Source organism: Sardina pilchardus, chromosome 2 (genome assembly GCF_963854185.1).
Source record: "Sardina pilchardus chromosome 2, fSarPil1.1, whole genome shotgun sequence".
NCBI classification, from domain to species: Eukaryota; Metazoa; Chordata; class Actinopteri; order Clupeiformes; family Clupeidae; genus Sardina; species Sardina pilchardus.
Genome location: NC_084995.1, coordinates 31,356,478 through 31,494,850, shown reverse-complemented (window position 1 = coordinate 31,494,850; position 138,373 = coordinate 31,356,478). Strand labels below are relative to the sequence as shown.

General features: G+C 41.8%; 16 protein-coding genes across 25 annotated transcripts in view; 9 read left to right on the top strand and 7 right to left on the bottom strand.

The window, feature by feature from the left end:
• The window catches only part of gpt (glutamic--pyruvic transaminase), a 10,919-nt gene extending 1,490 nt beyond the window's left edge, over positions 1-9,429 (bottom strand). The window contains exons 1-11 of one of the 3 annotated variants that reach the window (XM_062527010.1): positions 9,175-9,429; positions 8,497-8,663; positions 4,821-4,910; positions 4,342-4,450; positions 3,968-4,101; positions 2,816-3,059; positions 2,464-2,543; positions 2,209-2,345; positions 1,841-2,015; positions 997-1,152; positions 559-671 (exon numbers count right to left, since the gene is read on the bottom strand). In XM_062527010.1, the coding sequence (XP_062382994.1) occupies positions 559-671; positions 997-1,152; positions 1,841-2,015; positions 2,209-2,345; positions 2,464-2,543; positions 2,816-3,059; positions 3,968-4,101; positions 4,342-4,450; positions 4,821-4,910; positions 8,497-8,637 (1,379 nt within the window). In that variant the 5' untranslated portion in view covers positions 8,638-8,663; positions 9,175-9,429. Of the gene's footprint in view, positions 1-558; positions 672-996; positions 1,153-1,840; positions 2,016-2,208; positions 2,346-2,463; positions 2,544-2,815; positions 3,060-3,967; positions 4,102-4,341; positions 4,451-4,820; positions 4,911-8,496; positions 9,126-9,174 lie in introns of those variants that run through there. The other 2 variants (XM_062527003.1, XM_062526995.1) reach the window with 2 other exon arrangements.
• A 3,665-nt stretch (positions 9,430-13,094) lies between these two features.
• Positions 13,095-16,629, bottom strand: fuz (fuzzy planar cell polarity protein). The gene is made up of 2 exons (XM_062526953.1): positions 16,547-16,629; positions 13,095-15,356 (listed from the first exon to the last, which is right to left on the bottom strand). The coding sequence occupies exon 2, from the start codon at positions 15,247-15,249 to the stop codon at positions 13,966-13,968; it is 1,284 nt and encodes a 427-aa protein (XP_062382937.1). The 5' UTR covers positions 15,250-15,356; positions 16,547-16,629; the 3' UTR covers positions 13,095-13,965.
• LOC134070572 (sterile alpha motif domain-containing protein 13-like) lies at positions 15,163-19,179 on the top strand. Of its 4 annotated transcripts, none has more exons than XM_062526979.1 (5): positions 15,163-15,369; positions 17,870-18,000; positions 18,116-18,158; positions 18,467-18,578; positions 18,848-19,179. In XM_062526979.1, the coding sequence occupies exons 2-5, from the start codon at positions 17,913-17,915 to the stop codon at positions 18,989-18,991; spliced, it is 387 nt and encodes a 128-aa protein (XP_062382963.1). In that variant the 5' UTR covers positions 15,163-15,369; positions 17,870-17,912; the 3' UTR covers positions 18,992-19,179. The 4 variants fall into 4 exon arrangements, with proteins under 4 accessions (XP_062382963.1, XP_062382956.1, XP_062382948.1 ...); XM_062526972.1 differs by lacking the exon at positions 15,163-15,369 and adding an exon at positions 16,880-16,940; XM_062526964.1 differs by lacking the exon at positions 15,163-15,369 and adding an exon at positions 16,951-17,212.
• Positions 19,180-22,033: 2,854 nt separating this feature from the next.
• gng5 (guanine nucleotide binding protein (G protein), gamma 5) lies at positions 22,034-24,283 on the bottom strand. Its single transcript, XM_062526944.1, has 3 exons — positions 24,095-24,283; positions 22,480-22,630; positions 22,034-22,383 (listed from the first exon to the last, which is right to left on the bottom strand). The coding sequence occupies exons 1-2, from the start codon at positions 24,173-24,175 to the stop codon at positions 22,505-22,507; spliced, it is 207 nt and encodes a 68-aa protein (XP_062382928.1). The 5' UTR covers positions 24,176-24,283; the 3' UTR covers positions 22,034-22,383; positions 22,480-22,504.
• Positions 24,284-27,444: 3,161 nt separating this feature from the next.
• LOC134102136 (meiotic recombination protein REC8 homolog) lies at positions 27,445-33,196 on the top strand. Its single transcript, XM_062556142.1, has 10 exons — positions 27,445-27,495; positions 28,985-29,186; positions 29,386-29,517; positions 30,254-30,326; positions 30,668-30,903; positions 31,283-31,325; positions 31,474-31,537; positions 31,809-31,907; positions 32,004-32,110; positions 32,788-33,196. Exons 2-10 carry the CDS (start codon positions 29,058-29,060, stop codon positions 32,880-32,882), a joined length of 978 nt encoding a protein of 325 aa, XP_062412126.1. The 5' UTR covers positions 27,445-27,495; positions 28,985-29,057; the 3' UTR covers positions 32,883-33,196.
• A 217-nt stretch (positions 33,197-33,413) lies between these two features.
• On the bottom strand, positions 33,414-39,222 carry si:ch73-344o19.1 (uncharacterized). 2 transcript variants are annotated; one of them, XM_062556123.1, is made up of 5 exons: positions 38,879-39,222; positions 37,328-37,663; positions 36,226-36,591; positions 35,728-35,894; positions 33,414-35,300 (listed from the first exon to the last, which is right to left on the bottom strand). In XM_062556123.1, exons 1-5 carry the CDS (start codon positions 38,949-38,951, stop codon positions 35,256-35,258), a joined length of 987 nt encoding a protein of 328 aa, XP_062412107.1. In that variant the 5' UTR covers positions 38,952-39,222; the 3' UTR covers positions 33,414-35,255. The 2 variants fall into 2 exon arrangements, with proteins under 2 accessions (XP_062412107.1, XP_062412115.1); XM_062556131.1 differs by having other exon boundaries at positions 35,728-35,888.
• A 115-nt stretch (positions 39,223-39,337) lies between these two features.
• Positions 39,338-48,800, top strand: ipo13a (importin 13a). The gene is made up of 21 exons (XM_062556113.1): positions 39,338-39,590; positions 40,421-40,546; positions 40,784-41,403; positions 41,751-41,891; positions 42,188-42,329; positions 42,684-42,850; positions 43,134-43,254; positions 43,457-43,604; positions 43,935-44,116; positions 44,500-44,526; positions 44,648-44,782; positions 45,604-45,753; positions 45,852-45,932; positions 46,082-46,219; positions 46,320-46,416; positions 46,971-47,023; positions 47,149-47,215; positions 47,551-47,609; positions 47,902-47,991; positions 48,265-48,446; positions 48,543-48,800. Exons 1-21 carry the CDS (start codon positions 39,537-39,539, stop codon positions 48,637-48,639), a joined length of 2,877 nt encoding a protein of 958 aa, XP_062412097.1. The 5' UTR covers positions 39,338-39,536; the 3' UTR covers positions 48,640-48,800.
• Positions 48,801-48,986: 186 nt separating this feature from the next.
• On the bottom strand, positions 48,987-56,315 carry fzr1b (fizzy/cell division cycle 20 related 1b). The gene is made up of 14 exons (XM_062526933.1): positions 56,115-56,315; positions 55,396-55,534; positions 55,011-55,112; positions 54,358-54,421; positions 53,967-54,094; positions 53,754-53,836; positions 53,192-53,375; positions 52,859-52,924; positions 52,519-52,621; positions 51,213-51,394; positions 50,717-50,950; positions 50,201-50,305; positions 49,732-49,824; positions 48,987-49,634 (listed from the first exon to the last, which is right to left on the bottom strand). Exons 2-14 carry the CDS (start codon positions 55,468-55,470, stop codon positions 49,593-49,595), a joined length of 1,461 nt encoding a protein of 486 aa, XP_062382917.1. The 5' UTR covers positions 55,471-55,534; positions 56,115-56,315; the 3' UTR covers positions 48,987-49,592.
• A 4,375-nt stretch (positions 56,316-60,690) lies between these two features.
• prdx1 (peroxiredoxin 1) lies at positions 60,691-63,447 on the top strand. Its single transcript, XM_062526921.1, has 6 exons — positions 60,691-60,741; positions 61,428-61,533; positions 61,746-61,899; positions 62,011-62,133; positions 62,229-62,359; positions 62,810-63,447. The coding sequence occupies exons 2-6, from the start codon at positions 61,428-61,430 to the stop codon at positions 62,893-62,895; spliced, it is 600 nt and encodes a 199-aa protein (XP_062382905.1). The 5' UTR covers positions 60,691-60,741; the 3' UTR covers positions 62,896-63,447.
• A 1,064-nt stretch (positions 63,448-64,511) lies between these two features.
• Positions 64,512-67,925, top strand: zte38 (zebrafish testis-expressed 38). Its single transcript, XM_062526910.1, has 12 exons — positions 64,512-64,615; positions 65,094-65,238; positions 65,355-65,418; positions 65,506-65,542; positions 65,673-65,693; positions 65,937-65,963; positions 66,266-66,333; positions 66,559-66,707; positions 67,002-67,219; positions 67,453-67,498; positions 67,602-67,639; positions 67,736-67,925. The coding sequence occupies exons 1-12, from the start codon at positions 64,571-64,573 to the stop codon at positions 67,784-67,786; spliced, it is 909 nt and encodes a 302-aa protein (XP_062382894.1). The 5' UTR covers positions 64,512-64,570; the 3' UTR covers positions 67,787-67,925.
• A 102-nt stretch (positions 67,926-68,027) lies between these two features.
• aldh9a1b (aldehyde dehydrogenase 9 family, member A1b) lies at positions 68,028-78,984 on the bottom strand. Its single transcript, XM_062526888.1, has 12 exons — positions 78,781-78,984; positions 74,566-74,743; positions 74,177-74,322; positions 73,952-74,081; positions 73,554-73,688; positions 72,927-73,123; positions 72,512-72,652; positions 71,828-72,016; positions 70,078-70,165; positions 69,734-69,875; positions 69,113-69,225; positions 68,028-68,702 (listed from the first exon to the last, which is right to left on the bottom strand). The coding sequence occupies exons 1-12, from the start codon at positions 78,802-78,804 to the stop codon at positions 68,608-68,610; spliced, it is 1,578 nt and encodes a 525-aa protein (XP_062382872.1). The 5' UTR covers positions 78,805-78,984; the 3' UTR covers positions 68,028-68,607.
• uck2b (uridine-cytidine kinase 2b) lies at positions 75,125-79,190 on the top strand. Its single transcript, XM_062526899.1, has 7 exons — positions 75,125-75,432; positions 76,446-76,605; positions 76,748-76,844; positions 76,941-77,083; positions 77,198-77,295; positions 77,394-77,442; positions 77,633-79,190. Exons 1-7 carry the CDS (start codon positions 75,193-75,195, stop codon positions 77,764-77,766), a joined length of 921 nt encoding a protein of 306 aa, XP_062382883.1. The 5' UTR covers positions 75,125-75,192; the 3' UTR covers positions 77,767-79,190.
• A 302-nt stretch (positions 79,191-79,492) lies between these two features.
• Positions 79,493-83,478, top strand: czib (CXXC motif containing zinc binding protein). Of its 2 annotated transcripts, XM_062526871.1 has the most exons (8): positions 79,493-79,546; positions 79,630-79,713; positions 80,055-80,111; positions 80,455-80,536; positions 80,722-80,753; positions 80,866-80,943; positions 81,226-81,291; positions 83,082-83,468. In XM_062526871.1, exons 1-8 carry the CDS (start codon positions 79,541-79,543, stop codon positions 83,157-83,159), a joined length of 483 nt encoding a protein of 160 aa, XP_062382855.1. In that variant the 5' UTR covers positions 79,493-79,540; the 3' UTR covers positions 83,160-83,468. The 2 variants fall into 2 exon arrangements, with proteins under 2 accessions (XP_062382855.1, XP_062382863.1); XM_062526879.1 differs by lacking the exon at positions 80,055-80,111 and having other exon boundaries at positions 79,505-79,546; positions 83,082-83,478.
• Positions 83,479-83,797: 319 nt separating this feature from the next.
• Positions 83,798-102,522, top strand: scp2a (sterol carrier protein 2a). The gene is made up of 16 exons (XM_062526858.1): positions 83,798-83,935; positions 84,921-84,969; positions 85,062-85,133; positions 85,331-85,462; positions 85,996-86,060; positions 86,256-86,382; positions 86,881-86,944; positions 87,228-87,314; positions 88,266-88,416; positions 88,581-88,728; positions 89,605-89,712; positions 97,556-97,709; positions 98,459-98,555; positions 98,734-98,863; positions 99,982-100,061; positions 101,155-102,522. Exons 1-16 carry the CDS (start codon positions 83,885-83,887, stop codon positions 101,248-101,250), a joined length of 1,611 nt encoding a protein of 536 aa, XP_062382842.1. The 5' UTR covers positions 83,798-83,884; the 3' UTR covers positions 101,251-102,522.
• A 1,619-nt stretch (positions 102,523-104,141) lies between these two features.
• slc1a7a (solute carrier family 1 member 7a) lies at positions 104,142-123,625 on the bottom strand. Of its 2 annotated transcripts, none has more exons than XM_062526839.1 (11): positions 123,491-123,625; positions 120,242-120,321; positions 113,186-113,401; positions 109,784-109,826; positions 109,204-109,435; positions 108,179-108,278; positions 107,485-107,718; positions 106,527-106,721; positions 105,463-105,597; positions 104,988-105,111; positions 104,142-104,558 (listed from the first exon to the last, which is right to left on the bottom strand). In XM_062526839.1, exons 1-11 carry the CDS (start codon positions 123,623-123,625, stop codon positions 104,301-104,303), a joined length of 1,752 nt encoding a protein of 583 aa, XP_062382823.1. In that variant the 3' UTR covers positions 104,142-104,300. The 2 variants fall into 2 exon arrangements, with proteins under 2 accessions (XP_062382823.1, XP_062382832.1); XM_062526848.1 differs by having other exon boundaries at positions 105,012-105,111.
• Positions 123,626-137,921: 14,296 nt separating this feature from the next.
• Positions 137,922-138,373, top strand: part of LOC134102095 (leucine-rich repeat-containing protein 19-like) — a 2,630-nt gene continuing 2,178 nt past the window's right edge. The window contains exons 1-2 of one of the 2 annotated variants that reach the window (XM_062556093.1): positions 137,922-138,063; positions 138,325-138,373. The exon at positions 138,325-138,373 is cut by the window's right edge and continues 60 nt beyond it. The gene's annotated coding sequence lies outside the window, so the exon portion shown is untranslated. The remainder of the gene's footprint in view (positions 138,064-138,324) is intronic. The other variant, XM_062556101.1, reaches the window with a different exon arrangement.

Sequence of the window (138,373 nt, the reverse complement as noted above, 5' to 3'; positions counted from 1 at the left end):
GGGGGGAGCAAAAGAAATACATTTATTAAGAAGACCTCACAACAGGATACAACAGGATATATTACTCATTGATTTTGCTAAATTTCTTCAGCTATGAAATTAATACTCAGAGGCAGGCTATACACGGGAATGCTTTATTTTCTTCATTCTTCTTTATGATTAAAGCAGTCTGATTCTGATGCGCTGGGCTGTTGGCCACTGCGCTTAATACACGGTTGCGGTTGATACATGGTTTCGTTTTTTAATTTGCATAAAACTCTGTCCTGCGGTATTATACAGGATATTACTGTAATGATGCTGTGAAAAAGTGCCCTCATTTTCCACTACAACAAACTCTTGAAAGCCTGCATTGGGCCACCCCTGCAAAGACTGTAACCAAACATACACTCACCTGCACTTAGTTTCATGTTCATTGCTGTGTTTGTATGTATGTGTTTGTGATAAGCTTTTGATTTCAACTGTGGTGTAGTAGATGCACTTAGAGCGGTGTATCCTACTGTCCCTGAGGCTCCATAAGTCTGACTGGTGACAGATTCAGTGGTCAGCGTTGGGACTCACCTGAAGTGGTAGGTGCCATCTCTCTGGCCAAAGCCACTACCTGGGACCAGACAGATACCAGTCTCCTCCAGCAGCTTCATGCAGTACAGCATGTCAGGAGACTGCCCTTTCTCCTGTATGCATTCACACACACACACACACACACACACACACACACACACACACACACACGCACGCACGCACGCACACACACACACGCACGCACGCACGCACGCACGCACGCACGCAAATACATGCACACACACACGCATGCACACATGAGCACACACAGACATACACAGAAACAAACACACACACACACACACACACACACCCACACACACACACAAACACACACAAACACACAATTCAGTGATGAGAAACAACACAACTGGAGCAGCACCACAGCAGTCTCCAATGCGTCGTGAGAGAGGAAGGGGAAGCCCTGGCCACACTGACCTTAGCCTCCTTGATGGCGCGCTCGGGCAGCGTGATGCAGGGGAAGGAGTACATGGCGCCCTGCACCGGGTTACAGGTGATGCCTGGCACTGTGTTCAGAGTCTGCTCCGTCAGCTTGGCCTTCTCTGCCAGGGCGCTCAGCACAGCATTGCGCTCCTAGACACGGCACATTGGGATGTCACTGCATACACTGTGAGTGTGAGTGTGCAGATATCTATCTCTCCCCTCACACTCCAGACAGTAAACACTCCTAACAACAATGACCTCTGATAACTGAACGCATCCAGACTAAACAAAAAGCCTCGAGAAGTCGTAAGTTACACTAATAACACAACAGTTAAGGGGCGTTGTTCTGTAAAACTGTTGTTAAGCACCTTAACTGTTATTATCAGTGTGACCTATGGACTTGAGTGGCTTATTGCTTTTCTAAAACGGTCACCATGTATATCTGGCAAGATTTCATAAAATAAAGGCACAGCAACTAGAAATGTAACAATTATTCATAAATAATCATTCTTCCTCCTCTATCAGAAAGGTTGCCAAAGAACGTCAAGACACAGCAACTGTAACTTTTGTATCAAGTTGTGGTAGCGCAGTATGAAATGCGGTAAAGATGAGTGTTTGTGTTCATAATACAACAGTATTGAACGCGATTCAGGCAGTCACAATCAAGGACTAGAACTAGCAGTTTTAGAAAACGACATAAGAGCGTGAGGAAGGAACAAGGGAATAATAACTGAATGAGGTGAAAAGAGATGATGAAACGAAAGGAGAGAGAGATAAATAGATTGGGGTGTAACGGGGAGAGACAAGAGGCCAGAGTGAGCCGACACGGGGCTCTCACCTTCATGAAGGCGCTGTGGGAGGGCTCCCCTGGCTGGGGCGGGTTCACCACCAGGTCCATGAGGGCCTGGCCGGGGACAGGGGGACACAGGCGCACCGACACCAGCTTGGTGAGCTGGGCCTTCACCTCAGGGTCCATGTTGATCACCTCCATGTAGCCCCCTCGGAAACCACACCTGTGGAAATTAAACCAGGACCGAAGGTTGATGATCATTATGACAAAAAATCATGCATTTGCATTTCAGAAATCATTGTATCTCACTGTGGTGTGTGTGTGTGTGTGTGTGTGTGTGTGTGTGTGTGTGTGTGTGTGTGTGTGTGTGTGTGTGTGTGTGTGTGTGTGTGTGTGGCTGAATGCTGAATGCTTACTCTCCCATGTAGCACTTGGAGGTGGAATGGAAAGAGGCCAGCTCCACATTGTCGGAGTATTCAGGTCCCATCTCAAACAGAACCTTCTTAAAGGAGTGGAACTGGCAACCATCGGCATAGACATTATCCTGATACACCTTTGAGAGAGGGAGGTGAGGGGCCGTTGAGTTGAAGCCACTATCAAAACAACTAGACAACAGGACAAGAAAAACATATAAATCTCATATCATGTTTATGACAGGGGCAATGTCCTACCTCATCAGCCATAAGGAAGAGATGCTCTTTGGCAGCGAATCGGATCACATCTTCAATACACTGCCTGCTTTGAACCTGGCCTGGAAAAAACAAGATAGAGATTGCATGCACGTTTTCTGTATGTAGAGGTTTACATTTCCTTGTATGATAAGCCATAACACAGAAAATACAAGAACTGATAAGTAATCAGGTCCTCAGCTCTGAATATTCGTCACAAAATGGCACGATGGCTCAGCTTAAGTTACAGGTAACCCAAAGTGCTTCACGTGGGTAGCGGAGTTCTGTCAGTAATAAGAATGCTGATGCTGCCTTCCTGCTGGGGCAGCAGGATGTGATGTCAGTGCACTGGTACCTGTTGGGTTGCCTGGGTTGATGATGCAGAGAGCACGGGGGTTGCAATGCTTCCTAGCAGCCTCTAGAGAGCGCTGTAGCTCACTGATGTCCATGCTCCAGCACTTGTCCTCGTTCAGGTAGTAGTTGACCTGCACGGCGCCCAGCTCGGCCAGGGCCGCCGAGTAGAGGGGGTACTGGGGGATGGAGATCATGATGCCCGTGCGGGTCGGGCCCTCGCCCGCCACCAGCAGCTTCAGCATGGTCTGACCAGAGCAGGACCAGAGAACAGGGTCAGCACAGAGAGACCACGGGACAGGAGCACTGGTCAGGGAGGACTGTGGCGTATAAATACAACTGAACTGAAGTCAGCGCACTAGAAGTGCATTAAGTGCAAGTGCACAGCAGGAGGCTGAGTTGCAAGGTCACGAGAGGTGTGAGTAAAGAGACTGGGAGTGTATTACCATAATCTTTACCAATATGTCAAGTCATATGTATCTTCTCCAGCTGTTCACTTTAATGTTAAAGTAAAGTTAATTGATGTCTCTGTAAGTTGCCTTGGACAAAAACGTATGCCACATGCCATAAACATCAACATAACTTCATGTTAAATCCTCTTTTGTATACGTTATCTGATAAAAAACCTTCCCATGATCTTGTGCTCTAAATTTAAAACAGGTAAAATGGTGTGCTTCAGCCAATTTGGACTTCCTGGAACATGTCAGCATTCTAGAATTATACTACTGAGCTAATTTTTCTCGAGCATTTTGACACTTGACTGTAATAATGACTAAGAAGTGACTGTTGCCCCATAACACACACTCCCAAGAGGAAATGTCCTAATCCAGCAGAAGAGTGAGGGCAGCCAAGCACATGACACATTTGAAATGTCCGAGCAGACTGACGTGCTTTTAACCTGCCGCCGAGTCACAGCCTAAAAAAAGCCTAGCATTGTGGGTAGAGGCCATTCTAAGCCATGCTATTCATGCCCTTCACTTGTTCTAGCCACTCTAGTGCTAAGTCCCCAGACTTAGAGGATGTGGGCGTTCACGACTGCCCACTCATCTTCTGTCATTATGCTGAGTTATGAAGGTTTTAAGCCAACGCTGTCCTTCTAATGTCCTGAAAACAGGACAGGGGGGATGTGTGGAAGGGGTGGAGGTCAAGATCGTACCACAATGCCATCGCTGGCCCCCGTGCTGAGATACACGTTGTCTGGGTCACAGGGCACGCCGCCATCCCGACGTTCGATGTAGCGGGCGACATCCTGCCGTATGCACTCGATGCCTTGGCTGGCACTGTACGCTCCTGTGTGTGTGTGTGTGTGTGTGTGTGTGTGTGTGTGTGTGTGTGTGTGTGTGTGTGTGTGTGTTTAGAGGACAGCAAAAAAAATAAATCAGAAGGACAGAGGAACATTTTTGACAGCTGTCGAGGCATAGCACAGAGTGCACTTCAAAGTCAAAGACTGAAGTAAATTTAGCAGGTTAATAATCCTTTTTGGATATTTTCTTTTTGGACTGAGTGATAAACGTTTCTAGGAACACATACCAATGCTTTTCCCTCCACATCCCTGCAGAATTCGACGGGCTCTGCTCTTAGCGTCCTCTGGGAAGTTGTTATCGTTCAGCAGTTCTGGATAAGAACACAGGGCCAGGACCTTGGAAAGCACACACAGCAGCAAGTGCTTACATGCGCAGGAACTCTTTAAGACAACACAGCAGCTAACCGTAGTTCACCATCAAGGTCACAACCTGCGTGAATAGCTCTTGTGTTAGCATTGTCTGTGTTTCTGGACTTTGACATATCAAAGTGAATCATTGAAAAAACACTTCAGGTCAGGAGGTTAAGGAGGAGGAGTAGTTATTGGCACAACGTGTGTTGGATGCATGTCTTCCAAGAATAGGTGTAACTCAAATTGAAGTACATATCTAAATGTAGGCCTATGACAATAATTAAGAGAGAGAAGTGTAGAGGGATTTCCAACAACCAGGCGCTGCTGACTGTGTGTGATGTGGTATGGCAGTCACCTGTCTGAAGAAGGTAATTGGCTGCTGACCCATGGCATGGGCATCACCAATGTTGGCTTTGATGACCTCTGTAAACGGCTTTTTAGCACCCTAAAAAATAATCAAAAATATACATGAGACATGAAGAAAGGGGCAGTAAGGACCTAGAGAGAGATTTTGCGAACCAGACATGTTTCACTCACATCTAAAAACATTCAATTCCATATACTGTTCATTATACAGTCGGTCCATTATATACACTGTAAATATTAAAATACTATATCAAAAATGAGGAAGTGTTTTGGTAGAGCTTGGTAATAGTGTGACTTAATAGGAAATACATTTGAACTGAATGCTTAGTCATGATAAATAGTCTAAATAGAGTTGGTTAGTCTCTTCAGTGAGTTAAAGAGAGTCAGCATGTCTCGCTGTGAATGACGTATATGACATCATTGCAGGTTACTGGCCCCATACGTTCAGTCTAGAGTCTACGCACAGAGGCTGTTACCGCAATCACTTATCAGGTTCAGCAAACAAGCGTCTCCCTTTCAACAGCTTGCGCTCTGTTTTTGCCTCGCCTCCTTTTGCTGTCTGCCTGGCTTTCCCTCGCAGTCCTCTGATTCCCTCTGCCCTACTGCTGCAGGGCGTTTCAGTGGAGGATTATCCACCAGAAAATAAGCAATGTCACTGCTCACTATCCTTTTGTTCTTTCATCCCGACACTTGTCAGTTTTTCTGACCATTGTTTTCTCAGAGAGCTCACGTAAAAAAAATATTTGAAAGAGCAATCTTCACAACTTCACTACAAGTTCATATATCACTACATTCACACTTTCCTTCACCACATCTTCACAACTTTTTGTATTTTTATTTACTTGAAATGCACAAGTCTCACATTCTTTACTGGGACCAGAGCATTCAAAAACTCTACGCAAAAATGTCACGGTCAGTTTGACAAACTGCCCCACTATCCCCCCGAGACAATGGGACAGACCACGGTTGTGGCAGCTGGAACTCATTTATGTTGTTAAAGATGCCGAGAGGCGGTCAGGCCTCCTCCACAGGGTGTGCATGCACACCAGCCAATAGAGTCAGCTGAAAAACCAGGGCCAAACCGGCCCACGTCCAAAAAATAAATAAATAAATGTCCTCCACCACGCTCCACCAACCCCCCCACACCATGGATCTGCTCTTCTCCTAGTGGACGAGAGTTAGGGACACCTCTTACTCCTAGCCAATGAAACATCTCAGAGTATGTGACACCCCCTTTCTGAGCGACTCTCCTGCCGCCGCTCAAGCCAGCAGATTCAGAATCATTTGATTTGATTCAGCAGACAGAATGCAGAGCACAGTTGCACAACGCACAGCAAAAAAAAAAGGAAGTTTCTAAGGAAGAAATTTCATCAAACTGGCAGTGGGAATTCCTCATGTGACATGTAATTACTGGCAGGCAGCAGATGAATACTACCAGTAGAGAACATTCCCTTCACTCTGTGTCATGTTTGACATCATCTGAGTGCACAGCACCTCTGAGAGTGTTTATCCAGACGCACACCACCACACATGTACCAGTGGACCATTATCCTGGAGAACAGAGCGGGGAAGTAAACACCCCTAAAAGCAGTATGGTTGACCAAACGGTCACCTAGGAGACACATAAGTCTAAGGCATACATCCTCTCAACTACATTTAAGTCTTCCAACAGTCCCGAAAGGAAATGTTTTGCTCAAATTGAGTCGATACTTTTAAGGTCTGTTTGTGTTGTTTCTCTCCAATGGACGTATCAAGTGTCAAGTTTCTATTTGAGAGATTACAGCATTGAGTATGATACAAAAGATTGGTGTCTTCTTACATCCTTTCATTCATTTTAATTTTTTGAGGGAGAGAGAGAGAGAAAGAGAGAGAGAGAAAGAAAAATGTGTGCTTGTGTGTGTATGTGTGTGTGTGTGTGTGTGTGTGTGTGTGTGTGTGTACTTTGTACAGTGGTATGTGGTTAAAAACAGCTTTGCGCTTGCCTTACTTAGCAGAAACCAAACACCAAGTACAGATCACAACAATGGACCAGAGACAGATATTCATAGTACATCCCAGAGAATGAGAGCCAGCTGACCCAAATTCCTTCAAAACTTCACTTGCTTTTCCATTATTCCAGTCCGACCATAATCGTAGCTACCAAAGCTATTGCTGGCAGCTATTGGCTGTGATAATGCCTCAAATAATGGGGCGAGGTGATGCTGTTCAGTCATGCAGACGGTAGTAGTCTCAGTTCCACTGTACCATAAGCTGAAAGTGCCCTTGCCATCAGCATCATCCACTTCCTGTAAATGGGTTTGTAACCCTGAATCTAGCTCAAATGGTCAGCTCCTCTAGACACTGCTCTCAGAGACACTGGCTATTAACAAACGACAGAACTCGGCAAACAATGACACTCTCTGTTCCCATGGTAATCTAAGTCCTCTCTACATTTGAGCGAGGCTATCCCTTTTTTCCTCACAGGTTTTCTCAGGCTCCTCGAGAGGAGAGGTTGAGCCATGACTAGGACCACTACGCACACTAGTAACACAGTGACAGCACAACACACTGAGATTTTACGGACAAGCCTCAATGGGGAGGGGGATTTAAACTTTTTCTCTAAGACAAAATCCAACTCCAAAGGAAGAATGACTTGAAACAATTAGAACAATTCAACTCCAAGTCATCGCTATTCAGGTAAAAGAAATACAATGATGTGAAGTTCTTGAACACCTCAGGACAACAAGTGTGGAAGTAAGTCTGCAGAGACAGCGTGGACTTTATTCCACCTACACTCCCTGTCTCTCTCCGGCGACAGAAGTCTGCCTTGTCAAAAAACAAACAAAGTGTGTGTGTGTGTGTGTGTGTGTGTGTGTGTGTGTGTGTGTGTGTGTGTGTGTGTGTGTGTGTGTGTGTGTGTGTGTGTGTGTGTGCGTGTGCGTGTGTGTGTGTGTGTGTGAGAGAGAGAGATAGACAGAGAGAGAGAGAGAGAGTGGGAGAGAGAGAGAGAGATTCAGCCCCAAATCACATTATTATAAATTAGTCAAATGAACCATTTTACAATGACTGTGCCCTAAACATGGACTGCCTGTGCAGACGACAAGTCAGATAAAGGACAGGATCTGTGTCACCACGTGTCAGATGTTTAAGCAATGATCAACCACAGACTTTGAAACTTGGGCGGATATGTGAGTAGGTGCACAGATAGGCGGCCACTACCTGCCTATAACAGCAAGCATTTTGAACTGATCAAGTGATGGCCTGGCTTGGTTAGAGCGGGTGACCTTACCAGCTGTGCAAAATTACCCCCACCCCCACCCCAGTTCATAATGAATGAGCTCCCTAAATTGTCAAAAGGCTTTCTCTCCTGTCTACAAAGACAGCATAAATAAGAAACCTTATGTGACCTAATTTGTTTTCCCTTAATTTGATTTTGTCCATAATGTCATAGCATGGGAGGGCAAAGATTTACAAAAAAAACTTAAGCTAGTAATTACGTAAAAAAATCATTAAAAAAATAAATAATAAAAAAAAACCTACATAAATTACCTTTAAAGTCAGTTAATTACACTGGTATTATGAATTCTTGAAAGTAACTCTCAAGAATATGACCAACCTTTACTGTGCTTGCACAGCATTGCAATTCAAGACATAGATTTGAGTTTCAGGTAGGAAGAAATGCATACCTCTTTAAGCTCTTTCTCAATTTGCACAGCGCGCTGAACAATTGGTCCCCTGACAGCATACTCGACTTTCTTCACGGTTGCATTCATTGTGTCGATGGTCAACACCTTGCTCCTCCGCACCGTTACCCCGTTCTCGGACATTTTGCGCTGTATGAGTCCCCGGCGAGCTGCGGAGAATCCGGACAGAGATTTGCTGAGGGAAAGTGAGGAGAGCGGAGAGGTCATTACAGCAGAGTCACTGGACTTCAGAAGTCTCGCAACTTGCTGGCTGCTGCGATGGCACATATTTGTCTTCTCTCTTTGGATAAACCCCCAAACGCTTCTGGATGGTAACATTGTAACGTCGACCACGGTTGTTATCGAATGCCACTGAGAAGCAGATAAGTTGCCACTTCGGTAACCACCGGCTACCTGTCACTGATGGACACTCCAAAATAACCAAACAGACTGAACCTTTGTACTCTACTGCTCAGATAGCATAGTTTCACAAGATGGAACTGTTTTTGCTCTTTACGAGTAGCCTAGACAACAGCCTATTCAAGTGACCCGATATCCAATCAAGATGATCTCCCTCCAAGAACGGCCCGTCCTTATCACAAACTTTATTTATTACCCTCACTCAATTTATTCGCCTTCTCATACCTCGCGCGTATCCCCCCACCCATTTGTCTTACGCACCAGTGATTGGAGAGGCTTCTCCGGTTACCGAGACGACAGACAGAAGCGGTGAGCCTATTCAAACGTAAGGCAGTAGGCCTACTTAAACCTTGGTTTTAAAGGGTTATGTGTTGCGCTCGCGCTTTGGCCGCGTGGAGCTATCTCTCATGAGATTTTGGGAGGAGACTTGAGGCTGAAAAAAACGTATTAAAAAATGAATAGCGGCAGCTCCTCCCATTTGCAAGGCACTGCCTGAGATGACAAAGCTGCAGAACACACAATAACCGGTGTAAACCTGTAGACTTCTGGTAATAGGCTAGACTTTGAAGTTGGTCTATGTATGTGGAACACAACACAATAAAGTTATATTAGGAATGTATTTGGTTATGCAGTGAGGTCTGAGCTCAGCTGGCTAACAACAGCCTACTTTCGCATTCTTTTTCTGTAAGCCAATTTGGCCAGCAGCGTCCATTCCTTCAGAGTGGTCATTACTTTCCATAATTATACTTTCCAGAATATAGCTCTTCGGGCTTGAGCTGCATTATGATGGCTCCACCACGGTGTATTGTTATCTGACAAGACACCAAGCTGTGGCCTTGCAGAATAGAATTCAGGCATGAGATCAACCTCCTGTGGAATGGGTGTGGGTCACATTGTGGCTGTTAAATAATTAGTTTAGGGGAGAGGCCACTTGTGCCCCTTGACCAATAGGAGTTGAGTGTTATCTTTGCTGGCTACTGAATATAAGCAACAACTCTAAACAGTAATAAGACTGACTTAATGTTAAATGTACAAGCTGCAACGACTGTCTGCATAGCCTACCTATCCAGTCTACATCAGATTCAAAGAGATAAATTAATAGCCTATATAAGTTTAGTACAACATGCTTCGGCACAAACATTTGTCCATAAATATTGTGAATTTCAGTATATTTTTTTACAGAAATATATGTAATCATTTAAAACACACACACACACACACACACACACACACGCAAATGTACCCAGTGAATAGCATAAGTGACATCATTGATATATCATTCAATTTACACATGGCAATAAACTACATCCGGTATTCTGATGTAGATTGTTCTCCATTAATTTGGATCATGTTAAGTGCAGGGTCAGAAACTCTAGACCTAACTGAATTCTTCTTAGATTATCTTGGCAGGCAAGAGTATAATGAGAGACTGTGTTATCTACCATTTGTACATTCATTTCAAACATGAACATATTACATGGTTGATATTTGCTGATGATGTCAAAACAAACAGCCCATGTTAGTCCATCATTATTAATTATTAATTCCCCCTGAGAGCACATCAAAGTGACAGAGACAGAGATAGCGAATAAGATTGTCGATTTGAATGTAAGCCTTGATGAATAAACTAAAGATCTGCTGTCTGATTTGAGTATGTGATTAATACATTGTGTCGTTATTGTTGCTGGTTTATTTTCTAACTCATATTCAGAGAAACTGACCAAATTGCTTATGTAACAGGAGAGAGAGACATGAAATGCACCATCAGCTTTCAGAAATGCTGATTAAACATATTACCGACTTAATAAAGTAATAATTGACCAACATTTTCACTACTGCAGATTAAGAACACTTGATGCTGAGCACCATGCAGGGGACTAATAAATAAACCAGTCACATGTTTGATTCCATTTAATTCCTTAAAAACAAAAATAATGAGGAACTTTGTGACTGGGTAGTTTAAATAAAACCAAGAATGATACTCTTCTCCAAATCCTGATCTATATATACACAGGCGAGGAGGTGCCAACCATGTTAAGCTATACAGTATCCTCCACAAAATCCTCTCTGTTTCAATGATCAATTCACTAAAGTGCACATAAGGTGGTACTTCCCCAAGGTGTGCCTCATGTTAACAGCACAGTAATAAAACATATTGAAATGCATAATTTGGAATATCAGTTATCACAAACAACCTCAAACGTAAGTCCTTTCTGTTAATCAGTTAATCACTCTGAAGGTTATATTAACTAATGAGATGCCATACATGAATTGAGACATGTGACACCTTCCTCCATATTTTGTTGCACCATGACCTGCAGTCCAGTCCTGTATTGTAGATAAACTAAGTGTACAGCAATACATTTTCAAGGGAAAGGTAATTCAGCCACCTACACTATACATTCTTGAAAAGCCTACACCCTCTGTAAGTGAGTTAACAAAAGTTGAATGTCCTATCTTCCTCTAGTCCTACATTGTATATGAACCAAGTATACTGATACATTTCTTTCTGTTGCTTTAAGGAGAAGGTAATTCAACCACCTAATATATATTTTCTAAAAGCTACACTCTCTAGATGTGAGTTAACATGGTAGCCTTCTCTGGACATCCATGCCTATTTAAGTGATTAATTGTGCTATAGGCTGGGTGAAGATCCTTCAAACTGCTTGGGATATGTGCAAACACGGCAATTCTGTGCGAGACCCCTAAAACCTTCGCCAGTTCATTAGGCCCTTATAGTAAGTGAGTATGTGAAGTTTGATGAAGATCCATCCAACAGCTCTGGAGATATTTGATATTAACATGATGTGCTAACACATTATTTGGACTAATATTGATGTCATTGTGGTTTACTAAGAGTATTTCCTTTACCATTTTTCAGGCTTTTTTTTTTTTCGCTTAGACTATATCATGACATATTTGTAAGCAATATAATTTCAACACCACTGTAGGTGGTGCAATTCTTATGAACCTGAAAAACTCAAATTGACTGCGGCATATTCAGTAGTTGTTCTGGTCTAGAGATGGTTGAACAGAAAAAAGGCAGGTTTACAGGAGCTGGAGAGGTTGGGAATCGGTCTGGAGGATAGATGTGTGGCCGAATCAGACCAAGTGTACATATCAGCCAAGCGAGTGGGTTCTGTAAAGCTCACACAAAATTAGAGCAGTTATTTTCATCTTGTGATCAGAGTGTTCTTCTAGTTTAACAGACTGACAACTCGACAAGAATAACATATTTGTCAGACTTGGCACAAAAAAACTAGGCTATTCTTCCAATAAAATATGTGACTGAAAATTAGAGAAGTTTAAATATGGGGGTCATTCGATATCATATCAGACAGAATCCAGAAAAAAAGGTTGCCGCAGATTGTCTCTGATTTTGCTCAAAGATTGTCTACTACATGATGTCACATCAGGTCACAAATCAAGTGGAAACGACCCTCAATGTCACTCTTTTTGCACATTTTCCCAAATCTTCCTAATCCAAATTTCTTCCCAGATAGTGTGTTTTCAGGCTGTAAAACTGAAGTGATATCAAGGGCTGAACACATATTATACAGGCCTTGGTTTTGGGACCCATTCATGATATTGACAAGATTTTACAAGCTGGAGGGCAAAGGGAAGTTTTACACCCTGGGGTGTGTACGGCCTTGATAACTTATCTTTGTCGCCCTCCTCTGTGTCTACCACGAACATGCCAAGTAGCCTGATTTGACACTTTCATGTGAGCAGCAGATAAGGCCATCTTTAAAAAAAAAAAAAAAAATTGTAACTACCGTAATTTCCCGACTATTAGCCGCGGCTTATACATTGATTTTGCTAAATTTCTTCCGCTGTGAGGTTAATACAGGGGGGTAGTTAATATGGTGTTAATATGGTTTTGTTTCTTTTAACTTGCATAAAACACAATATACTGTAGTTATCCCTCTTATCTGCTTAGAAATGCACCAGGTTTTATTTTGTCTCACCATACTTGGTCGTGTGACTACTCGTGTAACTGTATTTTAAAAGGGAAAAAGGGAAAACATGGAAGTGTTTGGTTGCTTCTAACTTCATCTCTGTTTGGATCCTAATGAATGCATTGGGCTAGCTAAGTGCTATCACCGTAGCGCCGCGCAACAGAGCCAGTGAGTGCACGCATTGAAACGTGAGAGGTAAGTATCAACTCGTCTTAGTTAAGGGAATAACATAGTTTAATATGAAAAAACGGTGAAGCGTTGCTTAAAGAATGGCCTAAATCAGATAAAACAATTCAGGTGTGTTTTCCTAAAGTTACAGTCATTCACAATGAAGAAAGAAGAGAAAACAACATACTGCGTATACAGTATTGTGGTACTTGGATTCCTATATTAGTGTCTCAATTACACAGCTCATTACAGTCTCTGCAAAACTATCCCATGAAGCATTGTCAGTGTTTTGTATTCATGAACTGAACTATTGCTTTCTTTGAGGTAGGTCACCCTTAAAAACACAGTAACATATCCGTACCCTTTTAGTAGTGTTAAAATGTTTTGAGTGGTCAAGAGCAAATCATAATTTTTGTTTACAGTAGTTTGTACACTGATGTAGGAGTGTCTTCACAAATGAAGACTTCTAGTGAAAAAAAAGGTAGCAATAAACAACCGTTCATCAAAATGACAAAGCAACGGTGCCACCAGCACCAATGTCTTTAGTATAGTGACAGGTACATCTGCATGCCTGTCTGAGAGGAAATGCAGTCCATACAGTCCCTGAAAGGTCATGACGTTAATACTGGCTACTTTTTAACTGTAAAATCACAAGATATCATAAATTAAAACATGACAATAGCAGCAAAACATTTTAGGCCTAGTCCAGTGTTCAGTGTTAGTAAACTCATGATGCCTTAATTCCTACATTTTGAGGTCTTGAGAGACTGCATTTTTTTAAAAAATGCATTGTGCAGCTGAACAGACAGTCCTTAAGCTTACTACCATGAGTGTGGGTGTAGTGCAGGACCCACAGAACACACGGTAACTCTCAGTCACATTCAGAAGCACCAGAAACCTGCCCATCCAGCATCTGAAGAGCTGCTCAGAAGCCTGTGGCGGCTGTTATTGAGGTGAGAGTCTGGGTGGCGATGGAGCGCAGTGCAAAGGTGGGTGTGGCCAGCGAGGCCAGCAGGAAGAGCTGATGCTGGGGCGTCTGGAGCCCATAGCACTTGCACTCCTCCGTCACCAGGTAGCATTGCAGGGGCACGTGGCAGAAGCCCTGGGAGAAGTCCTCCAGTAGGGGCTCAACTGCTGCTGCTGCTGCTGGCGCTGCGGCCGCCTCTCCAGAGGTGAAGTAGCGCGTGACGGCAAAGGTGTAGAAGAGCCGCAGCAGCTCCCAGCGCCGCGTAACAGAGGGCACAGGGGGGGCGTCCTGAGGGGTCACGGCAGGGGGGCGCCCAGGGATGGACAGAGACTGGCTGCTCTCGCGGTTGATAAGCAACAGGGCCAGGATGTCTGGATGCAGGGGGACGGACGGGGCAGGGCTGCGCAGGGTTTGCTCCAGGCAGCCATGGAGCGTCTCCAGCAGGGGAGACCAGAAGCGGCCCACGAGCTCTGTCTCCGCGTGGTGAAGCGACGGGGCCGGGCCGCACAGAGTGCACACGTCCACCCCCTGCAGAAGCTGGAAGCGAAGGAGCCGGTGAGCCACCGTAGGGCTGCCCACTGGGAGGAACACAGGGTAGTCACACGACGCAGTGCCCGACAGGCAGCATACCAGCAGCGATAAGAGCACTACCTCCTGAGAGACGAGACGCCACCACTTCTCAGTGGCCACGGCGACACGACCACGGATCAACAGGCAGCCAAATTCACTGTCTGAGGCTTGAGTGAAAGCATCAAGGGCATCCTGAAGCAGACTGGTGTTTGGGGGCAGGAGACAGTCAGCACAGTGAGTCAGGTCACCCATGACACTTTCATCTCCTCGGTCCAGCAGTCGGTCAATGAGGCGATAACAAGAACGTAAGTCCCTTTTCAGGCGCTCCACATTGCGAACATTGGACAGTTCCTCCTGGCCTAGGATCAACACCATGCAGTTCCAAGTGTTCTCCAGTAGGCGGCACAACTGGAGCTCTGTGAAGGTACCGTCTCCGCCACTGCAGACCGCAATGAGCATCACGCTGTCTCGAAAAACTCTCCAAACTACTCGGTCGCCACGGTCTGTCTCACAGCACGAAAGTAAAGCACCCTGCCCAGCACCAAACATGTGGACCCCGTTCAGTGATCCAATTACGGAGAAGGGTAGCTGTTTAGATGAGCCGCGGGAGAAGAGCGGCACCCCACTGGAAGCTGTCAGGCATAACAGCTGAACTCCCTCCGCCTGCAACATGGTAACGTTACTAACTTACAGTTGGCCTATATGGTTCTCTTTCATGAGGTGAAAGTCGTCCAGTTACTGATAAGCAGCTTGCCTCCAACCAACTGGAACTGTGGAGACTGAAAAGAGAAGGTAATGTCGTTAAACATGTTATGGGGCGAAGTTTAATTAAATGGTTACGTTTACTGAACCTTCCTTCCATTGACTTAACGAAATTGTTTCACTAGCTGCTACCTACAGGACTGCATGTCACGACCTAACCCAAGCTATAGAGAGCCGAAGTCCCGCCCCTTCCGATTGCCTCCATGGGACCTATCTTTGGATTTTTTTTCAATGGCAGTCAATGGAGAAATATAAATTATTTTCTGGTCCCGATTGTCTTGTGCCTTGAATTACCCATATGATGTTTGTCAATTTTAATGACAATTTTTCATGTAAAGACATTTGAAAAGTATGTCGTAACTAGTGAATTACAACATTGTGAAAGATCGTGTTTCCAACGACTACAAACACATCAGTCGCGTTAGTGACGTTAGACCAATTCACAGCCACGGGCGCCAGCAACAGGTCTTATTTGAGCTTTCCCCTTGCCGATGAAAATATCATGAGTCAGAGGATTAAACACATCAGATAAGTTGTATTTCATTCATAGACTGTACAAACACTAAGTGACTTAGCTGGCAGCAAGATGTAACCGTTAACTAGCATAATAGCTAGCTAACTAGCCAGCCTCTCGTTTGCTAGTTGGTGGCTCAGTTGGTGACGTGCATCGTTTGAGACGAGATGTAGTCCACTGAACGGATTCGCACAAAACTTAGATAACTTTTAAAGTCTAATGAAAAACAGAACTTTATTAATGTGAAAAATTATCTTTTAAATTCCCACACATCATATGTGAAATGCACGGTCCAACTCGAACGGGACCAAAAAATAATTGTTATCTCTCCATTGACTCCCATGCATAAAAAATCGTAAAATAGGTCCCATAGACCGGAAGTAGAAGGGCGTGACTTCGGCTCTCTATATGTTTCTGAATCTGCTAGGAGAAGTTAATGTATTCTGACTTGTTACCAGGTAATTAATGTTTTCCCTGCCAACCTTTACCTTATCACAACCATAATTCAGCTAACCTAACTTTAACTCGACTGGCTAATAACAGTTAGTTAGCCTGCATGTGTGTGTGAGGAACATACCACAAACGTAAAATTATGACTAGCTGCTACCGCCTTGCAGCTAATATCACATTTTAGATATAACGTTAACATCGTATAAATCAATCCACGACAGATAAAGTCATGGATTAACTCACCTGACATAGTAGCATAGATTACTCAGGTTAACTTGTTTGAAAAGTGAGTTAGGTTCTTCCACCAACGTATCCACAGCAACAAGTCACATGATTTTGCCTGATTCTGGCTTTTATCGGTGTCAAGATAAAAGTACCAGAGTGAAACGTGCCCAATGTCGCACAACCCAGCGATTAGAGCACATTCTACCTGTGGTACTAGTAAACGCATCATGTTTTATTACAAGCGTTCATTTACATTAGTCTACATTTACATGCACGTTCATAGTAGAATCATATACAGAGATTAGACATGCTGTTTTCAGTAGGACTTTGATTTTGATGTTCTTGAAGACAATCCTCTCGGAAGTAAATATGTCTGAAATTTGACTGTATGGATAATACATTTTAAGACATGGTATTTTCAATATGTGCTAATGCATTTATATTCACATAACGCACTGATATGGGTTATGTAGTCTGCTGTTGGTCTATAAATTTAGAAGAACAATATCAACTATTTTTGCCAGCTGTCAGATCAACAAGACCCAGATTCAAAACGACGGGGGCTCAGCAGCTGAAACCGAACAACTAACCGCCTGAAAGAAAGATAACGTTCCGCTGTCATAGCCAGCTTAAATCTTTTTTTTCCCCCATCATACTTAGATATCTTCCACTAGAAACTTACTGGTAACGTTTTAGATTTTTTCAAAATGCAATGTTTTGAGAATGGCTGAGGAATTGGTGCTCTGAATTAAGTTGCCAACTATCTTGCAGTATTATGGCTAACGTTAATGTTAACTGTATTAGCTTTTACGTTTGGTCCATTTGTAATCAGTCGACACTTCCCTATAAACATTGATTGATTTATTTGTTTAATGCAAAGGGTGGACATTCGTGTTCATTGTGATATATGGCGTTGTGGTGGTATTTAGTGTAGCCTACTAGATATCTGCCAAATACGCCGTGGATTCTTGCACTGTTGGTACGACGAGACATGAACTTGACCCAACTTAACCTTTAAAAATGGACGACGGTCGTCGATCAATCAACCAACCAAAAACAGGCCGACGAAGAGACCTACATTAGCCAGGCTATAGTTTTAGCAGTGTTCATGGCAGTGTCAGGTGCATGTAAAAATCATTGACTATAATTAGGTAAAACTAATTCCTGCATACCAGCCACCAAATACTGTTTCATTTCAACACAAATGCAAGCACAAGTGCAACTGCATGCTGATTAAATATTGTGAATATGATTAATTGTACTGCATGTATCACTCAAGATGTGAATATGTTTGATGCAATATGAGTCAGTTCAACGCTTACCTTAAATGGTCTGTTTTAGATACTGGAAATGAAGTGTTCAGAAGAGAGGTTTTAAAGAAACAATGCTCCTCATGGATGAGCCTTCAGACCAAAAGCAGTCCAGCGTGAAGATGCCTGCTGACATGCTTGCTTCAGACAGCAAGGAGTCTGGTGAGTATCACCCTGCCTTCTCATGAGTGAACATCTTTACACTGATCCTATTAGCTGACTTATAAAAAGACATTCTCATTTAGCATTGCCATTAAACAAGCTTCTTCTTCCACAGCTGATGTGGAGAGCAAGACCAATGGATCTGTAGAAACCAAAAAGTAAGTTACACTATATGAAGTTACGGTAGATACGTTCATACATTTTAAGATAATACAATTTGTGTTAGTTGCACCTTTGCCAGGGTAATCCATCTGATTCATTTAACATATCATAAGATGCTGATTGATTAAAAAGCATTATGATTTAATCAGAAAACACTGTGTCACTCGTTTTGAAGGAGTGCACAACTGGCAAGCGGACTGCAAAAATATCCATCAAAGCTGTTGTCCATGAACAGAATGGAAATGTTCCTCAGTAAATATTTGTCACATCTCCATAGCAATGAACAGTTTAATGTCTCGTGCAGCACAGTGGAAAATGGACAGTTCCCTGACCCCTCAGAGTGGGCTGTGACTGATGTTGTTGACTACTTCAAAGCAGCCGGATTTCAGGAACAGGCCGATGCCTTCAAGGATCAGGTAGAATAGTTTTTTTTTTTCCATTTTTTGATGAGCTGCTGTACATTTTGTAAGTCTGTACCAATTAGATCTGAACTCCACTGTGTCCATTTTAGTGCAAGTATTCTGACATTCTGACATGGACATAAACGTCTTGTGTATTAATAAACTGGCATCAACTGCTTGAGACCCTAACATTAATTCCATAAATTCTAAAGAGACGATCTCATTTTCAGTAGCTCACAGGCTGTGTATAAGTGATGTAGCTTGCTTGCAATGATGTCTTCAAGGAAATTGATGGCAAGTCCCTGCTCCTGATGACGCGCAATGACGTGCTGACCGGCCTGTCCATCAAACTGGGGCCTGCACTGAAGATCTATGAGTACCACGTCAAGCCGCTGCAGACCCAGCACCTGAAGACCAATGCTGCATAGCTGTGCTTGCTTTCAGTCAGTAATCGCAGAGGAGTTAAGACTAGATGTGCCAGTCTACATTCAGAATGTGCTGCAGTGGTGTGCTTCAAGGTTGGTGCTGTTGGTCTGTATGGTCATGCAATATTACTGTGTGATGTTTTTTTTTAAACTTCATGTGTCCATACACTAAATGAATGGAAATGGTGCTAGGTCTGAATCATAGCATTCAGTCCTTCCTTTGTCTTAAAGGGATATTCCGCCATTTTTGGAAATACGCTCATTTTCCACCTCCCCTCGAGCAAAACAATCGATATTTACCTTGTTCCCGTTCATCCAGCCATTCTGTGAGTCTGGCGATACAACTTTTAGCTTCAGCCTAGCATATTTCACTGAATCGGATTAGACCATTAGCTTCTCGCCTGCTAGCTTCATGTTTAAAAGTGACTACGATTTCTGATCATTTTCCCATTTAAAACGTGTCTCCTCTCAAGTTAGAAAGTGCAATAAGACCAACTGAAAATGAAACCTGGCGTTTTTCTAGGCTGATTTGACATGGAACTACACTCTCATCTGGCGTAATAATCAAGGCAACTTGCAAACGTACCATAGGCGCAGTGATATCGTACGCAGCATCTGAAAATAGTCCCCATAGACATCAAGCAGTAGTAGTGCCAGTAGCTGCAAGTTGCCTTGATTATTACGCCAGATGAGAATGTAGTTCCATGTCAAATAAGCCTAGAAAAACGGCAGGGTTCATTTTCAGTTGGTCTTATTGCACTTTCTAACTTGAGAGGACACACGTTTTAAATGGGAAAATTACCAGAAATATTAGTCACTTTTAAACATGAAGCTAGCAGGCGAGAAGCTAATGGTCTAATCCGATTCAATGATCTATGCTAGGCTGAAGCTAAAAGTTGTATCGCCAGACTCACAGAATGGCTGGATGAACGGGAACAAGGTAAATATCGATTGTTTTGCTCGAGGGAAGGTGGAAAATTAGCGTATTTCCACAAATGGCGGAATATCCCTTTAAGCATCAGAAGACACACTGGACAGTGGTTTAGCATTTTGATTATGGGTGCCTCTCATGTAAAGTTTATACATCCTCCCTCGCTCCTCGGGCCTCGATCCTCACTGATCTACATAAAGAAAGATAGACGAAGGGATAGACTATCGTTGTTGCCGCCCCATCATTCTTTATGTAGATCAGTGAGGATCGAGGGAAACGTATAAACTTTACATGAGAGGCACCTTCTGTGTTTGCTTTGGTCCTGCAGGGTATAGGATGCAGTAATCTCCTGATATGGAGTTACCTCTTTGCTAATTTGCTTTTACTTGAATCTTTTAGCTTTGTGTGTAGCTCTTAAACATTGTCACCAAATTGTCAAACTGAAGTAGAGAAAAGATCCACTGATATGGTAAAAATCCTGTGACGGGCTCTCCCACATCCACCATTTGTAGGAGTGTCTCCTTTTTGTTTTAAAAAAGGATTATCATTCAAGTCTATGAAACGTGAGGTAAAAAAAATGCTGCGCAAATAACTTAAAAAGCACAAATGATGTTAAATGTTCTCTCAACGTTATCGTCTTATTTAATTAATGTGCTGTTTTTAAAAGAGCTAATTTATGTGCATGACCGTCGCTAAGGAAGTTATTCCTCATTCCAGAGTTACCTGTTCAGTTCAAATCCCCATCTCAAATCTACAATTTTTGTTTTTGCTTACAGTTATTTCCCATGTATTAGCCACACTGCATATAAACCGCAGGAAAATATTTTATGGTGGAAAAATGTGAATGGACCGCACCTGGGTAATAACCACACCAAAGTATGCCCAATAGGCCAATACATTAGCATCAGATCATGCTTTAATCAGAAAGAAAAATTAATAGGAAAGAAAATGCATTCCCGACCCCCTACATAACTGTTGAAAGTTTGCAGAATCAATGTATAACCTTTGTTAATAGACGGGAAAGTACAGTAAGCCTACTAGCAGGGCTTGGTATGGTGGTAACATCAAGGATAATTGCTCTAAACAAAGAATTATTTTTAAAAATTGAATGAATGGAAGTCTACCAGGACCCTGCATTTTAGGTGAACGCACTATGTGTTGATATGTATCCATATTAATTATGTTAATATTCAGTTACTAAATTCCATGCATCAACAGATTGTTAAATGGGATTTCATACATTTGCAAATAATTTATGATGAACAAATAGCATATTTAAGACAGTCCCTGGCAGTCAGTCATATTCTCATTCTGGTAAGGAAGTATGCATCAACCACAAAACAGGTATTTTTTGTCTTTTAAGGACTTTGCAAGAATGACTTTCATGTAACATAAAGCATTCATTGTGAAAAACAGTGCCAATACTTCTACTCGACAAAATAGAGCAGTTCAAACAAACTTAAAGAAATTAATAAATAGAAAGAATTGGTTACACAGTAAGGCAATATCCAAAGTAGAGAATGTGGGTAGGACCCTTATTATGTCCGTGTCAGGTTTCTTCCTCATTAAAGTGTTTACATGTTTGACAATCTGCTCAGGACATCTGTGATGACTTTGATCAATGTAAGGATACTAATGTAGGACACTTGTGGAGTAACACCTGAATATGTTGGAGCTTAATTATGATAGCCAATTGGGGGGACATGCGCTCATCCTAACTTTTTAAATATTGTGTTTAGGCTGTGAGTTATGAAATTACATTAAATTGTCATATTACTATACATTTTGTTTTACAAATAAATAAAAGCATGATGATCACCACAGATGTACTTGATTGCTATGCTTTATGGATAACTGTAGGAAAATCTTCTAAGGTCTTCTTTACACCTTAGTCCAATGTTTGATTACATCACTGTGCTGGTTCAAAATCATTGCATATTTATGTGGTCTTACTTTTTAAGGCTAGATATAAGAAATAATAATTTGTCTTCAGAATATTGTGACAACTCCGATAGAGGCACAATTGGGAAATATTTGCTTTACTAAACAGAGTCATTCAAGAGTTGGACATTTCAACTTTTCAAAATCAAAGGAATATACTGCCACTCACTGAGAACATGTATAAGAATGGTTTATTAGTTATAAAAGTAGGAGAAGGAGAGGTACAAAAAAGGCACAATTAAGACACTGTTTGTGCCACTAAAATTTCACAAGTTTGTTCCCTCGGTCTGGGGTATTGTTGACTTAAGGCAGTACATGACAAACCCTGGCGCTTATTTTCTGTTATTTCTGAATCCCAACTAAAATGGTTTAGTCTCTGAGACATATTATGGCAGCTTGGCAGCATGAGGCTGGCGGATTCCTCAAATTATCATTGATGAATGCAGACACTTCCCTGTGTTGATGGCAACATTTTGCAGCAGTTATTTTGCATTTTTCAGAACAGTTCTCCATGACAAAAAGCCTGAAATAAGAAACAAACATGTTTGTAATATGCATCAACACACTGCCAGGAAGCACATGCTCAATTGGTCTACTCTTTGTCTTTACTTGATCTCACCTTTGGCAAATTCTCCAGTGTGGTCTCACAAGAAGGAACACATCCTCTGTGGCCTGAAAGGGTTGGTGCTTGAAGAAACACCTGTGAGCAGAGGGTCCTGAAGGGCGTTCTGCATGCAGAACTGTTGTAGGTCTGCTGCAGCCTGCGATACCTGGAGCAAATGTTCAGGGTGAATGGTTGTAGATGTACGTATATTCAAATTCTAAAATCCTAATGGACACTGAAATTCATCGACAGAGGGTTTCATAATCTGTTGCTATAAGTAATGTTAAATATCGATCCAAAGAATGTTTCACTGTTCTTGCTCTCCCTTGAAAACTCAATTACACTTATCAATGTAGACAGTGTTGGGAAGGTTACTTTTTTTTACACTCCGATGGATTACTCAAAGTGAGTTAGGGATTTTGAATACTTTGGATTACATCAGCATTGGATTATATTTTATTAGTTGTGAGGTTATCTGAGCTTGTAAGACCTATAATGGCAACAACAACCCAAAACCTTTTGCTGTACAGTGAGTATTGTTGAAAGAAGCCTATATGAAACACTTAATGTCATTATGTCATAGACAAAGGCAGATGTTTTGTCTTTATATAAGCCCTATAGGCCTACAACAAAACAAAAGTTTTCTCATTTGAATAGAAGTGCAGAGGGAAAGAATTTACCCATTTAAGACACATGGGCTACATGGTGTGGTTAGAAATATAATAATAATTTGAGTTTGAAAAGTCGCCTACGTATTTAATGATTTAAACTGCAACCCCTTCAATGTATCAGTGCAACTGTATTCTGAATACCACCCATTTAAATTGTGACAAGTTACTCATTATTTTGTAGCCTATTTTGAATATGTTAACCGTAATACATTCAGTTACTTCCCAACACTGGGTGTAGGACACAGACACCGGTGTGAGATAGTAAACAAAAGGTAGCCTAGCCTAGCATACCAAGCAACGTAACCGTAAATATTCCAGTTTAAGACAGAACTACTGTATGTTCCAGTTTGAGACTAATTTTACATCTAGCTGTCAAACTACGTAAACCATCGGTGCCTTGACAAATATGTCAGATAGATAAATGTTTCAGAAATGGAGAACAGTGCTCTTTGCTTTTATGTTAGCTTGCTAGCTAGCACCATGGTATGGCAGTAACGTTACGTTACATTAGATAAATGGCCACAGACGCAACATAAATCATTGGCTTAACGCAGAGTAACGTTGAGTTACCTATTAAATACATATCATTGGTGATCTTTTCAGAAGCACTGCATTCTCATTTACTGGTTAACATGCTAATGCGGACCTGTGAGTTAGCTGGATGGCTATACACTTGTTTAGCATGAGTTTGATGGAACTCAACTATAAGTAGACTAACGTTTCTTAGAGTAACTATATGATACTATGGTTGTACCTCGGTTTTCAACTAAAACGAATTGGTCTACAGAGAACGAGAAGTTCCTATTGTCCAATCTTTAACATGAACTATCGCAACAACCCACGCCCTGTTTGGTCAAATGATTAGCATACATAACGTTCAATGACTAGCAGAAGAGCTAACTTCTCTAGCTCGCAGCTATAAGTTCATGATTCATCGAGGATGAGTAACATATGCATACCTTCACCCTGTGGATGCTCGCCTCAAATCTGAGTTGCTGAACAATCTTCTTCATCGCAATAAGGTTTGATGCTCCCGACATTTTTCACGAAACAGATACCGACCTCTTAAAACAACTGTGAACTGGCCTAGCGAGACCGCTGATACTAGGCGGATAGTTAATTTCCTGTTGCGGAAGCAAAGGGAGGAGCCTTTTTAGCTCAGGAACCCCACCCATAGACAGTGGGTGACCCCAACACACCCATACCCACCTATGTGCGCCTTGGACGCATCTTTCGAGCAGTTTAGCAGTTGTTTGGCAAGTAAACAATTAGCCTATTATCAATAGCCTATAGGCCAACCTGCATGGACCTATTGAGGAATATTAGCCTACACATAAAACGAGTATGTCTAAGTTAACAATTGGTTATGTCCAGGCTTCATAAATAGGCTAGGCAGTCTGTAACCAGTCTGTGAATACAACAGAGGACAGCGAAATGAAATAAGTTATAACCAAGTGAAAAAAGACTGGTCTAGCCCAGTCAAACGATGATCGTTGTTACTTGCCAATGATTGGCTGAGTGCTGTATCCAAAGCACATTTTAAAAGGCTATTGGTTGAAAAACAAAAACTGTTATGTCTACTGTCAGGTTTGAATAGTTTGCTCAGGTTTCACCAGACTGCAGTCATCAGCATCTACAGTAGGCCGCGTTTAGGAGCTTTATTAATCTTCTTAAATTTAAAAAATGTTCTACTATCCTACAGTTTTACATCACCGAACTGGGTGCTTTGCCACAATATGGTGAGTTATCTTGTTACAATTTTATTTTATTTTGTATCAAGTGTCACTGCATTTGATACAAAAAAGGCAGTCCTCTGTCCGCATGTCAGCTTGGAATGAGTTACTTGGCTGTACATACTTGAAACAAACTCTTTCTCTTTCTCTTACATTTTCTCTCTATAATTTGAAGGTTGGCAGCCACAAAGGGCAAATCAGTAGCTCGACGGGAATACCTTAAGGTCAATGTTCCACAAACATGGTAAAAAAAAACTCTTTAGTTTTTAACTATCTAGTCCTAGGGCTATTACAACTATGTCTGTAATGTGGCACTCTGATGTAGGCCTTCTCATCTAATATTATATGCTCTCTGTTATCATCAGTGATGATATTATGAAGTACCTATTGGTGCAAGTTCCACCTCCTCAGCCAGGATTGCCTCGTCCTCGTTTTTCCCTACTCCTATCCTCCCACCTGCAGTATGGAGTGGTGCTGGTTTATCACAGGCAATGTGCCATTCTTATAGGTAAAGAGTGTGTGTCACTGAAGGGGATCAATGCTTTTAATTTAGCAATATAACTGCACTGACACAAAGAGCTTGGGCAAAGACATTGCAGCTTGCTGTAGATTATTATATTTGTATCATTATTCTTACTATTTAACTTCAACTTGTTTTGCTTTTGAAATGGTCACAACTTAGAGGAGCTTCAGCAGACCATAGAGAAACTGTTGCGGCACCAGCAGCTCAAGATTGACTTGGAGGGAGACAGCAGGTTAGTTTCCATCAGTTGCAGAGTTTTGGAAAGAAAAATGGTGCATTCTTTTGAACATCAGCACCTTTTACAATCCCAGTAGAGCATTTGAGCATATGAGGACAAGTTGTAGCCCTATACAGTAGGTGCAGATTAAGGGCTGAAAGATGGAGATGAAGACTGAGTGTGGGAGTGGAGGTATAACCAGATGTTGGATATATCCCAGAGATTAAGCAACAGTGGACCATGTGGAGAAAGGAATGAAGTCCATATGATTTGGCTACTGTATAGGCACAGACCATTAAAAAAAAAAGATTAATCAGCCCTTCTTGTCCTTCTCTTTGATTTAGGATCAGTTATACACTGCCCAGTGCTGTTGATAAACAGATGGACCCACTCTTTGGAGTGGTTGATTATGATCTGCCTAGCCCAAGTTCATATTTGCAGGTAAACATGTAACCATTACTGTTCAAGTACAACCTTTTCGCTTAGAGAGATGGGCTATCTGATATTAAAATGTAACGACATGCAACTACAAATGATGCTTCAACAGATATATTACAATCCATTGCATAGTCCAGTTTACAACTCTTTCAACCTAATAAAACATTTACATTTAACGTTCAAAGAAGTGCACTAATAAACACTGATAAGAATTTTAAGAGCTCCAACAGAAGTATATGATGTTTGTCACTAGGGAGTCAGCTGCAAGTCAGATCCTAGGGTGAGGCTCTTTAAACTCCTGATTATATACAGTAAGATTCGAAGGAAGTACTATGTTTCTTGAAACCATTGATCAGAGGCAATGTATTCATTCAAACAGTATGGGAGTTAAAACCTACTTAGGTGTGGAGTTGGTACACACTGCATGTTAGTTGATTTGTAGCAAATGGAATGCTGTATCGTGGGTTACAAACCAACAATGGGTTGTCATCTTACACATATGTTATAAAATAACTACCGGTAAGTAGTTTCAACCTGTGATTCAGTTTTCCCTTCTGTTTGTCCCTTCAGATGTTCTCTGCAGAGTTTCCAGACACTGCTATGAGCATGCATATTGATGGTAGGTGTGAGAGGCATGTCCCCATGCTCTCCTGTTTACATGAACGCAAAAATTCCAATAATTTTGAAACATCATTAACGTCATCCTTTGTGAGGAATGTGAAGGAATCTGGTATTATTTGAGGCTATATGGCTGTGGAAATGGATATATACAGTATACCTCTGTATGTCCTCTCTGTGTTTTCCTCTTCACCAGGCTTCACTGCATCTCCAGAGTCAATCACTTTGAGAGAGCAAGAGCCATTAATGATCTCTCAAGATGAGGTGCTGTTTGTTATCATTTCATGTATGACTGTTTATAAGACAATATATGATACAGATGTGATGATAATGACTACTCATTAAATGCAACAAGGACAGTGCAGTATGGTTCTTGTTGGTGGTTTAGAAAAGATCTTTGATTTGAATTTGCTTAATCACAAGTGAATCATTTAATGAAAAACTGGGTATAGTGTCACACATATGTGCCTCCTTTGCCTGTATAGCTCACTTTGCCATCCTGAGCTCAGCATTCATGGGTTATTAACATCATGAGGGTATTTTTAATACACTAGAATAGAGAAAATCCAGATGACAATAAATAAAGTTAGTAAGCATTAAAGCGGTATTTTTAGTACGGAATTTAATCAAATAATTGATCATTCATGAAGAGCATATCTTCACCAACACAACTGGACAAAGTCTGCAAAACATGGAATTTCTCTCACTCCCATGTTCTCATCTGTCTGGTCATCTCTGGTTTTCTGTTCCCTTCTCAGTTTGCAGGAGTAGAGCTCCAGGTGGAGGGTTTGGTGGAAATGCTTCTGGAGCAGCCAGATAATTTTATTGAAGGTGAGTAAGTCAAGCTATCGTTGAACCTCAGCTCTACTTCTATGATACTGAGATTTGCTGCGGACCTGCCATAGAGTTCTTTTATGCCCATGGGGAAAATAATAATTTGGTCTCCATTGACTTTGTTTTGTGAGAAGGTGCTTCCATGGCATTTGTGACTTCTACTGTAACAAAGATAAAAAAAAATGCTTAGAAGCTGCTGTGTGACATTATGCTCTACCACCAAGTTAATGAAGCCAGTGAGGTTTTTTTTACAAGCAGTCAAACTAAAATGATGTGCCACCATAACCATTACATTTTCCCAAGGTGAAGCACTTGCCTAACATCATAGAACATGCCATGCTTGTGGTAAACATGAACATTATAGAAAGTTGAATGAAACCATTTCTTGCTTAAACTTAGGGCTGTTCTAGATCTTAAGTATCATAAATTGCAATAATTCATCTATATTTCAAAAATCTTCCGTGTCGCAATATTGACAGTAGTTGATTTTTTTTTTATTGTGCGCAGCATGGATGTTTTTCCATATGCAAAAAGGGTCCCTTGTGCAACACAACTGCTAAGATGTGTAAGAGTATGAAATGCGTAAGAAATATCATTTTATTGCCATTGTCAGATGTTTGCAAGTTTATGATAGCCACTTCCAATTTCAAAATTAACTTCATCCTTTGCCGTCGCTGAGAAGTGTCAGATGCCAGACTAGTATCTCAGTGAAATGAAAGTGAATGGAGATGCTAGGTGGGCAGGGCCAGATGTCTACAGATGCTCATATAGGACTGTTTACCTGTTTCTCTTATATTTGTCACACCTATTTGAAAAAAGTTTCCCACAGATCTTTGCCCCCCCCCCCCTCAAGTACTTTAAAGTGGCAAGAACATTTCAAGAGAGAGGCATAATATAATGCCTAATGTCCCTTTGAGACAGCAGTTGATTACATAAGCTCTGTGTCACAAGGAATGACTAGGGATCAGCAGCCGGAAACAGAAAGGTTATCACCACTGCAAGAGCAGGAGCAAGTGAGGCAGGCAGAGGCGGAGTGGGGGCTGGACACCGAGCAGGACAGGGAGCAGGAGAGGGTTGAGAGAGCCGCAGAGATGGACATGGCCGCCTCCACCTTGTCCACAGACCAGTGAGTTAGAGTGATAGAGCATCATTCAGAGTGATTCTCACCATTTGAGAGGCTACTGTCCTCCTGTCCACATGCTTGTTCAGGGTGTGAGAGGGAAAACCCTTCAGATGATTTTGTACATGGTTGCAACACGAGTCACTTTTAAGTAGCCTTTGTGCATGAAAGTGTGCCATGTAAGTAAAATGTACGACGTACTAGTGCAGTCTTAAACTGTTTATTTCTTTATATTTAGTTTCTTGTTAGTCATAAATCAACATTAGCCTTGACAGGACAATTAAGTAGGATTCTCCACGTTACTGATGATGGTAAACATGCTTAATGTGTACTCCAGTGTTGCCCTCACACCTTTTTTTTTAACAGACTCCAGGTTACTGCTAGTATCTCGAGCAAGGAGCCTACACTTTTGCCAGAGGACGGAGGGGTCATCACACCCATGGTGGAGGCGGATGAGATCTCAGAAGAAAGGACTCCCATGTCTGTGCCTCTGCCTTCTCCATCATCAGTAGGCTCAAGGCCAAGAGAGGAGAGAGTCAGGCAGAGAATTGAGAGCCCAAGCCTTGAGGTGTGTGTGTGTGTGTGTGTGTGTGTGTGTGTGTGTGTGTGTGTGTGTGTGTGTGTGTGTGTGTAATACTGCCTGTCTTGTCTTGTCTGTTTCTTCTACCTGTGGATGCTCTGACTCAGAGAGCATGTAGCAGTCTGTGGATTCTTGTAATCTAAAGTATCCCTCATTCTCAGTATATCTATAAATGGTATCCCTTCAGGTCCTAGAGTTGCCCCCTATTGTGAGACGGAGAAGACGTAGGCAGCTAATCTTTGCTGATGAGAGGACCCAGATCCCTGAAGATGAACAACGAGCACAAATTGACAATGTCCATGTCGAGACCAGACCTCTAGTAAGGAACCTCTGCTCTGTCTCTGCTGTGTAATGTCATGGTTTGCTATTACCCTAAATGCAAAGCGATATTTACGTTTTTTTATTGATGTGCAGGCATGAAAGAGCGCTTTTGAACAGCATATTGCTTTGAGCTATATAAAGCACTGTAAGAATTAACATGTGCGGCTTGTGTATATATCATGCTGAAATTATATCAGACATGAAATTGTATGAATTATTCTTTAAAGATATTACGACTTGTATGAGGTCCATTGCAACATAGCAGGATACACATGTGTACTAGATACAAGAGAATACATGAGTATACAGATCCATGTGGACAGGAACTAGACTGGGCCATCATGCAAGAAATTACTAAATGACTTGAACTGCATGGGATTTTAATCAAAGTCTTTTCACACAAGTCACACAAGCCATCTCAAGCAGTTATTTTGGGCTAACAAGATCTCAATTTTTTCCCCTAAATCGCTATAATAAGGCTAAAAAGACTGCTTGCTTACTGTGCATGCACCAACATTTGCTTAATTACAGGGCAGGACCTTGTTGTTTGGCCAACAATTGGCTATGACGGGGAATGGGGCGCGATATGACAACTGCCATCTTGACGTTACAAGCTGTCCCTGTACATTTCCATGGGGGATTCTTTAAGTGTCTTCTCCTCAAGAAAGTCTCTAATAGTCTGTGCTTATTAAAAACACTGAACTTTGTATGGCTGTGTTCTGTTGTGTCATAAGGCAGAGGTGCTTGTGGATGTGCAGACTCCGAGGACAGCGACTGCTGATGCACTTTTGAGCAATCCCTGTAACGGTGAGTAAATACCAGAAATACACTGCAGTGTAAATACAGTGAAGTAGGTAGGGCTGCACAGCAGTGGATTATTTATGAGTAGTTACGTTTATTTTCACACACAAAAAAAAAAATCGTCACATCTTGGTCATATGTATGTGCAGTATATGCACAAAACAAGCAGCTTAAAAACCCTACAACTATGCCTTTGCCATATGCATCTGTACTCAGAAAACAAACAATGTAACACTAATGACTTTCTTACGGCTATTAGTTGCAAAGTTGCTGTTGGGAAATGGTAACCAAACACAACTGTCCTAACTGTCAATCATTGCCACACATTCCATTCCTCCCTTTCACAGATCTGACCCCAGACATCCTGGAGATATGGAGACGTGGTGCAGCTCTTCGCTCCTCTCCTGCTGCCCGGGGAGAGGTGGAGACCTCAGAAGAGGAGCAGGAGGAGAGAGAGCTGGGCAGGACAGAGATGGAGGAGGGCAGAATAGAGGTGGAGCAAGTGTCTGATGCTCTGGAGATGGCGAGCGATAGAGAGCTGAGCTCTAAGGACATCAGCGCAGCCTCCCTGCCACATCCAGAGGTGATGGCACCAAATACAGTGGTTGATAGTTGATACAATGTAGATGTACTGTCACTGCTGTATCCCCAGGTTGTGATCAATGGGGCATCTATTGACTACCTCAGCGTTAATTGCTATCTCCACCGATGAGGTCTGAGTAATGTTTTCTTATTTTTAGATGAACCTCATTGTCTTATATTATATTATGTTATCACAGATGAGTGCGTTTGAAAAGCCTGTACACTGGCTTACACTCTGCTGACACAAAGACCTTGTGTTTAGGTATTTCATATATGGACAAATTGTGAAGTTTTCTATCCAGGTTCAGCAGTCTTTGACTTTTCCAAGTCTGTAATTTCTCAAATTATGTCTCCTAACTCCATGGCTTGTTTCTGAATAGACCCTCAGAGAATTGGAGCGCTCTTTGTCTCAGGAAGGCTCAGGTGGGATCCTTAAATCACTGCATACTGTAAATATTTCCATGGCTTTGTCTACTAAAAAGACAAGATGACCATGAACCATATAAATACTCAGCATGTGGGATAATGAAGACTAATCAGTGCTGTGTAATTGTGTATGTGGCTGCAACAGGTGTCCACTCTCTGGAGTTATCTGACAGAGACATGTCACAGCAGGAACCTGTCGAGCTGCCAAGGTGTGTGTGTGTGTGTGCGTGTGCGTGTGCGCGCGTGCTGACTTTTGTTTAGGTTTTGAAAAGACAATAGGAGCAGGAGAAAACAGTTCTTCACACAAACAGTGAAAACAGAAACCCATTATATTGAGTCCAAGTCACAGGCAGACTACTCTATCAAGATAAAAAAAAAAAAGAAAAGCTTTCACTGAATATGTTATTTATTAAACTGTTGATTATGTTGTTGTTGTACATATTGTATGTATATTCTCATACATTTGGTTTGTGTTTGGAGGTCTCCTGTTCAGCCTGTGTTTGGTCGTCTGGAAGACATTCCTGAAGAAATTCCCGAGCCTTTTGAAGCAGAGGTCAGACTGACAGAGGACGAGTTGAGGTAAGAGCCCCACGCAATTCTGTGGAACTGTGACTCTGTAAATGGTTCCCTGGGCCTTGTGCACATGCTCTCAACATTGTATCTCTTCCTCTTCAGAATGTTTTTCCAGCCTTTGGAGATGCAGGATGAGGTGACTTTTCAGTCGTTACTACCTCCATCACCAAGCCGTGAAACAGTTGCTGGTTCTTTCTGGTGTCTTTTAGGTGAGTGGACAGGATACACCGAAATATTATTTTGCGTTTTTTAGTGCAATACTGTTACTTCAAGCAGGTATGGCACATACATATATAGAAAGAACTTGACAGCACATTCATTTCTTAAAGCTGAAAACAAACAACTAGAAAAGCACTCAGAGAGCGCAGACCGCCGCCTCCATTGTTCTTCCTAGGTTGACATACATTTGCACCTAAACTATTCAGATCGCCACCACGTGGCCATACCATGCCATTACACCACTAAGCTAAATACATAAACTTCTCAGACGGAATTACGGATCATTCCCAAAATGTAATAATTTCGTCCTTGGGTCATGTCCGACCTTCCCTGAAAATTTCATCGAAATCCATTTATTACTTTTTGAGTTATCTTGCTAACAAACAGACAAACAGACAGACAGACAGGCAAACGCCGGCCCCTGATGAAAACATATACCTCCTTGGCGGAGGTAAATAAAAAATAAGAGATAATGTTTCTGTTGTAGTTTTATACATGTGTAGAAGAGAGGTATACATGAAAATATCATAAGAATCAACTTAATGACACTTGGTTAGAACAGTAGGCAGAGAGAAGAATTTCGAGTGCTAGTTCTGCTATATCTGAGTATGAACAAAATGGAATGTTAATCTTCATTTATTATTGAAATACATGTGTATATTTACAGAGAATGTCAATCGACAGAGAGTCATTGTGCACCAGGATGAGCCCTACGGTGACATCTTTGTTTCACGTGGACTTCTTTTTGATCAAATATGGTAACAGCTTTTCATATATTCAATGTATGTTATCAATTTTTACTGAAGCTGTTCTGGATCATATTGTATATCAATTCTGATCACGGTTGAGTTGTAATGGTAAACTTGCTGTCAGTCCTCTTCTGACTCGTGTTAATAGCTATTTATTAGTAAGTGCATTGTTGCCATTGTTTTTTCAGGACATGTCTATTTTCATATAGTTTTATAATATTTAATTGCATTGTATTAATATAACATAATTTTGTACCTTCATTAATTGCTATGCATTTTGATTCTTTGTAATAACTCACCTGTACAAAACTGCAGGTCTATTTAGCCTGTTACCCTGAAGTGAAGTTTTTATACATTTTTAGATTTAAAACTGTTATACATTGTTTTCTTTACTATTAAATGTATTACATTTTGCTTCTGGAAAGATCTTGGATTTTCAATAATAGTGCTTTACTTGGACTGTACTCCAGTAGACATTTGATGACACATTCAAACACAAATCCCAAATCCCAAAACATCAGAATTATTTTATTATAAACACAGATCTAAACTTGAGCTTTTATACAATATATTCACATATATATATGCAACATATTTTACATTTAACCACATTTTGGCACTTGTCACCTGCAACAAGGATACAACACTTGTGTACAGCACATCTTCAATATATTTGGGGTTGATCCTTTTTTTTTTTTTCATGAAACGGGAGTCAAGTATAAGCCTAAGGCAACATATTTCTGTGCATCCCAAAACAGGTGAACATTTTTACAAATACAGATAATTCCATAGTGTATCAACTATACCAAAATATGTTGCATTTTCTAGGCAACTTAATATATCAAAAAAAAAAAAAAAAAACAGCTACAAAACAGAACATAGCAGAACAACTCCATATACAGTACATTATAAATTAGAACCTTTTCCTTCATTTTTGCATTTTGTATGATCTACCTGCTCGTAACTACTGCCTGGAAAATGCCTTTAAGTCAACTCATGCCAATGCTCCTTACTCGATCAGTGAGGCAGCTAACATAATTTCAGACCCAAAAGTTTTGGTTAGTTTGTCACTGAGCCTTTTACTTATTTCAGCTGGAAGTTACTGTTCACATTAAATGAGACTTTCTGAGATGAGGTGAGATTTTCTGGTGTATTCCTTAAGCGATTCCTAAAATACTAAAGTGTTGCTAGATATCAAGAATCAATGCGGTGAATTGAATTGTTGCCACTGCAGAGGGGCCAGTCTAAGCACAGATGAAGGAAAGATTACAAGAAAAACAGCAGTACATGTATGCAACAGAAAATGTTGTACAAAACTGTGGCGCAACTGGCTACAGTGCCCATACCACATACAGAATTTCCCAATCCCACCCCATCCCTCTCTCCCACAACTGTCACTCTCTTCTCTTCTCTTATATCAGATTAAAGGCATACGAATCTGGGGGCATTCAACAATATGTTGACAGTGGCACTGATATATGTTATGGTAGCAAGCCTTCCCTGAAAACCTCATATAGGCAACTGACCTGAGAACACTTTGGCAATGGACCTGATCAACAGAACTGCAGCTTCTTTTTGACATTTTAAGGATATGCTAGCTGTTAACCAATTAAATACAACACCAGGCCTTTTAGGGCTGGAATTGGATAAGTCACCACAACACAATTGTAACTTTGTTCTTTTTCAAATTTAAACACACATGATTACCGATAAGGTGAAGAAACATACATTGGAGTACCAGTGTTTATGAACAGCTACATCAAACATCAATTACCAAAAATCCTAGTATATACTGCACCCTTGTACACATACCATAAATGTTCCTCTCTCTCTCAAGATAAAAAATCACATAATGACCAGCATTGTCTCTTACACCATTTGTTTTGCTCTCTCACTACATTTTCAGTCAAACAATTTATTATTCAAGCATTGTTTGTGTTATTTGGCAATATGGGCATCTAAACAGCCCAATCACGTAAGGTACCACAATAGGAAAGGCATGGACTAAATGCTTGATCCCTTGGATCATATACTCCTCAAAAATGAATCTCTGATTGTTTGTTATATTAGATTAAGGGTCCCAATTTAAATGACAGACTAAGTGTAAAGTTGTGTAAAGTTGTGTAAAGCGCAGACATAGATGGGTCAGTGCAATGTTGCCACATGCCACATAATAGCTTTAGTTCAAGCACAAGGCACTTTTGCTAGCTGTTGCTCGACTTTGCAAATTAGGGCTCTAAATAATGACTGTTGAAATGACAGTAGTGAGGGTGAAGTCTAGAAAATAAACTCTAAATTCTAAATTCTCCTTAATCAGAAGGCAAGACGAGCAGTCAGTGGCAGTGGTTTTCAGGCTCCTTTTACCCCTAACCTTGAGATATGCTGGCTAGTAGGTGTATCTTGAGAGAGGTGTATCTTCCAGCAGGTCATCCTGTGGGCATACATATAAAAAGGCTGAATTACAAGAGAACTTTAAGGTTTGTCAAAAAAAATTATGAAAATGTTACATATGTTTTATGTTGTTAAATTGTTATTCAAGTAACAATGAAGGAATTCCCCTTTTTGTCAAAGTCAAGTACTAAGGAGGCACCCAATTAATGTAAAACCGATGAAAAGGATCATGCTTCTACTATTTACTAGCCTGGGTGTTTCCATCCTGCCTTGCGCGGTGATAACTATTTACCATTATATTAAGGTAAAATAACTATATTGCATTGTGTCACAGTCTGGCTACAGTCTCTTTAAGAGAGTTATTGTATGCTTTCATAGCTGTTGGATCACCAAAGATTAGATTGGGTCTGTAAAATGAAGGCAGAAAAGGCAGAAGTCAGACGCAAGGGTCATCATCCTGAACTCACCATGGGGAGATCATGCAGGCGGTGGAACTCGGGGTGCTCATTACGCTGGCGGAATTTGAGGAAGAGCATGACAGAGGCTATTGCAGTGCAGACGATGAATACGGACACCAGTCCTGCAAGGATGGGGTCCAGCGGTGAGGCAGGATGGTGGCCCTCATGTGCTGCATCTTGATGAAGAGCAAAGGTGGAAAGACCGGCATATAAAACCATTCCGTGAAAAGACATTTTTACCTCAACAATGAATTGAAGTCCTAGACTTAAAGGGGAATTCTGGTGATTTTGCAGATAGATCTCAGTTTCATCAGACCATCGGTTGGGGGCAGGGGGGGCGGGTGTACTCGGTACTTGGTAGTCTCAAGACACAGAGATCTATGTGAAAAATTGCTGGAATTTTCCTTTAACTTAGTGTGGGCCAATCTGTTTTGAACACTACCACTACTTTGTTTAATCAACGCTCACTTTGAGCTGTTTTTATGTTTGACTTTAACAAACACTCACCCTCGTCACCAACATCCAACTGGGGAGGCTCTTGCTGTTTGGGGGGAGCCACCGAGAGATGGTCAGGTGTCTGGGGCGCCTCTGTCGTGAGGAGTTGGGTAGGAGAAGGGGTTGGTGGCAGGGAGGTAATTTCGACAGCTGTCCCTACAGGCACTGACTTGGTGGTTGGCTGACGGGTTGTCTGGCTAGACACAGGGATATGGGTAGATTGAGGTGTCGTCTGGATAGGTAGGATGGCAAGCGCTGAGGTGTCTGTGTTCAAGTGATTACTCTCAGTCTGATTAGGTGCTGCTGCAGGAATGGTGGTCAGCTCTGTGGGGGTGATGCCCCTCCCTGGGGGAACTGACGTGACAACAGCAGAGGATGCTGGGAGAGACAGGCGAAAAGACAGGAAAAGAGACACAGGTGGGAAACTTTCAGTAAGAATAACATGGTTAATGAACAGTAGGAATAGAAAGGAGGAAAATATCAGGTTAGAGAGAGAGGGGGCAGAAGGTAATTCAAGATGTGAACAAACAGTTAAATGCATACAGTACACTGTGTAAACAACAATATCCCTTTGAGAGGAAAAACAGGCACTGCCAACACAACATGACTCTGAGAGTATTAGTTCAGTGCTTAACTGCTTGACTTCTCATTGCTACAGGATTGTTTCCAAGTTCCAGCCTCATTTCCCGGTAGCCATCTGAAGTCATCCAATGAATTGATGGCTCCACTGCCCACCCAGTGAGAAATGAATAGTAGGAGAGTAGAGCCCCCGCTGAGCTAAATATAGACATAGGTATGCCAGTGGTATGATGACGTTATAACGCTGCTGTCGGTATTTACAAACACGCGCCACAGGTGCAGGAGCTACACAGCTACATAGAAATGTAGCAAAGTATCGGTTGGATAGTTCTGATCAAATTAATCATTTCACTATAATGGACATAAAATATATGATTTACTGTATATAACTAATTTGTGTGCTTCCTTCAGTATTACAGTACATTACTAACTTGTAGGGAGTAAATGCAAGTTATGTTCATCCATGTCACAGACTTAAACTAAATCAGAGAAGCCTTCCACACTTGCAGGCTGACATTACTTTCTCACGCTGTACCTGTGAAGGGAACTGGCTTAGGGCCGAGACTGGAGTCATTCTGTGGGAGGACTGAGAGGGTGTGGAGGGAGGCTGTTGTATGTAGAGTAGCTGCATCGGTCCTTCCTCCAGAGACACTGCTAAGTTCTGGTGACAAAGCAGTAGTGACGTGGGTTGCCTCTGACGGGGAGGGGAGAGTGGCAGCGTGATGAGAGGTTTGCTCTTGTGGTGGAGCACTCGAGGCTGCCTCTCCAGCAGTCACTCTGGGGCTGGAGAGGGAGGCGGTGATGGAGTGGGGTGCTCCTACGTCCGACTGGGCAGTTGGGGGCTCAGTGTGTGGTGGTTTTGTGGTGTGACCTATTAAGAGGAAACAAGACAACAGGGGAACTGAATAATGTAGCTCACACATAACTCATAACAGGCATTTAGCTCCATGGCTCTTTAAGGACTGATGGACTATCTCTATTACTGAATGAAATAGGCTAAATATATCACACAGCTTTATACGTGTTCACTGTCAGTGCAGAATATTTAGGTTTATTTAATCTAAGTCTTTCAGATAAATGGAACAATTTTAATGGAAAATCGTGCCATTTCTTCAAGCCTTGCCAACAAACGGCAAACAGAAAAATAAATCAAGATACAGACCGGAATATTCCAATGGCTGTAGCATTGGGGGCACTGCTTGTAGATCGACTAGCCTGATCTGATTCTGGACTAATGTATAATTCAGGGAAGCAAACCACAAAGGGCTTTACAGTGCAAGTGCAACTGACATTTAGGCATCTCTGAGGATTTATTAACAAGAACAGACCAAAACAACAGGGATGTTAAGAGTGTTAATTCCCGATGAGAGAAAAATTGGGCTTTGATGATGTCTATCTTTGATAATATGTTTATTTATCTTTCAGATCTCTGAAATTCAAATTAGGTCATATTCCAAATTCAATGACCTAATTAGATATAGGAACACTAATGGCTTGGTTGTTTTCCAGCATAAATTTGTTATTCAAATAACTAAAACAAAGACTTACTCTAATGCCTAGCTATACATTTAATGCTTAGCTTAAAAGAATGTTAAACCAGTACAGTTTGATTACTTTTAATGCATTAGGCTACTTTTAAAGATAACTGCTGTGCATTAATTTAGGGCCATCTAGGCTACGTTCATGCGCAATTTAAACCTGTTAAGACGTAATTAGCATTTCGTTAGGTACAAACATCAAGTACTCAGGATGACTAGTAACATGAAACAGCCAGAGTTAAATATATCTGTTAAACTATTGATACAGTGATCTGTGAACTATAGGTGTGCAGAATTAGCCATGCGTAATCAAACTTGACCGTTGCGTAAGCAACATAATTTGTGCGCCTTGGTCTCCACAATTAAAAGAGTTAACACAGAACCACCCACCCCACAGACAATGACCGGTCCACTTTCAAAAGGTAGATATAGGCTGTATATTCGTGTTTGCCACTCGATGCCACTTAACAGACTTAGATGTCCACAATATCACTGTATAGGCCTGTCATGTATGCGACGGAATAGCCTGCATCTTCTGAATATCTTACCTGACAATTTGCCTGGATTGGATAGAATCACCAGCGCACCCACAAAAATATAACTTGTAGTTTTCATGTTCATGGGTGTTTCTTTCCTGGCGGAGACAGTGTTTCATTTGTCGCCTTGCTCACTCTTCAGCTGAGAGGTTTTCTTTCCGTTACGTTAGTTGACTGGGAACATCATCTCTAAAAATACCCACGGGGTCTAGGGAAAGAAGGGGAGGGGTACAATTGTGTGCCCACACACGCAGTGCTGCCTAGGATCCTAAATCGAACAAAGAAAAAGAAAACGGACTCAACTAGCCTGAAGAACAAAACCTGAGATAAATCCCGATACGATCCATTCCTTTGTTCTTTTGCTCATACGGAAGCCTGAGAAACCGGGCGATGCTCTGGCGTCCCCTCGTTGTCCGAGCGATGTGTCAGCTGTCAAGTCTTCACGTGTGCTCTGGTGTTGGTGGGCGGGACTAGGCCTACTTGTCAAAATTCAGACTGTCTGGTCGCCTGCTTTGAGAGGATCCGATTAAAGGAGTCGAAAGGGCGCCGCTCATGCGCACGTTTGGACTACGCGAATTGTGTTGACGATGACCCCAGTGTTCACGCCCTGACACTCCAACAATCGATTATTTTGCGCTTCTTCGCACGGTTTCTGTAAACTGAGTCAAACATGGAGTCCGGCTCAGCTCAGACGGCTGAGTTCACCGTGGAAGCTGTGGAGAGGGTAAGCTCTTTATCAGTGAACTCATTTTATCAGTGTAGCCCTTAGACGACCATTACTCAGGCCAGGCGGCATTGGTCTTATTCATACAGGGCTGTTCTATGCATCACTGAACTGTTTTATTATAAAGTACATAGAAATACAGAGTAAAAAATACTCCAACTTTAAGTCCAAGAAGAGTATATAGGTCACTTAAATAGATGCCTTGTAAGTAACCACACTCATATTTTAACTAAATAGGTAGCAAAGAGAAAATGATTGGTATTGTTTTATGAGGTTTTGTGGCATGGTGATAAATATAGCAAAATACTGTATTGCTTTAGGTTGAGAAAACTGTTGGGACATCTGTTCCAACAGGGAATTAATATCCAACTGACAAATGAAATTCCAACGACTGTGCCCTGCAAAGGACTCAGCTTGAGGAGGCAGTGGGGTTGTATGTAATAGGATATCTTTGTAAGCTATGCTATAATTATAAAATGTGCCATGTGGTTCTGCAAGGGTTGTTGCTGTTGGCAACATCAAGACTTTTAACAGTTGTGGAAACAATGAGCAATGGAACAGGCTTTTATTCCCTGATGTTAGTTTCACTTGAAAGGAAATGCCTAAATCAAACCACCATTGCACGTAAACTTCCAAAAACGTGTGTGTGTGTGTGTGTGTGTGTGTGTGTGTGTGTGTGTGTGTGTGTGTGTACGTGTGTGTGTACGTACGTGTGTGTGTGTGTGTGTGTGTGTGTGTGTGTGTGTACGTGTGTGTACGTGTGTACGTGTGTGTGCGTGCGTCAGTCCTTTGAATTCAATTCACTCTCCTTCCATTTGTTATCACTCAAGGCTCTCCATCAGCTTTATTATGATCCGGACATGGCCCAGAAGAGTGTGGCTCAGAAGTGGCTGACTCAGGCTCAGATGTCTCCACAAGCCTGGCACTTCTGCTGGGCTCTCCTCAGTCAGGACAAGGTAGCCAACTGCACACACACACACACACACACACACACACACACACACACACACACACACACACACAACCACTCAGCAGCGGCGATGGGGGGGCTTACTGTATATAGATGTCATTTACAGTACATGGTGGGCTGAGTGAAAGCATTGAGGAAAGATATTTCACAGAATCAACCGTCGAAACAAAATAAGGATGTGAAATGCTGTGTTGCTTTGTAACTGCCCTAGTTCTGTGCATAGGTCCCAGAGGTCCAGTTTTTTGGAGCAAGCACCCTGCACGCCAAGATCTCGAGGAGCTGGAGCGACCTTCCCACAGAGCAGCACGTCTCCCTCAGGACCCAACTCATCGCCCAGGTCGGCCATTTCGCCAGCGGGCCCAAGATGGTGCTGACCAGGCTGTGTGTCGGCCTGGCCTCGCTGGTCCTCCACACCATGCCAGACTCCTGGCCCACGGCTGTGCCCGACCTGCTGCAGGCCTTCCAGACAGGACAGGGCATCACCACCGGGGCCGATGGCCGTGCTCGCTGCCTCGCCATGCTGGAGCTCCTCGCCGTGCTCCCCGAGGAGTTCCAGAACAGCAGGGTCCCAGCGGCGCGGCGCTCCCAGCTACGGAGCGCTCTGGCTGGGCAGTGGAGCGCCGTCTGTTCCCTCCTGCAGCAGCTCCTGAGGCAAGCCGACTCCCCGACACAGGTGAAGATGCGGGTGCTGCGCTGCCTGGCCTCCTGGATGGCTCTGGACGTCTCTCTGGGGGACAGCGAGGGGCTGCTGCAGGACAGCTTCAGCACGCTGGCAGACCCGGAGCTGTTTGACACCGCAGTGGAGACTATCGTTAGCACCATCTCCCAGCCTGACGCCCATAGGTGAGTGGCAACATAGGCGGTAGAGACATTTCAGGGCATTCAGTGCTTTCAGTTAAAATGAGCTGTAACTGGTTAAAATAATTAACATTGATTGATTTATTTACAGGCATAATCAGGCAAAACCATGTTCACATTTATCTATGTAGTGGACATTAATAGCTGAATAAACTAAGTCACTAATGTCAGTATGGTTACCGTGGTGTTTTTAGTACTGAAGAACGGCAGAACATGTTTGTTCTACATTCTGTAGTTTTTTTGTTTAGTAGCATAAATGAGGAACATTGTATACTTAAGTTGGTCTAGTCTTTTGGGTAAATACATACACAGATTCCAATTGGCCTTGGCAGGTTTGCTGACACCTTGGTCAAGTTGGTGCCTCAGGTTCTGGGCCTGCAGGATCAGCTGAGGAAGGCTGTGGAGACAGGGGACATGGAGACCTCTCATGGCATCTGCAGAATCGCTGTCGCTCTCGGGGAAACCCACTGCAGGTACAGTGTTGTTGGCGCTGCATGGGAGCAAAAAGAAAAGTGTTCTTAGTGCCTTAGCACTGCCTTGCAGAAGGAAGACACGTTACAGAATGCCAGCTGTAGTAACATATTATTGAGTCTATTACAGAATGCCAGTTGTGGGTTGTGCGTAACAAAATATGTGGGCTATTACATGATACTTATGTCACAGTGTGGTTACTCAATTACTCAACTGGTGTGTTTAGCTAATGGAACACGGCACATTACCCATCTCACTTTGGTGGTGTTTTTTGTTGTCTTTTGACTCCCCTCTGCAGGACCCTTCTGGAGCATGTGGACCAGTGGCAAGGGTTCCAGGCGTTGGTCAACATGATCCTGTTTTGCACAGGCATCCCTGGCCACTACCCTGTGGACGAGACCACCAGCACTCTCACGCTCACCTTCTGGTACACACTGCAGGTACAGCCATCTCTCTATCTCCACATCTGTTTCTTCTCAAATGTCTGAAGTACTGTATTCTATCTACGCAGTCGCAATTCAGCATGGAAATAGTTCTCCCACAAAGAGGAATGGTTAATGTTGTTATGTAACGTACAGTGGTCTGTCGTCCATATGTACACACTGCATTGTAAAGATCCCGAGGAATGTCTTGTCTGTACAGTCTATCCAGAATTTTCTCAAAAACTTCAAAAATCACCAAAATGAAACTACTTTTTGTGAAGCACCTCAGCAAGTTCAGTCGGTTTTGGTCGCAACAACCACAACATACCATCTTAGTGGTTGTACTGAGACTGCTTTTTACTCTCTTCTCAGGATGACATTCTGTCCTTTGATGCAGATCGACAGGCACTTTACCTGCAGATGTACAGGCCCTTGTATTTCCAGCTGGTAGATGTTCTCCTGCACAAATCCCATTTTCCCAGTGATGAGGCTTTCGCCTCTTGGTCATCTGATGACAAGGAGCAGTTCAGAATTTACAGGTCCACACAACTCCGAATCTGATTAGTAGTTTAGGTGATCGCTATTTCAGTTCAGAGAAACTGAGTTGCAGATGTTGATATTACTGGTTGTTAATATTATTTATTAATGTGTCATGAATGTCTTAAACTCTACACTTGCACAAATGTAAATATTTTATAGAATTATCATCGTAGGGGGTGCTCTTTGGTAAAATCACAAATCATAGTGTGATAACAATGTATGCATTTTAAGACACCTAGACTGATGCTTCTGTCATAGTTATGTTGCATCTTTCCATCCTAGGGTAGACATCTCAGACACTCTGATGTATGTGTATGACCTGCTGGGGCCCGAGCTGCTGAGGAACCTTTATGACAGACTTGGCCGCCTCCTGACTGAGTCAGGACGAACAGCCTCCTGGCAGGTTAGTCTAACAAGCAACCTCCTCATTCACACACACACACACACACAAACACACACACACACACAGTCACATACACACAATTTCAGACAGCTTGTGGCTGATGAGAAGTATCTGCCATCTGTCAAGCAGTGAACAGATGTCCAACTTACCGGCTTTACTAATCATAAACATTTTTCTCTCCCATCTTCTGTTTCTCGTGGAGGATATAGAGGCACTTCTGTTTGGGTTTCAGTCCATCGCTGAGACTGTCGACGTCAGTTACTCTGATGTCATCCCAGGCCTGGTTGGCCTGATCCCCTTGATCAACGTTACCAATGTGGAGCTGGCAGATACCGTCATGTTCACCATAGGTACAGTTCTTACGATCTATATGATTCATTTAATTGATCATATATAGTCAGTCTTTGTGCTGTTCTAATCTAATCTAATGTAATTTAAAGCATTTATCGCTCATTTCATCTCATGGTCCTTCAGCTGTCCGTTCTGTGTGTGCATTTAAAAAAGAGACTCTAGAAATAGAAATTGGACACAAACAAAATTGCTTCGACCAAGTAAAACACCATTCCATTTCAGTCAGCAAAGTGTCTTCAGCCCTGAAGAGATGGCTGTATTTGATTGGTTCATAGAGTCTTATTCACCAGAATAGAAGCTTTAAATCTCGGTCTCTGTGTTCTGTGCAGGGTCTCTGGGGGAGTGGCTGGCAGACCACCCTCTCATGCTCGGCGGGATTCTGCCCGTGGTGCTCCAGGCTCTGACCAATCCGGACCTGTCCGTGTCCAGCGTCTCTGCCCTAAAGAGGATCTGTCGCGAGTGCCGGTACAACCTCCAGCCCCACACTGACAACATCCTGGCTGTCACACAGGTGAGCTTATGCCAGTGTATCTCTACCCTATGCAAACTCAGTGATACTACAACTAGCATGTACTGCAAACAGTGCTAAAAATCTGCTGGAAACAGTGTATTATTATTGCAGTGAATAGATAGATATAGTGCATAAACCATATATGTGTGTGTGTGTGTGTGTGTGTGTGTGTGTGTGTGTGTGTTTGTCTGTGTCTGTGTGGAGGGTGACTAATACATCTACTGTACTATACTGTATGTTCAATACCTGAAGCACAGGGCCTCTGAGATTATAATCTTCACTATATGCTTTCAGTTGGCATGACAATACGCTGACTCTATATAACTGTGGGTTTAAGACATGTTTGAAAGGTTGAGCTAAAGAAGACCTTGTTCTTTCCACAGGATGTTCTTGTCAAACAGATTCACAAGGTTGGTCATATCTTTAATATTGACTATGTACAGTACAGCATTAAAGTACAGCAGTAATATACAAGCCTCTAATATGCTATTGTGTGCATTGCATGTAAAACCCTGCTGCCGTTGTGTGCAGAGTGCCCAGTGTATCTGGCTGATGCAGGCCCTGGGCTTCCTGATCTCAGCCCTGCCGGGGGAGCAGATCCTGGGGAAGCTCCTGCCCCTGCTCAGCCCTCACCTCCAGCAGCTGGAGCACTTCACAAAGGAGACGGTACGGTCAGTTCAAGCAAAGGGAGTGATGGTCATTTTCTCTGTCACAGGAGAAGATTTGAGTCAGCAATGATGATCAATCAGAACACATGGCTGTTGCCTTTCAATGGCACACCAATGGAGATAGTAGCAATACAGACTTGAGCCATTGGTCTCTAGCTCAAATAGACTGTTATACCCAGGAAAAAAGCTTTTTTTTTGCCTGACACTGAAGAAGGGAGAACCCCGAAACGTCTGTTCACAGGCAAGAATAAAGAAAAAAGTTACATATATGACTAGGAGTGCTGTACTCTCGTTTTCTTTGATACCCAAAATGATGAAATTGTATGGCTTGATGTCACATTGCTGTCACACACAAACAGCCATCTAATCTAGCATCTGTCGCCAACTCACCTTCCCCAAGGAGGAGGAAGGGAGACGATCTTATCTCCAGATCACAAAGATCACAAGGACCGAGCGTATAGCTCAGGCCTGACCCTTACAGCTGACCACATTAACTGTCAGCAAATGAAGAAGGATGTAAACAAAGAGAGGAGATACAGTATCTACACTTCTGTCCTTGGCCTTGCCCTTGTTACTGGGGAAAGGAACACGACTTTAGAAAATTAACACAGGTTTTCACATGGACAATTAAATAATGCATAGATAGACACAAACTTGCTAAACAGAATCAACCACTGACAAATACAAAAGAGATAATCAACAGAAATCAATCCGATCAAGACAAATGTGGTAATATCTCATAATGACCACAGTATTACTCTCAAAGACAAACAGCATATTTTTAAAAAAAAAAGACACATCTCTGTTTTTTCTGTCCAGCCTAACCCGTCCAACAAATCAGCCATAGTCCACATCCTGGGCCTGCTGTCCGGTCTATTCACCACGCTGGACACCAGCTCTGAGCGGGAGGGCTCTGAGGACATGGCCATAGCCCGACCAGCAGCACCACAACATCCCGACCCCCACCCAGTAAGTCATGGAGACCTCAACAGATACCCTCCACTTTTTGTAGACTTTTAATGAACAAGCATTTTAATTAACTTGCTATTGATTAAATGTCTGTGCAGGTTGTTGTTATACTGCAGCAGTTCTTCCCTCTTATTCAAGCTGTCCTCAGCAAGTGGCTTTCTGACTCCGAAGTAGTGGAAGTAAGAGCAATCTATCTATGTCTATCTATATCTACTGTATCTAGCTATATCTATCTATCTGTCAATCTAAATATCTATCTATCTTTTGATCTGTCTTTCTGTCCATCGTTGTATTTCCGTGTGGTCATGCTTTTCTCTCCTGTGTGGAGGCTGCTTGTGCCATCTTTGACAAGTCCCTGAAGACCCTGCTGAGTAACTTCGCCCCCCTGGTGGCCCAGCTGAGTGAGCTGGTGGGGCAGATGTACGGAGCCGTCCCCCAGGCTGCCGCTCTTGACCTCACGCGACAGGTGAGCTGACAAGGTTTTCTCCAAGAGGGAGTTACTCAAGACCTCATCAGATGTCAGGTTTATATAAAGGCTTGTGTCTTTCATGTCTCTGTTTCACCAGCTTGTTCACATATTCTCTGGTGAGAAAGAACACTTTGCCCCGGTCAAGACACTACTTGAGCTACTGACCTCCATCACGCTGGCTATCTTTCAGCGAGGTAAAAAAAAAAAAATGAAAATGATGGCTTATCTGAGAACAACACTCAGGTGCTATAAGCACTGTGACACTGGTTTTGAAATGTCATTTTAATTCTTGTGTGTATTTATGATTACTAAAAGAGCACGGTCTGTTCAGGTCTAAGGGTAAGGGTGAACAATTTGGGTAAAATATCTTACGATTGCAATTTGTAATATGATTTTTGAAAGTCAATCTTCAGTCAGTATTCACTATATAATATATTTAAAAATGATTATCAACTATGAGTATGAGTATGAGTTCTTGGGCAAGACCACCACTGCTTCTGCTTGCCTTTTTTGCCATACTTTCAAGCTATGGTGCTTTTTAAAATATCCGCACATGTTCATCGTGTTGCCCCAGAACATAGCAAAATACTCCCAAGCGTAATCTGAAGCGTGAGCCGCATAATTAATTGCGACCTTCGCTATTTACTAGTTGCATTAGTTCAAATTGCGAAGAACATACATTATTTCAACTTAAACATGCTACTGTTTTACTCATTTAATTTTACATCTCTGTGTGATTGTATTGTAGAGCCAAGAGATCATCCTGACATTGTGGATTCATTCATGCAACTCCATGCACAGGTTGGTTATGAGCACAATAAAGCTGTTTAGTCCTAATGGAGAACTTTGTTGTAATTTTGCTGTTTATAACACAAGTACAACCCTGATGTGTATAACTCTCTGATGTCCCTGATGGTGCTTCTCAGGTGCTGAAAAGAAAAGCGGAGCTGTACCTCTCTGAGACATTGGACATCAAAGCTGTTTTCTACTGTGGTGAGAACATGACCTACTAACCACAGTCTGACCCTGGCCTGGACACTCAATACTGTTTTGTGGGTTTCCTAATGGTAGGGACTGTTTCCTGGTGCTACATGTAATTGACACCCATTATAGCTGAGACAACAATAGTGACTTGTGCAACAGGGCATACACTGGTTTAATCTCATTCTCAGTTACTTGATCCATATGTTTACCCTATGAGTACATATCTCAAGGCTGCTGAACGTACAGTTGTTAGATGCTATGAACCAAATTATCTATTAACTTATCACTGTTGGAATCCAAGTTTCAATGTTTATGTAATTTATGGGCTTTTTCTGTTCCTTCAGGAATCCTGTCATTCAAATTCCCTGAGAAACCCACTGTGAAATCTACATGTTTGTTTTTTGTAAGTCTACCATGCATTCCTTAGAGACTTTGAGTATACTTAGCATTTAATCATCTTACAGGCAGCACATAGCAGGATACACTATACCATTTTTAATGCGTAAATGTGTCTAAAAACGTGTAAATAATGTGTCTATTTAATGTTTCACTGTCCTCTCCGTTGAGGTTCTTATGAGTGCACTTACCTTTAGTGGATGGTCAGGACAGGAGTGTACAGTATGAACGCCCTCAGTCTGCTCGTGTTCTGATACACCACTGCTGTGTGTTCTCTGCACCCTTCCTGCCTCTCACAGACAGAGCTGGTGCCCCACTGTGAAGACATCCCTGCAGTGGGTGAGGTGCTGCAAGAGGATGGGAAACTGCTCCTTCAGTCCCTGCTGGAGGTGAGTTCCCACAGGTCTCCATTTTGTTTCTTGTGGCACAGTTTCCATACGCCGTGTTGGTAGATGAAGAAGAAAGTGACCGCATCCACTCCACACTACACACTGTTATGTCAAACGAGATGTAACGGTGTTGATGCACAGTGCAACTTTTAGAGCAACATTGATTTTGACCGATCATTTTACTCCGGCTCGATGATTTGAACATGTCACAGCCTTTATTGTATATCACATCACAGATGCATCTAACACAGCTTGCTGTTTTCTCTTGTGTAGGGTGTGGGGGGCCAGGCACCCCGCAGTCTGATGGAGTACTTTGCAGAGGTGCTGTTGTGCTTGAACCGCCACTGCCACAGCCCCATGTCTGTGTGGATGCAGGAGGTCATGTTGATACCCAACTTCCCCTCAGCACGCGTCTCCATGGAGCAGAAGCAGACGTTCAGCCAACAAATCCTCAGGTAAACAAATCAGTCACTGTCCTGTTCCTGTTCCTGTTGTGTGACAAGTTGCCTAACATTCCCAAAACATTCCCAAAACTCTTCTTTTCCTTGTAGGGAGCAAACCAATAAGAGGCGCGTAAGGGAAATAGTGAGAGACTTCTCTCAGCAGTGTCGAGGTCTGCACGGCGCAGAGTACGCCGGTGATTATTGAACTGTCCCAACATGAGAAGGGCTCACTAAACTGAACACCAAACACACTTTGATATTTTCGTGGACATTGCTGGAAGGAAACGAGGCATCTTTTCTAGGTTTTGACATACTTATGTGTGGTTGTTTGCATTTGTATGATTTTATTAAAAGGTTTGTGACGTTTCCCTGTATGGTGCTCTTTATCAGTTGTTCGTTGAGGCAAGAGGAATCTAGCATATTCATGAAATAGTACACACCCCACTTGTACTATATTTATTTCCTTTTGCGTTATCCCTGCCAAATCACATTTATACTGTACGTCTGCAAGATAGACAGCAAATCCATAAAAAAGTGTACAGATCCAAGATGTTCACGGAAGTAGTGTATTTATTCTGTTGTAGAAGATTGCATGATAGCTTATGTCATACTGTGTACACTTATCAAAATATAGAAAAATCTCACGAGAAGGTCACAAGTCTTGTGCCTCGCATTCATCGCAAGACACAACCCACTGTTTATATATAGTTTAATATTTTGATTAATACTTCTACTCATGTAATAAAACATATCTGTTGACATTCACAACGTACAGTAAAAAGAAGACGGATATTCAACTGAAAAAGTCCCCATTCGGCAGGTGTGAGTAAATGAATGACATCGCTTCAGAGAGAGCCAGGATTGGTGGACAGTCCTTGACAGTAGAAAAGGTCATCGGGGTTGGAGTTCACAGGTCAAGTGTATGAGCTTTTCTTTCAGGCCTGGGGTCAATGCCTTCACCATTTCAGCGAGTTTAGGACAAGGAATGGAGTAGGAATTTTGTTTGCTTGTTTTTCATTTTTATTTTTCTCCCACTTCCTAAATCACAGCTCATGAAACTGAGTTGACTTTGCAGATCAGGCATTTTCCCCAGACAAGTACAGTGAAGTGCTTCCTTGTTGTCCAGTCATGCAGATGACCGTGTCTCCTCTACCGTCACTATCGTATCCTGGTGAAGAGGTTTAATACAGATTTGGACTCCTGGGTGGAGGAGGACACAGAGAGAGAGTTAACAAGGACAGGGTGAAGCAATTCATTCTGTGACAGATGGTCAGTCATGGTCAGTGATGGCCCTTACCTTGGTGCATCGTGTTTTACTAAAGACGTTCCAAAACCTCAGGGTTTCGTCTCCTGCTCCCGTCACAATGGCCTCCCCATCTGGAGAAACGGCCTGAGAGAAAGACAGTGAGGGACATAAAGTCAAAGTATGAAGGGGTGCAGATGGGGCACATGTTTACTTCCAAGGACACGAGTTGACAAGCATTACATTTCTATGTAAGATCTCCAATCTGAAAGAACCATGACCATGTAAACAGCTTAAAACGATGAAAATGTCTGTGCCGTACGTAACTAGAAATCATTATAATACAATGATCTATTTACAAATCTTAACATGGCCCACGCCTGACTTCAAGCACAAGTGCCTGAGAACCTTCAGCCATGTGTTAATATGGCGGTAGATTTTTGGGCTACTGAAGACAACCACACACTGCCATATGTATCAGCAGCACAGCAAGTCACTTGTAATAGCCAGATCATCTACTCACCAAGTAAAGGACCCGATAGGAGTGCCCTGTGAGCTTGGCTACTTGTGTGAGTGAGGGGTACTTCCACACCAGAATCTGATTCTGAGAGTAGCCGTGCGTGCTCACCTGAGGGGGAGAGAGCAGCAAGCCATGAGTTAAATACACATGTATAGCGTCCAGATAGAGTACCGGTAGTTCAAAATGGTCATGCAGCAATACAATAATGATGATGCCGATACCAATGTACTGTATCTTAGTGAAAGTGAGGAGGAAAACTGTAGAAGATAACAAAGTTAACTATAGGCCATAGAGAACTTCTCTTGGCATCTTCAGATGGATGTACAGTACATTGTGTCTGTAGATATGTGAAAGTGAGTGAGTCTGTTGTGTGCGGGCTGTGGAGCTTTATTCCCGTCCTCTCCAGATTGATTTGTTTGAGATGGTTTTTGAGGTTCAATTTAGCTACACATCTGCATGTGGGAATGTACTGGGCGTGCTTGTGTGGAGTGTAAACCCTGTGGGCACCCATTTCCTCACCAGTTCATTGGCGTGTTTAGACCAGGCCAGGTTGCAAACCTGGGAGCCAGTGTCAGTGCTCTGAAGGGCCTGGCCCGTCAGCGTGTTCCAGAAGCGGAGGCAACGGTCAGCGGTGCCCCCGCCCGACGCCAGCAGCCCGTGCTGGTGGGGGGACCACGCGATGGCCTTGACCGCCGCCAGGTGGTCACTGTATTGCTGCACAGGGAGCAGGCTGGAGCTGTTCCACACCAGCAGCTAGAGGGCAGCAGGGAAGAACACAGCTCTCAAGAGTTCTTTTTGTCACTTACATAATATTGTGTATGTAATATATACTGCTGTGACAAAATTAAATTGAAAAAAAATATTTTCTAAAGCCTCAAGCATTGGTCATAATGAAGTCTGGGAAGTATACAAGTACACAAGAACCAAGTGCAAGTACAAAGTGAACGACACCACAAGCGAAAACAGCTCAACAGCCACCACAGCTGGCTCTGAGACTCCCCACTGGCCTCTCTACCTTGTTGTCGTTGCCCCCTGAGGCGAGGTGCTGGTGGTCAGGCGACCACTTGAGGCCGCAGACTTCCTGCCGGTGGCCCTGTAGTCGGCGCTCGGCTGAAGGGGGGGTGCGGATGTCCCTCTGGAGGATCACGCGGTCCCGGCTGCCCGACGACAGCTGCTCCCCATTCCAAGCCAACGCGCCTACGGAGAAAATTAATTGGTGAGCTTTAGATTATGATCTACGGTTATCATTTTTTTTCCTGAATAACATTTCACCAACATTTCACTACCAATGAAAACCTCCGTCTTATACAATATAAACTTATGAACAGACTACATTATACTAAGTCCAAAATACATTAATTTGATCCCTCTTCCTCCACACTATGTATTAAGTGCTGCTCTCAGGATGACACCATCATACACACGTTCTGGGAATGTGTGAAGCTTCAAGAGATTTGGATGGAGAATGGAGGGGACTGATGAGATATTACTTAAATATAGAAAGAGCAATGCATGAGGACAGGAATAAAAAGCAACAGTTCAATAACATATGGCAGGAACTGTATAAGGCTCTATGAAAAGTGCAGGTAAGGAAAACTGATGAGCTGGTTTTGGATGGGGAACCTTTTATGTGTCTGTGTGTCTGTGTGCATTGTGTTGTGTGTGTGTGTGTGTGTGTGTGTGTGTGTGTGTGTGTGTGTGTGTGTGTGTGTGTGTGTGTGTGTGTGTGTGTGTGTGTGTGTGTGTGTGTGTGTGTGGGCATGGGGATGCATGAGGGTGAGTGGGTGGGTGGGGGTTTATGGATTGGGGATACGGGATACGGGTGTAAATGTATGTTGTGTTTATGGGTGTAAGTGTACATTGTGTAACTTGTGTGAATGGAGATTATGCTGGTTAAGATCTGATCTGATTTGTTTTTTTATAAATATATGTAATTTCTGAAATGCAAATAAAAATAATTCTAAAACAAAAAACATTTCACCAACCAGCAAAATTGTTCAAAAAAGCTTCCCCATCAACACCTTAACAAGCATGAAGAGTAGACCTGTACTGACCACAGCAGGCCAATCACAGGTATGGAACTGCTCTCTGTCATTCCTTCACATAACGATCCAAAATAACCACACTGCATGACACTCTCCAACTAGCTAGGGCATTAACAGGGAGTCTATACTGTACACCTTGTGCACATACTGTAGTGTACATCATGCAGTGTAACTGGCAGCAAGTCTTGCATTCTTATGGTGCTACTATAAGCACTCAAAACATATTGGATCTGCGTACTGTAGATCTGCGGGTGCAGGTGCTCGGTAGATACTGACCTACACGAGCAGAATGACCCTCGAGGCAGGTCAGCTTCCGACTGGCCGCTGCATCCCATATCTGCACAAATCCCTTGTGCGTTCCCACAGCAACCAGGCTACCCTGCAGAAACCACAGGAACGAGTAGGATTCAGCTGACATTATCGATTGTGGCACTGCACCTCACAGCAGCAACAGCAAACAAATGTTTTGTGTATGTTATTTCAGTTGCTTATCAGTTTCATAATAATTGTGCAGTACTGTTACATCTAACCATACCTACATCTAAAGGACAGTTGAATTAGATGAACTGTGTGTGAAAATTTGATGTGTGCCAAAGGAGCATAAAAAAATACAAACCCTTTCATTCCAACACACAGACGTAACAGAGTCTCCATCCACAGACAGGTCACATAACCTGGTCACCTGAGCAGAAATGCATAAATATGAACACACGAAAAGAGACAAGTAACAACACTCAAGCAGACTCACCAGCCAACAGTTGCACTAATTCACAATGAACATTAGTGACCAAACTAACCATATCATTTCAAAGCTATTAATCCTGTTCAAATACAGCACATCAGTAACATTTCAATCAAAAATCCTTTCTGAGAATCCTTTCTAAATTCTCAACGAATGATGGATTACAAACTCTTTACGGACACTGAACAGCATGCCTCTTGTCCTCACCTGACTGGTGCAAGCGCTCCACAGGTACACACATGCCCCGAGGCCCACGCTCAGCAGGTTCCCCGCTGACCAGTCCACTAGGTTGAGGTAGAAGTCGTCCTGCAACTCGGGGGCGTCCAGCACCTTAAAGGGGATCTTAGAGATCTTGCGGGCCGGCTTACGGGGAGATCGCAAGAGCTTGTGGCTGTAATAATGAGAAGAAGAAGAAGAAGAAGAAGAAGAAGACATTTAATTAGTATAGCATGTTTCAAGATACTCCAAGATGTTTACATGACATATAGTCTGAAAGATACATACATTAAACAGAATTAAACACAAGATGCATAAACAGAGGACATAACATATGACAGGAGCGGTGGCATGACAAGTGAGCGGGTAATCAACACATGAACACAGTCCATCTCACTTCTTCTCTGCTCACTTCAACATCATTAGCTTCAAACTGGACTCAAATCACCTGTCGTTCTGAAGTCAGCACAGTGTCAACAGTGAACATTAACATGCCATGCAAAAAAACGTTATATACATCTGTATACATCTGGTTTAATAAAAGACTTCATACCTCTTATTGCTGAGTGGGGAGAGAGAGTATGGAGAAACTTCATTGCCGCTGTCAAAAGGCACTCTCTTTGATTGCACTGAATACTGGAGGCAGAGGAGGACAGAGAGAAAGCACTCAGTAGCTACAGATCATCAGGATTACCACCAAGACATGCTAGGCAAGAAGGAGACAGACAGACAGCATGACCGTGCCAAGCAGTCCAGCACTTCTCACCTTAAAGAGGCTATGTGTGTCCTGGGAGAGGACGGCGTGGCGACGGTCGTCTGTGTGTGGATCAGGAACTGTCTCGATGCCCGCGCCCAGCAGCTCGTTCCTCAGCAGTGCCGCATATGCCACTGCATCTGCCAGAGGAAGGGGGGGCATTAACAGGCAGATGGTCAATTCATTATCACTCAGACAAATTGATGCCTCTGGATGTGGTTTCAACTGTATACTGCAAGGTTGTGTGCTCTCTATAGTGTGTGGCACTGACTGTTGCCTGTTCTTTACTCTGTTCTTTACTACTTAATATTTCTAGCTTGAAGATTATTACACAGGTAAGTGAACGAGCAATGCTATGTGGCAACAACATGCAACTGGCTTGGCTAATGCATTCACAATATACCTTTGCCTGTGTCTGCTGAGGAATCTTTAGATCTGTGATTTTGACTGGGAGACCGGCAGTTTTCCTAGACAGACACCAAAAACACAAGGACAAACAAGAAAATCAAACACGATAATGACATACAGAAATATGTTCAAATCTGTGCTCTATATCCAACTAGAGATGGGTTACATATTTAAAAAGCATCAGGAAAAGAGAGAAACTTTTAGGAGGGCCTGTTTACACTTGTTTTCAGAATGCGTCTTGGGTCGTCCAATAAAGTGGTCATTGTTGTTGCTTACAAATGTATCAAAGGTGTACAGCTAGAGACATTTCTGACCACTTATGTTTAGATCCCGTTGCCAACATCACAGTCATTAACTCCCACTGTCTGGGACGAATCTAAACACATTTGCATACACTACAAAAGATATGTAGTCAAAGGACCACCTTAGACCACCTCAGCAAGTGGTTTGAGTGATCGGATCACAATGTGTCTTGATGGTGAGTTGGTGACTGTTTACACTTGTCTTTAGAACTGAACACTTGTGAATGTGATCGGACCACCCAAGATGCATTTTAAAAAAACAAATATTAAGGGGTCTAAGACGTTACAATCAGAGTATGACAACTGTGTCGGAAAAGTTGGAGGTGTCAATGTGATAAATTCCTACATTGGCATAATGGAAGTTGATGCTCCAGTTACTCCCAGCACGAGTAGGAATGAATCTGTCTCCTGACTTGATACTGACAGGACTGCATGCTGCATAACCAGACTGTAGGGTACAAATAAGACAATTCAGATTTGACAGACGTTTTTGTTTGGCTTGTGGCATCCAACCAAATACATGCAAGCCCCTAATTAAACACCATATGTAATTGCTCCATAAAGAGTGGTCCTTGTGAATGCATCTAAAATATTTTGCCAATCAAATCGAAAGAAAAGAAATCGAAAAGCAGCAAATATCTCATAACCTGCAGCACAAATTTGTCAGACTGACAACCAATGTAACAGTGAAATCATAGCACCATGGATAGCACACGTCAACTGGGATTCACCTTAGCCAATTGACCCTCGGGAAGATTCTGATGATTGATTTGCCTCAGTAGGCGTCTTTCATATTCCTGATCCATTTCTAGAAACTTTAAGCAGCACGCGCTCCCCCTCAGTCTCTCCCTCCCTTTAGACCTCCCATTCCTGCAGAAAGAAAATGAGCGAATTAATTATTTGTTAAAGTAATCAGGTAAAACGTAATATTTGTTTTCAGTCCGTATTGCGTGCATGTTGACATTTTTGACAAATTCAATGACCAAACCAAGTAGGCTACCAACAGAGAAACTGAATAACGCTGTCGACTTCGCAAAAAAAGTGTGAACACCTCGAACTGCTTTGACACTGACAGGCAAGTAACGCTAGGTTAGCGTAGGGCATCTACATTCGTTCATTTAATTCACCATACAACAGTCATGCTGTTCCCGAAACAACGCCTGTTAGCTTCAACGGGGTCTTTAACTCGTAGGGTTAGTTGTCATGGCAGCTAGTTAGCTATCGACAGGTTAGCTCTCCCACGTTAGAATAGCTTACTGTCAGTTGAACACAAGAAGTTATCTAATCCAACATGTCACAATGGCTTTAGGTAAATGACTTGTCAATAATACGGGAAGAAAGCACTGCTATCAATTTGGGAAGGTAGCGAAACCCCTGTGACAACTGCCATTTAACATTAACCCAGCTAACATTAGCTTATGATATACCTACGACGCTGAAAATGTCTCACCTCTGTCGTTCACACAGTCACGTTAGGTATGAGAGCAAAAACTGTCATGTGCATAACTTAAAATGTCCAAGTATAAAACAGAACGATCCAGTCGTCTTGTTACAGTTAAACTGACGATCATTCCCAAGGCGTGAAATGTCACTACCCAAAATCTTTCGCTGAAGGGTCTTCCAATGTTTATATCTGTATCAAGATGGCGACCAAATCAGCTGTTGTGCGAAAACATTGCCTGCGCCTCCGCAGCGCCACGCAAGGGTCTTGCAGAAAACAAGAAAAAAGGTGAACTGAAGGAATTTGAGAAGGTGATGCTGAAGGATGCTGATGAAGATAGCAATACAAAAGATGCGAATTATAATGAAGAAGATCATTCAACTTTGAACATTTAGTGTTAGGGCCTTTTCTTTATTGCAGAATGTAGGCTATCATCATGTGCTCTTGTTTCCCCAAATCCTTTGAAGCCATGCAGGAAAATTACAAGCCCTAGCTGACTCTGGCAGGGCTATATTTAACTTGAACCTGCATGGATTTGGAGATGGCTAGGCCTAGCATATTTGGGTATCTATAGAAAAATAGATAGTCTGGCCTATGTTTCAGTAGGCCTATCAGGCCAAAAAGGTAGGACTAAGCTATCTTAGATTAGATCCTAGGCTATGTGGAGAAATAACTGAAGTTCCCAGAGTGTGGCAATATTAGTTGTTTTCTATGGTTTCAGAATCCACAGCTTAAAATAGGCCAACTATTGCACAAAAGCTTGCCGTTTTGCAACATATGTTAAGGTTAGCCTACTACACCAACATCCCTAGCAGACTATATGTGCCCCTATGTTCATGTAGGCTGGGGTATTTAAAAAAAAAATCACAATTTTCTATTACACATATGATCCTAAATAGCCTAATAATTAAAACAAAAAAATGTTGGTTTAGAAGCATGTCAAATCCCATGTCAAACATTTAACAAATATTCCTTTTGCACTCTATCAACAAATGTATCGCTATTGTATTGCCCATATGAAATTCAGTAAATATGTATAATATTCAGTCGCTGTGTGACTATTTGAAAGCTGCTTGCCTGTATAGCCTACGTGAAGTGTCTGATTAAACAGCTGTCACAAAAATACTCAATTGCAAGTCTAAATAGATAGAGAGCAAACAGTCAAGCACTTACAATTCTTCTTTGATTTCAGGGCAAGGTTCTGGATTAAAACAGCAACCATGATCGCTTCATCTTAGTTCACAAATACAATTGTATTCACTGTTGTTTTTCTGTACCATCACTGTAGTTTTTACTAGAAGAAGAAATGTAAAACAACAGCATGGCAGAAGGTGTCACTATAGACCAAAGAAAATCAGGCCTGTCCATCCTATTGCCTTTTCAAGAAATATTTTACTGTTTGTTTCATAGTTTGTCTTTATGTTTTATGTTATTTTATTATTATTTATGGATTAATAGTGTAGGCCTATTATGTTGTAGACTGTGTATTATCTCGTTACAATCATATTGATTGCACATTTTGAGGTGAAAAGGCTTGTATTGAAAAACCTAAATGATTTTTCAATAGGGAACTAGAGAGGGTTTAAAAAATATATATTGACAATATAAACACTTTTATAAATATTTTAAATCTAAGTTCGCATCTCTCATATCTGGGTCAAATTCGCAGGGCAATACCACCAAAGTTAGGGAAAGGCATGCTCTAATCCAAGATCTGAAAAGAGCGAAAAGTTAGCACTTCTAAAGACATCATGCAAGGCAGCCATTGGCATAAAATGAGCATGAGGCGAACTGAGCTGTGGAAAGATGAGTCTCACCAGCTCCTTACATATAACAAGCGTATCGTGGGCACCCATTCATGAGGCAAGAATGTTTCCATAGTGCATCCATCATAATATAACCATAGGTGCTAGAAGTATGTTATCAGTAGTTGCAGTTGAAAGCTTTTACTAAAGCCATCAGCTGAGACACTGAATAGAGTAATCACCAGCCAACCTGTATAAATAGTTCAGAGTGAGAGCGCAACCAAGCACTACACATTTTGAATAATTGGATTTACCGAAAGGGATGAGATAGGCCTATGTATCAGTATATCTGGAGAACCATTTGATGTTAGTATTAATGTACAATATCATGCCATTTTAAGACCACACCAATCTGAATTCACTCAATTCCAAACATGCACGGACCCTCTCAGATATCATTAGAAAAATGGTAATGTCTTCAGAGAGGTCATTTGTGATACAGCAGAGAGCATGAAATAAACAGAATTGTGATAAATCTATTGCAGCCTTCATCATCACCACCACATGTTTATGAATAGAAACCATAATGATCCAAACTTACAGTGTACATGTACATGTACATAAAAGTGTACAATAACAACCAATTTTGCAATATCATAAAAATGAGTATAATATAATGCACATCCATAATCATATCAGGTTCACTGGTCCATTTTATTCCATATCCTGTACTGGCCCAAAGCTAATCTCTATAGCTACGTTGAGTTATTGCCATAGGACAGAAGGATAGATATGGAAGAGACATATTACAGCCTCTGAAGTAACAAAGAGGACAACAGATAGGGGAGAAAATGTCGGGTTAAGAGAGCTAAACAGCTGGGTCACCTGCTAAGAGTGTATAGCGTTTTAAAATGTAGTGTTCAAATATGTAAATGCATTTATTGTATTCTAAATATTGTGTCAAAGATGTCCTACTATTCAATGGTCTCTTCAGCCAAAATCTAGTGTGTGTACTGAGTACTGGTGTATTCAACACCTCATATGTCAATTTAGGTTTTACGTTGATTACACACTCCTATTTTTGAGCATGCCCCTCTGGAGTAATTTGTTTTGATGAGCAAGAGGAGTTAACGAGTGTGATCAGATGGGTGTGTGTGTGTAGTGTGGAGCCATCAGTGGGGGGTAGTCTTGTTAGAGTTGGTTCCTGCTGTCACTGCCTGCTGTGGGGGTAATTCTTTGTGTTATCCTTCCAAAGACTACTGCTTGCGAACTGAGAAAGGCACTTTTACTTAAGACAGACCTGTGAACAGGCCGTGGCTGCAGCAGATATCTATTACAATGTACACACAACACATAAAAGGGTGAAAACTTGCATAATATGTTTTTGCTTTAAAACACAAAAAGAGGTACTGAATGAAAAAGTGAATGAAACTCCTGTCGTGCATGTGGAGTGGATCACAGCAAATTGGAGTACTAAAGGATCAAACAAAGCTTCTATAGCTGTTGAATACAAGGGACCTACTGAGGTTTTCATATGCATATCTCATGTAATGGTTACAGACCTATCTGCCCGGCATTGGTGCTTTATTAGATCTGATGCACACAGCTGTGTTTTAATGTGAGTCTATTGTGTCCAGACCCTCTTATCTGGCTCTTCATGTGGCAACCATGGCAACGAGTTGAAGAGCCATACTTGTGGTTGAGGAAATGAGGGAGGATGATTGAGGTGAGAGTGTGCAAGTGACAACCTCGGTAACCTTCAGTTTATAGACAGACACCTATGTCTGCTATATCTGGAGATTATGGAGGATGTTGCTCATAACTATGATTTGACTTTGCATATATGTTTCCTCTTCATGCTACCATGCTCTCTCTCTCTTTCTCCCTCGCTCTCCTTTTTCTCTCACTCACACACACACAGACAGACAGACTTGTCAGGTGACATAGAAAAAGGGAATCTTTTCCCTTGCACACATTGCAAAATGAGGTGTGATTCATATCAGGATGCAGCACATTATTCTTGGAAGTCATAAAATACCTCCCACTTTCTCAGAAACAGCCCACATGTAGTAGGCTACATGTATGACACCCTAACCCCCTTCAATGAGAGGCCTATTTACACAGGGAGGAATATTTCTAGTGTGTGTGTGTGTGTGTGTGTGTGTGTGTGTGTGTGTGTGTGTGTGTGTGTGTGTGTGTGTGTGTGTGTGTGTGTGTGTGTGTGTGTGTGTGTGTGTGTGTGTGTGTGTATGTGTGTGTGTACGTGTGTACGCACGCGCGCGTGCGTGGTTGGTTGGTTGGTTGCCTGTTATAGTGAGAAAGTAGAAGATGTACTAACATATCTTAAATATTATTAGGGATCATTGTCATCCACTGTGACTAATGAGAAGCCAAGTCATATGATGCATGCAACCTTATGACCTCCTGAGGCAAGGAATGCTGTCTATGTATGTGGGAGCTCAGCTCTCTGCAATTGCTCACTATGGCAGTGTCTTACAGTGAAATAAGAGGCATGGTTAATGGGTTATGGTAGGTTTTTTTTCTTTACACTAGAAATTGACATGTAGACATACAAAAATAGACATGGGCAACGTGAAAAACGGTTGGTTTACAAAACAGCCAGGCCTACTGGCAATGATGGTAATGGCCCCATATCAACTTGCTGTACTGGAACTGTGTAGCCAATTAGCCTACTTCCCTGTCTGGTTTGAATGTGCAAAGTCATGCTGCCAAAGTGTATAGTTAAAAAAAAAAGTGGGCCGTGGTCAAAAAGACGGAATGTGGAGATCATAGGTGGAGATGTCATCGCGAGATCTGCGAGGTCTTATAAGTACAAGCCGATGAGGGGGTTGTAATATTCTCGAGAACAGAGGACCAACGCATAAGAAAAGGTGAGTCTGCAGACCACCAACGTGTAAATTTGGCAATTAGATGAGGAAGCATGAACTTGATCGGTTGCCTTCTCTAGCCTTATGATGCAATGCAATGAGCTGTTAAGTCCGGATAAAACTTTTTTTAGGCTCAAACGTGAAAAGTTCCCAAGCTGTTTTGAAGAGATACATCTCGTGTTTCCAAGGAATGTCATGTTTGACTGTTAAATATCATTTTTAAATCGCTTTATGAGGACTCGGTTATAGGCTTGTATAACTGAATTGCCATTAATTTCAATTCATTCAGTATTCAAAAACTGTCAACTAATGTTTAAAAACTAAAATAGCATAAATCTGTTCAGCGCATAGGCTATATTAGCCTGTTATCAGGTATAACGATTCAAAAATGGCACACAAAGAAACTTCACACAACGTTAAATAAGGAAGTGGTAGCCTAGTAGCCCAGCTATTTCGGGTCGTTCTCAAAGCAATCATTGGCTATAATTGTAGCTTTCAGTTTCCTCTAGCGTTACTTTGTTGCAAGACTTTGGGAGAAAATTAAATTTGGGCATTCCCTGTAGTCTGTGTCCTAATCTTGCGTGTGGTCAAAATTCAAGTTTATCATAAGATGAGACATGGTTTCAGCTGTCAATGTAGGACCTGTTAATTCAGTATTAATGTCATAATGCCTTTTAAACATATTTTAGATGGCTGCTGGCAAAGCTCAGATAGGAAAGCTGGCTCCAGACTTTACAGCCAAGGCTGTGATGCCGGATGGCCAATTCAAGGATCTGAAGTTGTCTGACTACAGAGGTGAGATAATGAGTTATTAACTGCTACTTTCAAAGGCAGCTTGTATTTGTTTTTGATGATGGTCAAAAAGGCTTCTCAGTTCTTTTCATCATTTTAGCCTACTCTCTCTCTCTCTCTCTGTAGCATTATCTGTTTTCATTGACAGATAACGCTAGTCATTTTCACAGAACTGGGTCACGTTTGCTTATGGATCATGTTTGTTTGTTCTTTAGGGAAATATGTGGTGTTCTTCTTCTATCCACTGGATTTCACCTTTGTGTGTCCCACGGAAATCATTGCTTTCAGTGATGCAGCAGAAGAGTTCAGGAAGATTGATTGTGAGGTCATTGGCGCCTCTGTTGACTCTCATTTCTGCCATCTTGCCTGGTGAGTTTATTAGCGTTATATTATCACATTATTAGTCTAATTACCACACTAAGTAAACATAGGTTTGGTAGATATTGGTTAATTGTAATACGTTTCCTGACTGCCTTACAGGATCAACACACCTCGGAAACAAGGTGGTCTTGGTCACATGAAGATTCCATTGGTAGCGGACACCCTTCGTTCCATTTCGACAGATTATGGTGTGCTGAAAGAGGATGAGGGCATTGCCTACAGGTGAGGAAAAAACCTTGCATCATTTAACCCAGTCATCTTGGAAGACACTCGTCCAGACAGTACAGGTTTCATTATGTGTGGTTTTCTCCCTTCAGAGGTCTCTTCATCATTGATGACAAGGGAATTCTGAGGCAGATCACAATTAATGACCTCCCAGTGGGCCGCTCAATTGATGAGACCTTGCGCCTGGTTCAGGCATTTCAGTTCACCGACAAACACGGAGAAGGTATGTCTTTCTAGCTTATTTATAGTCTTTCTAATAATTCATAATAATTTCAGAGCACAGCTCTGTTTAGTTAGAGATTTGACTACTAATAGCTTACTGTGATTCATATCATCACAATTAAAACACAGTGGAGGTCACAGGTATTGCAAAGTATTGACTCTCCGTTTACATTCATTCATAGCATGCTGCCTGGAAACTGTTTGCAAAATTTCACTTTAAATTCAAATGAATATCAGATAATAAGAGCATCAACACATTTCTCAGGAAATCACATTTTGAAGTGATGTTGCACTGTGAGAACTATTGCATTGTGGTACCCTATGTTAGGAACAGCAGAGTTTACGGTCATAAATGTCAATCAAATGTAGAAAGCAGTGCCCAATAATTTATGTATTGATAGTTGGGCATGGAGAATGTGGCTCTTATTTGACACTTTTGGCTGTTTGACAGTTTGCCCAGCAGGTTGGAAACCAGGAAAAGACACCATCAAACCTGATGTCCAAAAGAGCAAAGACTTCTTCTCCAAACAGAACTGAGAAGACCAGACTCTGCATTTTAGTTTAGTTCATGTTTTTTTTTCTTTTTTTTTGAAGAATGGAAGAAAACATTCCTTTACCATACTGTAAGCCAGTCTATTGTGACTGTTAGCCTTATGCCAATGTGAACAAACTTGTCATTGCCTGTTATTAAGTTAAACTGTATTGTGTATCGGTATTGTGTTTTGCTCTCCCTTAACATATTTGCATTGTGTTTTGTTTAAAAAGAAATTACTTGACATGACTACTGACATGGGTCCCTTTCAATGAATTTATTGCTTGTTCACACACGCACAGATGCTCCCCTGTTGCACAATACCAGAAAGAGATAGGGGAGGGTTGGCAACCCAGGTCAAAGTTCACTTTATTAGCATGCATACAAATGTGCTCTATTCCAAAATGAGTAGGCTAATGTGTGACATTCTTTGGTGATTCATGGTGTTGCAGCATTATGTGGCTCACTATCCAAAACATTTCCATAAGACAGCCTAAATGCAAATGCAGTATACGATAATGACTTTTCTATTAAATGATAATACTTTTGATGATGAACGTCTTTGTCTCTGTGTCTACACATGGTTATCTTACAATTTAGAGTACAGCATCACGGCTGGCTATATTTTGATTTGTTTTAATCTGGCTTAGGTGAAATAAAATATGTCTAGGCTGTTAAAACAACCATCCTCAGGGCATGAGGTAAGATGCCCTGATAGGATGGCCGTTGGTCGAGGATGGTCGTTTTGACCGAAAGGTAGGCTGCCTATTAAGAACTTGCATATGGACTGAAGTGGGCAGACCGTTTATTTTGAAGATTCTCTGGGGTTTTATGTCTGGCACCTTCGTTATTGTGTGCGGTGTCAAAAACTTCAAAATTTAGGCTATTAAAACACAAATGTCATGTTTCCCTTTCTTGGGTAATCTGCAACCTAATACAGTAGCCTAATAGGCTACTGTCATGCATTTCCCAATAAAGGCCTACATATTTTAAGTACAAGATAAGATCTGTTGAGACAATGACTGTCAAGTATCTGACATCATCCAAGGCTACTGATCCTGGATCCCTATTTATTAGTGGGCTTGGTTGTATGCATAGACTGTAAAAAATTGCCTTGGTTGTCATACATTTGAACCAAGCATACCATGCAATTACACCTCTAAAAACATAACCGCCTCCTAAATCCAGACGGTGATATGGATCACTCCATAGCCTGGTCATACCAAACCCTCATACTAATATAGTGAAGGGAAATTAAAATTGAGCGGAAGCTTGAAGACTATGCCAGGCTAGATCACTCCCACACAGACAGTAAAAGAAAAAAAGCTCCCACAATGTCTTTCTTCCTTGGGTCATTTCAGACCTTGCTTGACCGAAATCCATCCTTGCTAACAAACAGACCGACAGACAGACAAATAAACCCCTATGAAAACATAACCACCTTGGCAGAGGTACTAAAAATGAGCTGTAACATGAGTTTTGTTTAAAGTTTAAATGTTCTACTCCTTCTAGAATCTCTAGATAGAGCGTAAGTAAAGATGAGAAAGCGCAACCTCAGAATGCGCGAGCAGAAATGAGCAGTGTGAGGGGAGGGCGTTAGAAATCCAGTTTCTCTCTCCAATCTCCATCAGTTCTTTTGCCCAAGTTTTTAGGGACAAGCTTCAAGATAACAAGTAAGAAATGGCCACTGTTACTAAACTGCCAATTAAACAAGATACTGCCGAGGTGAGTGTTTTGTAAAATGTTAGTTAATTCAACGTAGTCTGTAAATTACGTAGTTTGGTAAATTAACGAATTAATGTCATCTGGGTATTGATGTTATGTTAACGTTAGCTACCTTTATCCCTTAACATTAGCTAACAACATCCAAGTTAACTTACCCTCCTTTTGGAAATCGACATTCACATTTTCCCCCCTGTGATTGTCATCAACATTACTTTAAGAGTTATGATAGGTGTAGGTAGCTGGTTTGTCAGCTGTTGTCACCTTAACTTAACGTTAACATTGGCTAATGTTACATGAAGGACTTTGCTAACATAAGTTAAGCTAACACTACTTTGATTGATGAGAAATATAACATTATGTACTTTACCATTAGTTACCTTAGGGGTCCAGGCATTTGTTGCCATATGTTAACGTTAATGTTACTTTGAAACATAATTTGATGTTTGTTAACATAACATCAAGTTGCTCCCTAACACAGTGGACGGGGTTATTCAACAACGAACTTAAAACGAAAGAACAGTCGCTTCTTTTTGTGAAGCGAATGATGGCCCTTGCGGTGTCCTCCATTACCTACTTGCGTGGGGTTTTCCCAGAAGATGCCTACCGCTCAAGATACTTGGAAGGTAACGTTAACTTCTAACTTCGGATAAAGTTATCATTACTTTTGTAGGCTACTCGATGTACCTGGAATGAACACACAACGTTAGTGCATTGTTGCTCCCTCCCTCCCTTTTTTCAGACTTGAGCATCAAAGTTCTAAGAGAAGATAGCTCCTCAGGAGGGGCCTGTAAAATTGTTAGGTGGTAAGTATTGCTTTATTGATTAGATGTAGAAGATATTTCTGAGACTGACAGTCAGACTAAGATGACTAATGTAATTTTGGATTCTAGGATGATGGGGTGTTTTGATGCTTTGGAGAAGTCATATGTAAGGATTCATTTGACATATTGTCATCATTTTACATGCAAATTTTATAAGTACTGTTTTTGTAAAAAAAAAAAAAAAAAGTACTGTTTTTGTTGTTGTTTCTTATAATGATCAATTGTTGGTTTTACAGTTGCAAATTGTGTTCATTGGGGTAAGTAGGAGACTATATATTTAAAGCAGTTTACGAATTCATGAACAGCTGAATGGTTGTGTGCATTTTTTCCACACATGTTTTTGTTTTGATAAAGGAGAGGTGTTTGTGAAGGTACATTATTAGTCTGTTATACATGCAACTGTATTATGCACATTGAATTGTGGATTCAATATGTTACTCTGCAATTTATGTGGTACTGTAGAAATATTTTCAATAAGTTTACCCTCCTCCTCCCCACAGGTATGTCCAAAAACTGCAGATGTCGATGTAAGTCTGTTTTTATATAATTTTGTCTAACTCTTTTGTTGTAGGTTGTTGATGCTAGGCAGTAGGCATGTTTTATTTTGCAGTTGAATATTGGAACAATTTGTAATATAGAGGAAGTCTCTTGCGTAAGTGAACATAGGAACAAGAGGAGGACCATGTACAACATTGCTCTTTTAAATTGCTACAATGAATGATGGCAATCACTTAATTTATACAGTATGTCTGAGCAATTATAGGTGCTACACCCTAAAAACAGATGCACAGTCTTGATGTTTTCCTTTATTTTTTTCATATGTTGATAGCACATCATTGAGTCCTACCAGTTTAAATTTGTATACACAGAGAACGGGCCACAAATGGACTTTATAAGGTGAGGCTGTTGACTGTTGCATTTTTTAATCAGTGCCTGAAGTGATCACCATTAGATTTTATATAGTGAAGTGAGGGACATACAGAAGTTGTTGAGTGGAAGCCGAACAATGTAACAATAAGTTTATTAACAACATTCTCAGACAGCTCAGTTACACATGTATAGGTCAGGTACTCTACTCTCGTTTTCACACTCAACGTTAATGTATGTTCCGCCACACCATAGAAACGAGAATGTTGAGATGAGGGTGACCATGGAGGACACAAAGAAGGCATCTGTGCTTCTCATAAGGAAGTTGTTCCTCCTCATGCAGAATCTGGATGTTCTCCCAAACAACGTTTCTCTCACCATGAGGCTCTACTACTATGATGATGGTGAAGAAGATTATCCTACATGTGCTGTGAATTGGTCTTTAGTTGTAGGAAACTGGAGGATATCTGTTGATGATTAAAAATAATAATCGTTTGTATTCAGTAAGATAAAAGGAGATGCAGAGAAGGCAGAATAATCAATTGGGTGTCAATTGGGTAACTGCTGAAAACTGTGTGCTATACCCATTGCATTTAGAAAATCCTAAAAAGTGATCTCAGTTGCAGAGGTTTCAGAAAGCAGCTGCCTTGTTTAAAGTTCCCTATCTTGCTCACAGTAATACATTTATTACCCCTCAGTTACGCCATCTGACTATGAGCCGCCTGGGTTCAAGGAGGGCGTGAGTGATGACCTGTGGTTCGAGGGCACAGCGGTACACTTCAGAGTGGGCGAGCTTCAAACCCCGTTCCACGCCATGAAGGTGCGCGTGGCAGCTGAACAAGGACGTGTCAAGAAGTTGCAGGAAGGCAACCATCTGAGGGACATCGGGAAGGTGCCTCTCACCTCTAACCAAGAGGTGTGCTTGGGAGATCTATGGCCTTGGTGTTGTTGGCAATACTTAGTTACAATTTGTTGCCTTTCTGTGTGTGAATCAATTTGAGGCAGTTTGCAATTGTCCCTGGAGTACAGCTTACAACATGGATTTCATAACAGAGATACAACTATTGTGTTAATATTTTCCAGTTTTCATACTTGTAGTCAGTGGTAGACTGATTCAGACTCTGTTCTTGCATTCAACTCTTGAAATAGGCTGCCCACATTGGATGTACTGCTGACAACCTACCATCCGATGAAGGTAGCCACACAGTCTTACTGCCACTAGTGACATTTGGTAATGGTCAATTGTATTTTCTAATGAACAAATTTTAATTAATTTGTGTTTTATTTCCATTTTGTAGAGTCTATTGAGCAGTTCAAGAAACCCAAAAAGATTCAGGTAACTGGTGAAAAAATCCAGACTTTCATCCAGACAGTACTACATGTTGTAGATGAAGATGGTGAGGATAAGATATATTTTATTTTTTCCACACAGAAGAAAATCCAGGGCAACAAACTGACCAAGAGAACAAAAAAAGAACTATGATGCGGAAAAGGATTTACAGTCCGGCTGTATGCAGTGAAGAGTAACAAGTTTATGCTTGGATGATATATGATATAATTCTGCACATGTATTTATTTATTTATTTATAGTATTGCAAGAGTTCACTTTAATATATTTATATATTATATATTTACAAAGTGTATAGAACTACTGTTAATGTATACTAATATAATTTTTTATGACTCTTTCACAAAGTGTAAAGAAATAATGAACCGCTGAAATGATTATTAAGACGTTATCTTTTACTGTTCATGCTTCATAGTATTATCCTTTATTGAACACAAAAAGAAAAATATAAATGGTCTTTGATGACTCCCTCTCTCTGTCCTTCCTTAAACATTGATTTTACAATATCACATTTTCAGGGTAATGTTGCGGTAAATATGAATCTTAATGATTTATACTATAGACTGTATGATTTATACAATGAATATTTAGGATTTTGGCACACTTGTGTAAAAAAAAAAATCAATCAGTCCCATCACAAATACGGTAACATTGATTATATACTACTCTGATCATACAGCAGGGTAGTAGCATCTGGTAAGTCAAAGTTTTCACAAGTTCAACTGAAACATGGGCTAAAATTGAATTAAGGCTGGTCATGAAAGGCATAATCATTCCCATGAATGAAGCACATTTTAGCCCAATAGTGTCACCTTGTGGTCAATCAAAATAGTGCACTTAACACAAAATAGATATAAAGTCTGGGCCAGTGCTGAGGTGGCCAGCTTCAACATGTTTAAGGCTCAAGGCATGGTCTAGCAGCATCTGGTGTGTCCTCACGGGACTTGTACTTGTACTTAAAAGAGACTGTCCACGTCCCCCATCTCCACCACCACTGTCTTCAGCTGAGAGTAGAATTCAGTGGTAACTTGACCATTCTCTCTTCCGATACCTGTGACAGATACAGGGAAAATGTTCATGCACAACACAGAACCAAACAGATATCCAAATGAAATAGTGTTAATTTCATTTTAAATAACCAAAATGACGTAATCACGGAAAACTTCCAATTTTTACATGACTTTCATGGATGTTAATGGCTTTGCAATGCGAACAGATTGGATCAAGCTAGGATAAACAGTTTCAGAAAAATGTATTTAAGAGCATGCAAGTTGCTTAGTGTACAGCAGGGGCTGGTTCTGCGGAGGGACCAAGGAGAGCAACTACCGGGCCCAGGTCTGAAAGGGGGCCCCCAAAATGCGTAATGGTTGCTCCCCGGCCCAGAATAGCATAGGACCAGCTCTGGTGTACCAGTTTAAATACAGAGGTGTGTGTGTTTTGTGTAGGTGCACGAGAGCAAACCTGATGCTTTGTAGCCTCCAAATGGCACCTCTACAGGAGTGATGTTGTAGTTGTTAATGAAGCAGGCACCAGCCTGCAGGTTCTCCACCACACGGTGCGCACGTTTCACATCTCTGCAATGCAGCAAGCAACAACACAGCCGAGGGAAAATGTCAGCTCTGCTATAGGGGTGTCATGTGCCCCTCCTAGGCCTGATACATTGAAAAGGTTAATGTAATGTACTGTACATAAAGCATGCATTTGCTATAGTTTTCAATTCAGCTCACCATGCCTAACCAATGTCATATCCCTATCTGTACATCAAAGAAGACAAAAGGTTGCACTTTGCATACAAATGTTTGTATGCAAAGTGCAGTCTTTTGTCTTCTTTGATGAAGCATATACGTTTGCCCAAACACTCTGAAAAAAGACATAAGAGACTGAGTGAAGCCTGCTCCTACCACACAATATCCCTACCTAACTCAAATGAAGTTTTAAAATTGTATACAGCTTTGGAGTTTGACAGAGAGGTATGTTGAGTAGTGTCAATGCATGATGAAGTTCCTAAGGCAGATGAAATTCTAGTGACAAAAGTGACCTGGCTTGAACAAAGAATTCAGTTTTCAAATGTGCTTTTGTTACTTGGTGAAGACCCCAGCTGCTAGGCCCATGGTAGAGTCATTGGCTCTCTGAAGAACTTCCTCTTCTGTATCGAATGGCAATACTGACATCACTGGCCCAAAAATCTCCTCCCGCACACATGTCATGTCATCCGTACAGTTATCTGAGGACAAACATACATACATCAGTTGTTCTTAAATAGTGTGTTTATGCACATAAATTGTAGCACAGAGTTGTGTTTAAAAGAATTTGAATATCAAATGGACCATACAGTCGATAGTTTTTTCTTTTATCATAAAATAACAGTAGTTTCTAGGCATGGGACAATCTGTGCAGCAGACCCAATACACACAAGAAGGACTAACCAATCACACACGGAGACATGTAGTAACCATCTTTGAGCTTTGGGTCCGCAGGGATGAAGGGTTCTCCCCCACAAAGTATCCTGGCTCCCTATAAAATACAATAATTAGGTGTTATGATAAACTGAACCTATAAATATAATGTCTAAAGTGATATCATCAGAAAACAAAATTAGACCTTTCATATTTCACTAACTACATTTCTATGGTGTCAAAGTATAAAGTATGGTGTTTTTCTAATTCTTGTCTTAATTGCTATACAGTATACAGGGTGCTTGCTCTTTTGTCAACTAAAAATTCCAGACTTTTTCCAACCTTTTTCCAAACGTATAATTTTTTCTTCAAGGCCTCGACATTTTGTAGTTTTGTAGTCAGGCTGCCAACACGCAATCATTTTTACTCTCTAATGGTAGTATAATGAGATGTAATGCAGATTGCAACCATACCGAGACCCCCATGGCAGAACCATCTCCCTCCCTAAGACCCTCTCAGATGCCCATGGCAGGATCGACCTACCCCACCCCTTGATTCAACACTAACTCTGGACTAGAGTTGCTCGATTATGGTAACAATCATTATCACGATTATTTTGTTCAATATTGACATCACGATTATTAAACATGATTACTCAGTGATTTTGGAACTATCATCCATATTCAACATATTACATTTTTGAAAATGTTAAATTGATTGTTTAAATATAATCCAACAGGAAAAAAACATGTAAACTCAAGAATAAAGGATCTTTTTACATCATGTTGTATATCATATTGGATATTGCCTCTGCAAAATCTATGGACATCCTAGCCTACCCTAGCTACTGATTTACTGCATGGTTCAGCCCCTTGAGTTGTGGAACTGCACAGGTTTCTTCCTATCACTAACCAAGGTTTCTTCCTATCACTGAATTGAATTGAGTTGAATTAATGAAGACAATCTTGAATCTTGAACAGACTTGAGAGACTGATATCTAGAGATCATCCTAGATGAGGTTTAAAATGAAAAACATTGCAAAAATCCTTGTAATGTTTTAGAAAACACTGTCATGAAATTATGGATTTCGATTGCAAATGGGAAAAAAATGAAATTGCAAAAGTCGCAAAATTGTGGAGGGTATATCAGTCATGTTCAGTCTGAGTACTTGCATCAGTTCTTCATGAGCTACACTTCAAGACTTTTCCAAGACTTTTCTACAAAATTCCAAACTTTTCAAGGTCTGGAAAAAGGCACTTTAAAATTCCATACCTTTTAAGACTTTCAAGACTTGAGCAAGCACCCTGAGTATAAAACTTTGTGTTGCACATTGTGCATGAAAAATGCACTATATAAATAAAACCTACTATACAATGTGAAATTTAAGGAGAAATCCAGCAAGTTTTCACATAGATCTCCATTTCTAGAGGTCACTCTGGGGGCATGTACATGGGAGCTCACAGCCATGACCCCAGAGTGTAGCGCTGTAGCTGCTTGACCTCCAGAGACAGGGATCTATGTGAAAACTCGCCAGATTTCACCTTTAGGTGGCATGCACTTTGTATGATTCTATTGAAAGTCTTTTATTATTTGTTGTTAAGCATTTATGCCTCATCATCTTTGTTTTCTTCAGTTGTACTGTTCTCTCATTTTTACTGTAAAGCACATTGAAATGTCTGGTGTAAGAAATGCGTTATACAAATAAACTGCCTTTCCTTGCCTTGTGTTGCCTTTAACTGGAATGAATTAAGAAGACAGATGAGATTAAATATTTTCTTACCTCTTCTTTAGCCTGGCTGATAAATCCCAGCACCTTGTCCAGGTGTGGCCTGTTTACTAAAGCACCCATGCGTGTCTGCTCCAGCAGTGGGTCTCCAATCTGGATGGCTTTAGTTCTTCGCACCACCTCCTCCAAAAACTGAGGCAGAATCTGCCTCTGGACAAACACTCGAGTTCCATTACTGCAAACCTAAAGGGCAGGAGGGCAGAGGGGAGAAGCATCAGAGAGCGGAGTAAAGGACAAACTAAGGAAGAATTACATTCCTCTCCAACAGTTCTTCCATTTTTAATCCCAGTGCACACTTTCTTCTGTGAAGCTAACAGAACAGGTGCTCCTTTCATATACACTATATTGCCAAAAGTATTTGTTGGAAAGCCTTCCCAAAAGACCTGAAGCTGTTATAGCTGCAAAGGGTGGACCAATATCATATTAAACCCTATGGATTAAAAATGGGATGTGACTGAAGTGACAAGCATAAGACACCTTTTTAGGTTTAATAAAGTATAGGTAGTTGAAATGTGCACAGAGTCTACATACTAACTACTTTGTCTGATTAAGAGGACATTTTAAGCTTCAATCTAATTAGGGATACCCTGACGTATGATAAAGCTGTAACACTTTTCAATCCGACAGTCAATCAATCCACAATCCAACCCAAACCAGGAAGGAAACTATTTTCTGCACCTGGCCTTGAGACAAAAAGTTTGCCATAAGTGCCCCTCTGACAGCGTTCTCCACGTCACTGTCCTCAAAGATGATGAGAGGAGACTTCCCACCAAGCTCTAGTGTCACTGGCTTCACCCCACTGGAAGCCATCTCCATAATCTGCAGAGTGAGGACAGCACAAATAAGAAAAATAAAAATGGTCACTTAGCTCATGGTGACTCACAGATTGTGTGTACAGTAAGTAGCTACGGTCGGGCATGTAAGCCCAATGCTGTTCATGGTCAATCACACATAGATATACATTGTACATTTTCCCTAAGCTATACATTAAATATTTTTAAAATAATTTTAATTAGTTCAATATTTTCCTTTTGAACAGCTAAACAATGATATCAAGAGGAACGTTCCCCCTGAAGGACAGGTGGTGTGTTACCTTCTTGCCGGTGGGGACGCTCCCTGTGAAAGAGACCTTTGCCACAGATGGGTGATGGCACAGCAGCATGCCCGTTTCCTGCCCACCCTGCACTACGTTATATAACCCGCTGGGGGCACCAGCTTGGGCATAGATCTCAGCCAGAAGAACTGCAGTCACAGGGGTCACTGGTGATGGCTTGAACACCATGGAGTTTCCTAGTAAAAAAACAAATTCCAGTGATCAACACTCTGTCAACAAGCTTTTGTCCAAAGTGACTAACCAAATAGATGAATTGCCTTGTAATTAGATTAACTTTTGTTACACTGAAGACTTTGCACTTTGCCCATAATTTAAAAATAGAGCCCTATATGAGTCTTAAAAGAACTTTGCTACTGATACATTTATCAATGTTAAAGGTGTAGATCACAGATCTAATCCTATACTTTGATTCCCTCATCAAGGTCTTGTTGCTGAGTTTCAGTGTATTCACACAAAATAACCAACAACTCATACTCAGTAAATATCGTTTGGACTTTGCCCTACGGAAACAATAAGACTTGGACGGGCTGAGCAACTCTTCATCTCCAAAAGAGGTATTTGTGATAAAGCACTAGATATGTCTGTGAGGGGATAAGCAGTTGATACCACAAGCAAGGGCTGGCGCTGACTTCCAAGCTGCGATTTGAAAAGGGTAATTCCAAGCGCCGATTCCAACACACACACCAAGGGGCTCACGTCGTGTGTAGGCGAATGAACCACCAGGTAACTGGACATGTTGTCCTAAGATGGAAAGACAAAATTATCATGTAGCATGTAGTGAAAACTTGCATTTTTTCTCAGTGTGACAATGCTTGCATCTGTCACACTAATTAAATGCAGAAGAATGATTATTTGGACAAATTATTAGGTTTAGTACAGTACGTTGAACTAAGTATTGTTTTGCTCAATGCATCCTAAATCTACAGGAAAACAATGTCACAATGTATTCTCGTAAACTCCTCTTTTGCCTTGAAGTTCACAAGTTGGTGCAGTAGCCTACCAACCTGCCAGAGTGGTGGCAAGTCCAGCATAGTATTCAATACACAGGCGAGCTGAGTCCACATCCATACGGGCCTCTGTGATGGATTTCCCATTGTTCACCACTTCTGCCTCTGCAATATCTTCCCTTCGACTCTATCAAGGTAGTTGTTTTTAAAAAAAAACAAGAATCATGCATTTGAAACAGACAGTAACCAACTACCCATAATTCTCTTCATGATCAGCGATACCTCAATAATGCGGGCTGCCTCCAGCATCACTTTGGCTCTCTCCATTCCTGCCATCTTACTCCAAACCCCAAAGGCTGTCTGTGCATGCAACACTGCCTGGTTCACCTCCTTTGGTCCACAGTGCTCCAGCTGGCATAGAACCCGTCCTGTAACCAAATGTCAACATGTAAATCAACGTGCAATGGGCCTACTGTAAGTCAAATACCACCAAACATTGATCATATGATTTTACACACAGGAGCCAAGATGTAGGCTAGCTCATCCATCCAAGGGTTGAAAGTTGCTAGTCATGTGATGACCCATATGTCAACAACAGATCGAAGTCTGATGGACGTTCAATAACTGGATCTGGAGTCCTTAAAAACAAAGATCTGATATAGACTACTTACCAGTGGCAGGTTCATAAACAGCCTCTGTATTTGCTGCATCATGAAGTTTCACTCGATCTGCACCCCAAAAGTTGAGAGGGTCTTTGATAACCATGGTACCCGAAGAGGCACTTCTTGAGATCTCGTGCCGTAGAGATGGCACACGGAGGCGCTGGACCAAGAACTTCACAAGAGGCATCTTTGAAATGCATGCAACTTAAGTTGTACACCTGAAATCGGCTGTTTATTACTTATTCTCACTAGAAACGTCCGTTTGTAAGATAATACAAGCAAGACAAAACACCCATTGAAGAAGAACTGGAGTAGCGATAACCGCTAGAGAACCGCAATGTTTGTTTAGCCTACCTACTCATAAGTCACTATGTTGTTCTTCTTAATGATTACGAGTCACATTCAGCTCTAGACGATCTTCCTACGACGTCGCCGGCTAAATATTTTGTGCGAAATGTTCAGAAACATTCAGCACACAGATCGAGGGCGGGACATTGAAGACGTGACAGTTCAATATTGATAGGTTGAGTTGAAGTGACGTAGAGGGCGATTCCATCTATGTATTATTATAAAATATGAAGTGGATCAATTGAAGAGATAAGAGCTATTACATATCCGTGTGTATGGTGCTTGGTGATGTATACATTTTTAGTTCAGTGTAGGCTTATTGTTAACAGAATCGGAACGTTTAAATTGGGGTCCGTGACGGGTGGTACACGTTTCCACGGAACTAGAAACAGGTTGCACTTCTTATTTGTTAAGCCAGTTGCGAGCATGGCTGGAGATAGTGAGACACGGATCAAATCCACTGAAAATGAACAGAGAAGCAAACAACCTTTTCTTATCGGCGTATCTGGAGGAACAGCTAGTGGCAAGGTTAGCATTGATATTTATATTAACGTCATGTGAATTTGTGACTAATCTAGGTCAGATTTTCACTAGAAAGCAGTGGCCATTGTTTTTTGTATCACGTTAACGTTTTCCCGGGAAAAGTAATGTGTTTCTCTTGAGTCATTGAGACTTAACGTAGTTAGTGTTGAAAAGTAGCATAATTATTATATTTTATGATCCTCTTGACAAACTTACGTGACTGACATTAGCTCAGCCGCATAGCCAGCCAAGTAGAGCTAACGTTGGCTGGAAATAACATTGCGTGGCACAATATCCATAGATTAAACATGGCCCCATGGTTTTAAATCAAATCGGTTTGAAATGGGTTTTCCCCCCTCTCTCACCGAAATGAAATTCCCCCCTCATCTGGATAATAACAGATTGACACGTGCGAATTCAGAGTTCTATCAGATTTGGCCCGGGCATGGGCTAATGTTAGCTAGGTAGGTAACGTTATCGTCAACGCTCGGGAAAGCACGCCGGCCCGGGAGGAGGAAGTACCAAGGATGTGCATGTTAATATTTATAAAATGACGTCGGTGACCTAAAGACGTTGATCTCCGTTTAAGGAAATGGAGACAAAATAATAATAAAACCTCTTTTGCCAAGATGGGCCCAGTGATAGTGACCGGCGTGGTTGTTGGTAGCCTACTCTATTTATGTTAGTTTCTAAATTAACATTAATTATTAATGTACTAGTTCACACCAGTTGCATTTTGACACAAGAATAGGTAGTGTACGCCAGTCCCTTCAGTCTTTGATAAAGTCCCCAAAGCTTTACTGGGTGTTCCATTTTATGAAGTTAGTGAACTTGGACCTGTGCCACATGTCCCATGGAATTCCCTTACATGGAATGTGGTGTTGGTTGACTTCAGAGTTGTCTAACACATGAGCTGACACACTTAGCTTGGAAACATTCCTGCCCCAATAAGTTCTTACTGCGTGTGATTAGATCTCCAATGAACTTGCATGAAATGTACTAATGCTTAACTCTGACAGTCCTCAGTATGTGAGAAGATAATGGAGCTGCTGGGGCAGAATAAGATCGACCATCACCAACGCCAGGTTGCTACCCTCAGCCAGGACAGCTTCTATAAGGAGCTCACCCCGGAACAAAAAGCCAAAGCAATCAAAGGCCAATTCAACTTCGACCACCCAGGTAACACAAAGCCCATAGGAGCCAAAATGACATGGACTATCATGGACTTCTTTTATCACAATCATTTTTTTGTTGTTGTTCAGAGTTTTGTTTTGTTATTGGTATCCTGTCTCATGCACTTGATGCTCAATTGCATTGACAGATGCTTTTGACAATGAACTCATCAAGAAGACACTTCATGACATCATGGAGGGGAAGACCGTTCAGATTCCAGTATATGACTTCATCACCCATTCCAGGTCTTAAAAAACACATTGAACTCTTCAGGTTCAGAACTGTTAATCGCTGTAAAATGATCAATCTGAAGAATGCATTTCTTTCATTGCTGATTTCAGAAAGGATGAGTTTGTGACCCTGTACCCAGCTGATGTAGTGCTGTTCGAGGGCATCCTTATATTTTACTCCCAGGAGATCAGAGACCTCTTTCAGATGAAGCTCTTTGTGGACACGGATGCGGACACTCGTCTCTCTCGAAGAGGTGAGACTGCTGCATGCAATAAAAGCAATGGCTCTGAAATTCAAACTGGAAAAAGTCTTATTGGTGTCTGTATTACACATATATAATTGCATGCATTCTTTATGCTTTGGCCAGTTTTAAGGGACATTGAAGAACGTGGCAGAGACCTAGAACAGGTGTTGACCCAGTATATAACTTTTGTGAAGCCAGCTTTTGAGGAGTTCTGCCTGCCAGTGAGTTTGCTGCTCTTACCTGTCTCTATGAATCCCCAGTCTCTCATACTTAGTCAGATGTTGCTTTTAGTATGTACTTATGTATTTATTGTTTCCAGACAAAGAAATATGCAGATGTCATCATTCCACGTGGAGCAGACAATCTTGGTAAGGATACATCTCTTATATAGTATGACAACATTGTTTAAGTTTTGAGACTGTGTGTGTTAGGGGAGTGGTTGGGGGGTCCTCTGCTATTGACAAGCCACAGAGAAGGAATATTCTTTGCTATATTTATAATGGATCATGTAGTGGACTAATGGCTGGCAATGGTGTAAGCTGTCTTTCATTTTTTCAGTGGCAATAAACTTGATCGTGCAGCACATACAGGACATTATGAATGGCGGATTCTCCAAACGACAGAGTGGTTGCATGAATGGTCATGTGACACCACGGAAACGGAGGACTTCAGAGTCCAGCAGGCCCCATTGATGTTCAATCTTTATCCTCTTCAGAAGGAGGACCATATGCAATGCCTGGACTGGGGACGAAGCAAAAATGACACGGCCTTGGCAGAATTTACATGCATTTGTATTGTTCAGCATTTTAGGAATTTACAATGGTTCCCATAACAGCATTACAGTATTGTTTGTTTATATAAAAAAACTAAGGTATTGAAGAAAGAAGGAAATGGACTCCATTTAAAAATGTGGACTTCTAGTTTAGTTGAAATATCTAGGGGTTTTTTTATTTAAAAAAAGAAAAATCCTTCCTGGGTTTGATCTAAGGAAGCACAATGCAAGCCCTGTCCATGGGGATTCAGCAATAAGTGTTTTTGTGATGATGGGTGTTCGGTTTTTAATTTCTGAGTAGGGGAGATTGGAAATGGGTTGAGAGGGAAAATGCTCTCTTAGAATTCACTGCTTTCCCATTGTGTCTTGTCCCGCCTTGAACTGCATCATCAAATAAAGTGGATGGAGGAGACTAGAGGCGAGGCTTTTGAGGTTCCAGCTTTGTCTCCCTGCACCCTGGTGACTGGCACACTGCCATTATGTGTCACATGCGAAAGGAGGTTCATGTCAGAGATCTGATTGCAACTTGGGAGGAAAAAAATGTTCTTTTCAAACTCGGGGCCTAGTTCTTAATCTTTATCTTTTGTAGACCATGAATAAATCCAATCTGGGATTTTACTTTTGTACATTTACTGTAATGTATCTTAAGAGTTGTTTTTCTTTTACTGTTTCAGATATGTCAGATGGGTTCTATTGTTTTGCTAGCATGTTAATCATATTTCAATTATATAGGGTTGCAATTTACATGTATATTTAATTGAAAATGACTTTCAAAAGCTAGTGTAACTTTGGTGCAAATGGGGACAGTTCTTTAGTGGCAGTCAATGTAAAGTACGTAATCTTTTCTAAAGCAGATTGCCGTGGGGGAAAATACAAAAACTGGGAAAGACTTGAATAAGAGGACCTTAACAAATGAATATGAATATTTTCTGACCTTTCCTTGGAGAAAATGAGCCATGTGTTGTCACATTGGTCTTCTCCAATCAAAATCATCCGGTCAGAATTTCTGGAGTTATCCTGTGGATAAGTAGATTCAAACCCGTAAAACTTAGCTAGGTTTGCCTCAATGGATTGATATTTCTGTATCTATCATATATCAGTTTTCACACCAAAATGCAGAGAAATGCCTCGCATTTTTTTTTTTTTTTTTCATTTAATTGTGATCATTCTAAGGAGATTGAATCAGTAATATTAAATGGTAGGTAAAACTGTCAAATTAACTATATTGACTTGGATGGTGCAGTGAGTCATCTCCAGGTGAGTAAGGTGGATAGAATTGCATACTCATGTGGTACATGTACCTTTGTAATTTGTCAGAAGACGAAATAAAAGTTTTGTATCTTATGTTGTTTTTGTGGCAATGTAATGGACTATCTTTTTGTGTCGGTGTACATGCTTGAAGTGGACACAGTAACTTCCACACGTCTCTGACACAGTATAATGAAAATGATCATTCTTTATGTCGCGCTGGCCAGATCTGGCTAAACGTGATGCATGCTAGACTTATAACAATGTATGTTTGCATTGTGTTTAAGTCAGGCAGGCATGACGTTTAGCCAGATCTGCGCAGCGCTGCATGAAATCGAATGACCCCAGGCGAGCGAGCCACAAGAGAAATATTTGACAGCGCTTGCGCACAGTTTACGTTTACGTATGCGTGCGTGCGTGACTGACTGGACTGACTAGATTCCAAAATGGTGGTAAGTTTGGGTAGAAAGTGTTGCTGTTATGGTTAATTTAGTGTTTATACATTCAGCTAATCATATGTATTACTTCAATACAGAAATTTGGACTGCAATTCAAAGCCACATTAGAAAATGTCACAAATGTACGACCTGTGGGGGACGACTTCAGGTGGTTTTTAAAGGTATGTCTACTCATTAGCTCTGAAAACTATGCATGCATAGAATGACTGAATTTTAAACAGTATTTTGCAAACCTAGACAAAAGTCTATCTCAACTGATGATGCTCAAAGTCCCTGCCACGTGGATATTTGAAAGTTCACTGACCAATAATAGTATGCTTTATAGGCTACTTTGTAGGCTATTTGGCTAATAACAACTTGAACTAAATGTGTGCTTTATTGGTGTGTAATGTTATACTAACTGTCCTGTCTACCATGCCGTTGAAAAAATCATCGTCTCTTCCACAAAGTGTGCTCATTGGTAATGCTTGTGATCTAATCTGTCCGGTCCTCTGATCTTCAGCTGAAGTGTGGAAATTGTGGGGAGGTCCCAGACAAATGGCAGTATGTGAACCTCATGGTAAGCAAAACATCATTTTTTACAAGTAAAATGTTTTAGCTTTTTTTTCTTATGAATAGTGAAGATGATTCTTAGCAAAAGCAGAAACGTTATTATTTGGAACTGCTGTTGGACTGTTTCCATCCAGTAATCCCAGAATTCAGTGGTGGTCTTTGGATTTCCCAATTACTGAAACGTTTACAGAATATTAAGTTGAGTAGCAAATGTATAGTGATCTAATTGAATCCAAGGTAGGCTACTGCTCTCAGGCTTTCATTGCACATTTTTATTGTGTACAGATTGCACAATTTGAATTTGTAACTGTAACTAAGTAAAGTAAATCCTATGATATGTGTCTGCACAGGAAAGTACACCACTCAAAGGTGGACGAGGAAGTGCAAGTATGGTCCAGAAATGCAAGCTTTGTTCACGAGAAAACTCAATTGGTAACTACCCATGCTGGTTAATTATTGTGCAGTGTATAGGCTACTCTGTTTGTATTCCAATTTGGGATAACAGACACATGAATACCTTTCATATGACATAATCACATTTAAAAAAAAAATCTTTACAGTGGTGTTTATTAAAGTTATGCTGATGTTATCTCCCATGATTCACGTGTTCTCTGTAGATATCCTGAAAGACACAATTACACCATATAATGTGAGTAAAAAAATAGTGTTGTCTATGCCGCATGTCTCAACAAGTGACAAAAAGAATGTACATAATTTAATCCATGTGTCTCCATGTTTCTTTTTTTTTTTTGGTACTGTAGGCAGAGGACAATGAAAAATTCAAAACCATGGTGCAGTTTGAATGTCGAGGATTAGAGCCAGTGGATTTCCAGCCACAGGTGATTCATTAGATGTCACTCATATCTCCATAAACACAAAGAATCTTAAAATGATTGAGAGTAATAGAGGTTAATGAAAAGCTACAGTCAAAACCTGCCGTGTCTAATGGGTTAAAAAATAATACCTGCCTACATTTCATGTGTTTCTATTCTTATGACAAATTTACTTATTTTATTTTTTTTGCACTAAAGATTGCACATGACTCAGCAACACGTTGACCATGAACGCAGTGAACTGTGTGAACTCTTCACACGCCCTCATCATCCCCATCTTTCCCCCAGGCTGGCTTTGCAGCAGAGGGAGCAGAGTCAGGGACACCATTCCCAGAGGTCAACCTCCTGGAGAAAGTGAGTAGACCAGTGGTTCTCAAACTTTCCACAATTGAGTACCACCTGAAAGAACAATTGGCTCTCCAAGTACCATCATTATGACCAACATTAAAATACAGTAGCATAGGCCAATTGTTAAATATTTTACATTGTACTGTTTTGCATTGTTTTTGTTGTTGTTGTTGAAGAAAGATACAAGCTGTTTTTCATTATATTTATATATATTTTTATGTCATCTGAAGTGATTATTTTGTCTTCATGAAATAAAACATCTTGGAGACTCCCAGAGTACCACAACATAGAGTCCGCGTACCACCAGGGGTACCTGTACCACAGTTTGAGAACCACCGGAGTAGACTATACAGGTGCTGGTCATATGATTAGAATATCATGAAAAGGTTGATTGTTGAGAGGAAGATGCGATACGCGAGACCCAACAATGCAGAAGAGCTGAAGGCCACTATCGGGGGCAACCTGGGCTCTCATAACAGCTGATCTCATAAGCAGTGCCACAGACTGATCGACTCCATGCCACGCCGCATTGCTGCAGTAATTCAGGCCCCAACTAAGTATTGCATGCTGTACATGCTCATACTTTCCCAACATTTAAAAAATATATATATTCTAATCCTCTGAGAAACTGAATTTGGGATTTTCATTAGTTGTCAGTAATAATCATTAACATTAAAATAAATGAGCATTTGTAATATATCAGTCTGTGTGTGTAATAAATAAATATAATATATACGTTTCACTTTTTTAATGGAATTACTGATATAAATCAACTTTTTGATGATATTGTAATTATATGACCAGCACCTGTATTCCTTGATCATATCAATAGATCACATATGTGCCTGGATAAAAGTCTTTCAAAGATAAAAGTAAGTTTTTGATAGACAGATAGATAGATAGATAGATACTTTATTGATCCCCAAGGGGAAATTCAAGGTCCCAGCAGCACCACACACAACATACAATACAATGTAAACAGGAAAATACAAAGCAAATCAACAAATCAACATGACTAAAGGAGCAGTAAAATACTATGGATAAGATGTGCATGAATGTACTGAGGATTGGTACTGTGATCAAGTATGAGGTATGTGTCAAGTTGGTAGTGCAAATAAGTCCAACAGTGCAACAGTGCAAGATTAAATTCTAGTGACCAGCAATAAATATGTACAGTACAAAATGTAAAATGTAAGCTTAGTAAATCAAAAAAACTACACAGTGCAACAGTGCAAGATTACATTCTAGTGACCAGCAATAAATATGTACAGTACAAAATGTAAGTATAGTGATAATCATAACAGTACTAGTATAAATATATGGACATATATGGAGTTATAGCAGCAGTGCAAGGATAGTTAGAAATGGGTGCAGACATTAGTCATTGGTCAAAAATGGACAACAAGAGGGTAGACATGTAAGCCATGCCATGTAAGTGTATAGGGTGGAGGTGCAGATATACTATGCATAGAAGTCCAACTCTCCTTTTCCCTTCAGTGAAGCATTGTACAGTTGTATGGCCCTGGGTACAAATGACTTCCTCAGTCTGTCTGTTGTGCATGTCATGGAGCGTAGTCTCCAGCTGATCAAGCTCTTCTGCTGTATGATAGTGCTGTAGAGTGGATGACAGTCATTGTCCAGGATGCTGTGTAGCTTGTTCAGGGTCCTTTTGTCTGATACTGAAGTGATGCGCTCCAGATGCACTCCAGATCAGCAGTTTTTGTCTTTTATGTAGTGGTATGTGAATTTTGGTAGCAGTGTCTTCACATATGTCTATTGTTTTATTCATGTTTTAGGATTGGACAGACTATGATGAGAAGGTCAAGGAATCAGTTGGCATCTATGAGGTCACACACAAGTTTGTGAAGTGCTGAGCATTGACTTTGTTGCAACTGCAAGCATCTGTGGAATTTTTCCATGAAACCACCAGTGTGGTTTTGGCCTGGGGCGATGAAGGTGCATGGAGCAAAATCAGGAAGAAGGATAATTTGTAAGAATTATCAGTCGAAGTGTGCTGATGCAATGTGACTGAATCTACGATAAAGTTTGGGGAACACATTCATTGTTACTGTGCAGATGATGCTTGGTAATAGAATTAAATATTTGGTCCAAACTTTTGTTTGATTGTCTGATTTGCTGATTTGAATTGTTGTACCTGGATCTGTATCTTGTGATCATGTCTTGTCTCGCTATGGGCAAGAAATCCTCCTTACCTGGATTTTGTTGCAAAAAAGTATTAGGCTAATTTCACTGGTTGGGAAAATAAACTTTGATTGCTGTGATATGTCACAAAAATACCTACGTGATAAAAAGGGTATACATATTGTTTTTTTAATAGCCATGTTTGTAGGTGGTGTTTCTATGCTGGTGTCATTTCCAGACAAAAGAAATTCTTGGCTTTGAAAATTCAAAATCTATGTTAAATCAGAATTTGAGCGAATAGTTGAATGTTCTACTACACACTACAGCCAGCCTGCTTGTGATCTGTCAGAATGACAGGCTGCCCCTATCAGCTGAGTTGCGTAATCGGTGTACACACCGTTGAACCTCGACTACTCTGTCATTGTTCACTACTGAGAAGAACTGAGCAACTTCGAACATGGCTCCTGCAAAGAACAGAGTATTTGCTGTCGGAGTGGGAATGACAAAGGTAGGTGTAGCAGATAAAACATGTGAACATCTTAAAATTGTAATGAAACGAAAATAACAGTCAAGACCGTGTTATCTTTTGTCTGAATGTATTCACGACATTGTTAGGCAACTGGCTAACACTTTAGTTACTGTAACGTTAACCTTGACGTTTATTTCGGAATTAGACGTGATGTCAACAAGCGGTTCTCTAAAGTTGTCCAAAGTTAAGTGAAATTTCTTGAAACAAAGTAGTAGCTAATGATGTTTCATATTTTGCGGTGTGCTAAGTGACAAGAACTGAGTTGTCACTCTCATGATTGCATGTGATGGTAAACCTGTCGTCCTAATCGAACTAGTTAATTAAATCTAGCATATCTAGGCCTAGTGTTTGCCGTGCTGACTGATGTTATAGTTTCACGATTTCACGTTATTTGTGAGTATGTGGTGTTTTTATGTACGTAGCATTGCATGTCTAAGGACCTGATTATTAGCTTGTGCAAACTTAGCTGGCTGCAAGACAAGTTTTCACCAAACAGTTTTCTGCCTGTGAGAGGCACTCAACCCAGCTGAACCTCAAAACATTATGCAAGGTGATAGCTTAATGATGTGCCAATCGACTGTAAAAAAAAGACCCATGTTGTAGTAGATAACGTTAGCTAAATTAAAGTTAGCCATTTCTAGCTAGCTGATATAAACAAATAACAGACACATGTGTTTCAAACATGTTGAGGCAGACCATTCATTCACCTCTCAACATCTTTTACAAGTTCCTTTATATCGACATAATAATTGCACAGCCTGTACAGGCAGAATTCAAAGTTCAAGGTTTGATATCTGTTAGTAGGTCATGGTTCACCAGTACACACAAGGCTACATTTAATTTTATAGTGCAAGAGCGCCCTCAAGCGGTGAATTGTGGTGAAATCATACAGGTGGACAGACTGCCTTCCTGTGAAAATGAATGCTTGTTTCTATGAGGTGGTAATGTAAAGATGTGTTTTCAGTTTATGAAACCAGGGGGGATGGATTACCCTGAAATGGCAAAAGAAGCAGGTATGGTAACCTACACTTACAGAATTGAAATCATAGTGATGAATGGATGAATGGATGAATGATTTTTTTTTTCTGCTATTTTTAAACTCCAGGTCAAAATGCCCTAGCAGACGCTGGAATCCCTTACAGTGCAATAGAACAGGCCTGTGTGGGTTATGTCTATGGTAGGCTATTCTCTTCTATCTTTGAGCAGAATCTTACATACATTTCGCCTTGTAAACTTATTGTTGATGAATTAATGTATCAAATGACAGATTTGTGATCTCTTAGTTCGTACTCTGCATGAGGTTACACACATCATACCACACACATACTGATGGCATAGACTCACTCTCCTCTGTCTGCTGTATGTATGCGGTAGGTGACTCCACCTGTGGCCAGCGGGCCATCTACCACAGCCTGGGTCTGTCAGGCATCCCCATTGTCAACGTGAACAACAACTGCTCCACAGGTTCCACAGCACTCTTCATGGCTCGCCAGCTCATTCAGGGAGGTGAGAGATCAGGAGTGGAGCGCTGTTTGCTCTTCCTGCTCTTCATGCTGTTCATGCAGCAGTTGAAGTGTGTGAAGCGAAAGCATGTTACCATTTTAACATGCTAATGAAGCTCATATTACGTTCAGATGTCTCATTGGAGCATATTTTGGTGTCTGTCTAGAAGTTATATCCGTCTACCACCATCTCCTTGACACTTAACTAGTTATTACACCTCTGTAGGCTCATCCTCTGCAAGTAGCAATTATTACGTAGGTATCCTAGGTATAGGTTCGGTCATTATTGTCAACTAAGGTCTCCTCTGCATTGTGGCTTTAATGTAATTTCTCATTTTGTTAGTAGCTTTGGATGAAAGTGTCTAAATGTGGCTAAATTAATAAATGTAGATATGGATGATTGTAATGGAATTTTCAGTTTTGGAAGTGATGATTTAGCTAATTCTCTCTCTCTCTCTCTCTCTCTCTCCCTCCCTCCCCTCTCTCTCTCTCTCATGAGTGGTCACCTCATGTTTTCCTTTCCTGTGTCCCTGTCAGGTCTCGCTGACTGTGTGCTTGCCCTGGGCTTTGAGAAGATGGAGAGGGGGTCTCTATCCTCAAAGGTATTATATACAGTCTGCTGTTGTGTCAACTGTCATGTTACTCAGCACATTTCTGAGTAGTCTTAGTTGTGGTCATGTTAGTAACTTTACTCAAACCATTGATGTCTTCATGTTTTAATGGCTTGTTTGGAGTTGATTTGAATGTTAAGTGTCAGGTAAAATCATGGTGGTCTCACAGAGGGTCATTTTTTGCAGTACATGGACAGGACCAGTCCGATGGACAAACACATGGAGGTGATGATCAACCGCTTCGGGATGGAGGCGGCACCATTTGCACCCCAGATGTTTGGCAATGCTGGTCGGGAACACATGGAGAAGTATGGTACGCAAGGCTGCTCGGTCTCTTTGGATTTTTCACCAGCTTGGTTCTTGGGAAGTTTATACATACAGTATTGAACAAGTGAAAACGTAAAACAGTAGAAATGTATTTTAATTTGTTTACTGTGACTATGTTTTGTTTAGTTAAGTTCTACTTATTAAAGACATGGGCCCTAATTTTAATTATGTCTTTGAATGAGTCTAGCTAGAGCTAATTTAAATACTAGGCAAAAATGTATATGCTAATTTAACACCATGAGCAAGACTCTAACTGCCAACATTGATGGCACATGCCACACAATAGCTAAAGTTCATGCATGAGAGCTTTGCTTGTTGATAGTCTTGGTACTTTATGGTTGAATAAATTCAATTTACAATTCATTTTTATCACAGTTAACTACAGTCAGTCAAATGATATGGTGTGTGTATGTGTTCATGTGTTTATATAATGATAGCTAGCTATAGTTTCAAGGCACTGATATTTATTTTTGATAATTAACAGGCACCAAACCTGAGCACTTTGCCAAAATTGCCTGGAAAAACCATAAGCATTCCATCAACAACCCGTGAGTTAACACACCCCCACATTCCCATACTGTGGGAATAGGGAACTCAAGTTAAAATTCTTTAAAGTATGATATTACTCTTGCATTCTTAAAGAGGGAGAAAGCATGCACTACTCCTTAATTAGAGTAAAGGGCCATTTGATTTGAAAAAAGATTGCCTTAATTTCTTCATAATTGACTTGTGGTAGTCAGTTACTTATATCTAAATCCATGCACCTGTGTATTATATGTGTATAAGTATCCCATCGACTTGAAACAGTGTGAACTCTGATCTCTGTTACAGGTATTCTCAGTTCCGTGACGAGTACAGTCTAGAACAAGTGATGAAGTCCAGAAAAGTGTTTGATTTCCTCACTCTGCTACAGTGCTGGTAAGAGTTTCCTCATTGTCGACAAACCTTAAAGCTAACTGTGCAGAATGAATATATACTTTTTTGATCCCGTGAGGGATATTCGTTTCTCTGCATTTAACCCTGCATGTAACCGAATTACCGTAATTTCCCGACTATTAGCCGTGGCTTATACATTGATTTTGCAAAATTTCTTCCGCTATGAGGTTAATACAGGGGGGCAGTTAATATGGTGTTAATATGGTTTTGTTTCTTTTAACTTGCATAAAACACTGTCCTGCGGCTTATATGCGGGAAATTACTGTAGTGAACACACACAGCACACAGTGAACACACAGTCAGGTGAATCACACACTAACCCAGAGCAGTGAGCTGCCTGCCGAACCAGCGGCGCTCAGGGAGCAGTGAGGGGTTAGGTGCCTTGCTCAAGGGCACTTCAGCCGTGGACTGGTCGGGGATCAAACCGTAGGCCACGGCTGCCCCCAGGAACGGTGCATGGAACTAATACACTGATGCCATCACTGTTACTGTAGATAACAGGCGAGAAGCTGTAGTGTCCTTGAACTCAAGTGCAAAAAAGACCTTGACCAATGGCCATGAATGGTGTAATGAAATGTTTCTCACGGTTCACTGAAGATAATCATAGTATTACTGGGCAAACTTTTTTGCCCTGTCAGAAAAATTGTTTCCCCCCTATGATTGCAATTTTTGTACAGTCTTACATCATACATAAGATGCCACTGAATAGCCTTGTAACTTACAAGGCTATTCAGTGGCATCTTATATATGATGTAAGACTGTACAAAAATTGCAATCATAGGGGGGAAACAATTTTTCTTAAGTATTTGTTTATGGGATCCCTTCGGGTCACATTTTTAGCTTTCGGGTGTTTAACTATGACTTGCTTACTTTAATAAGAGGGGGGTTTTTAAGCATATTTTAATGTCATGGGGTTCAATTGGCCATTCACAGCCCAACATCAGATGGTGCTGGAGCAGCCGTCTTGGCCAGCGAGGACTTTGTCAGGAGCCACGGTCTGGAAAACAAAGCCGTGGAGATCGTTGCCCAGGAGATGGTGACTGACACGGCCTCCACCTTTGAGGAGAACAGCTGTGTGAAAATGGTGAGAACCACAGCTGTGGTTTAATAGAGAGGAGCAGTGAACTTTCAAACAAACACAGGCTGTCTTCAGGGCAGTTTGGGTCATATTATTATTTTTAGTGGTATCATGGTGCTAGTGATCAAATGGCACATGAAATATGATACGAGTTCAACCCTCCCCATTAGGTGGGATATGACATGACACGGACAGCGGCTACGAAATGCTTTGAGAAGTCCGGACTGACCCCATCTGATGTGAACGTCATTGAACTGCACGACTGCTTCTCTGCTAACGAGCTCATCACATACGAAGCCCTAGGCCTGTGTGAAGAAGGTGTGTACACTGTGGTTTCCTGTCGAGCTAAATATTCAAAAAAAGATGATTAATATGGATTGTAGTGTTATGTATTCATTCTTCATGTCAGTGACACATTTGTGTTTTTTGAACGGGTGGTTGAGGTGAGTGTAGTAGCCTAAGTTTGTTTGTCCATGATCAGAGGTCCGTCAGTGCACTTTTGCAAACAGAAAATGTGCCAGACAACAAACATCATATTAAAGCCTCACGGATCTTTCTTGTGTGAAGGTTGTGTTATCATCAGTCAGTTTGTTGTGATGATTTGTTAATGAAGGTAATCAAAGTTGTCAAAACTTTAGAATCAAGGAGAATATCAATTATTTTTAAAAATTACAGCCCTGTCTGCCTCAGGTCCAAATATATGAACACATATTGTCCAGCCTGAGGACTGTAGTGCAGTTGCAGTTGTCCTGCAAATTGATGTGTTCATGTTAAAAGTTTAGAAAGACATTTGACAGAAGGGGTCAGCTCTATTTTCAATGGATTCTTTCAGATGGACCTCTGATTAGGTGGACATAAGAAGATTGGTCTTATATATGCTTTTGACAGTTTGGTGTGTGTAGTCTAAACTGCCATCTTATTCTATATAGTAAGAGAGTTAAAAAGTGAAAAACACAACTTTGGAGACTGAATTGATGCACCACATTTCTTCAACAGCTTCATCTAATTGGAGTACAATATGTGATTGGAAAACAACAAGAAAAAAGCATTGTGTATTTACACTCCCCAGACTCTGAATCTTTCAATGAATTTAATGAGCGTGTTTTCCTTCCCTCAGAGCACTGGATGTTCTGAGGTGTTGTTTTGTTGGCGTGAGCCAATTACAGTGGGACGTGTTGTCTGGGTCATTTGCAGGGAAGGCCGGCGAGCTCATAGACAGAGGAGACAACACGTACGGGGGCAAGTGGGTGGTGAACCCCAGCGGGGGCCTCATTTCCAAAGGTCATCCCCTCGGAGCCACAGGTAAGCCACTGGCATTTATGTTAACCGTTCAACTTTTCACCTCTCGACAACATCTCTTTTCAACATCCCATGTCCCGAGTCCAGTGAATTCTATCACTAAGAAATGGACGGAATATGGCACATGTGCAAATCTGCTGAGAGCAGACTGTCTCCTTACAAACTGAGTGACTGTGCAAGAAGATGACAGGTAAGGGAGTTTTCCGGCATCAGTATCATCTGATACCACCAGGAGTCACCAGAGCTCAGTTGCAGTCCACCCTTCACTCGCCTCCCCTCCTCTATGCTTTTCCACAAGCTCTCCTGCCAGTTGGCGTGACCCAGGCCATGCAGGGTAATTAACTCCAGCTGGCTGTAGGAGTAATTCCTGCAGTCTTAGGACACCACAGTCTTCTCTTCTTGCCTTCCTGCCTTCTTTCCCTCCTCCCCCTCTCTCTCTCTCTCTTTCTCTCCATCTCTCTATTTTTCTTCCCCCCCCCCCAACCTTCAAGTCCATCTCTCCATCAATCACTTCATCTACTCTTCATCTCCACTCTTCCTCCTCCCTGGTGCTCGGTGGTAGCTGGTGCAGTTTGCCCATGTGAAAGGTGAAAGTGCATGCTTTTTCATCACACCCTCACAGAGAGGGCATGCTTCGCTGAATTGGATTTCTCTCTCTCTCTTTTCTTTCTTTGTGTCTGTCCTGCTTTTCCTTCTCACTCTCTCTTCATCTTCGTCCCTAACAATAGTCCTAACAATACTATGAATTGTCACCTTTCACCACCCGACTGACTGGCTGTTGCTGGAGAGAAGAGTGTGTGTGGGAGATGCATGAGTGTATTATAATGACTTGGTTCACAAGGACACGAATTGTAAACCAGCTGTGAGACCACAATGTGAGAAAGTCCCTGCCGGAGTCAGAGGAAGGCATGTATCAATGCCGCATCGATTCCAGTACACATGAACACAAGTGTCCAGTCAAGTGGATTGTGTAAGTTTGAAGCTAAAGCAGCATATCCCAACATATAACATACATTTAGATGTGTGTTATTGCAATTGGCAGAATATTTGCCCTAAAGAGGAGGTTTATTTTCACTTTTTTCCCCAACAGTCATCCTGATTCAGATACAGACATTGTGTCAGTCAACTCTCCCCCCCCCCCTATAAGCATAACCAGGTCAAGAAGCACATTCCCATACTTGCCCCCATCTTCTCAAATATGGATCATGAAAAATGGACAATACTGCATGAGACCAGCTCGGGGCAGAGGTCCTTACCCTAAGTCCCTTATCTTGCAGTGATTTCCAGGCAAAAAGCCCATTAGCCAAAGGGGATGAAATGCTTAGCTTCAGCAGCCACAGTGGAGCTGGCCCGCCCCAGATTAGGATGGGTGAGGGTGTGAAGTGCATCACTCTCTCAGTTGGAGCGGAAACGGTTGGCTTATGGATTTCTTTTGCTAGTGTCAGTATTCACAGTCACTGTTTATTTGGGCAGGCCGGGGTGTGAGGGATCTTTCAGGGAAAGATATGGCTCGGTCACTCGGAGTTCACGGATGGAAATGAATGGTTCCTGTCTATTGGCAACAGAGCTGAACTACCCACACAAATGCACACTCCCACACACCCACAAAGAAACATTGTCTGTGGACAATATATGAGGACTTATTAGTTTCATTTGTGCTGTTCTTAGTTTACTCCATCATCCCACTGCATATTCATCATGTGTCTACTTCTGTATGGTGGCACACTGCAAGTCCATTTCATGCAGGTTTTTAGAGCTGATCTTTGAATGATAGGAAATATGTGAAAGTAGAGTGATTGGCTGGATGAGGTTTGATTACACCGGTTTAAAGAGACATTCTAATCCAGTGCAGTCATCTAGATAAGCACTAATTAAATAAATACTAAGTAAATATTATTATACTGTATAGTCAAGTCAACTTTTTATATAGCACATATATAACATTTTATACACAGGTCATTCAGTGTGCTTAAAACAAAACAAAAGTAAACAGGAATAGCTCATAAAAGCGGCAATAGTCAAAGAATAGTTAAAAGTTAAAGAATTGGCCCCAGCAGTGGCTAGACTGGCTGGGGCACCTGCACCGCACGCCGGCGACCCGGGTTCGATTCCTGCCCCGTGGTCATTCCGGATCCCACCCCAACGGTCTCTCTCCCATTCAGTTCCTGTCTCTCTCCACTATCCTATCATTAAAGGCTTAAAAAAAAGCCCCCCAAAAAATATTTAAAAAAAAAAAATAGTTAAAGAATTAATAGAAACATACAAGATAATAGTACATAAATAAAAGCATGAAAGGGCAATAGTTTAGAAGTGTTTAAGTATTGGAGTAATGTGGTTAGTTCTTTTGGTTTTCGTGAGAGCCCTAGCCTCTTATTTTGTATCTTTTGAAGCTGTTTGATAGTCTTTTTTGGAAGGCCTGTGAAAAGCCCACTACAGTAATCAACCTTACTGGAGATGAATACATAATGCAAATAATGTTTTGACATGAGCGCTCCAAGTTTACCAATGTTTTGAGGTGGTAAAAAGGGTGTTTTAAATTTAGATCACTGTCAATTATGACACCAAGGATTTTGCTTTAAGTCCTTTATATATATATTAGTATCAATGAGAGTGGCAACCTAAGTCTTTCCTTTTTACCAAATATAATTACTTCAGTTTTTTCTTTGATCAACTGAAGAAAATGTTGAGACATCCAGTTTTTGATCTTGTCAATACACTGACAAAGAGATTCAAAGGGACCATAATTATAAGGCGATAAAGCTAAGTAAAGTTGGGTGTCATCAGCATAGCTATGATAGGAAATCAGATCGTTTTTTATGGTTTGTCCAAGTGGGAGTATATAGAGGTTGAATAATAGTGGCCCCAGGATACATTTTTGACTATACCTGAAACTCCAACCCAATGCTAGTCTGTGTAGACTGTATACTAGGACTGATGCTTTGCCTTCATCTGTATTGAAAAATGGAAAAAGGTTTGCACACTTGAAATTCTTGGAATCTGAAGAAGACCACACGGTCGAAACGTCATTCTGTGCTAAAGAAAATAAAATAAAACTAAAAAGAAGAATTTCAAGTGTGCGAACCTTATTCCATTTTTGGAATCTGAAGAAGACCACACGGTCGAAACGTCATTCTGTGCTAAAGAAAAGAAAATAAAACTAAAAAGAAGGATTTCAAGTGTGCGAACCTTTTTCCATTTTTTATGATTTACCCTTGTTCTGCACCTTGACCTGGGATGTGCACTAACTTTTTCACTAACTTCATCTGTATTGAGGCATATGCAATTTAAAACCCAGTTTCAGTGCTATGAATGGCCTGAAAACCTGAAAGTAATCAAAATACCCATTTGATGTTAGGAAGGTGGTTAGTTGAATGGAGACTATTTTTTCAATCGTTGCATGGATTAGTTGAGAGAAGTTCAGGTGTTAATTTGTTTTGCTAATTTGCTTCTCCACCGTTGAAAATAGCAGACAAGAGTTATTTGTACCTTTACTGATGGTATTTGACAAGATAGACATGTGCAGAGCATGTCTTTATGGATTTCATAGTGTATCTGAAGTTTGTATTTGTGCCGTTCTCTTTTGGTCTTACATTCTCTTTTTAGGATTTTAGCTGCTGAATTTTGTTTCCATGGGTGCTTTTTTTTTGCCCTTAACTGTCTTGATTTATCATCCATAATGTTTGCCATTCTTTAATTAAAATGATCCAGTATATCACCTACTGATTCCGACAGTTCACGAGATGGCTGTGATCTGAGTGCTTGCTCGAAGAGAAATTCATTTATGATTCTCCTTTTTACCATCATAGATCTGTTCTGAGTGTGTGGTGACATTGACACTTTTGATTGTATGGCCAAGAGTGTGTGTTGGCCCCTGTACTGTACATGCTTTGCATAACCATTTTCAGGAATAACTACATGCAAGCTAAAATCCCCTGATATAATACTGTCAAACTCTATGCAGATGGTTGACAACAGATCACATAAATCTTTAAGAAAGCTGAGTGTTTTGGAGGCCTGTTAATAGTCAGTAAAATCTGAGGAGAAGATATAATGCACAAAGGTGTTCAAATGCTACTAAGCCACCCAATGATGATTGATTGCACTGAAGAGATTTTTTTTATACTGTGGCCCTCCCCCCTCCTTTATTTGTTCTGCAAACACTTAGAAATACTTAGAACACTTAGCTGAAATCTGAGGGGGCTGGTTTAGTGTAGCACTGTCTGCTTGCTTGATCTAACAATGTCTCAGTTAAAAGTAGACAATCGAGGTTGTGCGTTCAGATAAGACCATTGATTACAGTTTTTTTCAATCGCTAAGAAGCGTTTGTTCATTCATTTGACACATTTTCAAAACTCTAAACACAGACTCTCACCTACAAAACACAATTGGCCAAATGGATCATTTTCCTCTCAAAAGCACATCCCATGTTCTTACACCACATTTTGTTACATATACACTAACTCGTCATTTCTCTGCACACACTAACTTTACCAAAACACTGGAAACCTGACTCAAAATGAAGTTATTTTGTCAAAGAATGAAGCTTGTTTTCACTTCACAAGATACATGCAGTCTATCAGAGTACACTAGGTTTCAAAATACTGGCTACTGTTGACATTACAAAAACTGCATAGACTTTTATGTTTCAGTTTTACAGGTATTTGCATGCAAAACATGCAATCCAGCCTTTTTACACTAAATTTCTTGGTTGGGAACTGTATGTCCAGATGTAATTCAAATGTTGATGTTCAAATGTTGATGTTCACATTCAAATGCATTCCAGTAAAAAGCAAATCTTTTTTTTTCGTTTTTTTTTATTTTTTATGGTTCACTAGGCCTACAGGAGGTGCAGTATAAATACTGTTTACAGTAGACTATGATAGAACAGAAAAAGTTTTACAGCATTGCAGTGAACAAAATATCCATGATACACAAGAGCATCCTGAACAAAAAACAACAGCAAAAGCCCAGATAAAAAGGGGGTGAACAAAAAAAGCACAATATTACTGTGTCTAATCTCTGCACCTGCTCCTCTCAGTGCTCCTGCACCTCTCACTGCATCTCTCACTGGGCCTGCTCTTCTCCCTGGGCCCCTTACTCTTACTCATCCTCATCCAGACATTACAGTATTTGTCTTTTTCTGTTTCTGCTTCCAAAAACATCACCTCCTCTTTTTACTGTGTAAGTGTCAATGTAATAGAGACCCCTGACACTGAGTCTAAGACAGACTGAAATCAGCTGTGGTTGCCCAATTTACCCAACATAAATCATCTGTGTGTCAATTATTTGATTGTTTGTTTATTATCAGCTGAGATATATTGCTTTGGAATTGATAACATTGCAGAAGCAGAGGTTTTTATATTGTATCTAAGGTTTGGAATATTGTTTTAACTATTGTGGGATGTTGTGTGTTAACATTCGAAAATAATACAAAAACGATCCATGATTTTGTTGGGAGGTATAGTTTGTCTGTTAAGAAAATGTAAGCATTTTGAAAATGTATTCACCGACTGCATACTGTGTGAAAACAACATGAAATGTGTGAATGGTATGGCCACGAAAGACCGATGCTGTGCTAACTGTGTTTAGAGTTTTGAAAATGTGTCAACTGAATGGACAAACGCTTGTTAGCGATTGAAAAAAACTGTAATAATGATTTGTTGGAAAGAGATCGGATATTCTAGTGCTAGTTTTACTCTAAGTGTAGAGGTAGGCTAATTGCGGGTTAGTTTTGTGGTTGTTGTGATACAGGTAGGAGGGTGTAGATTTGACTGGTTTACCCTGTGAGGTCGATGCTCTTGACTCGTTCCATCAATACAGGAACAGAGAATGTCATGGGCCTACTGGGTTCCGGCATGTCAGTACCGTTTCTATTGCAGGGACCCCGAAAATATCAAACCATATATGGCAATCAGAGTTAGTGATTTAATCCCTGCTGCTTGGTCCACTGCACATTCCATGTTATTTGCCTGCTGAGAATATGATTGCTGATAAGATTCTTCTGAATGGGGGCGGGGAGGGGGTGGCTTTTTTGGTGCTGTAAAGGTTGATAAAACAATTGAAGGTCTTGGGTTTGCAGGGGATCTGCTGATGATATTGGGCTATTCAAAAACTGCCTGGTTATTGACATCGGCCTCTGTATACTTGCAGGGAGTGACATACTGTATACTGGCGTGGGAAAGGTGATGGGTATTCGGGGGAGTTGGAGTGGGGTGTTGATTTTGCTCTCCACAGTCATTCCAGCGGTGTCCATGTTATCAGACACTGGTATTTTAGCATGACTCCTCTTTACTGATGGCATCTCAGCAGCCTTGGTAGGTGTGATGTAGATTTCTGCAGCACCTCAACATAACATATCCCCTCATGCTCATTTGTTCCTCTGGATGTGGCTGGGCATTGTTGAGCGGGCTGGTTGTATTCCTCCAAGGTTTTTATTTCAGTGGGAGCTAGCGGGTGATTGTCAGAGGGCCTTACAGCAGAGGAGGTTCGCCATGACTCTGTTTCAGCTCGTGCAGAGTGTTTTGGTTTTGCCGAGTTGTTGACGTCTTTTTCCATCGACTACTGAGGGCTAATCTGAGTGCCACCCAAGGTCGGCAGAAAACATGCTGGATGATGGAGACAGGCCATACAGTAGTTTTGTGCTACAAGGTAGATGACATATTCTCTGCGATTCCAGAAAAGGTTAAAATTGTCAATTAATTTCATTCCACCTGAAAAGCATGTGTTTGCAAGCCAGGTGTTTAAACTGATGAAAATTTGTGTCCAAGCTCATATAGGACAGAAATCTTAAAGTTCATATAAAGTTCCTTGAAATCTTCTCGGACATACAGCTGTTCTTTGTACTGTAATTCCCTGTGTATTAGCCACATTGTGTATAAGCCACAGGGCAGTGTTTTATGCAAGTTAAAAGAAACAAGACCATATTAATACCATATTAACTGCTCCCGTGTATTAACCTCATCGTTGAAGAAATTTAGCAAAATCAATGTACTGTATAAGCTGCGGCTAATAGTTGGTCTCCATATTGCTCTATTTCTAATACCAGGCATATTTCTTGGAACATGAATTTGCTGGTGTTGAAGTAAATACAGTTCCTTTTGTATCTTGTGTTTGCCAATGCTCTGTACTCACATATGGGGTGGCTCTCAAACTCTCTCCTCGATCCTCGATGCTCAGTCCTCGAGGCTGGTTCCCACTGATCTATAACTAACACTGGATAGACTATTCCATTGTTGCTGCCCCATCATTCTTTATCTAGATCAGTGAGGACGAGGATCGAGGAAGGAAGGGAGGGTGTATGAAAGACCAAGTGAGAGGCACCTTTGGCTTTGTTAAGTCAATGCAATAATTCGCTCCATTAGCAGGGTTATCAGCCCGTTCAGTACATTATCTTGATTCCCAGTCTTTGTTGCTGTACTCACTTCATGAGAAGTGTCTCGTGGTTCATCGGTCTTTGATGGAAGGGCATCAATCCTTGATTCCAAAGAAGAAATCCTCTGTTCAAGCTCAGTACATTTTCCACAGGATTTCTTGGGTCTTCCCCAATTTGTTTTAATCCAAAAGTTGTTTTTTTAAAAGCCCTGCTGAAGGCCACTGCAGGCCAAAACATGTTGGCATATTGTTCGAATATGAACTAGCTCTAATTTAATTAAAAGCTTTTTAATGAAGACGAAGAGTGCCTTGGATTTCTTCAAAACTTCTCAACTTGTTTTAATCCAACTTCAAGGTAACTTGCTGTTCAGTTTTTTCCCGTTCACTTTACATTTATAGCTTATGTGCTCCCTCTTTCTCTTTCTCCCTCTCTCTCTCTCTCTCTCTCTCGCGCTCTCTGCGATTGATTGTTTAGGCCTGGCGCAGTGTGCGGAGCTGTGCTGGCAGCTGAGGGGAGAGGCTGCGGCGAGGCAGGTGCCGGGGGCAAAGGTGGCCCTACAGCACAACATCGGTCTTGGAGGAGCTGTGGTGGTCACTCTCTACAGGATGGGATTCCCTCAGGATACGCGGTCAGTCAAGAGGGGTGCTTTGTTTTTACTCTGTTGCTTTTCAATGGCCTAAATGGTCAGGGTTTTAGCTAGGTCTTATATTTGCCCTTTCGTTTACTGGAATTTGTACTTTGCTCGACTTGGTGGGTAGTACTGTATGATGTGTGAAATTGAGAGGTTGCCTGAGACTGATTGTGCTCTGATTGCTCTGGACAGAAAGCCTTTTCTCTGAAGCCCATGAAACATCGTAATCAAAAAGCATTACAATCACTTGAGTTAGTCTGCAAAGGTGTAATTGTATGTAAAGAACTCATGTAACCATACGGTACGGTATGGTTTTCGTACAGTATGCATTTTTTCCCAGTTTTTATCCGGCAGATGCACCATCAAATTGTTGTGACTGTCCAGGGTCATAGCGTTGCTTTCACAGACATTTTAGTTAACCAATATCAGAGTCCTGTTTGATATAATTCTGCAATGTCAACATACCAACCATTACTAAACTAACAAAATATGCTAACAAACAATTATCAGAGAAAGATGCAGATGAATGTTTATTTGGATGCATATTTCTGTTTAAATGTTTTGCTTGAACAGTAGACAAACTGTCGATATTGTGTGTCTCATAAAGGGTGCTAAAGGGCATTTTGCAGACCTTTGGACCTGGGTGAAAACATACGTTGAGTAGTTGCTGAATGTCTGTCTCTATGTGATAACCCATACATGTGCCCTACAGGCCTTAGGAAATGTTGTTTTGTTTGCCTTGTCAGGTCCCACATTGGAGCAGTGCTCACTAGTGCGGCCAGTGACTTGGAAGGCTTCAAAGCGACTTCCGTCTTCAAAGAGATCGCCAACAAATTAGAAGAGGTATTAAACTAGAACCACATAATCTTCTATTTAAGTTACTCAACAAACATTACTTTGAGACTCGTTCTGTAAAGTTCTGAATAAGGAACAAATGACAATAGCTCAAAGCTGTAGTGAAAACAGCTGTCTGCAAGCAACAATAAGACTGTCATTTCTCCCCATATTCTCTTCTTGGCAGGAAGGCGAGCAACTTGTAAAGAAGATCGGCGGCATCTTCGCCTTCAAGGTGAAGGGTGGCCCAGGAGGGGCGGATGCTGTGTGGGTCGTGGACGTGAAAAACGGCAAAGGCTCAGTGACCAATGATGCAGGTCAGCAGGTCAACAGTGGACAAAAAGATCATCATCAGTCATACTTCACTAAGCTGGCCTTGACAATTCGCCTGACTGAATTTTCAATGCATTGATAAAAGTGCTAACATATTGAGTGGGTGGATGTGGAAGCCTCTCTTCCCCTTTCCAGCTATGACTAACATGGAGTATTAGTAAGTGGTTGGTATATTTGATCTTACCTATGGAATGGTCACAGCTCTTACCGGTATGTCCGATGTTGTACACTTTCTGACTACATCCAACAAATGTTTCTTCAGCAGGAAACATAGAGAGCCTCTTCAAAGGCTTTTAACCATTCTCAGTGGATACTAAGCCAAGGCTACCTTGTTTGTATTTGAATCCTGGAGAAATGCACAGAGAATGATTGATTATTTGCGGCCTTGTGAGGCTACATGTCTACATAGCATACCAAAACCAAGTGAAGCACATTTTTAATGGTCCTTTTATGTACTAAAAAAAGGACACTCTTGCTTGACATTCAATTGGTTGTAGAAGCACTAAGAGGGGGTCTAATGGGTAATGGTGGCTATTTCTAAATGTCAGCGTGTTCCCTGCCTCACTGGTTGTCCCTTTTGAGTACATCACAGCCAAATGAAAAATGACTGAAGCTTAGGATCTGTGATGTCTGATTTTACCTTTCCTACTTGCTGACTTAATTTCACCCTCAAATGCAGGACCGGCAATATGATTTCATGCATGTCAGCATGCTTGAATAACCGCTCAGATTAATATTTAACTGCTTTATGTGTTTGTGAGTTGAAGTGAAATGTCAACACCGTTGGGGGGCGGTGGTAGTATAGTGGCTGAGGGGCTGGAGTATCACGCAGTTGTGGGTTGCATTCCCCACTGCCACCGTTGTGCCCTTGAGCAAGGCACTTAGATGCTCCAGGGAGACTGGCCCTGTATTAAGCCAAATAAATGAATAATAAAATGAAGAAGAAGTTGGAGGGAGTAAACATTCTGTTTTCTCTGTCTATTTTTTTATTATTATTATTTTAACATTGAAGTGAAGTTGAAGATCAAAATGAGTTGTAGGATCACACATTTTAACTTATTTTTCTCTCTCTCTCTCTCTCTTTCCTTCTTGTCTCTAACAGATAAAAAAGCGGATTGCACCATCGCCATGTCAGATGAAGACCTTCTATCCCTGATGACGGGGAAAATGAATCCACAGACTGTAAGTGTTCTTGATTTGACAAAACAAACTCTTGTTTTTTTTTTTTAATCTGCCTGGACCATCTCCAAACCAGAAAAGAGGCGAATACCTGAAGGGAGACACTTCTTGCACATATTAGTGAAGGGTCTACACACCTGTGTGAAAGGTCCGTTCATCGCCATGTTCTAATTTGATTGGTTTGATTGGTTGACAGAGTAAAGAGTCACTTCACTCTGTCCGAGACAAAATCTCAGACAGATAGTTCTGTTTCTGCGTTCGGAGTCACTCTTGGTGATAAATAGACTAACAGAGCTGATGGACTCTTTGTGTCATTGTGACTGATGACCATCTGAGCAGCACTGGGTCATCATTTGGATTCTTTAGACAAATTGCGTCCTGAAAGGCAGTGTGCCAATTCGGTATATCCTGACTTGTTATTAATCAAAGCCACGGCTTTTCACGGTGATTTCTACAACGGTTTAATGAATCCCTGGGGCTTTGCCGTTTCATTTATTAACGAAGCCAAATGTATTCATATGCGTGCCATGGCAGCTCAACCACATCCATGAAACAAGTCATCAGATTTGGCAGGCAGACAGACTAGGCATGTTCGTTTTTTTAATAAACATTGATATGTAATTGATGAAAAATATCTGTTTGTGTGACGAGTGCATATGAAGGTTGACATTGCTTCAGCAGCCTCCAAATTAAGCTGTCATACAGAAATTGCATCATGCTTGACAACCTGGGGCCCTACGCTAGAGTTGGCCTTCGCACCGCTTCTGCTCGCATTGACTCGTGTAGATGAGGTGATGGCTGTGCGATTGGCTGCCCAAGGATGTTCTTCTGTCTCTTTCCTCCACTACGATTTCCACCTGCCTGTCAAAAATGAGAGTTTAATTACAGTCTGGTACCCATCTGTCTGGCTTTTGAACCTATTAGAAATTGCATTCTGTCCACTTTTTCTTCTTGCCGTTGCTATGCACGCATGATATGTGTTGTTAATGGGTCATTTGTAAATGTGTATGTGTTCATCACAGACTGTTTTTTAGTCATTATAATATATCACACACATTCTAGTATTTTCCTAATCATCATCTTATTTTGTCCAAAGGCCTTTTTCCAAGGAAAGCTGAAGATCACTGGAAATATGGGAATGGCCATGAAACTTCAGAGTCTGCAGATGGCCCCTGGCAAAGCAAAGCTGTGAAATCACTCGTCCTTGATTCATGTATTTCTCCGTCTGTCTTCCCCCTCCACAAGCGTTGATAAGACTGACAACTTGTCTGTGAACTTCACATTAATAATTGCTGCTTACTAACAATGACCAAGAGCATTTTATGGCCTCGTCAGTCTCAGTGTGGAAACACCATAGACCTGTCTTTCTTGTAGAGACTGGTGTCTAGCATAACTGTGTCTCTTGCACAAGCACTGCACTAAGTAAATGCATTGGTAACCATGAATTTGTGAGACTGTTTATAGTCTTTAACCTGAATAAGTCTTGTGCTATTTCCAGTACATATAACAATTGATGATGAGGCTACATAAGGAACAGGCAGAAGTAATGTTGTTGTATGGACGTCTCTCACAGGGAGGCTACTCAGGGCGTGTAATTGAAGTGCTCTGTTCGCAATTCACATGTTAAAACTATTTTAAAAGACTCTTTCGAAAAAGATTTTAAAAGATTCTTTCGAATTGTACGCGCTGCTATCACACCCGGTGTAGCTACTTCCATTGAGTACAGTGGGTGCCAAGTGCAGCAGCATACGCATCGCCAGTGGAGCGCTTCAGTGATGCACCCGTGTAAACCCCCTGTCAGAGATAATGCTGCTGCCTGGGTCTTTATTCAGCCACGGGCCAGTGATTAAAACATGAACTTCCCATTTTTTTTTTAAATGCCATTTTACTGTAGCATTACATGAATCATTTCCCCTGGAGACTTTCATATTAATTGATATGGACAGTACCATTGCTGTTGGCCTTTGGGTGATTCATTGTGATCTGTAGAATAGTTGACATTTAAGTACAACGGTTTGTTTAAACATTAACATACTATCACTGTATATGAACCACAGATGTTCCATGGCAGATCAGGTGTGAGGCATTTGTACTGCAGTTTGTCAGACATAAAGTGTTTGAAAATTACATGCTTGTGATTCACCAGAATAATGAAATGACATTACATTTTGGGGAAAAAAATGAAAAGAGTGTGTAGTAGGGGGGCCTATGGATTTCTGTAATTTTCAAATGCTATTTTTGGAGAGAGAGATTGTCGTCTTACAGTAGGTGAAAATTGAGAAAACAACCTGTAAAGAAATGTATTGTAATTGACCAGTGTCCAACAAGAAAAAATGGAGACGTCTTTTTTTCCCCTTTTTACGAACCCCAAGAATCAAGTATAAACCAATGGTACCTACTAGACGTTGAGGAGACCACTTTTGTTGATTTGTATCAAATAAAGCTTCTATTAATTTTCTATCTACTTGAAGATTATGATTTCTACAATCTCTTTTGTTAGACAATTTATTGCATTAATGTACTGCCACACTGTTGTCCTCAATTCATATTTGAAATTCTTGGAAGAATTTGCTTGTCAATTATTTAGAAGACCACATTTATACAATCCTGTGTCTAATGAAGAATTATGTAGAATCCTTACTAGGCCAGTGCTTTTGAAATTGAAAAATACAACTAGATTGAAATACCGTAGCCACCTTCCTGCCCAAAAATATTGGAATAATTAAAGAAGTTTCTTTGACCTGATGTGCCCAGTGGTGCTTTTGCCCAGAAAGTGATTTGTAGATCATTGAGGGTAGGGTGGAGCGTCTCGTGTGCTTCACAGAAATGAAGTTCATCACTCATACTTTGTCGCCGGAGCCTCAGAGTTACTTTGCATATAAACTGCAACATTTAAACCCCATTAAAGAAAGTCAATAAGGAGTTTGTTTTCAGCTGGCTACATGCTGTCCATACTGAATCCAGTGGTTCCTCATGATTACATTAGGCTTTGTTGGCTTTTCAGTTGAATGGGTTTTTACCATCACTCCCAGAGCTTCTGTCCCACAGGTTTTTTTTTTTATCAACTGGGAGTTTAATTTGCACATTTTCCCCCAATCATTTTACTCTGTTTAGGTGATTGGAGATTTACATAAAGGCTTGATGACAGTTCAGCTGGTGCTGACAGAAATAAACTGGACTACTGGGTACAGTTCTTTTGACCTTGCTAAAACGACTTGCTAAAAAAAGATTGTTTAGATACTGTATATGCAGAGGAGGTAAGCACAATGTCCAAACCCAGGGCCTGTATCCCAAATGATCAATCCCAGGGCCCGTATCCAACATGATCAATCCCAGGGCCCGTATCCCATATGATCAATCCCCGGGCCCGTATCCCATATGACCAATCCCAGGGTTCTTATGCCATATGATCAGACCCAAGGCCCCAGAGCTGGAACTTTATCAGCTGCAGCAGCCCCCCCCCCCCCTACAAGGCATCTACAAAAAATATGCTGTACAAAGGATTATAGCATTTAATAAATAAATGTGCTACCCCTAAGACCAAGCAACAAAGATATTTGAATCAAGAAACATTGCACTGTTCTGAGGAACATTTGAGATGGGTTGGTTTTCAAGACATTGTGTTCACCATTGTTACCTCAAAAAAGAGAAACTCATGTATATAAAAGTCAAAAAAATGAGAAAAAATCAAAGAAAGAAATCTTAATTTACATTATATAACAGTAAACATAAACACATCTGAGTGAACTTTGAAGTGCTGGGTGAATATCCTGCCCCCAAACGTGGAGGAATCAGACATACTCATCACCCGTATATGTTTACTGATGTCACCAGCAAGAATAAGCATAAATCGCAGACTGCTTCTGCACTGTTGCTGGTTCAACCAGGGGCTTGACCCCTCTGAGCTGAGGTTCAGTGGGGACGCTGGGATGGAAAATGGCACAGCAGCACAGGCCTCCATCCCTTTCGTCAGTTGAGTTGGTTTCCTGTTAAGCTATACAACAGCATATAGATCAACTCAACCGCACACTGCAATGCTGTTGCAATCAATTTCGGTAAAAGTGAAAAAAAAACAAGCCCAAACTCACACAAATGAAAAGAACACGGTGTCTGTCTGAACCCCACACCTCAAAACGGAATTTCCTTTAAGGTCCGGTGCATTCCAGGCTTAGTCTGGGATCCCTGCTTTCAGAGCAGGTATACATATGTTGTGTTTGTGTCTGTGTTGGTCCTTGTGAGAGCCTATACATTGGTCTCCAGGCCATTCATGTCTATGGCGCAGTGGTCCTTGTCCTTAGGCTCCCGCTTGTGATGGTGCGAGGACCTCTTCTTCTCGATGGGCCGGCCCTCCTCCAGCTGCCGGATCCGGGCCACGTCTGGGGAGAAGTGCTCCGGTTTCCTCAGCATGCTTGCAGGAGAGGGCTGGAAGCCGCCGTTCTTCTGATAGGCCATCATCTGCTGGATGCTGATCATGGGTTTGGTCTCGCAAATGAGAGGGATCTGGGAGAGGGACAAGAATAAAGATTGATGATGATGAATAAATGCTCTTAATTAAAATGCTCTTAATTATAAGATGATCCTTTTTTCCATTATTTCCAGTTTACTTTCATGGCAATATGACTCGATACTGCTATGTTGGAGTATACTTGCAAACAGTATATGGCTCCCAGAAATCCTTTTACCTTTTTATTTCCTCCATCATTTTACAATATTTAGCATGTCAGTGTGACATTGGGCTTTATCTGCACAGCCTTTCAGATGGCCTTCATTAAAAGTGCATTATACTCATTTCATTATTCAGACAGCTTCCATTTTGGGATTGGTGTACTGATCCCATTGCCGGATATGAGATTCTGAAGACTACTTGAAGAAGCTCACACTGTTTTTGTTTGTCCTTGGAGAGCAGAACATGAAAAGAGAAAAAAACACTCTAGAGGCCCTCACTGTCCATACCTCTTCACCCTCCTTCACAAAGTCTTTTCTGCAGATGTGAGCCATGATGCCTGTGGCCAAGGCGTCTCCCATTACATTCACCATGGTCCTGAAGCGGTCCCTGGAACACACAGAAATACCGTGAGGAGGGACATTGCATTGTCTGAAGCTGATTAGCGTTAGAATTGTTCCAATTTTCCTGATGGCATGACATGAAACTGATTGTTAAGCTTAAAATAAAAATATTTTGACTGAGATGGGTTTTGCCAAATAATGTTTTGTTAACAATGAGAGGTGAGGTAACATTATAATGTATATTAACTTTTAAACAGTGTTGATCACTGAATCTTGAATTTCCCCTTGGGGATCAATAAAGTATCTATCTATCTATCTATCTATCTATCTATCTATCTATCTATCTATCTATCATCCACATTATGCATATAGGCTGCAAGGCTACTTGAGAACTTACAACGCCCAGTCCACGGCGATGATGAGAGTGATGTCATCCGTGGGCAGACCAACCGAAGTCAGCACAATCACCATAGTTACAAGGCCAGCTTGTGGAATCCCAGCAGCTCCGATACTGGCGGCAGTAGCAGTGATGCTGCAAAGGGGTCAGGAGAGGTATAAAAGATCATTTCTGTTGAGCTTCTTCTTTCAATATACAGCTTTACTTTGTTCAAAGTCATCCCTGGCAAATCCTCTTAAGGTTCCACCACCACCCTTTAAGGTGTCTGCATTATGACATCAGCCAGCCTCGAAACAGCTGCGCTCTGACCAACCCAGCACGCTGCAGTCGGATTGGAAACTCTCCGAAGAGCTGAGGCACACGGCTGTTGCATTAATAGCTAAAATCAAAGGCAGTCTGCGTGAAACTCCAGCAGCAACAACATCAATAACTGGCTAGTTCGACAGCAACATCAATAACAGGCTAGTTCGACAGCAATATCAATAAAAGGCTACTCTGAGGTGATGAGAGAGATGAAATGAATACAGGCCATATGGGTCTTAGCCATGAGGGATTAGCACAGGAGCACCATAGAGAGTCTAACATGGCCATGGTCTGCTTACCCTGATCATCACCATTTAATTACATTAGACCGGATGGATGGAAGGCTACTTTAAAGCAAGAGGCCCAGTGCAAGGAACTCACATGTCAGTCACATGGAAAAGGCACTCAAAAGCAGGCTGGCCAAATGGTGATAAATGGCCTTTACATACTGTACGCATTGCAACATGGACATCTTCCATGTAGAGTGAGAAGTAGCATGGCAGAAGGTGGAGTGTAGACCACAGATAAGGCAGAAGAGCCAGGATTCCATGCTTTTGTTTGAACTCAAGACACTAGGCTGAGGGGACACGTGGTGGCCAAGTGATGAAAGGTATTAAATACCATGAAATATTTAGTCAGGAGAGTTCAGTAAGGGAACACTGTATATAACATGGGCATTGTCTGCTTACTTTGATCACCATGTCATTTCATTAGACTGTAGATGGATAGATGCCCACTGCAGGTAAAAAAGGCAGACTCACCTGATGGTGATGATCTGGCCAAAGTCCAGCTCATAGTTGTTGACCTGGGCGATGAAAATGGCAGCTACCGCCTCATAGAGCGCCGTGCCGTCCATGTTGATGGTGGCACCCACGGGCAGTACGAAGCGGATGATGCGTCGGTCTATGTGGTTGTTCTCCAGCAGGCACTTGAAGGTGATAGGCAGCGTGGCGGAGCTGCAGGGAGAAACGTGTTATTATGGCTATCCAGAGTCGCCATTATGCTGCAGGTCTTTGTGTCAGCCACAAATGGACAGTTAGGAGAAGAGTTAAGAGGGCAGTACAGGGACAGGAGCTGACAAGTCATAGATTGCAGTGTCAACTACAGACAAATAGAAAGGTGACAATGACAACGTGCAGTAGCATAGCAAGAAAGTGTGAAGTGTGTGTGTGTGTGTGTGTGTGTGTGTGTGTGTGTGTGTGTGTGTGTGTGTGTGTGTGTGTGTGTGTTTGTGTGTGTCTGTGTCTCCGACCCTGACCAGGGCTGTCTGGAACAGCAGGCTTATAGGAGATGCAACAATAATGCTTGAAATGATGGACATTGGACCAACATTTCCAGCTGTGCCCTTGGTGATATATGCAGTATATTTTCAATGTTCCTCATACACAGCACTGTTAAAATGGCCTGCTTGGAAAAATTCCTGAACTGAACTATAGTTCAGTTCCTATAGATTTTGCACAGATGTCTTGCTGTTATTGCATACATATATACAGTATACCTGATAACAGAAGAAACCATTACTAGCCGGTCTCCCCTTAGGATTATAATGAATGATTATAATATAAAGGCGCAATACTCCAGTTATGAAATGCTGTTTTTGTCAGTATTAGTCCTGTGATTGTCTCATTCTGCAATGTTTGCTATGGGAATTTAAAAGGGCCCACACATAATTTCACCTGACTGTACTGTATGTGGACTGTATGTGGACTGCTTGTTTACCTGGAGGAGGTAGCGAGGGATATGAGCAGGGCCTGCAGGATGCCCCTGATGTAGACTATGGGGCTCTTTTTGGTGATGAAGAAGTACATGGAAGGCAGGATGAAGAGGCCGTGCAACACTAGCCCCATGACCACAGTGATGGCATAGAATCCCAGCTTTTTCCCCATGGCAGAAGGGTCGTCCATCTCCAGAATCTTACCGGCGACCAGGAACACGATGCCAAATGGGAAATACCTAGAGTGCAGTTGATATAGACATTTTATGAGCAGTCAGTGCTGGTTCATTAAACAATCTTAAATAGCATTCGCTTTTTAAAGTATAATAATAACTTGCTAAATCTGCCCTTCTGTAAATGTCAGATTAATATCCACACAGCGTTTCTGCTCATAGAGTACACAATGCATTTCCATTTCATAAAACGGTTCAAATGTTCACTAGATTATGAAGTAGAGTCTTGACGTGATCTTAAAATCTCATGTGATCATCGACTCTGATGCTATGTTTTCCACTAAACAAAAGAAAGATCAATTATGTCCATGAGGCACAGAGCCTCAGATTTCATAATTGACACTCTTTGAAACAGTGTATGTGACTACTACATCCTATTTCCTATGCAACCAGCATGCAGTGAAGCATTAAGAGGGAGATGCTCATTGTGGGGTGAATGTGTGAAGATGAATGTCCTTGATCTTACCAGATGACAATGGCAACTATTTTGAGCACAGCTTCGTTTAGACTCTGACAGAAGTTCACCAGGGCGCTGCCATTTGGTCCCATGCGGCCAAGCATGATGCCTATAGGGAAAGTACCACTTCATCACAATACATACAGACACTCTGGCACGACACATGGTAGTTAGACTATTTTCACATGCTATATCCATAGAGCAAAGAGACAGAACACACATAGATTATGATAAAAGCTTAAGATCCGTCATGTTTAGAGAGGGGCGCTGCAATGTTTCAAAGGAAGAGAAGTCTTATGGCAGTATGATAAATTAACTAAAGCCAGCTACACCAAGACTTGTCCTGCTGCAGCTTTCAGTTCCATCCCAGAGAGAGGTCTCTATGTCAGTAGAAATGTGCGTGCCATTTTACCTGAGTGGCGTTAACTCTGATAAATTACCCTGGCTTTGAAAAGACTCATTTGTCAACTTAATTACGTTATGAGGCAAACACTGAGCATTGCAGCGGAGCAACAGACAGATTACCTTTCCTGTCAAGGTTGGTTTCTGTAAATACGTCTGATGTGTTTGGTCCCTTTGGACATGGCACCAAACCTGTGCACTAGAGTGGCAATACGGACTAAAGAAACTCACAGTAAAGCCTCACTGAGTACAATACATTTTCTTGCTCTCTAACAACTTCCATCAACCGGTTTATATTGTTTTTAGCTGCAGATTTGAGCTCAATCCTCATGGCTGTATTATCCCACGTCTAAAATGAGTTTAACAATCACAGCCATAGAATGTCTTTCTCGCAGAGTTATAGACACTCTCACTTGATTCCAAAGTTCAAAACCCATCTGATTGAACTCCATTAATCGTTACGTACAGTAATCGATTGGGAATTACACGTTTGTTTGTGCTGTTTTGCTGTTATTGTTGTTGTGCTTTGTTAGTGTGCTTTGTTAGAGCTCCAGAGGGTTAAACATTGTTCTTTCTCATATGTGAATTTGATTGTTGTAAATTTGCTGTATGTATGTACGTATGGATCTTACCCATGGTGGCAGAGAAGATGACAATGCCCAGGACATTCATGCCCTCGCTGGTGCCTGGTTTAATTTGGAATTTGACGTCAGGTGGGGGCGTGAGGTCCAGGGAGAAGTTCTGGATGTCGCTGCCATTGTCGTCCTGGATGCCGTAGATGAAGAGTCGTCTCGTGGTGGACTCGGCGAGCTCCTGACTCACGGTAGGCCGGGGGGACATGATGGGGATACTCTGGGTGCGATACTGTGGACCAGGGAGAAACACGGGACACCCAAGAGGTGAAATGTTACTGACTGGAACAAGTCCTCAATTGATTGTGCTGACTAAAATCTCCCACTAAGAGTGAGTTGGGAATAAATGTCTGAAAAAGCAAAACTGAGAGCTTGAATAATTGTCAATGGGTGCCATTTATTTTCAAGATGATCATGCTTTCTAATGAATTGGAAAAGTAAGAGGAAATAGCATTTGATAACACATACTTCAGCACAATTAAATTATTGTGGCTGACGCGAGTGAGATTTATTTTTTAGTGCCCGGTGGGCAGAAAAAGGTCAACATTTTCCCTCTTGCTGCAATGACTGTGTGACTCACCTGCTGGAAACAGGCTTGGACCAGGTTGGCTGGGAACATGTTGCTGAGGGAGGGAATTAAAAGAACCATTAAAAAGATGGAACAAGTCAAGGGCATTTTTAAGCTTTGTGTAGAGCTCCGTTTAAAAGGAAAGTTCTTCCTGTGAACTATAGTGTGGGCGGCTGAAACAGTAAGGAGAGCAACAGCATGGCCAAATTGCACTCTAAATGTCAGCATTAAAGTGGCAGTCCTGTCCCAAACCAATGAACCAATCCTCTAATGAGCACTGACTGGGGAACTTTTGTGTAAAAACACGCCATGGACTACATCTTATCACCTTTTCTGAATGTGCTGAAAATACAGGGATCAAAATGTGGAGGAGTAATTGTTGTCAGTGTAAGTTTTCTGCTCTGTCCCTGTGTGACTCTTCTCTGACGCCTCGGCTGGATCCTCACGGAGCGCTTCTGACCATGTGGTGCTGTCTGAGAGTGTCAAAGCTTTACAGCTGACATATGGATCCCAGGGAGCTCAAAAGGTGTGTGTGTGTGTCTCACGAGGTTCGTGCAATGCGTCCGTATGTGTATGTGTGTGTACATGCATATGATACGTGAGTGTATGTCGGTATGAATCCCTGTATGTACATTCTGGACAGGTGTCTGTGTGTGTGTGTGTGTGTGTGTGTGTGTGTGTGTGTGCGTGTGTGTGTGTGTGTGTGTGTGTGTGTGTGTGTGTGTGTGTGTGTGTGTGTGTGTGTGTGTGTGTGTGTGTGTGTGTGTGTATGTGTGTATGTATGCATGTGCGTGTGTGTGCATGCGTGTGTGTTGTGCGTGTCAGGGTGGTGGTGGTGATAAGGGGGGCGGTATCTATTGGGTGATGGTAGTGGCGAAGGTGTTGCCGACTCAATCAACCCTATCCAGATGACCTCTGACCCGCGGGCCACCCTGCACGCTGACTTTGGCCACGGCGCCGCTGACAGGTGCCGACGCTCCGTGCCCCCGCGGGCCTGACACCCAGCTCTTAAGCCGCTCTAACGAGGCCTTTGACACAGAAATCTAACTCTCCGCCTCCTGCCTCCAGCTGGGAGAGCAGACAAATCTCCAAATCCCAGGTGGTGTGGGAAAGTACAGTAAAGGAGGAGACATGCAAAGCCGCTTCAAACGGACTTCGTCTTCTAAGCCCTAGGTGGCAGCCACACGTTTAACTCTGGTTGGGCCACGGTCATTGTTATGTTGATGTAAGAGGGGTCATGTGTCCAAGCAGAAACAATGGTTTGCTATCACTTGTTATCTAGTCTTTATGCAAATTTATGCACAGGCTCTTGATAATTTGGACGTGTGTATGAATGTTGCTGTTTCACTTGTTTTTCATCTACAGTACTAAAGTGCTACTTGAGAGCCTTACCTGTTCATTTATGCGCTGCATTGTACTCTTACACAAATACAGTCAATTACAGGATTACAGACAATTTGGCAGAGTTTAGACAACTTACTAGCCATCTAAAAAATTCAAAATACCCTGATCTCAGCCTGATAACACACTCCCACACAAACACACGCGATGCGGGTCAAAGTAGATTTGCGTTAAATCCCAACCACAGCTGTGTTGTGGAAACAAACACTCACACACACACACACACACACACACACACACACACACACACACACACACACACACACACACACACACACACACACACACACACACACACACACACTGAGGCATTTAGGTTTGTTACCAGAGAAAATATTTAGCCCATATCTAGGACTTAAAAAACATTTTCAGCTATTGAACCTGTAACCATAGACTTCCAAGAACAGCCCTTGATAAAAAGCTGCAGCCATGCATGTGTTTAATTGAGCACGTGGCTCACACCCTCATCGCAGGCTGAAAAGACAGGATCAGTTTCTGTAGGATGCTCCATGCGTCCTTACTTCTACATAAAACACAATGGCTGGATATCTATCTCTGTGCTTGTCATTCACCAGGCGTGTTTGAGGAGGCTGCAGAGGCTATTTGCTAGCCTGTGCTGTGCCTGTGAATGGAATCCTGGCCCATTGACCCACTGTGACACACTGAGCCCATGCACCCTGATATGGGTCACTTCAAGGACACCCTCCTCTGTCATTAGCTTAGTGCTTGCATTAGTCTCCCCTGCCTTCAAGCAGTGACTTTAAAGTTCACACGAGACTCAGTCCAGTGAACTGCTCAAACGTACAGCATGTTCAAATTCAGTCCAAGTCATATTTCTTTATATTTGTCTTTCATTATCTTGAGTAGAATTCAGTTGGATTACAGTAATCAAGCTTATACTGTGTGAACCTAGTACTAATACCGGCATCCTGAAAACATTTACTCCAACAAACTATGGGTGATTATAGGATTATTCAATAAAGTTTATAGAATACATTGTGTTAAACTCAAATAGGAACAGAGTGTGTCCAAAGCTCTAAGCTTTAATTAACCAAAATCTTTGATAAATGTGAGAAGAATGCAGGGCCCCTTTGCTTGTCCTTCAATAGACATTTAGGCTTTTTTGGACATGTAAGCACGATGCAACTGTTGCTAATTTGACTCCTTTAATGGCATGACACATTAACCCAAATCAGTTTAATGACCCTTGATTGTGCAATTTGAAACCATTTAAATAATTTGAAGGTTGACTGAGAACACCTGAAGGATGACTGAGTGGACAGTTCAGAGGGTCAGGAGAAAATCGTTGCAGCTGAAGCACTTTGGACATTTGAATGATTGTATGTACAGTATGCTTATGTATAAGTAAAGCCATAGACCCATAGACAATTCTACTGCTAGAGTACAGTATACAGTATCAATACAGTAGGTCTACTGTAGGATTTATTTTATAATTGGAATTCTGTCACTCAAACAAACCAGCCGCAAGCTCACATTCTTATAAACTTGTCTTTTTTTTAATGTTTGGGTAAATGTCGACTGAGGGTTTTTTGGTGCAGAGCAACACAGTGTTCTCACTGTATCTGAGTGTATCATTTTATGGAATAATTAGCTTTGGATTTTCTATGATGAAAGAAACTATTGTATATTGTATGTAGCTTGAAATAAACCCATTTTATTTTTTAGTCCTTTTAAACTGAGTTTTGCCATTAATGACTGAGGAAGTTGCTTCAGTTACAATAGAAACATAAGTATAGTCCTAACAAAAATGTTGAAGTGGACTTCAGAGGCATGACGAAGTGAGTAAGAATCTTTATAGCTTTTGCCGCACAGAAACGGTGATGAGATCTAAACATAACATAGGAGGTCACGAGTGCTTGTTTTAATGTCCTAATTGTACCTACAGTGTACAGTATGTAAATGAAACATTCAGCTGAATCTGACACACACACACACACACACACACACACACACACACACACACACACACACACACATCCCTGCAGGTCTTACCGGATGAGGTCCAGCAGGGCGTCGGCGGAGCTCATGATGGGCTTGCCACTGTCCTCCGAGTCCTCCTTCTGGGCAGCGCCCCCGGGGTGGATGACGGACACCATGACGATGCCCACCACCACGGCAACAAAGGTGGTCCACAGGTAGTAGGAGATGGTCATGATGCCCAGGCGGCTGGAGCACTTGGCATCGAGGGCGGCCAGCCCAGACATCAGACTGGTCATGGAGGAAGAGATGAGAGAGGAGGTCAGTTTGGACTGAGGATGCGGTGGTGGAGGTGTTGCCCTCCACTTCTACAGGGCTTCAAGAGTCAGCTCATGAATGCATTGAGACTAGTTAAGGCTTTAATAGCAGTTAATAACATTAAAAAGGGACAAGCCATACTGTACATCTCACCACAACACTGAGGAGTACAGCAGCTCACAATGATCTACTGTAGTGTTCAAACAAGGACGACTTTTGAACTGAGGATATGGTTCTGTTTATTTTAACAGCTTGAACGTTTTTCAGCTTTTAACTACTGAGCAAATGAATTAAAAAGCAAGCTATTGGCCCCAGCCGTGGCGCGACCGGCTGGGGCACCTGCACCGCACGCCGGCGACCCGGGTTCGATTCGACAAATGGCGCATGACTCTCTTCTCCTACATAATTACAAGACAATACTATACTATCCTAGAAAGACTGAAAAACTGTGGGCTGCCAGCGATCATGAAAAGGACGACAGCAACCAGATTTACAGACAATGTCAGATTCAATGCAAAGTTACCTCAAGTAACCTCCCACTGAACCATGAAGGCCCTTTTATTGCATAAGACCTCACAGATGTTAGCAACAGTGCGTGATACAAACAGACATCTTAGGAGTGCAACGGAGAGTGCTGCCTCACTCCCTCCCTCTGTCACCCGGGCCAGCCTGCGCTCACAAACACACTCCTCCTATGTCCAACAGCGCCGATGTAAACACATTCACAAACACTCATCTCATTCATAACAGACTCCAGGGCTGGTTCAACTTGTGTTGTGCTGATTCTTTGGCATGAACAGTCAGTGTGTATGGTGTGTGTGTGTGTGTGTGTGTGTGTGCGTGCGTGCGTGCGTGCGTGCGTGCGTGTGTGCGTGCGTGCGTGCGTTGCTGTGGGCGGGGAGGGGTGTTTAAAAGATGTTATACAGTATATGCTTTACATATCACTGCAGCTGCTATGTCAAAACAAGTTTAGCTATAATGAGATGATGACGTTGAAACAGACTGAAAGAAGTGCTTTTCATCATTCAAGTAACACATTCAACTGAATGCAGAAAACACCTGCACCACACTGGACTGAAGTCCAATCTGAAGTGTAATTCATAACACATATTCTGTTTCCTTTGTACTGTTTACAGTCCTGTAAAACCAACTGCATACCACACATTTAATTATATGCCATGTGTTTATGTCCTTTTGCACGCAATGGATCCAGATCCCCAGCAGTGTTAACTGCACTGTCCATAAGACCCAATATTCCTCCTTGTTGGGCCAGCAGAGCAGCTTTTAGGAGCTCAAACTCTAATCCTGGGCCTGTCCGGAAGCTTTGGCACCACTGAACGGTTCTTGGGCTGTTTTGTGTTGTGTTTGGTGATCTGTGACGATTCTGCTGATCTGGAAACAGTGATGGAGCTCTAAACAGCTTTTTGGCGGAATTAACGAGCTCTTGATCTCCACCCTACTACTCTACCCACGCCTCGGATATCCACACCACATATTGCCAGTTAGCCAGCTGGGAATCAAAACAAGTTTTAGGGATAGTCCAGCCAATGAGAGAGGAAGAGAAGTTCTGTAGCAGCTACAGTAGTAGCTTTTGCTACAGAAATCTGAATGAAGTCTAGCATTACACTGTTTATACTGGGCGTATAACTCTAAGCTTGTTAGTTTGCAGCTCTTAAACGCATGGACATCTGTTTCAAAGCCTTTAATTTCATACACAAATTCATGTTTTTTTTCTGGGCATTTTCTGTCTGCAAAGAACAGTTAGGCTCTCTCATTTCACCCCAACAAAATACACTAAATTATTCACAATATGCATGTTTTACTTTATAGATTATAGACTACACAGATTATATCTCATTCAAGATTCAGTTGTTCAGGGCTATGACTCCATCCATAGTCATTCACTGAAGCCCATATCATGAGGTCACTTCGACATCACCAGTGGAGGACAGTCATGCTCCCTACAGTTTCAGCAGCGAAGAGAAAATCCGGTTTATGTTTGGATCATAACGAGTGTACATTTTTGTTGGGGACCAAAATGATTTTAATACTGGGACATGAAAATTCTAGAAGATTGCTAGGCCTATACGATCAATCGGTATGCAACACCAAATGGCACAGCCCTAGTTCTAATGTCATAGTTTACTGTAGATCAAATCATTCACTGATTACTTTGTTTACAAGGATAGAGCGGCTATTTATTACCTTTGTTAAGTAACCATTTTATTCTAACCAAGATTAATTGGATACAATCAAGTCATTGTCCTGTTCCTGCCAAGTTGGAAAAAAGGTCACCTCTTTCCTTTATGCAACTTTATAAGGTTACAAAATGCTTGCTTATATTTTGGTGCTTTCCTCAGATCAGAATGAAAATTCTCATAACTATTAACTATCAACCTCCACAACATTTAGTCATGCGCACATCATAGTAGCAATTTCTCCTTCCTCTGAACAAATCGGAAATGCTTTTGGACATGTATCAGTTGCTTTCATACAATTCTCTCCTGTTGTCAGTCAAAATGAACTATACTTATAGATGCTGAATAATCATTCCCAATAAAACTAATAGTCTTCATTTCATTTCTTGAGTCATTACATACAGTAGAATTGCAAAGATTGCATGCAGTAAAAAAATTTGAAACATACGTATTCAGTCTCTTGTACTCACTCCGCTAACTACAGCAATGTGTGACTTTACTGTAGTTTTCAAATGGCTGTACAAGTGTATAGTGCTGTCTTGAGCATTTTCAGATAGTATCACCGTATTCTGACCTTTGTTTTGCATTGGAAAACACTGAGAGAAGAAACTGTCAGAATGAAATCATGACAAAGCCATTTGACTCTCTTCATAAGAGATGGTGTCAGGACTTCTTGATGACACTGGCAGTGTCATTGACATGAACACTTGCTTTTGAGGAATGGACTTTCCATTTTGACGTATCATATTTTCCCTAATGTGGTAGTGGTACCAACAAACCCCTCTGACTCAAAGATTAATAGATAGATAGATAGATAGATAGATACTGTAGATAAATAGATAGATAGATAGAAAGAAAGAAAGAAAGAATGAAAGAATGAAAGGAAGGAAGGAAGGTTGGGCCAAGCACAACAAGGGATTAGGTGGCATGGTGTCTGCCCCTGCATGTATGTGTGAGACTGTAGAAATCAGGAGTTGAGCACCATCTGGGGCTTACTCCACTGCACCTCTGCTGGACAAGAGCATTACAGTAATCCTGCCTGGACATGAGAAAGTCCCGCTGCAGGCTCCTCTGCCTCGCCACCAACAGGACTTTGGGGGAGTTCAGGTACAGATCATTGTTACAAACGACCAAATGGCTAGTTTCTACAAAGAAAGCACTCTTCCTCCATCTCACCCAATCAGCATTGAATCAGTTATTTGCTATCTTACTGTAATACAAACTATTAGTAATGCAAGGACATATTCCAGATATAATAAACATCACACGAGATAAATTCACCAAAATGGTAGGTCCTGTACCCAAAAAGGCAAGAGTTCAGCATTTCAGTTCTTAAGAGAGAGCACTTTTCAATAACCCTGACGAAGAGACACAGATAATAAGGAGTCAGTTATCAAGGCCTTCACAAAGTTTGATCTGTTTTTATCAGGTAATTTATGTATTTCTAATTCTGACACCTTAGACTCACACTTTTTCAAAGCAAGTAGAATCTCAACAACTAACCTTTGATATCATATTTATGTGGCACAACTGTACATTGGATTTAGTCCAGCCTCCAAATGGATAATAAAAAATTACAGGTCTTGACGATGACTGCTCTCACCTAGCAACTGTGGCATCTTCACAAATAAAGAGACTGCGAGGTACAAAAAGCATTAGAACTGAAAGGTAGGAATCATCTGTATCTTTCGCCCACACCAAAATGTAGATGAAATTTAACAAGCTTTGTAGCCACACTCTTGAAAACATGTGTGTCCGTGTGTGTGCGTGCTTGTCTTTGTGGGTGGGTGGGTGGGTTATGGAAAGCACTGGGACAGCAGTCGCAATAATCAAAACGCCCCCACATTGCCATGTTTTTATTTTGCCAGATATCAGAGTTAGGGTCGTAATAACAGCATTAATCAGTAGTGAAAGGCAAAATAACTGTTACAATCCGCATGACCCTTGTTTTCCCCCCCAATTTTCCTCCTCTTACAAGTCATTGATTGAAAATCAGTTAACAAAAATGGCGGATAGGGGATAAGAAGCCCACGGCGTGTTTGATTGCGTAGCCGTGTGCTCAGCTCATAATCTGGTCCCTGCTCTTGGCCCTGGGCAGATGGCGCAGAAATGGGGGCAGAGTGCACTCCTTGTGTTGAACCTAAGCCCTCGCATACACTTAAGCTTGCATGTCTCGATTACTACATCTATGTTTTCCACCATGGTGCGGGGATGGGGTGGGGGGGTGGGGGGTGCACTGGGAGGGAATGTGGCAGAGACGATATCTGAAGTGTGCTGTGATGTTCCACTGATACTGATAGACGAGGAGAAACTAGACGAGTATCACTGTCCTATCCTGCATGCTACGCTGAGTAGAGTTGTATCCTGTCCTACCCTGCATGCTACGCTGAGTAGAGTTGTATCCTGTCCTATCCTGCATGCTACGCTGAGTAGAGTTGTATCCTGTCCTATCCTGCATGCTACGCTGAGTAGAGTTGTATCCTGTCCTATCCTGCATGCTACGCTGAGTAGAGTTGTATCCTGTCCTATCCTGCATGCTCCTTACTAGAAGTGTAATATCCAACTGTCATATCCTGCATGCTCCTTACTAGAAGTGTAATATCCAACTGTCATATCCTGCATGCTATGCTGACTAGAAGTGTACTGTAATATCCTACTGTCCTTTCCTGCATGTGAGTGTAAACAAAGCAACCTTGACCTGCACAACATGTCCAGCAGTGCCACTGGACAGGACATTACTGACCTTACTGTCCAAACAGTTGCTGAATGTTTGCGATTAATTCGTCTAGAGGTTGCTCTATGTAATCATTTCTTGCCTAGCAGAACTACTGTGTGCCCAGCTTTGGCTATTATAGTGTATTTAGATTAAATTTCATCATTACATACCATCAGCAATGTATTTGCTCATGACACATTTGGTCATACGCATCTTTATAAGGGTGCCCAGCTGGCAATGGTAGACAACCATTACACTCGCAACAAGCCAGTGCAGTGCAGTTGACCAGGTTGGACTTGTGCAGATTAATGGAAATTAACTGCCGAGCTGACCTCCACGTGTGGCCTACTGCCTGGCTTACAGCTCTGGTGTTAGTGGCCTGACATAACCTCCCGGCCCTCCTGCTCCCATGTGTGGGCTTGGCAGACTGAAACACTAACCTCCAACTTCTGCTTAACAGTGTAGGCTGGGCATGCAGGTGTGTGTGTGTGTGTGTGTGTGTGTGTGTGTGTTTGTTACTGTGTGTGTGAGGATCAGCTTTTGCTGCTCTGGGATCTTAAGTAGCTTATTTACAATAGAGCACCTCACATTTCATCTCTGTGTGTTCATGTATGTGAGTATGTGTGGGTGTGTATTAGCCTGACGAGCCAGACCCATATCAAGATAGGGTCTGGGAACTCACCATAGGCGGGGTTCAATCGGAGGGGTGGGATAAACCGTTGTCTTTCAAATTCACGCTCCACGCAATAGGATAGCGCTACAACCATTCATCTTCTTGTTTTCAAGTAGCAGGATAGGGAATTCACGCTTAACGGTCGCAACTTATGGTCGCAGGTCAGTTGTCATTATGTTAAGCCCGCCCACAGACTCTATCTACGATCTCATTGGTCCGATAGAAGTTCAATTTTTCCAGCTCGCAAGCCAATGGAGAATTGCTAATTGATAGATGTGCTAAATTACATTTGCTGCCACTAGGGTATGTCTAGATTTCTAGCCTAGGTGTGTATATGATTGCATATGTGATTTGATTGGGTGTGTATGTGGTGTGTTCTGCATTGTACAGGATACAGCCAGAATGCTGTGCAAGTAGAGTGAATTGCTTTACAATTAATGCAGTGAGTACAATGTCCAGTTCTAGTGTGCTTCATGATTAGATTAAATAATGTTGGTGTTAAGTCATTTTAGCTCTGATTTAAGCCCCTTATGTGGTTTCCTAGGGTTTCTTCTTCACTATGTGCCACCTTTGCCTGGCAATTTTACAGTATGTCTTCGTATGAAAACATTGCTAGTTGCCATTCTGCACCAGTGCCTGAGACTTGTGCCAGTGTTTACAATGAACAGAAAAGACTAGAGCCAAAGGCACACACCTGACCTACTGAGATTGCTACAGTACCTTTGTTCTTGGCTGTTATTACATAGACAGCACATACTCAGTGCAGTGGACTCTATTTCCTATATCGTACTGAGTGTTTAATATTCATTACATCTACAGCTGCCTCACATTATAACCCTGTGTGTAGTAATGTTTCTGCTCATAGCTTAAAGAATAACAGCTCAATTTTCAGACAAGACGGAGGATCACAATATTGTGGTCACCCTACAGTATATGATTGACATTTCTGTCTCTTTATTGCATTGTAGAAGTGAGGGTCTGTACTCTCATGGCTGCTCTTGTTTATTCAGGAGATGTGACTCCAATCTTTGGTCTGTGCATCCAATCTTTCCAATCTTTTAGTGTGTGATGATGAGTGTGACCACATACATTTGCGTGTACAGACAACTACACAAATGCAAGGGAGATCTGAGGGGTCCATATGAGTGATCTCCAGAACTAGATGCAACTGCAGCAGCAGCAGCAGCAGCAGCAGCAGCATCAACATTAACAGCAGCTGGATTTACCTGGACACAACGAGAGGCAGGATAAGCATCTTCAACATCCTCATCAGCAGCTCCCCCGGAAACTGGAAATACTTCACTTCCTGTGGACAACCAGATGGACACAAGACAGGGGCTCATTAGGGACAGTCACAAGGGTCACGCCATGTCAGCAGGAAACATAGGAGGCCAGGATTAGTGACAGGCATCACCATCCAGTAGTGAACAAGGTGAACAAAAATGGACAGTGCCTTTTTACCCAGAGAATAATCAATTATATTGTGCATTGTGGGTTACATCCTAATATACTGTACATTGTGGATTTTAGGTACTGTATGAGGAAGAAGAGGAAGCCAAGATCACCTCAGAGCCTAACATAAGGAGGTCGTATCTAGCAACAAATGTCATTGTTAGTGATGGGTGAGGCACAGGCTGTTCCTCAATGAAAAACACACTTCACCAAGCCAGAGTGTAATGTCTGTTGAGTGGTGCGGTTACTAAGCCAAAGAAATAACTGAAGTGTTCAGTTCAGTGTTGAACTTCTATTTAGAGTATGTCTACTGTGTGAGGGTATTATGTTACATGACTGTATGTGGTTAATGATCCAAGACCCTATTAAGTAGGTAAATTGTTGTCTTGTTTTGTTCTCAATTTAAGTTGGCGCAAGGTGAAGTTTGCAGAAAATTCCATGTCACAAGTAGATTGAACTAGATCTAAGTCTATGTTTAAGTAACCATGCATTGAAAAGCAGACCTCAGAAGAGATGTATAATGAGTGGCTATAACTGGAACCATTTGAGGGGCAAAGCATGTTGTAGAAACATACCCATTTAAGGATTTTTGTCAAGTGTCATCAAAAAGAAAACAGCATGCCAGTATATGAAATTAAACATGATGCTACTTCCAATTCATACTCATCAACTCTTTGCACTTTCTGTGCTTACGTATATCGATGTCTGCACTGTGTGCTTTGGTCTTTCCAAAATAGATATTTATTTAACCATTACTTGTTTGTAAGCTGTATCAAATGAATTGAAATGATTACACTCTGTTGTGTTGGTTGGAGGCTGTAACAGGTGTGCCTGTGGTGTTGCTATTGGTGTGAGCCTGTGATGGGTTTAACAGTCCTCTGATGGTGGTGTGGCTCTGTAACAGTACTGTAGCATACAGAGAGTACAGAAATTGCTTAGGAACATACTGCTCTGGTGAACAGTGAAAATCACATGCACACACAAATACACACAGAGAGAGAGAGAGAGAGAGAGAGAGAATGTAAAGACTTATTCTTACAACACTAAGAGTTGGACATCATGTGCCAAGGTGTGTGCAGGACCATATTGCATTTAAGTGGAGCTGGAGGGAGGCAGTGCCTGTGCTTAGGGCTAAAGCGCTTTAGCGCTCTGCATCGAGGCACCGAGCTTAGACCTGCCGATAGAGATCACCGTCAGCGCTGTCAAACGGCTGGCCACCACTCAAACATGGGCGAGGCCCATGGGAGAGCACTGCTAACCCAGGTGGCATGAGGCATGGGTACCTGTCATCCGCGGGAGGAGGCACAAGGCATCTGCCACCCTGAGTGTGCCACCGTGTGTGTGTGTGTGTGTGTGTGTGTGTAAGAGTGTGTGTGTGTGTGTGTAAGAGTGTGTAGAGAGACAAAGATGTTGTTCCAGGAAGCATTTACATTCTACAGAAACATGCCTGTGAGCAATGCTTAAATGCTAAATCCAATGCTGTATCGCTTCCTGGTTGCATCCAAATGCACTACATGCTTTCCAGATTCATTCACAGTCTGCAAGCATCAGACGTCGAATACATTTAGCCATAAATCACATTTCCACGTGCTTTTAGGTGTATTTTCAGACACAAGTAATGGAAAAGATCATTAAGGCTGCAAAAATGATTTCTTGGGAACTGTCATTTTTCTGACATTTCTAAATGAGGTTGTTGCTTTGCCTGATGAAGATGCAGTATTTGATTAAACATAATAGATGTAGCTGGTGACATAACGCTGTAATTCAGTTCTCTCTGAGGGTGGTGAGATTACTCTCCGTATCTCACCAAATGTTTCTCCATATGGTGACATGTGGCTCCAACTGTAAAAGCTATGGCTTAGGGAATTAACTGTACCAATGCCACGATCTAAAGTCACATATTCATTGTTTTAAGTTGGCTAACATCTTTGTCATGGGAAACAAGTTCTCCTGAATGTCTACACTGACTGATTAAAACATTGTCTTCCTTCACTGAAATCACCTCAGTTAAAAACAGTGACAATACAGCAGTTCAGATGTCCACATTGACACGGATCCTAAAAAAGAAGGCGGCAGTAGTGTAGCCATGTTAGCATGACTTGACCAAGCCACCAGAGCCACCCACCCAGCCAACGTGTGGCAATCAGGCAATCAGTTCTATCAAATACTAATGTGCAGGCATTTCCTGATCAGTCGTTATTTGACAGTTGAAATTTTATCTGACAGAGCCCATTTTCCAGATGGATTGGCTGTTTGTCATTTTACTTTCCCTAAATATTGAGCTTGAATGTTTGGCCAAAGACCCCAGATTTCTCTGAGTTAACACATTATTGACACTTTTACAAAACAACGTATTCCATGTTAAAACTGTGGACTACATATTTTGATTATCAGGACTATGAGACAGTAACTTGCTCAAGAGGACCAACAAAACACCATTACTTTAAGTGGAACACAAAAGTCTTGTCTGTTCATTAGTGATATAGGGTTGTGTGTCACAGATCTCCCAGTGATCCGTAGCTGTGACCGAACACTAATCCCTTGACAGAAACAAACATGGCAAGCTCCTCATGACAAGAAACATGGAAGAGGTCAGAAGCTGTTCAGCTTTTCCCAACCAACATCATCACCATAGAGACCATCCATGATGTCAGCACTGGAGCTTTCACAGATTCCAACGCTTCAGTGGAAAGTAGTTACTGTGTTAATTAATCCTACTCCAATTCCAATTATTATAGAAATTCTAGTTCAAACACAGTTGAAAAAAAAAAAAAAAAAAAAAACCTTGGAGCTTTCCATGACTATATAATTGCATGTGTATCCCTGGCATCTAATGACAACTGAAAGTTTACAACTGAACTGAAGTTCTAACTTCTTGCAGTGTGCCGATGTAAAATAGTCTATTCTGCAAGGCTACTGGAGAGTTGGAGCCAGATGAAGCCTAGATATCTGAAGGTTTTGTGGGTGTTGTGGCCCTGAGGTGGGCAGAGGCTGTGGTGGTCAACGCTTGATGATGAACTGACCTGTGCCGTGAGGTGCTTGGAGCGCAGGAAGAAGCCCAGCAGGCAGCCGATGACCACCGCCAGCACGGAGAGGATGAGGAGTCCATTCTGTTGGCACACATTCTTCACCCGATTCCACACTGCACCCAGCCCCATAGCGACACGTCCACACTCGCACTTGGCCTCACTCTCAGTCACCCATATACTCGCCGCCGAGCCCCAATGCAACCGGGAGGAGTTGGGGGGAGGGGGGTCGGACGGGAGGACACAGGCAGGGAGAGATGTAGAGCGAGGGAAAGAAATGGAATTGTGGAGGGAGGAGAGGAGGGCAAGTCAGAAAGTAGTGAAAAAGAAAGGGAAGAGGGAGATAAGGGGTTGCACAGAGCGAGGGAGTTCTGGAAAAAAAGTCCCGTTCAGCTTGAAAGCACTTTCTGTCACTCCGTTCGCCGTCTCAGTCCCAGACTAAAGCCCATCACACTTTCCAGGCACACACTTATGTTCCTTCTCTCAATCATTCTCTCTCTCTCTCTCTCTCTCTTTCTCTTTCTCTCACTCCCCCTCTCAACCACAACCCCCTCCCAGTTCTGCAGATTGGCCAATAGGGGGCTCTTGGACAGCTGGCAGTATTGTCCCTGAGGTTAATACCAGTCATCCTATTAGGAGCACACTACATTAAGGGGATCTCGAGCTGGATTAAGGATCTCCGAACAATTGGACAGGGGATTGGTCCAAACCGTGTAGCTATGAAAAAGCACCTACAAGGAGCAATATTAACAGTCAGTAGATGACCCCGGGGTGGCGGGTGATGCAGTGAAACTGTCCCATGGTGCACTGTGTTGTGGCTGCTGACAGCAGGCTCATGGAATCCCAGTCAGCAAAAACCACCGCGGTTAACGCAGGGGATGGCGTTGATGGGTGGGGCCACTGTGACCAGCGGGGCGTGGTCACAACGTGTCTCTCGCCGAATCATGCGTGTCCAGGGGAGCAGTCTGTCAGAAACTATTTGCCTCTCGGACGACAAGAGCACGCACTTGCAAGAAAACAGACGGGATTGATTTCAGCATCGTGAGTGGCTCCTCTGGAAGCCCTTCTGAAGTGGGGCATGGTGTGGGGGCAGGAGAGACGCCATCAAAATCAGGGCAACAAAAAAAAAAAGCTTATTGAGAAGGAAGATGAAGAACAGGACACAAGGTGGCAAAGGCTCAGTGAAATGATCACCATCATCAGGCACAAGTAGTGGGGTAGTTCTGGAACATGTGTCCAGTGATTAGGAGCCACCCATCCATCATCAGGCACGGCACGCTTTTTTGCTAACGCCAGAGCTGCAACAGAATCCAATCAGAAACCAGTGGGTGGACTGAGTCACCAGTGATCTAAGCCAGCAAGAGAGATGTAAATGAGAGTGACCTGCCACTACTCTGATACATTTCTATTCTAAAAACACTCATACACTTAACAGTCAAGTCAAGAGAAGTCAAGTTGACATATAGTATGGCACATTTCGTACACAAGGCGGTTCACATAAACAGTAGTCAGCCTCAGCTGTGGCTCGGCTGGCTGGGGCACCTGCACCGCACAACAGCGACCGGGGTTTGATTCCCTCCCTGTGGTCCTTTCTGGATCCCACCCCTACTGTAATTTACTGACTATTAGCCGCGGCTTATACATTGATTTTACAAAATGTCTTCAGCTCTGAGATTAATACAGGGGACCAGTTAATATGGTGTTAATATGGTTTTGTTTCTTTTAACTTGCATAAAACACTGTCCTGCCACTTATACACAATGTGGCTTACAGTACTGTATGTGCGGGAAATTACTGTACTCATTACTGTACTCTCTCTCCTGTTTACTTCCTGTCATTTTTCACGGCCCTGTCGCATTAAAGACATAAAAAGCCCCAAAAATACACTTAAAAAAGAAGGGCAATAGTGAAAGAATAGTTGAAAACTAAAACACATAAGGTGACATGTTTAAACATTTAAACATTTAACATGTTTAAAAAGTAACAATTATAAACTGTTGAAACTTAGATCACTGTCAATGACACAAAGATTTTTAACAGCATCCTTTGCTTTAAGCCCTTTAGTATCAATAAGATCAGAGCCAATTTTCTCACACCACAATATCTTAATCCTCTTTTCATTCTTCAGCAACTCTCAACATCTCAAACCGTGAAGAAGGACGCCTCCAATGTGCCCGTGAGTTCAAGCTCAAAGAACACTGGACTATAAGAACCCACCGAGCCTCGCCAGCTTTATAAACCGTCAAAATCCATGATGGCAGCAATGTATTCCAGAAGACCTGCAATGGCAGCAGATTTCTGTCGCTGTCCATCTCTTTGTGGCCTGCGATGCCCACTTCAGATGGGCATGACCGATGCGTAACATTCCTGGGCCAGGGCGGCCTAGTCAGGCAAAACACGAGGTGTCTCCCACTCCACCACTCCCCTGTTTGAGTACGGCACTCCTTTCTCCTCAGGGCCCAAACTGTGGCAGCCTGGGCCCCTTCTCGCCCGGCCCCACTAGTCATTTGGTGTTGCATGACCCAACCCCCCGTTGGGTGCATGGTGTGGAAAGGGGCTACACACCACAGTTCGCTCACCTTCCATCCCGCTTCAGCAGTACTGCCCACAGCTAGTCTCTGTGGACTTGAACGAAGCGTTTTTGAAGATTGTGAGTTTATTGTCCAACCTTTTGAACGATCTCTATACCCCAGAACATTCTCAAGGTGCATATAACCCCCCTGAGACAGAATGGCATCTGTTTTGTCATACATGTACAACTGCAATCATGTAAACATGTCATTTGGTGTGCACATTCTAGAATCGACAGAAATCGACCGAGTGCTGTCGAGAATTTTGCCATGTCAAATTATCTGGCAAATATCCAATAATCAATGAAGAGCAGAGGCAAAAAATATTTTTCAGACACTTTTTCTAACCTGACATTTCACATGCAATGGATTCCGATTGCAATGTAATCTATCATTGCTGAGTGGTACACTTGAGTGATCCTAACTATCAATCCCATTTCAGCAGCCTATACTTTTCATCATTGGTCCGCAATCCACAATCCACAATTTTCATGTGAAGAAGACATTATGCTGAGAGCATATATATACAGCATATGAATAGCCTAACGTATAACACAGCACATGCACTTAGGTGAACAAGCAAGCTGACGTCATTCTGTTTGTTTTGACATAATTACTTTTAAGACCCTTTATTATGGTGCTGAAAGCATCTTTCCCCTCATGAAATGGGGGCTGTGTGAATCTCTGAGAACTAAATAAGCTTCATCCATTCAGCAGCAGGCCATGTGCTCACACTACCTATTGTCAAGAGCTCTTGAATTATTTCTTAATGGCTTCATCCTGTCAGGCTGAGCCTCTGCGCACAGGCGGCTAATATCATTTCAGCCGAGGGGAGATGTGATGAGCTTAATCATGAGCAGCATGGTGCCGGAAAAGAGAGTCATTGTTTCAGAGACGCAGCTCAGATCCTCTGGTGAAGCAGCTGCCTTGAAAGATCCCTGAGCTGATGTGCTGTAGTCACTAATGTGAGCGAGCGGTGACTCTCGGTCCCGAGGGAGATTCATGAGAGCCGATGGACACCGTGTCTGTTGTGTACCCTGTACTGAGGTGCCTCTGTTCTCTTCCTTATAGTGAATGTTGTCTGATGAATGCTGATGGCTTGCACTGTATGTTGTGTGCATTAGTGTGCTTGCTCCCCCCCCCCCCCCAATACACACACACGTGCACGTGCGCACGTACTGTAGGTATCCCCCTGCGGCTAAGACCTTGGGCTCTGTAAAGCACCTTGAGATGATGTCAGCTTCTAATGTTATCTTTATTATTATATTATTATTATTATTATGTATTACTATTGCGCAAGTAATATATGTGGAACTGCAATTGGGTTATTGTTATTTGAATGATCTTAAATTGAGATATTGTGGTTTTCAGCCACACTCTTCATAGTGTACGTCATTAATTGCATGCAGTTTAATGTGAATGCAGTTTAATGTCCATATAAACAACCTGTAGGATCTCTCACCATAACAACGCTTTTAACATGTGACATAAATAAGGTTGTCTCAGCAGCAGTCAGCGTTGTCGCAGTATGAACAAAGAGGGAATGTGGAATAGCTTGGGCTCACCTTGCTGAGCTTGCTTAGGGTGAGAGGTGATGGGATGACTGATGCACTCTCCATCTCACAGGGAGAAGAAGATGTGAAGGACAGTTGCTATTCCTCCACGGAATGGTGCAACTCTTCACAGAATGTTGCCAAAACAACAACCTGCTCCTGAATGTGGAGAAAACCCAAAGAGTTGGTGAGCAGCGCTGTGGTGGAGACTGTGAAGCACATAACGTTTCTAGCGCTTCATATGTCTGACCGCCTGACCTGGTCCCTGCACACCTCCTCCCTTAACAAAAATGCCAACCCACGCCTACAATTCCTAACGAGACTGAAAAAGGCTAATTTTAACCCAACAGTCCTCATGCATCTTCTACAGGGGAACCATTGAGAGTGCGCTAACAAGCAACATCTCTCTCTGGCATGAGAGCAGCAGCGTCTTAGAGAAAAGGACCCTGAGGAGGATGGTGAGGTCAGCTGAGAGCGCCATTGGAGTAACGCTGCCACCTGTTGAGAACCTGGCCAAGCAACGCTGCCTTTCAAAGGCAAATACAATCATCAAGGACTCTACACACCCCTGCCACAGCTTGTTCTCTCTCCTGCCCTCAGGAAGGCGGTATCACCTCCTAGGGTGTAGGTCTGTGCGGTTCCGTAACGTTTTTTTTCCAAACTGCAATTACACTGTTGAACAGCACCATACTGTGAACTGTGCGTATGCATGTGGGTGTGTGTATACAGTATGTGTATGAGGGTATGTATGTATGGATGGATGTGTGTATGTGTGCATATGATATATGTATATGGATATGTATTAATATGTGTGGGATATGTGTACACACATGTATATTTCTAAATCTCTCATCCTAAATTGCTATCTTATTTAATATACATTTTTACAACATCATATGTATTTATTTTAAAACTATTCTTCTAGCTGCCGATGGTGAATTTATGGCTGTTCTTATGGTGGTCCTATGCAACGCAATTTCGTTCCACACTGCACTTCTTGAAGTGTTTGTTTGGAATGACAATAAAGACTCTTGAATCTTGAATCTATTGTATCTCCTCTGGGATATCTGAGTATGATTACTTTCTTTTACCCAATCCCTGATGTCACCTACTGTATGCAAATGTGCAAATGTGCTGTCGCCTATACTGTACATTTCATTAACATATTCCAATGTGCTGAAAATCTTCGCTGTGGGTTCCCGAACATGAGCATTCTTTCTAAAGCCTTTTCAACCTGGCGCTGTCCGGGGTCCTGAAGGATAGATGAGCTACCAGAGACCAAACAATTAATGAATTCACAAAATTAGCATTTTACACTTACTGTATGTGCAAATAGACATGAACAGACATCCTTATACTGTATGTCCCAAGGTTATGAAATGGCCAATAAAACTGTGCCCCCCTTCCATGACAACATGTACTGTAGTTCCTACAGTTGCACTGTTTGCACTTTCACACTCATCCCATCCTATGCAGACAACTATTTGCAATCACTGACACCCTCCCAGGGCCAACATATGCGACCCTTAATCCTTTCATAATACATCCCTTTCTCCATGAATGATCTGAGGAAGTGGAAACCCTGTGCTTGACTGTCTACTGCTGTAGCCATGTGTCTTGGTATTAGTGGAGCAGAGGAGTGGATACACAAGGGCACTTGTTTGTAAATGTCCAATGCCATGACTGAACTAGCTGGGATTAAGTGGGATTAAGAGAACCAATGAAAACCAGCCTGACACATTGATTAAAATGACTAGGATCCACTGACATGTCTTTGAATATGTAAGCGATTTCTTGAGAATCCCTAGCCTATTGTGAACGCAGCATAAGAGAATGTATATATTCGGCATTAAACATTAACCTTTTTTTATTTTGCAAGTCTTTTCCAAATTACAATGCTTAATTATGACCTCAAGAAAGTTTCATTTTTGATAAATACATACAGTAATTATATACAAAAATAAGAATGATCTTGTGAGATGATTCTACACAACTCAAGCGGCTTACACAGTTTATGCAGGCAACAAGACAAAAGGCTTTGCCAGTACCGAGTGTCCTGTCTGACTGTATCTCTCAAAACAATAACAGCAAACAGCACCGCAGAGTGAATTACCTACAAAAGTGTGCATCTTGCTCAAAATGTTTTGTTTATGCCTCAAAAGAAAATATTCATAACAATTAAATTATTAGTGTAATCAAATTGAAAATTCATGTCAGGATAGTCAGGATAACTGTTTAGTCAAAACTACTAAATTACACATTATTGTGTGTGTGGAGTACCACTATACATCTTTTTTTTACTGTAATACATCCTGACATTCCTGTCTCTCAGGTCACATATTATTCATATACTAGACAGACTACACTCACTACAAGACTACAAAAAGGTGCTTTATAGAACCAAAAATGGTTCTATTGCGTGCTTCATATATGGCATCCCTAAATACTTCTTTAAACCATTTTGAAGGTTACGTCAAATGAGCCCCTAAGGGTTCTTTAAAGCCTGCATGGTCCTATATACAGTAGCAGTGATGACTGACAGCATTTGCATGTAATTACACAAGCTAAGAAATTAGGCAATTTGTTTTAATTGGGCCGGAATATTCAGCAGGGAATCAGTAAAGTGCATGTTGACCAACATGCAATTGAAAAACAACAACAACAACAAAATCATTCGCACTTATGTACTAAAGCAATGCTATTTGTACAAGATGGGGAGAAACTGCTTTAATTATAATGGAGTTTGAACAAACAATTTTGAGAATGTCAACTGTGATCAGAGAAATGCGCCAAAGCAACTGACAAAAACTGTAAACACATGATAAGGGACTAAATGCCAAAGGGATCATCTGTCTATACTCCAAAAGAGATTGTTGATTCAGATATTTTTCACACATGAATTAGTCTAGCTTTCCCCTACACTTTGATTTCACTATCAGAGGAAGGAAACTAGCCTATACTAAAAGGGTAACCACTAAGCAGGAACAACAACATTTCCTCCATGAGGTGGTATGCCTGCTGTTGTGCCACAGCATTTCCTCCATGAGGTGGTATGCCTGCTGTTGTGCCACAGCATTTCCTCCATGAGGTGGTACAGTATGCCTGCTGTTGTGCCACAGCATTTCCTCCATGAGGTGGTACAGTATGCCTGCTGTTGTGCCACAGCATTTCCTCCATGAGGTGGTATGCCTGCTGTTGTGCCACAGCATTTCCTCCATGAGGTGGTACAGTACGCCTGCTGTTGTGCCACAGCATTTCCTCCATGAGGTGGTACAGTACGCCTGCTGTTGTGCCACAGCATTTCCTCCATGAGGTGGTACAGTATGCCTGCTGTTGTGCCACATTGGGAGAAAACTCTGCACGGCATTGTGTAATCAGATCATTTGCCAGCGACTGTTTGCTTAACAGAATAAAGTGATGGCGATCGTGCTAATGTTTGAGCAGTTTCCCATCGCAAGGCTCCACTGAGACATTACCTAAACAGGCCAGGGTCATCATGATGGTGAAGGAAACACACAGACACACTAGTCAAACATCACTGAAGACTTAGTCCCCTGTGGCTTAACCTTTCACCAGAGTATGCAGAGGGTTTATTTTAGATATCTATTTTGTATCCAATGAAGACCAAGAGTAACCAGAGACAAGTGATATATTCACAGCCATGGGGCCTTGTTATAAGAAAAGTAGCCAAAACACAGGATATCATATTCAACGTCACAGAAGAAACCACTACTAATGATTTTTTTAAAGTATTTTTTTTCAATGAGCACATAATGTTCATTCTTAAAGAAGGTTAGTGACTTAATTATGTTGGCTATTTCTACACTTGTCTAAAGAGATACGCACGCCTCCAAGTCCTCTGTCGATCTTGTAATGTGTGTGGAATGATGCTCTTTAGTCTTTTCCTGCAGCTATAGCCATGGATTTCTCAGCATGGTCCAGTTCTCGCATCACAACAGATGCGGTGCGTCGGAAGGGGCGGGGGAAGTGGGTATCGCATGAGTAAATGCAGAGACCCTCCGCAAAGTTTTGTCAGGATTCTTCAGCGTGAGAAAAGCGCTCAACCTATCAACCTTTAATTCGACAATGACATTTTGTATGCAACCAACGAAATTATATAGGAAAGGCTGATCAGAATAGAGGTTTGTGCCCTGAAGACCACGATGACTACTGTTTGTTCAAGCTACTACAACGCAACGAATGTGTACGTGAACGGATTCTCATGTCCAAGACCAGAAAATGATGCCCAGGCAATATTCTGTTGTGGATTCATCGACATCAAGTACTGCTGTGATGACCCGAATGGCTTTTTCCCATACGAGTATGGTTACATGTGGTGGCTGAGGTAAGCCATTTGTATGTCAGGGATATCCAAATAGAATTGATGTTAACAGCTGTGTGCTCTGTACAGATGTCTTTACAGTCTAATGAGGTTTAACTGCGCTGTAAAAATTGCTTGGTGGTCAGGAAAATTGTGTGAAATCACAAGTGGTGACTGAACTTTAGCATGACCTCTGAACTGATACTTTACTCGTCCATCAGTGTGTAAGGCTGGTTTTATGTTTTTTATGGTTTTACATTTACATGTTTTTGTGAGCAGTTTTCAAGAAAATGTCCTACTTACCAGAAAGTTAGTCGCACTGATTTGGTCGACTTCCGAGAAGAACAAGACTGTCCACACTACCCGTTTAACATGTCCGTAACATGTCCTGATGTTGAGTTGTGCAGAAACATTTTCAAAAAGTCAAATGCTATGTTTTTTTTTAATTATTGCTTTGTAGCTATACTGCCGTGTTATCTCCAAGCAGTGGGAGTGAACTGACAGTCCTCAACACTGACATTGTGAGGACATCATTTTAGGTAGCATAATGCGCTATAGCCGAATTAACGTTTGTTGTATCTCCCCCCCCACCTCTTTCTCTGTTTCATACGCACATGCACGCACACACACACTTCCTGTGGGACAGTGTCGGGGCTCTGGTGGGTTTGTCGATTGCTGCTGTTGTTCTTCTGGCCTTTCTGGTGACTGTGTGCGTCCTCTGCTATCTGTTCATCGCCACAAAGCCCACGCACCCTGACACTGGTCTGTCCCTGATGGCTCCAGGTAAGGTCATCGCTCAAGCAGAGTGATAGTGGAGAATATTGTTTATAGCAGGCATTCTCCCCTGTTCATTTTGTGAGTAATTTCTCCACATTTTAATTTACATTTATTCAGTTAGCAGACACTTTTGTCCAAAGCATTTACATCAGTTATATTACAACTGTTAGTGCCTTGCCTTGCTCAGAGGCACAACAGTGGAAGCCAGGAATTTAACCCATGCCACGACGCCGCCGCCACACAATCACATTCCTTGCGTGTGATGCTCTTGTGATACACCTAGTATTACTTGGTTAAGCTGCGTTTTAGAGGGAGCAGCATTTGATGTAAAAGTTTACATTGAAACTTTGACATCTGAATGATAGGTTACGTGCCCATGGACACCCAGGTTCGACTCTGACCGGGGGTTGGTATCCAAATCCTACTCAAGTATCTTTATCCCACTAATTTTCTGCCACTACACTATCCTTTCTGTTTTAAAGGCAACCCCACCCCCTGAAAATCAAAGGAAAATAAAGTCTCATTTTGCAAACACTATACATACGTACAGTAGTCTTATATTTTGTTAAAAAGACTGCACTTATACTGCTTATAGTAGCCTAACAGTAGTGGCAGTAGTGGCAGTTAACATTTCATGTCTTGAATGCTGCTACATCTTTGATATCCCTCTTCCTCTCTTTTTACACTTTGATGTGAAGTTAAATGGCAAGGTGTGCATAGCTGTGAAAGAAAGTTGTAATGATGGGCCATTAGTCAGGCCAGGAAGCATAATGATGTAAAATGAGTCATCAATAGAAATCCTGTGCTGCGATGAGCGCCTCAATATGTGTGGGGTTTTTTCTTCCATGCCTGGGTGAGACTTGGTTGAGAGGTCTGTCTTCGTACTCTCAAGATGTCCAGATAGTGCTATTTGTCTGTCGGACAATCGAGGGAAATATATGAAGTAGACTTCAAATATGTCTTGAAAATGAAAGAAGGACTTCCTTCAACCTCTTGTCCTCCCTCCTATCATTCAGAACTCGAGTGACTTTCTCACAGATTATACAGAAGAGATTTTTGAAATGAAATGGCAAAAATGGCTCTGCTTGGGAAAACAGATGATAAAGTGAGTCTTATATGTCATTCAGTTTTCAGAGTTACTCTGAAATCTGAAAATAGTGCAACAGTTTTCTTTTCTGATTCTTTTTGGTCTTTTACATTCAATACAGAATCTACAGCGGCCCCAACGAATTCTGGGATGGTTCCTTCCGCTGGTCCACAGGGCATCCGGAAGCTTTTCCAGAGCTGTAAACTGGACTGTGACAGCCAGACGTCTGATCCGGAGCGCGTCTTTCAGCGCTGCTTCACAGCAACCGTACCCAGGGTGAATGAAGACGGACCCTCATAAGGACCATCACAGGCACTAGGCTGAATTGGTCTGAGAAGTGACTCGTACGAGCCTGCTTATTTGTGCTCTGGACTGTCAACTAGGTATTGGCTGGGGGGGACAACAGCTGGATCAGACAGCCAATAGCTGGATCAGACAGCTCAGAACAGCCAAATCAACACCGCCATGCGCTGCCTTGCTAACACATCTGCATTCTCTCCATCGCATTGCTTGTATGGCCTCATTGCATCCATTAGCTAAAATGAAAAGGGGTCTGGCTCTTAAATTTCAAACAAACTCTCCTCAGACTCACACAAATCAGATGAACAGCTGCATGGACTCTATAAAAGCCTGGTATAGCAGATGTGCCTGAGGCATCTCAGTCGCCTTGCCCCACTTTAGGAGTGCTACCGCCTCTTCCCATTTGAAGCCAGTGGAACATCCTGAACAAGATCAAGTTTAGGAGTCAGTATTCTGAGCTGAATGTCACTTCTACCAACAGGAACGTGTTGCCCTGGAAACACAGGTGCGGTGAGATGGCCAATAGAGTTGTAAATTCTGAGCCGGTCAATTGGCTGTAACATTTTCACCACCTGTTGCTGTGAGACCTTTTTCTATACAGTTTGTCTAGTACATCTGTGTCATTGAAATATGAACAAGAGCAACATTGTTTGATCCATCTGTTTTCAAATTACAGAAATGGTACTGTCATCTAATTGCATTTATCACCACAGACCAAAAACATCTGCCATGACATTGACTTACAAATGTAGAATGGGATAACTAGGAGCTGCCAAAGCACAGAGGTCTTAGTGTGTGTTTGCATGTGTATATGTGTGTTTGCGTTGGAAATTATGTCCTAAGAAATGATGTAATTTGGCCAAGATGTTTTTATTTTTGTGTCATGTGTTATGATTTAATGGCAGTTCTGTTGCCTGAGGTTATTTCACTATGTTTTGCCTCTCCTTCAGGAAGTGTTTGATAGTTATTGGTGGACCGTTGTGTTTCTGAATAAAAAGAGTATGTGAGTGTTGCCACGATTGAACAGCCATAGTGTTGCCGTGTTTTGATCGTTTTTGATTGTCAGGCTTTTTAGGAGCAGCACATAGCCTTTTGACAAACCCCGTTGTTCCAACCAATCAACAAGTTGCCTATAGCACAGAAGGAAGGGAGTCATTTCAATGGCTACTGAACCTTAAACTGTAGCTAAAAATTGATAGCTAATGAATGTACATTAAAGGTGGATTTTTCTTTACAGAGCTTAGAATTAAGGTCTTAAATACATCCTTCCATTTCCGTCACTTTAAATGTTTGGCCAAAATTCAGAAAATATACCAGATGTATTATTTCTAAATGTATATAGGCTTACTGATTTATTCAGTCATTGCATTTCTTATTATTACTCACAGGTGTTACACACACACACACACACACACACACACACACACACACACACAGTCACACACACACACACTATATACACACAGCAAACCATCAACAACTATCAAAAATTAAATCACCAACAAAGTAATCTTTATGTGAGTGGGGGACAGTGCATGACACATCACCAACAGAGCAGCCTTCAAGAGCATTTCACTTGAGTTATCAAGCTGCCATCTTTCCTCATTATTGGTTTCATTGAGTTAGGCCCGCAGCACATCCAGACGACTCAACAGTTGTGTCTGGCATCCCAGACTTACCCCCGCCATGCTCATGATGGGTTCTCCAGCAACACATATTATCGGTACTCTCAGAGGAGATGAAAGGCATGAAAACAACTAAATTAAGCAAGCAAGCACTCGTGTTTCAACACAAGATTTGTTTGCCTGAAGCTCGTTGGGAGAAAACAAAACAGATGAAAATGTATTGTCCATATAGACACGTGGTTCTCATTTAGTAAGCAGGACATTTTACAGCCGTATGACCTGACAGACGTGGCAATTGGATCAATTACGGAACAACAAACCTCTCCATATAATGGACAATGCTGTCCCGTGTTATTACACATATTCGTCTTTAAAGGTAATTCTTTTCTGAGAAGTAAAGGGTCGATATGTCCATACACTGCTATAAACTTCTGTATAACAATCCTTTATTGTTGGCTTAGCAAAACATTAGGATGGAAAGGATTATGTTCAGTCTTGTTATAGATGTCTGTTTACAGGTGTAATGACATTTTAAGTTTCCCAGGAAAGACATTGCTACTGTGTTCACGTAAACTGTGTAGACACTATAATCTTAGACAGCCATGACAGTTTGCTGCATATCCTTTATTGTGCTCTGTCCAATTCATTGAAGCGCTTTTATTTAATCCATGTGAAATGAACTTGTTCCAACCAATTAATTTCCAAGGGAAATTGCCCATGTGATGCTAGCAATAAATGCATGGACCATCAAAGATGACCATGCGCCAGCTGACCATGCATGCGCTGACAAGTGCTCACCCTTCCTGTTCAGTGCGTTATAATGCAACCCATAGCATTGACCTCAGGGTCACCTAGTCCCTATTCTAACTCACACTTTACATCAGGTCAAGGCCGGGCCATGACAGCGGAGGCTTCTCGGCCTGCCTGCACTATCTCTGATCCTCACATTAGTGCTACATTAGCGTCACATGTTACATTAGTGCATGACATGCTTCCTCTTTCACTCGTACCCTTTCAACGCCTTCAGGGAGTCAGTAATTGTCCCTGTGACATCATATGATGGCCTTTGCAGGAAATGAGTATCTCGTTATTTTCCCCCACCAATAAAGGGGGTGGTTTTGAAAGGCTCGTGCCCAATTATAATATAACATATTATGTGGCTGTCTACAAATCTTGGTGGAAATGATGGAATATATCATTTGGGCTGTAATGATAAACCCATTCAAGGACAGATTTATATTTCCAACCACTATAACTGGTGCTACCATCCACCGGGAGCATTGGGATCGCTTGATGCCAGCACAATGATACTGAACATATCATCACTCCCATTAAAAAAATGTGTTTTCCTGAGCATTAGGTTAAAAATGTTACATCTCAGTGAGGTTCGACAGGGTTTTGGTGTGTGTGTGTGTGTGTGTGTGTGTGTGTGTGTGTGTGTGTGTGTGTGTGTGTGTGTGTGTTTCTTTCATACATTAAATCCCAGAGAGCAAAAAGATTCTTTGCTGACCAGTGGTTACTCATGAAACCTTTCATGGGACTCACAGCCAACTCTGAAGGCAAAACGACAGGCTGATGAAGTGCCAAGTGATCAGAGCTAAACTGTACATATACACTAGTACACAGTATAGCTATACATATAGCTCTGCAAATAATAAGTGCTTACTGACATCTGTTGGACATTAGTGGAACCACAATGTACGTGCTTGCCCATACACTGGACTGAGTCATTTTCAGGAGACTGTTTTGTCATGTACAGGGCTTCTGTTCACTTTAAAAAACAAAAAGCAGCTTCCACACATGCCCCACTAACCACTTGGGGGAGGGGGGTAAATCGTAGTGCCATTTCCATCGGCATTGGAATCTGTGCAGCTAACCCCATGACAGGTTGACTCTGACTGATGCATTGGTATTCCTGTAACTGAATATTGAATGCAAAGCAGTGACATACCACACAGTTTTACAAGCAGTGTATATAATACCTATACCTTATAATGACATTGACTGTAACCATATAGCACATCAGACTGCTTCTTTGACTCCAAGACTAAGGGCACATCCCCAGGACACACTGAACTTATATCACCTCAGGCTTGAGACGCTTGTGCTCCGGAAGTCAAGTGGCAGGGATCAGGAATGAAGGAGCAGCTTCCTATGTTGTAAAAGTTACTAATTAACTCAACCCTCAGAAGGGAGTAGCTCTCTGTCTCCCACAACCTTTGCACAAAATGCGTACATGTTAGGTGTCTTAAAGTTTAACTGCAAAGACCAAAACACTTTTGAATGTTGGGTTATCTGGCAAAGTTGAAACAGTGGATGACCTTCAGCGATCCTTAGGTATGTCTGATTTATTATCGTAGAAATCGCAGTGCTTATTTTTGTTAGTTTCAGATCCAATGTCTGGTATCACATGATCCCCAGGTGACCAGTGACGAACATTGAATTTTGAAAGTAGGCTATTACAGTATTGCTACGGGACAGATTTAATACATTTAGTCTCAAATGTAGCATTTCCTTCATTATACAGCATTCTGTATGAGCAAATATACAAATAAGGTTGGAGTTCAAACTGTTTCCTTCTGGTTATCATGGCTGTAGTGATTTCCTGGTGAATCTCATGATATGGTTGCTATTGGAAGTGAGTAAC

Coding starts and splice junctions, on each gene's coding strand:
- ipo13a (XM_062556113.1), top strand. CDS start 39,537: ATGGAGTCCGGCTCAGCTCAGACGGCTGAGTTCACCGTGGAAGCTGTG. Junction 43,255..43,456: donor GACGAACAGCCTCCTGGCAG/GTTAGTCTAACA, acceptor TTTCTCGTGGAG/GATATAGAGGCACTTCTGTT. Junction 47,024..47,148: donor TCATGCAACTCCATGCACAG/GTTGGTTATGAG, acceptor GGTGCTTCTCAG/GTGCTGAAAAGAAAAGCGGA.
- LOC134102136 (XM_062556142.1), top strand. CDS start 29,058: ATGGTGGAGGCGGATGAGATCTCAGAAGAAAGGACTCCCATGTCTGTG. Junction 30,904..31,282: donor CCTCCCTGCCACATCCAGAG/GTGATGGCACCA, acceptor GTTTCTGAATAG/ACCCTCAGAGAATTGGAGCG. Junction 32,111..32,787: donor TTCTTTCTGGTGTCTTTTAG/GTGAGTGGACAG, acceptor GTATATTTACAG/AGAATGTCAATCGACAGAGA.
- zte38 (XM_062526910.1), top strand. CDS start 64,571: ATGGCCACTGTTACTAAACTGCCAATTAAACAAGATACTGCCGAG. Junction 65,694..65,936: donor TGCAAATTGTGTTCATTGGG/GTAAGTAGGAGA, acceptor TCCTCCCCACAG/GTATGTCCAAAAACTGCAGA. Junction 67,640..67,735: donor AGAAACCCAAAAAGATTCAG/GTAACTGGTGAA, acceptor TTTTCCACACAG/AAGAAAATCCAGGGCAACAA.
- prdx1 (XM_062526921.1), top strand. CDS start 61,428: ATGGCTGCTGGCAAAGCTCAGATAGGAAAGCTGGCTCCAGACTTTACA. Junction 61,534..61,745: donor GAAGTTGTCTGACTACAGAG/GTGAGATAATGA, acceptor TTTGTTCTTTAG/GGAAATATGTGGTGTTCTTC. Junction 62,134..62,228: donor GATGAGGGCATTGCCTACAG/GTGAGGAAAAAA, acceptor TTCTCCCTTCAG/AGGTCTCTTCATCATTGATG.
- scp2a (XM_062526858.1), top strand. CDS start 83,885: ATGGCTCCTGCAAAGAACAGAGTATTTGCTGTCGGAGTGGGAATGACA. Junction 97,710..98,458: donor GGATTCCCTCAGGATACGCG/GTCAGTCAAGAG, acceptor TTGCCTTGTCAG/GTCCCACATTGGAGCAGTGC. Junction 98,864..99,981: donor CTCAGTGACCAATGATGCAG/GTCAGCAGGTCA, acceptor TGTCTCTAACAG/ATAAAAAAGCGGATTGCACC.
- aldh9a1b (XM_062526888.1), bottom strand. CDS start 78,804: ATGGCTCATTTTCTCCAAGGAAAG. Junction 72,653..72,926: donor GCGTCCCCACCGGCAAGAAG/GTAACACACCAC, acceptor CTCACTCTGCAG/ATTATGGAGATGGCTTCCAG. Junction 69,876..70,077: donor CATGTCTCCGTGTGTGATTG/GTTAGTCCTTCT, acceptor GTTTGTCCTCAG/ATAACTGTACGGATGACATG.
- si:ch73-344o19.1 (XM_062556123.1), bottom strand. CDS start 38,951: ATGAACATGAAAACTACAAGTTATATTTTTGTGGGTGCGCTGGTGATT. Junction 37,664..38,878: donor CAATCCAGGCAAATTGTCAG/GTAAGATATTCA, acceptor TCCTCTTAATAG/GTCACACCACAAAACCACCA. Junction 35,301..35,727: donor GCCTGCATGATCTCCCCATG/GTGAGTTCAGGA, acceptor GTATGCCCACAG/GATGACCTGCTGGAAGATAC.
- czib (XM_062526871.1), top strand. Junction 79,714..80,054: donor ACTTCAGGTGGTTTTTAAAG/GTATGTCTACTC, acceptor TCTGATCTTCAG/CTGAAGTGTGGAAATTGTGG. Junction 80,754..80,865: donor ACACAATTACACCATATAAT/GTGAGTAAAAAA, acceptor TTGGTACTGTAG/GCAGAGGACAATGAAAAATT.
- fuz (XM_062526953.1), bottom strand. CDS start 15,249: ATGTTGCAGGCGGAGGGAGTTCAGCTGTTATGCCTGACAGCTTCCAGT.
- gng5 (XM_062526944.1), bottom strand. CDS start 24,175: ATGTCGGGAGCATCAAACCTTATTGCGATGAAGAAGATTGTTCAGCAA. Junction 22,631..24,094: donor CGAGCATCCACAGGGTGAAG/GTATGCATATGT, acceptor CATTTGCTCCAG/GTATCGCAGGCTGCAGCAGA.
- slc1a7a (XM_062526839.1), bottom strand. CDS start 123,625: ATGGGGCTGGGTGCAGTGTGGAATCGGGTGAAGAATGTGTGCCAACAG. Junction 120,322..123,490: donor CCAAGCACCTCACGGCACAG/GTCAGTTCATCA, acceptor GGTTGTCCACAG/GAAGTGAAGTATTTCCAGTT. Junction 109,436..109,783: donor TCCAAGCCTGTTTCCAGCAG/GTGAGTCACACA, acceptor CCTGGTCCACAG/TATCGCACCCAGAGTATCCC.
- LOC134070572 (XM_062526979.1), top strand. CDS start 17,913: ATGCTCCTCATGGATGAGCCTTCAGACCAAAAGCAGTCCAGCGTGAAG. Junction 18,001..18,115: donor TTCAGACAGCAAGGAGTCTG/GTGAGTATCACC, acceptor CTTCTTCCACAG/CTGATGTGGAGAGCAAGACC. Junction 18,579..18,847: donor CCGATGCCTTCAAGGATCAG/GTAGAATAGTTT, acceptor GATGTCTTCAAG/GAAATTGATGGCAAGTCCCT.
- uck2b (XM_062526899.1), top strand. CDS start 75,193: ATGTATACATTTTTAGTTCAGTGTAGGCTTATTGTTAACAGAATCGGA. Junction 76,845..76,940: donor GACTTCATCACCCATTCCAG/GTCTTAAAAAAC, acceptor TGCTGATTTCAG/AAAGGATGAGTTTGTGACCC. Junction 77,296..77,393: donor TTGAGGAGTTCTGCCTGCCA/GTGAGTTTGCTG, acceptor TATTGTTTCCAG/ACAAAGAAATATGCAGATGT.
- fzr1b (XM_062526933.1), bottom strand. CDS start 55,470: ATGGATCAGGAATATGAAAGACGCCTACTGAGGCAAATCAATCATCAG. Junction 51,395..52,518: donor GGGTCATTCTGCTCGTGTAG/GTCAGTATCTAC, acceptor TTTTCTCCGTAG/GCGCGTTGGCTTGGAATGGG. Junction 50,306..50,716: donor CTAAACACGCCAATGAACTG/GTGAGGAAATGG, acceptor TCTCCCCCTCAG/GTGAGCACGCACGGCTACTC.